Raw genomic sequence first — 122,316 nt, 5'->3', positions numbered from 1 at the left:
GCTTTGGTTTCCAATGTCTTTATATTTACCAGATGTTTACCTCAATGTGGTCAGCAACACTTGATTAAGCTGCATCACATGGAGTATTCGTGCTGTCCAAATTTTGAGAATAATTTCATAATATTTCATAATTTATATTTATTCTTTTAATGTTTTTTTTTTAAATATTTTTTTTACCAATATTTATTTATCTATTTATTTATTTTAAAAAATATTACGCAATCTAAAGTGCTATAATGGTTTGCTCGCTTTTACACTCGCTGAACAAACATGCAGATTTTTGGGTCTGCTGGAAAGTGATGATTTTGGAGGTACAGCGATTCGACCCAAGGCTAATGATATGTTTGCATGAACACTGAACATTAGGAAAATATGTCAGCCAATCCGAAACTAAAATAGCAATGAACATTAATAAGAGATATATACCAGTGCAAAACAAAATAATCAAACCTGCATTTAATTAAATCCTGTTCAGCCTACTCGGTGTGGTCAATTATTAAAATCAACCTATTGATTTTTTTTTTTGTAGTGGTTGTTCTCATTAGGTTTGTGGGGGAGCTGGAACTTGTCCCAGCTGACAGAGGGCGAATGGCATCCTGGACTGGTCCCAAAAAAATTGCAAGGAGGAAACAAAGAAAACATTCATAGCAAAGGAACATTTAGAGTCTTCAATGAACATACCATACAATATTTTGGGGCGGGGTGAGGTGAGAGGAAGCTAAAATACCCAGAGAAAACCCAAGAAAACACAAGGACTGGATATGAAATCTACATAGAAAGGCCAGAGCCAAGATTTAATTCAGGGACTTCTTCTAACCACAACTATTTGGTACATATGTAAAGCTATGGAACAAAGACAAGTGGTTAGAGTTTTGGCCCATAATAAGAAAAATCTACTTGTAAAAGAATGAGTGAACCTCAAAAGGCTAATCACTACAATTGTGTCTGTCACACAACAAGAGTTCAGACTGCCATCATGCATTTGTTACTTGGGACATTTTTGGCTTCCTTTTGGTTTTTGCGGATTTTTTTCTCAAAACAAGGGCCATCTTTTCCAAGAAGTGTTAAAAGAAGAGTATTACCATAGAGTGCATGCATTCACTTAGTATGCTGCAGGGTGGGTCATCAGTTTTTTTTCTGTCAAGGTTTCAGATGGTGTTTACGGAACTAGTTTGAGTAGCAGAAATTTCATTGAATTGTTTTATACAGTATTTATGGCCTGGAATTGTTTCTGATGCAAATATGAACTGTAATTAAACTTTTATACTGCACTACAAAAAAAACAAGTACGAATTAAATCCGAGACACCCATGGATTTGCATATCCATAGTTTTTTTCAATATTAAAAAAACATTTTATTTTCATATTTTCCTCAAATTTTATGGAAAACGGTCGTTTTTTTAAAAAAATTTGGGGTACTTTAAATATATTTTTTAATGAGAAATTATATGCAAATAGCAACGGTCCACAGTCGTTTCATGATGAGTGAAATAATATACTCATTGATGTCCCATGCATGTCAACAGTCTCAGTTTGACATTTCATAAAATTATTCATCCATCTCATTTTCTATATTGCTTATCCTATTCAGGGTCGCAGGGCGCTTGGAGTTCCCTGATTTTTGTGAGCTAGGCACCAGGTCACCAATTAATCACAGCGCAAAGAGAGACAGACAATCATGCACATTCACATTCACACCAGCTGAGTTGGAAGTAAACCAACACTGCCTTCACGGAAGTCAGACAAATGAACCAGAACATCGGTGGCCTGACATAACGTATCTCATGTCCTCACAGTGCACATCAACTCCATACCAAACACATGGTACGCATCCACAAAAGTTCAAAATGATCCATATTCTCAGTTGAATCAAAGAAATATCCAAATACATAATTGTTGGCCTTTGGGCCTCTTCTTGCAGATCAATGAGCTCATTTGAACAAAACCATGTGTTGCATTTGAGTGTTGACTAAAAGCAGGTGGATCTAAGTTCAGAAAAAATAAGCTATAGAAGCAACAGCGGGGTCAACAGAGAGACTATGTGCAATTGTAACACTTTTAATATTGCTCCTCTTTTGGACCTCATTGGACCAAGTGAATCTAATGAAGTGTATTGTCCAGTTCATGACTCCAGTAATGGACTATGCGCTGACCTCACTGTCTAAATTTACATCGTAGCAGAGACGGCGTGCAAGTGTAGCTACAGAAGTGTTGGAAAGTTTGGCTCACGCTCTCACTCCAAGACCACCTTTACGTCAGCAGTTGGTGGTTCCTTGGAGCAACTTAAGGGTTGGGTGTCTGCTGTCACCGGACTTTCCGAGCATGATGACATGGTTCAGCTGTCATCTCCAAGTCCGCGAGGAGCGTTAGCGGTCTCGCTCGGCCGGCCAAGTCGTCTAAGATTCAGATAACCTCAGCTGCCAACAGTACCCAGGCTGGCAAGAGAGGAAAAGTTAAATATAGAGGGGAACTTTTTTTTGGGGATTCTAAATAGAAGAATTGCAAGGGATGCTCAAAAGATTCACGTAAAGGACAACAGTCTTTCTTTTTATGTCAATACTTCTCCAAAATGCCTTCTGGAAAGGATTGTTGTGTTTTAGCACAACTGAATAGGCTGTGGGAGTGAACGAGGGAGGGAGGGTAAGAGAGAGAGAGAGGGAGAGTTAAGAGTGGGAAGTTACAGTGCTCCATTATTGCTTTCTTCTATTCCCTCCCTGATCTGACCAAGTAAGAGGGAAAGGAGCATGGAGATTTTTCAATAGCCAGTTCCAGCACAGAATATCTCAAGGGGGATATTTGTGGATGTTTCACTTACCTGGATTATCCACGAGGGACGAGCAACAATTAAACGTGGGTGACAACACAACAGGTAATTATTTGTACGTAACGAACTGTCAGATTATTAGGATGTCCTCAGTCATTGTTGCCAACCAACAATTTGGTTTTATTTAAGTCAATCGAGCGCTTTATATGAATGAACAAGGTTTCTTTTCAAAAGTATCAATTCTTCACTTTTGTCACTAATGATTCCCTCATGACTTAAATATTGTGTTGTTCATGCTTGTAAGAGCTTCACCATTGTTCTAGTGTTCTAGTGGTTAGAGTCATGAATAAAAAATGTGGATGAATGACATTTATTGCAAAACATGAATGTGACCATTTAGTTAGTGTTTGCATGTGGGCAGAACACCACCAGAGAATGAAGGATGATAGCGTGATGAGTCATGAGCATGAAGTCATAGAAGGACTTTATGGATATTCACTGGAACAGTTGCTAATTTCATTCAAGGATTTTTAACTGGAAATTACTTGACTAAACAGATTATTTTAACAGTGATGACTTGTGACGACATATTGGAATTTGACTGCTTTGAATGTGTGTTTGCTTACATCATCTGGTGTGCTTATCCTTTGCAATGAACAAATAAAAAGTCAACTTGATGGGTTTCCCACTTGACTTGACAAAAACACTCCCAAACCATGATGACATATTTAAAAAATATAGAATCAATTTCATCTACATGAGGTCATCAGCCTGGAAGGAGACAAATTTGTTCAGCCGCTACTCTCTATCCATCTGTCAACATACTGTATATTGTACACCGCTACTGTAAACCGAAAAGAAAACATACTTCACTGGTGCTAATGTTAGATGCCAGCACAGGGGTGGCTTTAATTACCCTCCAAGATTCATTCGGTCAAATGTCCAGAAGTTGCGCACAATCTCACGCAGTCTCGCTCTTTTTGGTATGCAGCCTCCTCAGTTGATGTGGTATCTATGGCACAAAGAGAAATGGTGGCAATATTTGCCTCGTTAATGTTGTCGTGTGCTCATTTCAGCCCACTGAGAATGCATCTTGGTTTGACGGAGTGCTGAATGTTCAGCCAAATGGCTTTTTTGAAAAAGATGCATTTGTAATTATTGGCGGGTGAATGAATAAGAGTGTCAATCTTTATAGTTTTACAAGACGGCCAAGATTTAACCTGGAATTTGTTAATGTCCAACCGTGAATGTGTGCTAATGGTTTATTGACTCAAGGAACTCAAAATAATTAATCTCATTATTTGATATATCAGATGAAACTCAGCAATAGATTGTTCCGTGCATGCTCGTTCCAAGGTTATTTTAGAAAATAGAAAGTGAACATACTGAGGTGAAGTTCACCCTTTCTGACTGACATACACACAAGTGTTTTTTGTGTGTGGTTATTATTGACTTGCTAAAATTCAGCTCACAAAATAGTCCATAAAACCGCACATAGAAAATTAAACAGTCTCTAAATATTTCTGGTAAGAATGTGCTCTCCTTTTATTGGTTCTTGACACATTCACAGTTGGCTGCATCTTGTCAACTTGATTCTTAAATCATTATGTCTTGTAATATTGTAATATACAATAATACCGTTTTCATTCTTCATTCTACTTCAAGTTCCCTTTATAATCATCAATGTTGCTCCAGGTCACACACAGCATTGTAACAGTCCCGTGTTCCAGCCTCTAGACCCACAAGGCCACATACCTGGTTTGGATTGAGTCACTCGCATGGCCTTAATAGAGAACATTACATACTGCGCCTTTGATGCGTCACGCATAGTCTTGACATAGCATACAACAGGGATGCAAAACAATTATTATCTTTCAACGATTGTATCACCTATGACCTCAGGCTGTCTTTGTGCAGTGCAACTGCTTTTAAAAAGAAATAAAGACAAGAAAGATCATCTTTCATATCAGAAATGCCACTAAAGGTATTAATGTCAGTTCTGCAAACATACTGAAGTACGCTATGGAACTTTGAGTCTGGTGGGTCTCAACAACAGCTGTCACAGACACATATAAGAGCCCCTGCAGTTGAATTCCAAAAATGTAGTTTAGACACATTTGGATGTTTCACAGATCACTGGTAGCCTACTCATAACTCACCTTGGTTTAAAAATAAGTCCTCTGACTCCATAGCAACTTAAGATCCTCTCCAGATCATTTGATCTTGAATGGCAAGGCGGCAAAGCGCACTGGCTATAAACATTGGATTAGCTGCTAATTGGTGCCTAATAATGTCAGAGGGGTTCCAAGTCTAATAATTGGTCACTGCAAACATGCTGATAACTAGTTGCACTGCTACAATTTATCCAGAAAGGAACGCTAGTGTGCTGAAAGAAATTCAAACGTAAAGATCAACAAACTGAAAGTCGATTACATCATTGGGCCGTGATCATTATGCAATATCTTTTTTTTCTCCCCATTACTCACTAGCAATGACTATTATTAACCCAGTTGACTTTGGTTGAAAGGCAAGGAACACTTTGGATTAGCTGGCCACTACATTGTACAAACTGTACTGTACATTATGTCATAAAAAAAGAAAATTAAGAGGAACATGGAGGTCAATTAGGGTCATGGAATAGACTCTGATTAAATTTGAAGTTTCCACTTGAGTCTTTTTGTTCAGAAAGTAGTTAACACGCATGTTCAACTGTACCACTTCTGAAATGAGAGTTTAATCAGGCAAAGCATCTGCAAAAACAAGCTCAAAAACATAGGAATAAAGCTGACTAGGACCAAACAATTAAGTTGTAAATCTTACATGACAACATGATGACTGAAGTTCTGAAATTTTCGACTCCATAACTACGTAAAAAGAACCACCACTCTAATGCTGAACACGTTTCTTCCTGTTCGCCTTTTGTCATATACACCATTACTCATTTAATAGCTAAATCATTTTTTTTAATTGTGAAAGTTTTCAAGCACAGTCTTTGTTTATTTCCATTTTACGACTGCAAATATTGGCACATCTTTGAAAAATAAACTTTGTTTTGTCCATTTTAAGGGAAAAAACAATGAACAATTTTCAGGATTATAATAAGCGCATATTTTGAAATCCACACAGAACTTTACGATTCTTCAAACATTCTATATTTAAAGACGACATACAATTGAAAAATGACTCCTTAAATTCAACCAAATAGTCAAATTATTTCTTGGGGTGGGATTGAATTCGCCAACGGTGCATTAATTGGCAAAAGCACCACTAATTAGTCAGTCAGCAATCTGGACTCACTTCTACTCCTCTCAGAATCTCGAGAAGTCTAAAAAGTCCTAAAAGATCACAAGAGTGGTACAGTGACAAAGTGGTTAAGTTGAAACATTGAGAAGCCGCTTCCTTTTTTCCATGTCCTAGCTTCACCCTGATCGCACCTGGCCTTTTAAGGGTACAGGGTGCACTCACCCATATGCTTGGTCATTCCAAGGACTCATCAGCATTGTCAAGAGTGAACACAAAATACATTTTTCACATGCTTACCAATAATTTTAAACCGATGTTGCTTTGACTTGTCGGACCAATTTATCTTAATTATACAGTTTGGCATTTACGAAAATGCTACAGTGCTGGCGTGTGGTATTTTAAGATGATTTATGGATGTATGAGTTACAGTTGCTACTTTAACAGTTTGCATACCAAATTTCTCGAGAATACGACAAGTTACGTCAAATCTGACCAGTGAGGTCACTGGTCGTCTAGCCCAAAACGCGCCGTCCATCAAAATGCTGGAATGTACTGCTGCTTTGTACTGGTGAACAGCATCATGCCGGCCAAGTTTTCATCAACAGACGGATTGATTTGAAAGGCTGACTCGAAGACGCGCATACACATTCAAATATCAAATCCCAAAATCTTGGCTGGCTTTGTCTCTCATGTCAGAATGAAATGGACTCGCCAGCGTATTGCATTTTATAGGTGTCAGCTAAGAGAGCAAGTTGCCAAACACTCAAATTTTTCTTTCCTTATTTAGTCACAGGGAGTATTAGGTTATGATCACACCAAAGAGAAAAACAAATATTGACTACAGAAAATAAAATCATTCTTTTGTTGGGTTATCAATCGGTTATGAAGATTTTAGACATTTAGCCATACTCAAACTGTGCCTTTATTATCCTCTATTTTTATTGTTTTAATTTCGTAAACATTTGATACTTTGACTTTACAGAAAAATGTAGACCAAATTTAGATCATGATAAAAGTCATGTAGCAACCATTGGTGGTATCCACCCGCTGACCACAGACATCCTTTATAGCTCCTTTTTTTTTTTCTCCTGCTTAGGAATGAGGCGCTATAAATACATGTATGTATGTCTTTGTGACAGCTGGACTTGCCATGAGTTACATTTGGGTTCCCCTTTTAAATTTAGGATTTGTTTGTGGCCTTTCTGGCTCTGTCCTATGACACTATATTGCACTAAACAATCAGTAATGTCGTAAATGTTCGGTGTGGGCAGTCTGGTCGTCACCGAAGACCTTTGACTAAAGCCTGATTGTCTGACAGATATTTTTTTTATTCTTCATTAAGACAACTGGGAGTGCTGCATGCCAGACTGGAATGTAAGGGCACGTGACTTTGGAATGCCCATTTGTTGCTCAGGAGAATTCAATATAGTCAAGGCTTCATTGACCAGGCAAAGTGGATCAAACAGGGAAGGCGTTGAACTGATGGCAACTTCTTGCCATTCCTTTCTGACCCTCACTTCGGTCGTGGCCCATTGGAACAACTGAATGAATAAGCTCAAGATCTACCAGGAATTTTAAAACTTCAACACTTGTTATGGCACAATGCAATCGGGATAATCAGTATGAATGAATATGCAAAAGTTTTGTTGTGAAGGTATCCTCCATGAAATTTCAGTCAGACATTTTCTTAACGTAAACATTATGCAGTCAGCTAGCTCTGTTGGACCACGAAGAGTTTCCCTGCAATATGAGACCCATACCGTAGTACTCTGTCATCAGCCCAGTATGTAAAAATAAAGCACTCAAGGACTGATTTTGTCACCAGCATTCAAAGTATCACGCATGATTCATCGCTCGTGCCGAGTCGGGCAAGGTTTAGATTCAGGACATTTGTCATGTCTCATTCAAATGTGTCAGTGCTGCTTAGATGAACCCTGGAAGTATTTGTGTGCGCCCTTCTGTGCTGGATGCAAAAACAATGGCTCAAAACGGCAGGTTCGAAAAATAATCAAGTAGCACCCAGAGGTAAGATGAGGTATGCACATCATGTGTCATTTTGTCCTGGTTCCTTATCTTCTAACTGAGAGATGCAGTTCTTGCTATCTTGTATTCTTCCCCCTAGAAATAGGGTCGCTTCAGAAAGCTCAGTTTCAAGCGCCATTAGAGTTACTGCGTTTAAGATTTGACTTTCTTCTGAGACAAAATCTTCTCCAGACCAGATTCCTAAAAGTACAGAAGTCCCAGTTGCATTGTTGTGTAATTTGCACATATTGCATTTGCTTCACGTTTTAGAACACTTCAGAAAGTCCGTTCTGTCTGATGATGTTTTCTTGGAACTCACACAGGGAGATAATGTCAGTTCTAAAAGATTACAAACATTACTTATCTCAAGGACAGGTTGAGATTAGAAACACACAAATGCACACATAAGAGACAAAAGCACACACTCCCACTTTGATGAATTAGTACAGTGTGTGTTGAACAATGAGCACACTAAGTCATAGTCTTCCCCCAGGCTCTTTCCATCCGTGTTAAAATCATTAAGGGAAGGAAGCACACTGCTTCTAACACAGTTAATAGTGCAAATTGCACAATTAGGGTTAGAAATATGTTGCACGCCTTGATTTGATTTAGATATCAGATATGAGCTTCAAATAGGCAGCACATCATTTCCAGGAATTCCCCCCACATTCCAAAAAAAATCATGTTAGGTTTATTGAAGACTAAATTCCCAATCGGTGTGAATGGGAGTCACTGTTCCCGCAATTGGCTGGCAACCAATTTGTGCGTTATCGTTATGGGAGCAGGTGTTAAAGAAAATGGAAGGGTTGGATGTACAAAAAAAAAAGAACAAGGGCATGTCAGATTACATACTTTTCTCTGTTCTCGGCCCAGGCAGGAGATGAGATCCAAAAGCAGCGATGTGGCGCAGCCGCCCAACGGGGTGCTCGGAGTCCCACAGGATGACCGTGACCTCAGCCATGAGCAGGATGTGTGTATTGCTGTGAAGAACATGAAGGCCAAAACTCAGCATCAGGAGGGTGAAGATAAAATGGAGGTGATATTTGACAAAGAGCAGACAGTGATGGACTCTAAGAGCGAAGAAAAAAAAGGTGCTGTCCTCAACCTGTCCAAACAGGATCTGCTCAAACTGCTGGGGATCATGGAAGGAGAGATTCAGGTGGGTCCAACATCCTATCTGACACAACCAATGTTTCAAAGGTGGAATGATTCAGTTAGGTAACACTTTTTAAATATTTGGACTATAACTGTGTGAACGCAAATAAAGTAACACACTGATCTCTGGGATTTAAGTTGACCTAGACCACCACCTTGTGGTTAAGTGTGACTCTTCACCTTCATAGAAAACAATGTTTTCCCAAAGCTCAAGACCCATAGTTGAAATTCCTCTAATGTGCAGTCTTGCCAAGATATCACTAATGAAGTAATTCATAACTGTATATTAATACAACATCAATAAAAAACACAACATAGGCCTGCTTGTTGATTACATTTTCCTCAAGTATGATGGATGACCCAGAAAATTGTGATCAATTTCCGTCACATAGTTTCGGGAAAATAACAAAACAACTGTTGCATAACAACCCCGAAAGCAAAATAAATCCTTTCATTTGTGAGGAAAATAGCAAAGTACAGCAAGCTAACTTAATTTGATATTTCCTGCTTGCTAATTCCCTGCACTTCAAGCTGCATTTTGCTATTTTAATCTTTTTTTATCTCTATGTGACTGCAGGCAAGAGAAGATGTTATCGGCATGCTAAAATCGAAGCAACCCCCTCAAGTGACCACTGCGTCAGCAGAAAGCTGTGAAGCAGGTAGCTCGGCCCTCCAGGCCCTGCAGAGGGACGGCCTCATCGCCGGCACCTCGCCAAACATCCACACCGCCTACCAAAAACCGATGATTGAGGTCAGTCGTGGCAATCTTCTGCAACACTTAATCATCGTGTTTCTTAAAATATTCACAGCTTTTGCTTTGTTCTTTGCAGCTGGAGCGCCTGCAGGAAAAGCACAGGGAAACCTACAGGCGGATGCTGGGACAGTTGCTGCTTGCTGAAAAGTGCCATCGTCGAACTGTTCATGAGTTGGACAGCGAGAAGCGCAAACATGCCGATTACATGAACAAGAGTGATGATTTTACTAATCTCCTTGAGCAAGAGAGAGAAAGGTGAGGAAAAACACACAAATGTTTTCATTATTGTGGTTGTGTGGTTGGCGGAGGTGTAAAACTAAGCACAGGTTTGTGGGTAAGTGTTTTATTTTTTCCTTATAATGTAAGAAGGTAACCAAAGTATTAAAACATTAAATACAGAAGTGCAACATTTAATCTATTAATCAACTATTCACTTATCAAATTAAATAGATCATTTTCTAATACCCGGTTATCGTTTGGTTGCTTTTTTGATTTAAAATTGTCCAAATTTCAGCTTCTCAATGGTAAATGCTGTCCTCCATGAAAGCAGACTGATTATATTTGTCTAATTAAAACGAAACATTTGCTTTTACTTTGGAAAACAATAATCAATGTTTTTGCTTATTTTCTGCCACGTTACAAACCAACCCAAAAATAAATTTTCCAGACTGTGAATTTGACATAATATCCTGTTATTGAATAAACAAGTGGAAATTAAAAGATGCTTTTAAAAAATCCAATTTATCAATTAATCAAAAATCAATCACCAGATTAATTGATTATTGAAATAATTGTCAGTTGAAATAAATATTAAATATTATATAACTATTAAATATAAATAACATATTACAAGCTACCACTTAAAAAGTGAGCAAAGCGGAAACTCTAGATGTGCGAGGTGTCTGGTTCGTCACTAAAAGAGATAAGGGTTGTACAAAATAGAAACAGAATCAAGAGTCCATGACATCACTTCTGAAATGATGTCATCCCATAGGCTGTGACCTTTCCGTTTGGGTCATGATGGGAAGTGTTTTGGAGAGACAAAGGGAGGGGTACTGCACACCATGGATATTGCGTCACGTGGATACAGAGGGCCTCACAGACATCAAATGAGCTGTTTATCTGCACTGAATGCAAATACGAACGGAGCCCCTACTGATGAAAGTACTCAGATGAAAGAGAGTAATTGACAGTTGCTTTGCTGAGGGAGAATTCTAGGCTACACATTCAGTGGATTCTCCAAAATGAATCTTGAATGGTCTGGGACACGGAAAAACAACATGTGGAAATGCCCAAGCATTGAAAATGTAACAACTTAATTATCCCTCAGAGAGACAAATTTGTTTTCAAACAGAAGACAAAAAGTGAGCGCCAAAGAAACAATTTGCATGTGAATATTTTCTGTTGACCCTTTAACCCATTTCCCGTGCAGCAAATGCCTGCATGAATGAGAATCGAAAGCACAGTGGAGGGAATGATCTTCAACTTCAAGTCAGCCTTGGATAAGTGGCTGTGACAAGAGATCTTTGCCTGAGCGGTAGTGTCTTAAGTCCACCCAAGTCACTGTTTAGATGTTAGGAATCAAGACTTGGCTACACTCAATACATAGTATGACGTATAAGTAACACTCGGTGCACAAAGAATCCTTACAAAATACAAAATGATGATGATAATAATAATAATAACAATAACAATAACAATAAATAAATATATCCAGGATTCCTTATCAAGAAATACATAGAAGCGCAAATATATATATAAAAAAAAATGTTGGTCTATCTGCAAGTCTGCTACTTTGACATTCTCTCCTTTAGTTCAAATGGGAAAAAATCTCATTTTCCATGAGTGTGATGTCCTCCAGCGTTCTGGGTGAGGGCTAAGTGGGGTAAGAAAAAAAAAAAAGAATACTCGTGCCAAACAGTCAGAGGAATGCAGAAAATGGGCACCAAATAAGCTCTTTCAAACTGGTAACCATGGGCAATTTACAACTCTCAGATAACAGATCAATTTGTATGTCAAGAACCTCAAATAGCTAAGTGACATGATGGTTGATGCTTAACAGGAGAAACAAATTCCACTCTTGGAAGGATGTGTCAATTCATGTACAATAGCATTTCCGTAATTTCTCTCATATCTTGGTTGTCGTCCAGTTGTTTTAAACTTGTCCTTGTTTTGTTTTCTTGTTTTTTATCTGCCATGTAGCACTTTGAGATTCCCCCGAATGTAAAGTGCGTTATAAATATAATTTATTGTTATTATTATTACAATAAGTATAATCTAAGATAATTATAATTAATGATGGGTTTTTTTCTTGGTTATCTCATATCATGTCGAGTGGAAATGTATGACATGGCCCATGGGCTGCAGTGGCCACTTTGATAAATAAATAAATAAATAAATAAATAAATAAATAAATAAATAAATAAATAAATAAATAAATAAATAAATAAATAAATAAATAAATAAATAAATAAATAAATAAATAAATAAATAAATAAATAAATAAATAAATAAATAAATAAATAATCTTTGGGGGAACAATGGCTGGATTTTTCTTTTTACAAACCCAAAAATAGTTTTTCAGACAACACTGATAAACGTTGAATATTTTCCTTGAAAAAAATGGGAAAAGCGGATTAAAATTGGACAAATATGCAATTTGCAATATATATATTTTTAATATTCTAAGTCATGCTCCATGCTGCTACTTGGAATCTTAACCTGTCACCATAAGTCTTACAACACCCATCTAGTAGTTACTAGAAAAGTTATGTTATTTTGGTAATTGCCTAATGTCCACTTTGTCTCCAATTTGTTTTCTTTAACAGTACATCAGTCTTTCTGCATTTCATCAACCCAATGTTGCAGCGTCACACATAATTGTGTTTTTCAGTCAACTGAGATAAATTCCACACAACACACTATTGTCGTGACAGCTTCTTGGCAGCTGTTCCCTTCAATCCCCATCCTTTGGAGACAGAGGGTCTTTGCAGCCTTTGAGAAAATTCCTCAGGAAACACAGGATAAAATGTTGTGCCATGATTCCATGTGTTTTTGTAGTTCCCATAAACAAAAAAAGCAACTTTCAATGTATTTAAAAACTATTAACCTGATCATGGAATAATTAAAAAATATACTTTGTCATATTAGGATCAGACATCTGAATTTTTACAATTCAATTTTAATAACGATAGAATTATATCAAAGTCCAGTGCTGTGCATCACAATAGCCTTATTTTAATATTGTTGTCATGGTTGCATTTTGTCATCCGTAATCTTCTCATCTAACCATTCTGTATCTGTTTCCCTCATCACATGGAAAGTGGTGCTCATCCAACTTCTCCTCAAGGGGAACAACACTGAACAATTCCTCCTGTTTCCTTTCATAGTTTTACTCGTAAAGTGTCAAAAAACTGAAAAATCCTCATAATGAACTTATAAACTGTGTGATGTTACTCAGTAAGAGTCGAACTGTCTGAAAATTTGTTTGCACTGGCCTTCACTCAAACATGCCAGTATTGCATAAAGGCAGGAAAATTGGGGGAGTTTTGCAGAGCACTCCTCCTGTGGCAAAAATCCCACCCCTTTCACAGTGCAAAGTAGAACAGTACGCAGTCTCTCACTTTCTTCCACACGCACACACACAAACACACACACACATTGCCTTATAAGGATGAGGTGACGTTGTGCACCATGCAGAGATCTGATGCTTCTGCACTGTAGTAATTCATCTTTTGTAGTCCTTAAATAAGCATGCTTGAGATGTCACAGAGGATAATTTGTGGAAAAAGAGGCCCTGGCTACTGGTCATGCATCCTGATTGGATTTTATATTACTGTAATTATCCTTGTGTGTTCCTTTTCGAACAACAGTGGTAAGTTCTGATTGAGTTCTTTTTCTGATTGTGGATATTTAATATTGCATTGCAACATGATTTTTTTTTTAAACTGAGATGCAAATACTTGTTTATCGACTAATATTTGGTGTCTTTCGAGGTTTATAGTTCAATTATGGTAATGCAATGTTTGTGGCAGTGTAGAGGGAGAACATGCAACATCGCACTCTGTTTGGCATGCATTTTGTCAGAATCAGCATTAGCATACCGGAAAGTAGAAAACATAAAAGAAGCCTGCAAAGTGAAAAGATGGCAAACACCAGTTTGTGTGTTAGTTCCTACTCTAATTTGGGAGGAAGGAAATAAGTACTATGGGGGAGTTGAATGTAATATTTAACCCTGGTTAGACTCAAGTGTTAATTGTGTTAATGAATAATTACTGGCTTGTTCTGCATTTTCAGTTAGCTGGATCCAATCCTCAGCTATTTGAGCAGTTAAAAAAATAATTATAGATAGAAATGCAAAAAAAGTTAAAAAGTGACATGCGGGAAATATGTAAAAAGTGATAGTAGTAGCAGTAGTAGTAATATTACTAAAACTGATCGTTTAACTGCAATAATTGTTAAATATCTGCCCAAAGAACACATTATGGAATAAAAATAATTTATATTTGTACAATACAGTCTTAAGTACAGAGACTTGGCAAGTAACAAATACCCATGAGATTTATTACATGCTTAACTAATGCACAAAATAGTAGTAGCAGTAGTAGTAATATTACTAAAATTGATAATTTAACTGCAATAATTGTTAAATATCTGCCCAAAGAACACATTATGGAATAGAAATAATTTATATTTGTACAATACAGTCTTAAGTGCCGAAAATTGGCAAGTAACAAATACCCATGAGATTTATTATATGCTTAACTAATGCACAAAATTAATTTTTCCTTTTCTCGCCTTTTAGACTAAAGAGGCTGCTTGACAACGAAAAAGCCTACCAGGTGAAAAAGGAGAAGGAGCATTCTAAACGTCTGGCCAAGGTACAAGAGGAGCTGGTGAAACTCAAATCGTTTGCCCTGATGTTGGTCAATGAGCGCCAACAACACCTGGAGCAAATAGACCAACAGACTCAACGGGTCCAGGAAATGAGCCAGCAGCTTCAGCAGCAGAGGAAGATACTAAGTGAAGCCAGGGAGCACGCTCAGGAAGATGCCCACAGGGTTCTCAGCTTAGAGGCTGAGTTAAAAGAAAAAAACGTCACATTTGCTCAACAGCATGAAGAGATGAACGCTAAGCTTGCCAGTCAGGAGCTCCTCAACCGTCAACTCAACTCCAAAATTCTCGAGCTCATGCGTACAGTGGATGAGATCGAAGAGAGTAACAAGGCCTTGAGAAAATCCGAAGAGGAACTGCAAGAGATGGACAATAAAACTGCCAAAGGAGAGTGTTTAAACTCTAATTTAATTACCGAGCTCGAGAATTTAAGGAAGCGCGTGCTGGAGATGGAAGGGAACGATGAGGAGATCACCCGAGCAGAAAATCAGTGCAAGGAGCTCAGGAAGAGACTACAGGAGGAAAATAACAAAAGTAAAGAACTTCGGATAGAGGTAGAGAAACTTCAGAAAAGAATGATAGATTTAGAGAAACTTGAAGGTGCCTTTAACGTAAGTAAGACGGAGTCCGCTCAGTTACAAGCTGCTTTAGAAAGAGAGAAGGGGCTAAGCAAAGAGCTCTCTGATGAAGTTGTGACGCTCAAGATCCGAATGAAAGAGCTTGAATCCTCTGAGCTCAAGTTGGAAAAGTCTGAGCTTAACTTGAAGGATGACTTGGGTAAGCTGAAGTCGTTGACTGCAGCTTTAATGGAGGAGAGAAAGACTTTGTTGGAAAGAATGACGTCGGATGAAAAGAAAAAGGAAGATTTGACTAGAATGGTCAAAGATGAGCAGAGTAAAGTGATGGAGGTGACAGAAAAATTGATAGAAGAGAGCAAAAAACTTTTAAAATTTAAAACAGAAATGGAAACAAAAGTTGACAGTCTGACAACAGAAAAGAGGGACCTCAACACCAAGCTAGCATACGAAACTGATAAAACAAAGGATCTTCTTTCAAAGGTTAGCCAGATGAAAAAGAGATTGGACGGTTTGGAGCAAGCAGAAAGGTTGTCTGCAAACAAATCGTTGAAATGTGACCAAGGAAGATCCGCCGATGCTGGCAAAAAAGAAGATAACAAAATCAAAGAGCTAACCTTTGAGATTGAGCACCTCAGAAATCGCCTCAAACAACTTGAAGTGGTTGAGGGAGATCTCATCAAAACAGAGGATCAATATGACATTCTGGAGAAAAGGTTCATAACAGAACAAGACAAAGCCAACATACTTTCCCAGCAAGTAGAAGCCATGAGGAATCAGATAGCGCGGAACAAAGCCATTGAGAAAGGAGAGGAGGACAGCCAGGAGGAAGACTTGCGACAACAATACAAGAGAGAGGAGGCTAAAACCAGAGAGATGCAGGCAGATGTTGTAGCTCTAAAGGAAAAAATACACGAACTCATGCATAAGGAGGACCAGCTTTCTCAATTGCAAGTCGATTACTCAGTCCTCCAGCAGAGGTTCTTTGAAGAGGAAGAGAAAGCCAAGAGCATGGGCACTGAGGTTCTCCATTTAACCAAAGAGCTGGAGATAGCAAAGCGCCACAGTCGTGCGTTGAGACCCAGTTTGAATGGAAGGAGGATGGTTGATGTTGCCGTCACATCGACTGGAGTACAAACAGAAGCACCGTCCAATGGGCCAACAGAAGACGATACTCCGGCTGGTTTTATCAGGAAGTCTGTTCAAGAAGAGAATCACATCATGAACAATTTAAGGCAGAAGAGCCTGAAGAAGCCAACAGAAAAGTCCGGTGGCATTGAACGTTCCCCTTCATCTGGAAGTGATCTCAGTATGAAGAAATCCTGGATTCCTTGGATGAGGAAGAAAGACACCAACTCTCACGAAACCAGCCTGGAAAAAACGCATATCACAAATTCAAACCTAACTATGGCCCACAAGCAAGGTCAGCCTTTACACATCCGAGTGACACCGGACCACCAAAACAATATGGCCACCCTTGAAATCAGTAGCACCACTACCGAGGATGTCTTCTCAACATCAGCCCCACTAAATGCAAACCCATCACAACCTAAATCCAGAATTACAATCATTCCAACACACTCTGCTTCAATTCGAGGAAAGTCCGCTGCCAATGGACATCAGGGTCCAGAAAGAACCAAATCTCCAGTCACCATCACAACTATTTCCAGAGCCAAGTCTCCAGACAGCAGCCAAGCTTCCTCGTCTACCTCGGGAAGACCAATGTCTCCTGTCACCATCATGACAGTGAGCACCACGGCAGTGGCTGACGTCTCTTCCTCCCCAGAACCCCAAGAGATGACCATGGGCCGGGCTGTGTTCAAAGTTACCCCTGAAAAGCAGATGGTCCCTGTACCTATAAGGAAGGGTCACAACAGCACCAGCATTATCACCACCACTGATGATAACAAGATCCATATTCATCTAGGTAATAATCTGACCCCAAAGATGGTGGTCAGGCCGGTGTCTGCCGTAACTGAGAGCAAGGAACTGACCCTGTCGACCGGGACAGTGTTGCGTTCCCCTCGCCAAGTTACCACAACGAGGACCACGCAGAACAAAGTGACGAGCAGCATTACCATTTCCCCTGTCGCATCAAACATGAGCAGATCCACACAAAGCATGGTACGTTTAATACACAGCAACAGTACAATGATATTTAGTCGGGTGCAAAGGTTAAAGGCCAGCTGTATTGCTCAATCACAGCAGTCGTTTTGTAAATGAATATATTCATATAACATTTGTGTCAATTGAACAGCTCACACACCAGAATCTAAATCTACCTGTTCATCACTTTAAACCAGGGGTGTCAAACTCATTGTTTTGGTGGGCCGCATTGTAGTCATAGCTTCTTTCGGAGGGCCATTATGACTGTCAACCCAAATAAATGTATGAGCACCTCATATTATATACAGTAAAAGCTACAAAACAAACGGACAAATAACTCGTTTTCAAATCAGATGAGTAAAAACTGGTCAAATATTAAAAGAAATATATATTAAAAGTGAAGACAATTTGCAATTCTACTAATGACACACAAATTTGATGCACAATTTGTCTTTGCGGGCTGCATAAAATGATGTGGCGGGCCGTATCTGGCCCCCGGGCCTTGTGTTTGACACCTGTGCTTTAAACGGACCAGGAAGTAGCCAACTAAATAATGATTGAAACAAAAAAATCTTTGACACAAATACATTAATGACCAGTTGCACAGTATGATATCTATAAGAGGGATATCAAATATTACGTCTTTACAAAGGTAGTCACATGTTGATTGATACTGTAACAGAAGTGATCTTTTTGTAATATTTTAGTGACGCAAACTTGATTTACATGAGAGATAAGTCCTTGAATCATATCATTATCCTCTGGAATCTGGTCATATTTTTTGCGACTTGCCGTACTGCTAAAATAACAAATCCAATGTGTTGGCCAAATACTTTTGCACCTTTTTCTTTTATTATTCAAAGACATATGGAAATTGTGTATGGTACCTGAAACCATTATGTCGACTCGTGATGATGACTTTTCACTTAAAAAAATAAATTAATTAAGATTAAAGGCTCACGATGTGGATGGAAGGCCATGAGAGCAAAGCAGTTCTGATGTTTCAGTGGACCTTATGAGATCCTCTTTGTGACTCCGATTGCTAGCGTGACAAAAAGGCCCTATGGGCTGGCCTGGGCACAGCAGAGCTAATGATGTGGCATTTTGCCACCCTGCTACAGGCATGCTGCAATTTATATTTGTTTCACAGTGTTTACATTCACAAACAGATACACAGGGCTCTGTGCCCCCCGGCTAACAAAAAACAGCCTTGCAGCGGTAACGACACACAGAAACCAAATGAAAGAATGAATAAATATTTGCATGTCCGTTCTGTTTCCGGCCAGTGAGTTAAACTATTTAGAGTTTTTGAATTCCTGTTTTTCTTTTTGAAATATTCATTTTCCATTCAAATGCCAACTGCTTTTGTTCTTTTGCCTGAGAAACTGTACTCTCTCTCTTTCTATTGTCTAACAGTGTGGGCACGATTCCCAGGCTCCTCGTACGGGACTGACCCGCATCCCAATGTCCAAGAGCCTGAAAACAGGGAAGACGGTGCTTGGTTCCTTGGGCATATCAAGTGGAGCGAAGGCAGAGTCGCGTGCTGAGAGTCAATCCATGAGGATAGAACTTAAGAAATCAACCGTGAATGGCATTACATATCAAAATGGAGGAAAAGGCTGATTTAAAAAAACTAAATACTCTATGGTGCTGTAAGAGAAAAGTACGCATTGATACACAACAGCCAAGTGAAAATTATGTTTGAGCTTAAATATTTTATTTATATATAGCCTTTTTTAAATTTCCCTGTCACATACTGTATCATATATACTTTTATTTACATAACTAAAATGTACGGGGAAAAGAGAGGTCAAACCACTCTGCTACTAATTGTTCATTGCATCACATATAATGAGAAAAACTTCAAATGTATGCAGTATATCTTAAAGTTATTTGTGTTTTGATTGTATGTAAATCGTTTGTTAACATATTTTGAATAAAAATAATTTTAAAGTGTTCATACTCTTTGGAAAGATTTGTGCAAATCTACGGTGTCTTTTATGCATGGATTCATCTGTGCAAGCAGAATCAAAGATTCATCTTTGCAAGCAGAATCAAGTTGTTCTTTGTTTCACTTCTGCACTTCTGAAAGGTTAACATGAGTTAATACAGGGGTGACAAAGTCGTTTTTTTCGCGAGCCGTATTGTAGTCATAGCTTCTTTCGGAGGGCCATTATGACTGTCAACCCAAATAAATGTATGAGCACCTCATATTATATACAGTAAAAGCTACAAAACAAACAGACAAATAACTCGTTTTCAAATCAGACGAGTAAAAACTGGTCAAATATATTAAAAAAATAGATTATGAAAAGTGAAGACAATTTGCAATTCTAGTAATGACACAAATTTGATGCACAATTTGTCTTCGTGGGCCACATAAAATGATGTGGTGGGCCGTATTTGGCCCCCGGGCCTTGAGTTTGGTACCTGTGAGTTAATACCTTGCTTCATAACAATGAGAGAGAGAGAGAGAGAGAGAGAGAGAGAGAGAGAGAGAGAGAGAGAGAGAGAGAGAGAGAGAGAGAGAGAGAGAGAGAGAGAGAAAAGTCAACACTATGTAAATACTGCAGCCAATAAAAATGAAATGTACTTTCCTGTCACTGACAGCGTCAGTGGGCGTTCATTTGTGACGTCACATTACGCGTCAAAGCCTATTACTTCCTGTTTCTTGGTGTAAGATGGAACCATTACAACCAAAAGAACCGATGCAATTCTGATCAACTGTTTCGATTTCTAATCGAGATTTTTTAGGTTACCTTAAAGTTACGTGTCTTGTTTTTCTTGTGGATCAGAACGGTGAGTGAGCGGCTGTCCACAACAGTATTATTTACTCAGAGCGGATTGCAACCATGATGGCGTCGAGCTACAACGCTAAGGAAGAGGACGGCCATCACTCAGGCCCCTCTAATCATGGTGGCGCTGGGGCAGTTAAAAGCAAGAAACCGGACAATACTGCATTTAAACAACAAAGACTACCTGCTTGGCAGCCCATTTTGACAGCTGGAACTGTCCTCCCAGCTTTCTTCGTCATCGGTCTCATCTTCATCCCTATTGGCATCGGCCTGTATGTTACGTCAAACAACATCAAGGAGTTTGAGGTTGGTCCAGCTTTTCTTACAAGCTTCTTCTGGTCATCTTGCGACGTCCAGGCAGCTGCAGCGTCATTTAACCACAATGTCATCGCAATCGGCCACGTAAGGCCAACAGAAAAGATCCTAAATACCGAGCATATGGCATGCTACTTTCGTTAGCTCGTTCGGTTGACACTACAACATACAGTACAGAAAATGTCAACAACAAATTGATGTTGTGGTTCATTGTCAGAAAAAAAGCAGCAATTATGTCTTGTGCTTAATTAGATTCATGAATTCATCTTTGTAAACCAGCTCAAGCTGTTCTATTTGTTTCCAGTTACATGCTTATAAAAGGTTAACAGTAGTAGTTAATGTCTTACTAAAGGAGCAGCCACATTGTTTAATGAAAGCCTGAGTATAAACAATCATACACGTACCGATACAAATCAGAATTTTAAATATGCAGCTTTACATGCTCAGCAGGGTTGAGACTGACAATTTTCAAGCAGCTCAGTCTACACCAACTTCTTAAGTTAGTTTTAAGAGTATGTGACTTATTTGCACATTTCCTTTTTTGTTTTAGGATAGAGCAAAGCCATGTATGCTGATTCAGAGATGTCTTAATTGGTGTATCATACATCGTTTGGAGTCAAATTGAATCATATAGCATACAATCAATATAATTATTTGAATTTACTAGATGCTATGATTTTCATTTTCAGATTGATTACACCGGTGTGGACGTGTCAAGCCCATGCTATAACTGTGCAAAAAACTACAGCTGGGACAATCCGGCACCTTGCTTTTGCTCTGTGAATTTCACTTTGGAGCAGCCATTTGAGGTGTGTCCTACCTACCCGTACTCCTCATGCACTCTGCATACACTCACTGAATAATAAATACACGTTTCAGTGCAATATTGATAGTATTGCTTGGTGAGGGACATTAAGTGCGGGGTGGACATAAAATCTCCATTAGCATCCAATTTTAGCTCAAGTAACGATTGATTCCTCAAATGTTAGTGCAGGGGAGAAGTGACCAGAATCTACCTTTTAATCTTCACATTCAATAACAGTTTGTTTTTCCCCCCTTTCCAGAGCAACGTCTTTATGTACTATGGCTTATCAAACTTCTATCAGAATCACAGACGCTATGTGAAATCCAGGGATGACAGCCAACTGAATGGGGATCGTTCTGCTTTGACGGTATGGCTTTAAAGATGTTCCATTCCATTCTGCAGAGATGTTTATCAAATAATAAAATTGATTGCCTCATAGAATCCTAGCAAGGAATGTGAGCCTTACCGTACCAGCGAAGGCCAGCCCATTGCTCCTTGCGGGGCCATAGCCAACAGCCTCTTCAATGGTAAAAGCAAAGGAGCAGTATGCCCGCAACACATACTCTAAAAACAATCGATGTGTTTTCTTTTGCAGACACTTTGGTTCTGTATCATATTGATTCCAATGGCACCAGAATTAGAATCCCCCTGGTAAAGAAAGGCATTGCTTGGTGGACAGACAAGCATGTGAAGTTTAGGAATCCTGGTGGGATTGCTAATCTTACCAATGCTTTTCAAGGTAATTCTATCAAGTATGGCATGAAAAGTCAAGGGTTTTTCTCCGCTCTCAATTGCTACAGGCGTACTATTTTGGTCGTTTAATTTCTCAGGTACTAACAAGCCGGTGAACTGGAGAAAGCCAGTGTTTGAGTTGGACCCGGATGACCGTGATAACAACGGCTTCATCAATGAGGACTTCATTGTGTGGATGCGCACAGCCGCCTTACCCACTTTCCGCAAGCTCTACAGGATCATCCAGAAGAAGTCGAGCGCAACCCCAACGCTAGCTAGCGGCAGATACACCTTGGACATCACCTACAGTATCCTTTTGTAGTCTGATCAGCACAGTTGCAAACATTAGCCAGTTTGCGTGTTGTAAGGTGGGTTAATATTATATACTGCTGTGGGCCAAGTTTTCTTTTAATCTATTTTCCAAAAATCTCCAGTCACATTTCCTTCATGCTGTATAATCAGATTACCCCGTCCTGAGCTTTGACGGTCGCAAGCGAATGATCTTGAGCACCATCTCCTGGATGGGAGGGAAGAACCCATTCCTGGGCATCGCCTACATCACCGTGGGCTCCATTTGCTTCTCCCTGGGTGTGGTTCTGCTCATCATCCACCATAAATATGACTCACGCAACAGTAGCGCAGATATTCAGAATTAGATCCCGCCTGGCGAGCGTCCATTGTGGACTGCTTGACGGTTTTCAGCGCCAATACACTGGTCATCTATAAACGTATGTTTGTGCAAGAGCAGTCCCATATTGTCTTTATCAAAAGCTGTGTTTGGAAATAACAGTACAATGCCAGAGTCTTGACTGCTTCAAGTTGGCTGCTGCAAATGTCATTTTGTGTTTTTATTTTTTTTAAAAAAATGTGCTATTTATGTATATATCAAAGTATGTGTTGTATCTTAGCACAGCTTTGCGAATGGCTTAATTATTGAAGGGCATGTCAATTATATGTCAGCTTTTGTCCATGTCATGTATGACAAAATATCCTGCTGATGAATGTACTATTACATTATATTGACCTCATACCTCTAGGTTTAAGATGTTCAAAATGAGGAAATAAACTTCTAATTTTCTTGGTTTGAGGTGTTCAAAATGAGAAAAACCTTTTCTGGTGCATCATCAAACTTGGTAAACATTAATGTTAGTAAGAAGTATGCCCTCATCATGACCAATTACAAATAATCTCAGCTCGCTTTCCACTTTTGATAAATGTACAAAAACTGAATCTGATTATTTATGCATGCAACAAACTTACACCATTGTTAAATGACTCGAGTTTTCTGTGTGGTTGATAAGTGGTAAGGGTTGTTCTGTTAAATTACATTGCACAATTATATCAGTGTTGACCAAATGATTTGCACTAAACCTTTATTTTGTCCAAAGTTCGGCTTAGTTAGGCTCCAGCTCATCATGAATAAGATTAAATGGTAAAAAAAGAATAGCGGTGCGACCCGACCTCACGCTCACACCTTTCAGAATTTCCACCCGTTTTAGTACACTTTTGTCAAAATGTGGAGTCTTCTGTGAAATTGAAATGAGCTGGCTTTTACAAGGTTAACAGATTCCAATTAAAGAATTTGTCAATGTCTGGGGTTTTGCATTTTATTTCTACATTCCACTATTTCATTTATTCACAAGTGCGGTTGGTGCAGGATCAAGATAGACAATTTTGTTTTCAAATGGGAATAAAATCACTAGGGGGAAACCTGTAATCCTGACTAGATGAATGATAGTCACTCAGCTATTATTGAGTATACTGTACTTGGTTTGTAGACTGCTCATAAATATTTACCACACATGGTAATTTCGGGAGTTATATTGTTTATAATTGTTTTGCATCTTGAAGAAATTCTTTCGTATTGGGGGTTTGCTGTAAATCTATTGTCTTTGTAATAACAGCAATTGGCCAGCAGATGTCCCTATTTTGCATATATTGGAAACTTTGTTGGAAACTTCTGCGCTGTCAAACAGTTACTGAGCCATTGCAACCAATCCAGTCGTTAAAGTTAACTCAAAATTAGGTAGCCTAGTTAAAAACAGTACGTATTGGGAAATGAGTCATAGTAGGCTACCCAATGGGCTTGCTATGAGAGAGGTCACTGCAAGGATGACTTTTGTTTACAACACTTCTCATAAAACAAAAGCACTATATGCAATGAATGTGTCCCTTTATCAATTTCTCCGGCTTCCTCCGTAAAAGCATGGATGCGTTAGGTGAAAAGTCTTAATTGCCAAAAAGTGTGAATACAAATGTGCTTGTGTGTTCCCTGTGGATTTCCAAAACGTGCTGTACCATGTTATAAAAGGCCATCATCACCATCAAGTCTTCCAAAGCTTTGAAGGCACCTTCAAGTTACAGACAAGGGTACAGTGCAAACTCTTTCTACATTTTTGAAATATTTTCCTCTAAATTTGGGTGGTGCGAGTTAATAGTTAATAACACTGGCGAGTATGTGTTTTATGTTGAACCAGCTTTCACTCTTTAATCCTGTTTGAACAGGATGGCAGTACTTATTCATCAGAAGGGTGGATCAAATATCTGATCCGCAAAACTCCCTAAGTGAGACTTGATGGGTCATGTCTGATAAGAAGAAAAGACAAGGGAAAAAAAATACACACATTCTAAGTCCAATTTGTAACCAGAGTTGGGATCTGATGTATCAAATCAAAACACCAAATCCTCCAATCAACCCTTTGCCCAATCTTACACACAGTACACCAAAATCATTCTAGTACTCCATCTTATTCACTCTTGCCATTAAAACAACAACACACACCATCTTTCTGTATTTTATGTTCATAAAATAAAAAAAACTGTTACAATTTCATGCTAAAACTGTATTTTTGCATGTAGAAAATTCCTCCAGCATTTCTCATGCAGTTTTCAGTTTTGAGCTCCAGAGAGCACCAAAGAACAACTAGTCAGTAACACAATACGGGAACGGCGCCTGATGAAGTCCTTGAACTTTTCTTCAATAAACTGACATTTTCACAAATGTCCAAAATTCTGTGAAACCCAAATAATGAGCTCAACGCTCTTCATTTGATGACATCAGTGTTGATGCTTAAAAGCATTCTGAGCATATTAGGTTCAGGCAATGAATCACAAGGAGCCTGTCGGTTTCTTTCCCCAGAGCAAACAATTTGACTCATCACTTGATACATATCCAAATAAACTGCATTTCTTAGTTCGCACAACCCCCGCAGTGTCGTCTGGCCAAACTACTGTGAGGTCACGTTGGCGCTGGAAACTCAATAAACTGCCAGACCAATGGAATTTGAAGGAAAAAATGTAATTTCCAAGGAACCGCGTGGTCCCAGCAGGGGGACATATATCAAGTAACAGGCGGGGGAAAGTCGTCAGAGAGCAAAATTATGGTAAATTGAGAGTTGGGAACTGCCCCCCTATTAAGAAGCCGGTGGTGGAGAGAATCTTCCCACTTGGAAGGAAGTTTTTCCTCCTTGGACATCTGCTGGTGGAGCGCGCAGGAGGCAGAGAGGAAAGAAGGTGCGCACAAGGAGGCTTCACCCAAGGCACATTCGAATTCTCATCTTTCCATCTTTTGGCTTCTTCAATAGGTGAGCCGTCCTATTTTATACTTTTATTGACTTATTCGACAGTTAATTGACAGAGAGAGTCCCCCTTTTTTTTCCATTATTTTTTTTATTTGCAAATAATTTTGAATTTTTTTGACAACTCTCAATCCGTCTATCCATCAATCTAGCTATTATTTTTTTATTTGCAAATAATTTTGAAAATATTTTGACAACTCTCTATCTATTAACGTATCTATTAACATATCTATCTATCTATCTATCTATCTATCTATCTATCTATCTATCTATCTATCTATCTATCTATCTATCTATCTATCTATCTATCTATCTATCTATCTATCTATCTATCTATCTATCTATCTATCTATCTATCTATCTATCTATCTATCTATCTATCTATCTATCTATCTATCTATCTATCTATCTATCTATCTATCTATCTATCTATCTATCTATCTATCTATCTATCTATCTATCTATCTATCTATCTATCTATCTATCTATCTATCTATCTATCTATCTATCTATCTATCTATCTATCTATCTATCTATCTATCTATCTATCTATCTATCTATCTATCTATCTATCTATCTATCTATCTATCTATCTATCTATCTATCTATCTATCTATCTATCTATCTATCTATCTATCTATCTGGACAGAGCCATATTTTACGATTATCAAATATTTTGTTGATGAAAAATAGAAGAAGGGCCAGATAAGTGATTTGGCCCCTCAAAGTTAACAGTTAAATTGATTTTGAGGCAGCAAAATGTATCCTGCATGTTTATTTTGTGTACATTTCTATCCAATTTAAAAATATATATATTGTACAACAAATACTACCAGTCTATTAATTTAACGCTGATGCATCTGTGATAACCACCTAGAGGATAGTACGTAATTGAAGACTACTCCCCATCGGCGTAGATGGTGTTTTTGTTTTTTTGTCAATTTCTGGCAGCTGGGCTGCAGCTTTTAAATTCAACTGAAGACTTGCGGTGTTTTAAGTAAAGTGGTTTAAGACCTTCAAATTAATAAACGGCACATCTCATGAATATCTTAACTCTCGAGTCTTAGGCTGCATCCTTTGTGCTATTAACCTGCAGCTGACTGTGTCCATACCAAACTACTTCCATTCTTGACCGCTTTAAGCAGCTAATTAAATACATCCATAGCATGCAATATATAAACGCAACACACAGGGCGCTGTTGCCCTAGACTAACTCTAAATCCCTGGCTCTTATCCAGACCCATTGATGCCCTGCTAACCCCCAAGGTCTAAAAATGAAGAAAGGGCTGTGTCTGGCCACAGCTGCCTTGTTTGCAGCTCTGATATCCTCCATCGATGCTCAAGGTAAACCAAGCACACCCGTCAGTCACTCTGAGACACACTTTACTCTTTCTCTCTCTTTTACTCCTCCCTCTCTTCTTATCTCCAGTTGTTAGTGTTGCAAGGAGATAGATCTTTATTTGAATGTCATTGATTATATGACAATGTGTAACGGTGAAGTCAATAAAGTTGTTGTTATTCTATGTGTATGCTTGACTGCGTGACCCGCGGCTATTATTTAAATGCCGTGACCCAATATTGAATCACATTAAGGCTGCAATTCATATGATTTGTAACTATTCATAGCAAATGTTACAATATGGCAAATAGTAGCAAATCAACAGCAAAAAAAAAAATGTATTCCATTTCCAACTAGTAATTAAATGTCTTAAAACAGCAGGGCAAACACTGATGTCATCAGATTTTATTGCTTAGTGCTTCACCATTAAATATCTTTGTATGTCTGCTATTTTCCATGGTGACATTTGCTGAATCCTAATAGGACACTGGAAAAAATGATTAGACACTAGTAAAATCAGTAACGCTCAGTGGATTAAAGTCATCATATAATGTTGAAAATTAACCAGTAGTTTACAAAACATCAAGCTCGACTAACCATCACGATTTTATTTCAATTTATTAAACTGCATTGATGATAGAAATTAGATTTGACATTTATTCTGTGTAAAGTTAGATTATGAATGGTATTTTCCTGCACACGCAATGTAATTCGTTATTGGATGTGAAGTTTGACAACGAAAAGTAACTTACGACTGAAATATGTTATCAAAAAGTTCGTCAAATATGGTATGGAAAACGTTGTCATTTTTTCCTTTCTTATAAAGCTTTCTGGCAGCGTGAGTGGAGTCTAAGCTCTCTTCTCATATATCACCACTGCACGAATGGAAAGATGAAATAGGAGAATAGCAAATGAATCCTCAGACAGCAACGAGACACACAAAGAGCCTTTCTCGACTTCCTTTGCGGGCTTTTACAAAAACGCTGACTTTGCGAAATGTATGGAAAGCAAATATGCAGTAATGTTTAATGTCAGCACATGTTGCTGAATGACTTTGGCATTTTTCCCTCCCTCCATGGGAGGGTCGTTGTTCCTTCCCCTTCTCCCTGGTCTCCTTTTCTGGCAGTAGCTCAAACCAGGGTGGCTGGCTGCCTGGAGACTGAGGTTACTCAGAGAACAGTAGCCAGACTCAGAGCGGGTGTCCTTTATTAGAAACTGATGGGACAGAACGCCAACAGCCACAAGTTCCTAAAAACACACCAGAGACCACCTTTGGTCCTCAAGTGTATTTAAACTCCAGGAAAAGAAACTATATACATCAACTGAAGACTTCCCTAAACAATTTTTACTGAGCCATTTCCTGAACACACACACACACATTATTCACACCTTCATACCATTGTTGGAGCAGTGAACTCGTGGAGAATTGAGTGCCGACACGTTCCATCGGGGCTCCTTGAGTTTATAAGACAGGTTGGTGATCCTCCAATCCCAGTTTTTACCTATTTGATGACCTCCTGTTCATCATCTGCCTTTGCATTCAGTGTATACCCAAACTATGGCTTCCTTCCCCCAAATGTATTTTACAATGATATCCATGGAAAACTCTTATTAATAGCTACCATGCGGTCTCATGTAGAAACGCTCTCCTGATTTCTAAAATTGTTTGCACGTTCATTTGTTTTAAATGAGTCATATTACTCCAGTACAGATAGTTTTAATAAGTAATTCTAGTTTATTGATGATGATTTATTAACTCACTCACCGCCATATTGGCACATATCTGATATTAATAATAATTATATATATATTAATTGTTTATAAAGACAGCTAATGTGAATGCCAGATTAAATATTAAGCACTTTGAGAGGAATTTTATGCATGCAAATTTTCACAGACTCTACATACTCGTTTAATAACAGCAAACTACATTGTAGGTTTTTAGTTTGGGAATATCATTGTAAAATATATTTGTCATCTGTTTGTGTGGCCCCAACTGTACATGGAGAAGCAAGTCCATCAAAGTTGTCAAGCTGAACAACTTTCACATGTACATGATGCATGATCCGAGAATTGCCTTCTTTCCCAATATACTGTATGTCCTTTTTTTTTTAAAGTTTTTTTAGACTATGTATATATTGCACATGTAAAAAACATGTTGATGCTGTTGTGGAAAAAGTACACAAGAGTCTCATGTGACAAATTGTGTATTCTTTTTTAAAAGGTTTGCAATGGATACGTGCCAAATAAACCAAATGGAATATGTTTATATACTGTGTGTATATAAAACATATAGCGTTCAATTGCATTTAGACTTCAGTATGGCATCTTGAGTTCCATTGTATAATCAGTAACTTGCAGTTGAGTTGTGTTTTTGTCATGCTGGGATCAACTTTTGTGGTTTAAGTGGTCGTTGCATGCGTTGTGATGACTGCACTCAGCATGTTATTTGGATGGTTCACGTTCATGTTTGCACTATGGTTATGTTTGAGTCGTGCACATGTTATGTTTGCCAGTGCTTGAGTTGTTGGCCTCCGTGGTTGGACAACTCAAACAATTGCCATTTTTACTCCGAAATGGCTTCTCACACTGTTTCTGGTTGTTGTCGCATTTCTGTACTTGTCACGTGACACATGGGCATCAATGCTTTGTGTCTATTTCCCAACAACGAAAAAAAGCTCACTTCAACCGTGAAGTGTTTGTCGTTGGGATTCATGTGAATGCTTGACTAGAAATTCTATCTTATATTTGATCAAAAATATTACCATTAACATACATAACTACTATAAGGAATTGTGTTTAATACTGAATCGTCTGTTTTCCAGTGGATCCCCCCTCGGACTTGAACTTTAAAATTCTAAATGAGAACACAGTGGAAATGTCTTGGGTAAGACCCTCGACAAGAATAGAAGGCTTCAGAGTACAAATTACTTCAGAAGCCGGTGAGTAAAGACCGCCGCATACGTTGGGATCATTTAATCCGACAACACAACCTAACATTCAATTTGTATTTTTATCTCTTATGCAGATGAACCAACAAGAGATTTTGCCCTTAATGCTTATACTACGTCCACATCAATCACTAACTTGACCCCTGATTTGGACTACTCAGTGTCCATCAATTCCTATTATGAATCTGAGGAGAGTATTCCCATCTTTGGTCGACTCACAAGTAAGTGATTTTTTTTTTTGGAAAAGTGGATGCACCAACATATACCGTATTTTCCAGACTATAAGGCACACCGGACTATAAGGCGCATCATTAATGCATCATGTCAGATTTTTTATTTAAATCAAATCATTCTCTGTTTTATCTTTTTTTATTTCAACTTCAGACGGAAGAAATGACTTTATAATCACAAAACAATGATCCATAGTCTTTTTGATTCATGATTCATAGTATGATTGATTTCAGGACACAATGCTTCGGGCCAGTTTAAATTTAGGAATTTGGTCCACATATAAGGCGCACCGGACTATAAGATGCACTGTCGGCTTTTGAGAACATTTTTAGGTGCGCCTTATAGTCCGGAAAATACGGTAGTACTGAATGTGCAAGCAGCTGGTTCTGATTGTGTTGACTTGTTTTTATGACGTGTGGATTTTCTTCGCCTGTTGAGAAAATATTGCAAAAGGACCGAGACAACAATGGGTTCTGTTGACTGTCTAAGTGTTTTTGTCTTTCAGTCCAATCCAGTAACTCCACTGGACGAGTTCGAAGGCCACAGTCAAATGCAATAAGTGAGTGTTTTTTTCAAGTGCCAACCAAAATATTTTCAGCGCTTCTCCACCGTCTCGCTTCTTTCTCAAATCATGACAGTCGTCATTGTACGTTCCCCCCCCCCCCGGAATAATTTAGTCATTTTAACTTCTGGGTAATGAGTGCATAACGTTCTTGACAGTGGTTGGGAAGGCATTGATTCCGTTAATTAACAGCAGTTGCCACATTACGCAAAAAAGGAAAAGAAAGCTTCAGGCTTCACGGTAGGAGACAAGGTTTCTTTTGTGCGTCATGGAGGGGGAAGAGAGCAGGAAGGGGAGGGTGACCCAGGAATGACACATTCATTGTACCCCGTAGAAAGCGGCAACGTCCGACAAAGTACGTCATAGGGATTTAAACATCTTGAACATCCCCCCCACCTGTTGATTCTTTTGGAAACCACTTCCAGATTTCACTTTGACTTGTTCATAGCTAAGCACTCACTGTCTTTCACATTACCAACATTTGGTCAGAGTATTTCAGATGAAAAAAAAGAAGGACACATTTGGAATGAATTAAACCAATTTGAATATCATGTGTACCTTCAAGATTGTCAGAAATTATAACAGGCAAACATTATTCTAACAGAAAATACAATCCACTACAAACAGCCATGCGGAATTTTAAAAAGTGAATATTGCAGCTGGGACTTTTGGTAAATATTTGGTCCACACGGCTGCTTCAGGGTGGAATGACTATACCAAACCCACTCTTTGGCACACACATATTTCCTTTGGTGTCAGGATCCACTTCGGAAGAAAATAGTCAGTTTAAAAATATTTTCACACTAATCCCTAGGTTAGGTCAGTTTAAATTCTGCAATAAAACTCTGACACACTTCTACTCTTTGTTTCTACAGAGTGCTCAGTCAGTGCCATTGCAGATTTGGTTTTTCTGGTTGACGGCTCATGGAGTGTGGGCAGAGAGAACTTTAAGCACATCCGTAGTTTCATCGCTAGCCTAGCTGGAGCCTTTGACATCGGCGAGGATAAAACTCGAGTGGCAGTGGTACAATACAGTACGGATACTCGCACAGAGTTCCCTCTGACACGTTACACCAGGAGAGGAGACCTGATTCAAGCCATCAACTCACTTCCATACAAGGGAGGAAATACGATGACAGGTGAGGAGCTCCTCAGTCAATTTCACATAAGAATGAAGTAAGACGAATACAGAATGTTCTTTATACCTTTGTCTTTAGGTGATGCCATTGAGTACTTGCTGCAAAACATCTTTACGGAGGAAACTGGATCCAGGAAAGTTTTTCCAAAGATAGCCATGATCATCACTGATGGAAAATCTCAGGATCCAGTGGAGGAGCATGCTAGAAGACTTAGGAACATTGGAGTGGAAATATTTGTCCTAGGTATGTGTTTCATAACGGGATTTTTTATTTTGCTCTCCCATGTGTCCTATCAGCATGTTCTTGGAAACTTCCTGACTTTCCACTGATGGTCCAGTGGTATCATAAATGATTAATCTTTTTTATTTCTCTTTATCCATCGCAGGTATCAAAGGTGCAGATGATGATGAACTTAGAGAAATGGCTTCCACTCCGTACGACAAACATGTGTACAATGTCGCCAATTTTGATATGATCCAAGATGTCGAGAAAAAGATCATCTCAGAAGTATGCTCTGGTGTGGATGAGCAGCTCAGCGTTCTCGTTAGCGGTGAAGAAAGTAGGTCCCGCATTCTGCTTATAGAATACAGTGCTGAAAAGTTATTGGAGTGTCCGAGTTGCTGATTTTTTTTTTTCGTCTGGTTCATAGTGGTGGAGCCGGCGTCCAACTTGCAAGTGACGGAAATTGCATCAAAGTCAATGAGGGTGACGTGGGATGCTTCACAGGGATATGTCACAGGATATAAGCTTGTCCTGGTTCCCATGTTGCCTGGCATTAGTCGTCAAGAATTGTACATAAGCGTGATGCAGAACTCCATCAATGTTCGTGATCTCGCTCCTGATACCGTGTACGAGATAAGCCTGTATGCCCTCAAGGGCTTGACACCGAGTGAACCCGTCATGGCTACGGAGAAGACACAGCCCGTCAAAGTGAGAACAGGTGAGAAGATTTTTTTGTGATTTATTGTCATTCTTGATGTTATTTTGTCTTCAACTCCATTCTGCGTGGTATCATTCCAGAATGCTCGCTGGGAGTGGATGTGCAGGCTGACGTGGTTCTGCTGGTGGATGGTTCATACAGTATTGGATTACAAAATTTCGCCAAAGTCCGTGCCTTCTTGGAGGTACTGGTCAATTCCTTTGACGTTGGCCCCAGCAAGGTCCAGCTTAGTTTGGTCCAGTATAGTCGAGATCCACACACTGAGTTTGCACTCAACAGCCATCATGACATTAACGCCGTTGTCAAAGCTGTCCGCACTTTTCCTTACCGTGGAGGTTCCACCAACACTGGCAAGGCTATGGCCTACGTGAAGGACAAGATCTTTAATACCAACCGTGGTGCGAGAGACAATGTCCCCCGTGTCATGGTGCTGATCACGGATGGAAAATCATCAGACTCTTTTAAGGACTCAGCAACCAACCTGAGAAATAATGATGTGGAAATCTTTGCTGTGGGTGTAAAAGATGCAGTGAGGTCAGAGCTGGAAGCAATCGCCAATGAACCATCAGACACTCACGTCTATGAGGTGGAAGACTTTGATGCCTTCCAGAGGATTTCTAAAGAGCTTACCCAGTCCATCTGTTTGAGGATTGAACAGGAACTTCTCAAGATTAAAAAGAAGAGTAAGTTGCAATACAAATAACCTGAGACCATGAAGCATGCTGTTGTACAACTAAATAAATACATTCCGTAGGAGAGAACAATAAGTATATTTAGTATGCTATTGTCCACTTACTATGTATATTATTATCTCTTCTTAGGTCTGCTTCCACCCGAAAACTTGGAATTCTCGGAGATTACCTCCCGCAGCTTCCGCACAACGTGGACTGCACCTATTTCCGAGGTTTTGGGTTACCTGGTGCGATTCCGTAAGGCTGAAGATGTTACCGGAGACTATGTTACTATGGCAGTTCCCCGTGAGACGACTACTGCTATTCTGCCACAACTTACGCCCCTCACTACATATGAGGTCAATGTCTTTGGGCAATATGATAAGGGGGACAGTTTCCCTTTGACTGGTGAAGAAACTACCCTTGAAGGTAAGATATTTATCTTTATCTGGAGGGTTTGGTAAACTTGTAATTACCAATCATTTGGAATTACTTAATCAAGATCCAAATGTATTCGTTGTTCATTTATGATAGCTACACCTTTACCATATATGTGTTTTACCTTTCCAGAGAAAGGGAGGGTACGGAACTTACGAGTCACGGAGGAAACTACGAGCAGTTTCAGGGTATCTTGGAAACCTGCTCCAGGATCGGTTCTCAGATACCGCCTGACGTACGTCCCACTTAGTGGTGCTGGGGAAATATTGGAGGCCATAACTATAGGAGATGAGACTACCATTGTTCTTGAGGAACTTTTCCCCATCACCACCTATCGTGTGTCTGTGTCTGCTGAGTACATCACAGGCTTGGGGGATGAAATGCAAGTGGATGGTACAACCAAAGAAGGTGAGCAAAGAACAGAATTACAACATTGATGACTCTAAGAACTTGTCTTCCTGCGCAATGAATACTGATGATCTATATTTCATTTTTGTTTGTCCTCAGTAATTGGTTCTCCTCGAAACCTCCGGGTGTTTGATGAAACCATCAATACCATGAGACTAACATGGGAGGCTGCTCCAGGAAATGTTCTCCAATACATCATTGCCTATAAACCTGCCGAGGCAGGTGAGAGGAGAGAAGTCACTATCAGAGGAGATACAACCGAGGTTTTGCTTCAGAACCTCCAACCAGATACTGAATATGAGCTGTTTGTCAGCGCACGTTATACTTCGGCTTTGGGTGATCCTCTTCTTGGTACAGGAACAACATTAGAAGGTAAGAAGGAGTTTCACCTCATTATTTGGCACAGATTGTAGGTTTGATGAGGAGGAAATCTGTGGGTGTGTGGGGCGGAGGGGATGATCGTAAATCATCCTGGTTTGACTGCAAATTGTTCTCCATGCATGGCAGGTATGCATGGTATGAAAATATCTGTATACAGTAACCTTCAGATGCAGTTAAATATGCTAAAAGAGTTTTTGAGAGTGCAAGTTCTCCATCATTCCCAGAGAGTGTTGGAGCCCAACACGTTAAGAAAGGAGGTCAAATAAAATAAGATTAATTTAAAACAGAATGATAGAGGTGTTGTGGCATTATGAACAACAAGGAAGGCTTTGTCTCCAGCAGAGGAGAATGTCAGTTCCATTAAAATGTGGATTAAAATAAAGGTAGTGGGGGCAAAAAATCTGTGTTCTGCCGGTGTGAACAGTCATCATAGTTTTCTGTTCTGACACATGCAACAGAGGCTTCATTGTTGTTCATCTAAAGTGAGAAGGCAAATGTTTACAATTATGAGACTTTATTGAAATTGATATCCAAAGTCATCACATCATAAATTTGATGTGAATTAAGATTTATAAAATAAAATTAAACTATCCTGGCCCTGCAATAAATGATCTCAGGCTTCAGCTATTGATGACATTCCGTTCTCAACCAATGGCTCAACAATATAAACATTTCATATTTATAGAAATCCCACAATCATGTTGTTCCAGCCCAGATGACATTAGGTGTGGTTTCATTTTGTCGAATGTTTAATGTCATCAAAATTCCCTTTGTATTTTCCATCCTGATCAAAATGATGTCAAATATGTGCCATCACTAGCTGCACACCCCCATAGGAAAAGGCCCGATGACAAAGCACTTTGTTTAGGCGGCTCTATTAAGCTGTCATGATCTCAGCACGCTCTGAACACTGATCTCATTGTGTTCAGAGGTCATTTGCTTTGAGTGACCCTCCCTGTGAAGTCCGTGTAGGTGGGTTATACAAAGCATGCTCTTTATGGCTAAGCCCATATGGCGTTAGCCAACACAGAAGCCACTGGGTAGGCAGAATTGTTACTCTGAAATGTCTGAGACCGAAGCACATTCCCCAGGTGCAGCAGGAAATGGAATATGCCATTCAACCTTGAACAAAGACAGTTATTTACTTATGAGGCGGTACGTCTGTCCATAATGGAAGATGTCACCAATGGGAACATCTGATAGATGCTGGGTGGGTCAAAGGACTTCCAAGATTTGAGAGCGTAAAGATAAATAGAAAGTAGTGTTAAATTTAGCCTATACGTATTTTGGAAGGACTTCAAGTGCAAGATTGTTGCCTTTCAAAAATAAAACCATATTTGTTCTGTTTCTCTTATTTACTATATAATATTGTTGTTATACGTTTCTTTTTATCTACATGTACAATATATGCAGAGCTGGAATATGACTTCCAACTTAGAGAAAGGGAGGACTTGACAAGTCAGAGCTTGCTGCTGAACTTAGTCCAGAGCTCAGTGGCCAAATGGCATTTTAAAATAATGAAGATAATTATCGGTGCATGAGATAGTGCGGGTGCATTTTTGTGGTTGCTTTTTCTTTGTTGTTATAATGAGCTTTGGGAATCTCTGGTTACAAATGTAAATGTTATTCCAGTACACACCCAACAGGGAAAACTCTTTTGATATTCTTGAGTTGTCTCAGATCAGATTTTATCAATGCGGGTACGGTTTCTGTGCAAATGTATCTTTTTTTTTTTTGTTTTTTTTCCCAAGGTTTTTATTCAAAATTAGCACTTAAATAATGAGGACAATGGGTTGAAGGCAGTATGCAAAATATGTGTTAAATGTTTTTATTAGCATACAATTCGTCCCGGTGTTACCGGGAATGCCCATAATTTGATTATGTTTTTATTAGCATACAATTCCTCCCGGTGTTACCGGGAATGCCCATAATTCGATTTAGGCTAGCTGTCTTGCAGGTTTAGCTTTTCACAGTGGAAAAAGTCAGACTGAGTTTATGCTAAATCTGTGAACCATGTGTTTCATGCATGCATGCTTTACCTTTTGGAGTGGCCCCTTCGCTTGTGTGCAAATGTTGAAAAGTGGGCCACCGTCTGCAAAAGCAATCATTCCGCTCCTTCCCTTCGCCTACGGTTCACGCACAGACCGAACAGTCAATCAAATTTATCTTTTGCCATTTATTTGGCAGACTTTCCAGGTGTTTGGATGCTCTGGCTAGAAATTGTGCAGCCTTGACTTTTCATGGTCCTCAAACTGTGGAACTCTTTATCTCAGAAGTCTAATCTCAAGGTGCAGATCATTCTGCTTGGCTGGAACATCTTCTGCTGTTATTTCGGTTCAGATCGCTTTCCAAGCCGTCAGTAATGGATGGATGGGAAGCTAAGAAGGAGAAATAAATTTGACACAGGGACTGCTTCTTATGCTGGGAATCACAGCTCATATATTTTCTTTTCAATGGGATATGAGAATGATTGACAGCGACCACCTACCACAAATAATCCGATAAAGGCATAAAAAAAAAAAATCATCATGGTGCACTTGGTTGTTCTGGTTTCTCAAAGTTTCAGCCAGGTGGGAGTGGTGAGAGTCTCGACACAGGCTCACCACTCTTAGCATCTGGCTGCTTCTCATGAAACACCACCAACAAAATCCCCAAGCTGTAAAATGAGTGAGGACATGAGGTAGTGCAACATCTGCAATTGTGGTATTGTGGATCATGTTCTTTTTTTTTCAATGGAAAATTAAAGTGCTACAAGGAGAGGTGCAGCTACGGAATTTGTGATTAGGTTAGAAGATTTTTCCGAACGGTCTTTAATTATAAAAGGAGAAGGTCATGGTGTTGTATAATAGATGATGATGGTTTATTCTTTGGAGTGAACGTTGATACTGCTGAATCCCCTCTAGTCATTATTTTCTATCTTTGTGCAACATGAGAGGGAATAAAGCATAGTGGAAAATGTATCCAGCTATATTTGATTTTTGTTGGTGTTTAAATATTTCTCTCAATTTCTCCACAGAACTTGGCTCACCCAGAGATCTAGTGACCAAAGATCCCACAGACACCACTTTTATCGTATCTTGGGTTGCGGCCCCGGGTAAGGTCCGTCAGTACCGGATCACCTGGCAGTCTATGTTCACCGCGGAGTCTGGGGAAAAGAGAATTCCAGGAGAGTTGACATCCACGATTCTGGATGGTCTCACACCAGAGACACGTTATCAGGTGTCTGTGTATGCTGTTTATGGTCACGGTGAAGGTCAACCATTAGCTGGAGAGGAAACCACAGATAGTAAGTCGATTATTTTTACTCCCTCTGTTCCACTTCTTCTCAAGTCAATGTTTTTAACTTGTTTCTCATGAGCTATGAGGATCTCCTTGTTTTGAAAGGACCACAATAAGCAAAGCTATTTCAAACACTCATCAGCTTCTCATATAGTATTTGTAGCCGTCATGAATATCTTCTTGAATATTTCTTTGCCTTTTTCTGCTATGAGCAAGTCCTGTTAACCTCACAGGCAACCGTTCCAAAGAAAACAAGCTACACATAATCAATCATATAACAAAGTAGATATCCAGATGAAAGACTGAGCCATGCTAATGTTTAGTTTATTTTCAATCAAGACAGCCATCGCGTTTCCAAAGGTGCATCGGAAACACAAGCTGTTAAGCACACACTTAGCGCACATTAGAATCTAAACTTGGTCTGTATTTTCCATCAGACTATCCATTTATCTTTCCCCCGTTTTAACCGCAGAGGTTTTTTGTTTTTCTTCCTCATAGTCTCGGACGCTGCCAGAGTGATCGGTGTCTCAGAGGAGACAGAGAAGAGCATGAAGGTGACATGGCAGCCAGCACCTGGAAATGTGGTCAACTACCGTGTTACTTATAAACCACAGTCTGGAGGGCGACAGTTGGCAGCCAAGGTGCCCGGTGGCAATACCACCACCGTGTTGAGACGCCTTACTCCCCTCACCACCTATGACATCATTGTCGTGCCAGTATATCGTTCCGGAGAGGGCAAAGCAAGACAAGGCGCAGGAACAACATGTAAGTTGGCCTTTAACCTCATACTCCAATTTCATCTCCACATGTTTATCTGCCACAAGAGACAATTGGATAACTATTTCTGTATGATTTAATATGGGATACGAATCAGGAATGATTCATTTAAAATTGGAACAATTTGATTCGGTGGGATTATACAAAATATATGTACTATACCTGATACACACACACATACTCAACGCTTTAAATGGTTAGGAATAAACTCACATACTGAACGCTTTAAATTGTTAATAATAAACACAGGTGTGGCTGTAAATGGGAATAGTTTGTCTGTGCGCCCTGCGATCAGGTGTTCCCCGCCCTCTGCCCGAAGGCATCTGGGATAGGCTCTAGCACGCTCGCGACCCCTGTGAGGATAATCCATTCCGATATGCGCACACCTATTTTCTGATTCCATTTTTGTCATGGCCTTAATTGCTCCACCGTCAACGTAACACGAACACAAAATCATGTTCGATAAAAAAAATAATTTATTGCTCAGTTTTATTACCCATCAAAGCGTGTGTTAACAAGTAAGACAAGAGAAAATCCGTCAACAGTTACAAAAGCTAATAACTGTGTTTACATCATCTTCCCAAACTGTACTTGAAAGGTCTAAGAGCCACAAGTGGTCTTGAGAAAGAGGAGAAAATCTAAATATTTGTACCGCTTTCCCTACTAGTGACCCCCTATAAAGGTCCTAGGAATCTCCAGACTTCAGAACCAACAAAGACCAGTTTCCGCGTAACATGGGACCCTGCACCTGGTCAGGTGAAAGGTTACAAAGTGATTTTCCACCCTAAAGAGGATGAGATTGACCTGGGAGAGCTTGTAGTTGGCCCCTATGACAACACCGTGGTACTGGAGGAGTTAAGGTAGTGTTGCATTTTTTTCTGTTAATCACTTTTAAAGAACCACCTCGTGTATTTTGTATGACACCATGAATGGCTGATTTCTTTGTATTTCTAGAGCTGACACAGAATACAAAGTGAATGTGTTTGGCGTGTTTGACGGAGGAGAAAGTATGCCTTTGGCTGGAGAAGAGAAAACCACACTCACAAGTGGACCCGAGCCACCTCCTATTGAACTACCAGGTGACTTTACTTAATGTTCCACTACATGACATTGTAGTGAAAGAAAAACCAACTAATTCGCATCTACAGTAGTGCCACATCAATCAAGAATTTCCTGCTGTCTGCAGTGAGTCATTTTGGGGTTGCACCTAAAATTTCCAGTCCAAGTGCAGAGTTGACTCGAACATATTTGGTTTAAAAATGGTTTATTGCTTTTTGGGGTCAGAGGGCATCACACAAATATGAGCACTGTAAAAGAAAACTGACATGTGAAGAGTATGGAAGGCCATTTTGACCGAGCCATTCCTAATAAGGAGACAGATCTGGCTTCAAAACATCTGAATGGCTAAAGATGAATCTATTCAGTCAGATAGCAGGAATTTTCTTTTTGCACAGGAAATAGTTTTATAAGTGTTTTCCATTTGTGTCACATTTCTGTTTGTTTGATATCTGCCTGTTTGTTGTGAGATTTTTTCATTTGTTGGGGGGTGGGGCGGCTGTAAATCAAATATGTAACCTGTGTTCAGTTCCAGACAGTGGCACTTAGTGCAACATCTGCCTGTGCCAGTTGCACATCTGCAGTCTCCTTTTAGGTGCTGAGGATTCCAGCGCACAGTTGGAAAACAACATTTGAACATTACCTGGCTGCTAAGGAGGGCAAGGGAGTTCCTTCAGCCTTTGATATGTCATGGGCTATTATGACTTTATTCTCCTGATTTGCCCGTGGGATGAACACACAGACGAAAAAAAAAAAACCACAGCCAGGAAAGAAACTGCCCTGACACGCAACATGACGAGAGGACAATAATTACAACACCTGGAAAATAAATGTTCCCTGCAAAAAAAAAATGCTCCGAGAAAGATGAAAGACATATTAACCACTTTTATTGTCTACTTGTGAAGATGTTAGCATTTTATGTTTGAATGTGTTCCACAAATATTTTCTCATTTCTTTCTTTTCTTTACCACTTCCGTATCTTAACTCTCTTTACATTTTGAAAAATAACATGATCGTGCACGTGCCGTTTCATCTCATGTCATCCAATGAAGACACTAAACTCTTTGCTCTGTCAGATGTGATGTGTAAGACCAGTGCGCAGGCTGACATCGTGCTTCTTGTCGATGGCTCCTGGAGTATCGGACGTCTTAACTTTAAGACGATCCGTTCTTTCATCGCTCGCATGGTTGGAGTCTTTGACATCGGTCCCAATAGAGTCCAGATTGGTGAGTGTATTACCATATTTTCCTCACTATAAGGCGCACCTTCAATGAATGGCCCATTTTAAAACTTTGTCCATATATAAGGTGCACCGGATTATAAGGCGCACCTTCAATGAATGGCCCATTTTAAAACTTTGTCCATATATAAGATATATACATTTGGCCCGCGGGCCTGACTTTGGACACGCCTGCTGTAGTGGCTCAATATTGGTCCATATATAAGGCGCACCTGATTATAAGGCGCACTTTTGAGAAAATTGGCGGTTTTTAGGTGCGCCTTATAATACGGAAAATACGGTACCTATTTTCCCCCCAAAAAACATTTTGAAGTTGTGTGTGTTTGACTAATGAAAATCTGTACATTACTTAGGTCTTGCTCAGTACAGCGGAGACCCGAAGACTGAATGGCATTTGGATGCTCACCCAACCAGGGAGTCCCTCTTGGATGCAATCTCTAACCTTCCCTACAAGGGTGGAAACACCTTGACAGGTACTTTAATTTATCAAGCTACAAAAAGAGCAATTAGGAAATGTTTTGATACACAACATCAATCCTACAGGTCTGGCTTTGAACTACTTGCTCCAGAACAATTTCAAAGAAAATGTTGGCATGCGACCCAATTCCCGCAAAATTGGTGTGTTGATCACTGATGGCAAGTCCCAGGATGACGTCAATATCAACTCTCAGAGACTGCGCGAAGAGGGCATTGAGCTTTATGCCATTGGTAAACACATTTCGATACAATAATAGCTGCATGCTGTTATGATCGTAGCTCACTTCTATCTTGGATTCCAGGTGTAAAGAACGCTGATGAGAATGAGCTGAGGTCCATTGCAACGGATCCCGATGACATTCACATGTACAACGTGGCCGACTTCTCCTTCCTGCTAGACATTGTGGACAGGCTCACTGACAACCTTTGTAACAGCGTAAAAGGACCAGGTGTGTATCAGTTTTTATCATCAAATTCACTTTTGCACTTTTTAATTTGTTTGTTTCAAAGCATACAATTATACCCGTTTATTTTATATTGATTAATTAATCCCAGAATGTATTATGCTTCTACATAACTTTGAGAGCAGTATAGGGGAGGGGCTTATATGTTCCAATGTGTTTGTGCCATATTGCACATAGCAAGCTTCATAAAAGTATGCTTGCATGAGTTCAGGATTGGCCTTATGAGCTTTGACTTCAACTCCATAAAACACCTTAGGGATAAAGGAAAACAGATTATGAGCCAAGACCTCTCATCCAACATCAGCGATCTCTGACCTCAGATGTTCTTCTGGATGAGTTCAAAAAGATTCTCACGGACACATTCCAAAATCTTGCAGAAAGAATGGAAGCTGCTGTATTGGGAGAAACAATTCAGTTTATTTTTCCATTTTCAGTTCCTGTAAATTGTGTAATGGGCAAAAAAATCCCATTACTTTAGTTAAAATAGGGTCATTGACTTATGTGCAAAGTCGAAGCAAGAAATTAGTCGAAGCATTAGAAATAATAATTTTATTGCTTTACAAATTTATGTTTAGTAAAGTAAAATGGATGCAACTTAATAAAATTGAAGAGGTAAAAAAATTAGCCTTAGTCTGGGGAAATTGCGATTTTCCAGTTTATGAGAATTTGCAGGTGGAAACGCACGTCGGAATTAACTTTAGCACACATATAATGCTGACCGTGACGGTTTGTTCTCGCACTTTCCGTCTGCTAAAGGAGGTCCGCCTGATGCGCCAACTAATCTGGTAACATCTGAGGTGACTCACCGTTCTTTCCGAGCCACGTGGACTCCCCCCGAGGACCCAGTGGAAAAGTTCCGTGTGGACTATGTGTCTGAATCAGGAATCGCACAACAGGTAACTAGAACTGTCGGACCACCAATAATGAAGTCAGTATTTCGTTCTCAAACACATGAAGGTTAAGTGTGGTTCCCTAGAGTTGAGGTATTGAGAGAAGTTTGGCTTAAAATGTTGTATGTAACGAACCACTGTTTCAGAGTCTAATGGGATACTGTGCGAAAACAATTTCCAACCTCCTGTTTGTATTGGCCTCCTGCTGAACGGGAGTCCAATAACATTTTGATCAGACGGAGGGCCAGGAAATATTATGACCTCATGAACAATTCCAGCACTGAGAAAATAGAATGTATATTGATATGATTTACTCATTTTTGTTAATTAACCAATTACCCAAATATAACAACCTTCAATCTATTAGAAAATATAATGCCAGCACAATCTAAAAAGGCCCAGATGTATCTAATATCAAATTCTCAAAAATATACAAAGAAAGAAATTATATTACTTTTGATTGACATGGACCAAGTGGCAGTCTGAAAATATATTTGTTAATATATTGCTTGCATATTTCAAATTACAAACTATAATAACAATAATGAACACATTGTTATATTAAAAATGAAAATTGCGACAAAAAAATATTAATCTCATTGTATGCGCAGATCACAATAATAATAATAATAATAATTAATCATCATGTGTGCCAATGTGTGAAATGGATGTGTGCCAATGACCATACAACTGCAGACCATCTTCTAAATGTCCTCTGTTTTAATAGGTGTTTGTGGATGGCACTCAGAACACAGTGGTACTTGAGCAACTTGACCCCCTGACCGAGTATCTGGTTAACGTCTACTCTGTGGTGGGAGAAGAGATCAGCGAGCCATTAAATGGCGTCGAGACCACATGTAGGTTTTTGCTCTCTGCGGTTTCGGTGTACTGCTCGGAATGCACTGTTTGATTCAAAGGACTTTGAAGCATCCATGTAGGGTCAGCCTTTCTAGTGGGAATGTAAACTCTAGATCGTTGTCTTCAAATAATGTCAACATTAAAGAACGGCGCTCTAAACTTTTATCGCCCTTTTGGCATACCATGCGAAGCATAGAAGAATAAAAACACTTTCCCCATCCAGAAAAGAGCGTCAGAAAGCTGGAAATTCTTGCTCATCCCGGATGACAGATTTATGTGTTATGTCACAATCATATCAGATCATTCAGCTGGCCCAAAATTGATATAGGGAAAAGTAATTGGTTTAGTGTGTCTGTTTGATTGGTTCCAGTCCTCATATGGAGTTAAAATAACCTAATTTATTGCAAATTATTTTGCTGAGCCCGAAGTTACTGAAATTATAGGGCTGCAAAATGACATACTAAATCTTCATTAAGTATGTGCCGTGTGGTATGAGCTTCATTTTGACTTTTTTTTTTTTAAAGTGCTTAAGTTTTATTGGCACGCTGTAAAAAAAATACAGCTCAGAGAGAGACACTGTCTATGAGAATGTTTAATAATTAATGAATAATTCTTCATCCTCTGTTCTGCAGTGCCCCTGCCTGGGGTAAGAAGGATGGACATCTATGATGAACAGATGACCACAATGAGAGTGAGATGGGAGCCGGTACCAGGTGCTACAGGCTACAAGTTGCTCTACAGCGCCATCAATGCCACGGAGTCGACACTTGATCAGGAGGTAATTGCCTCCTGCTTATATTAGGCTAATTGAAATTTTGAAGGTAGTTTTTAAAGCTAAGCTACATTGCTTAACTCTGGTGAGAAGTCTTGGAGCGCAAACAGGTGTAACACAATGAGGTCATATTTGTAATACACAGCTACCATTATTGTCTCCAAGAAAAAGGGAAATACAAAGTCACATTGTTCGAAAAGCGTGGGAGTAATCATGTATGATCTCACTCAGCCGAGGGAGCGTCAGAATTTTTTCTGTGAGAGCTTCAAAAGAATGAATGAAACCAAATGCGCAATTGGTTTTATTTACTTTCCAACCCGCGTTATTTTCTCACAGATCATCGTGGCTGGTGGCACAACTGATGCCCAGCTCGTGAAATTAACACCCAACACGGCCTACACTGTGTCCATCTTGGCCCTACATGGAGAAAGAGCCAGTGAACCACTGAGACAACAGGGAGTCACCTGTAAGCACTGGATGAATTCAGATAATATTCCTGGACAATGACAATCCTAAAAATGTCAACTTGGACCGTGTCTGATTATCACATATTTGTGTCTGTTCCCTTATTCAGTGCCCCTGCCACCCGCGGGTGAACTAAGGGTCCAGGATACCACTCATAGCAGCATGAGGCTCATCTGGGATGCTGCTCCCGGTCCTGTCCGCAAGTACATCATCACCTACCAGCCTGAGGCTGGAGAACCTAAGGAGGTGAGTTTGATTTGTCTTCCCGTGTGGAAGTGGAGGATACAGCATCTAGCTGTATGAACATTCAAAATGTTTGTGTCTGATGAAAAAGTTAAGACAGTTTGGTTTTACCAGGGTCAAAGTCGGGTTTATGGTGCTGTTGAATGGATAGACTACATGGTTGTTTTTTTCCCCTTTCGGGAGAATTCTTGTTCTGGAAACATATGTGGAAGTGTCTGATGGCCTGTCAGTTTGATTATGAAAAATGTAGTCAGTCGGTGGAAAAGTCTTCTGGCTCTAAAATAGCAAAATGTTGGCTTAATGGATGATGGGATTTTTACCCACTCTGTGACAGTATGCCACTTAAAACACAGACACATAAAAATGTCTGATTTGGCTTCCAAATAATGTCTGGAAACTTGTGCAAGACTTGGGGAAAAAATACCTTCAGTCAGTTTACAAATTTGGAATAATGTTATGCAATAATAATGTTTACAGCTGGAAGTGGATGGATCAAGGACCACTACAGTACTAGACAACCTGATCTCACAGACCGAGTATACCCTGTCTGTTACCCCAATCTATGATGCAGGTGCTGGTCAGACCATGCCGGGCGTCGGAATCACTGGTAAGATTGAAGAAGATACAACTACAATGACAATAAAATGAGCTAACCCTAACTTCTAATCTTCCATCTCGCAGATGTGGTTCCTCCTCCAAAGAACCTTAGATTCTCAGAGATTACCCAGACCAGTTTTAGAGCCACCTGGGAGCATGGAGCTCCTGATGTGGCTCTCTATCGCATTGGCTGGACCAAGAAGGGAGAAACCAACATCCAATATGTATGTCTGCCCACATTTCTTAAAAGCAACTGGAAGTATATTTCATTTCTCCCCATTTAATTACTCTATGCTATGTTTTTTCTCATCAGGCAATTCTGAATAACGATGAGACGACCCATGTTCTGGAGAACCTGGAACCGGACACTCCCTATGATGTGTCAGTCACCGCCATCTATCCAGACGAGTCTGAGAGCGAAGACCTGCTTGGCACTGAGAGGACATGTAAGATGACAAAACGTTAACATAAATCCAATTTTTAAGCCCAGTTGCATGAGAGTTTCTCCATGAAGAATTTTGGTCAAAGGTTTTGTAAATGGTATTATGTTCAGTCAAAGGTGCGCCCATTATATCTTTTTATTTTTGCCTCTGTAGTGCCCAGGAGAAGTGTTCCGTGTAAGTAAATGTGTCAAAAAGGAAAACGATGATTTTCCTTTTCAAGTGATGAAAGCATGATTTATTATTTTGGCCAATCTGCACTGGTGTTCATTGGTCAAACATCATCATCATCATCATCATCATCATCACCTTCATCATCATTGCGAGGCCAGCTGTGCTACCGCTGACACAGCTGGTGACTTGAAGTGCTTCCAGCTTCCGTCTTTGTCTGCGTGCTTGTTGCCCTGCTACTTTTCCTAATGCTCCTCTTAAGAATGATTCAATTGAAGTTAAATGGATGAAGACGGAGTTCAAGCGTGCATGTCAGGATTGACTTTTACTTTGTGTTGATGTCCATTCCATCATCATCATCATTGTCATCATCATCATCATCCCATCTTTCCATCAATCCATCCATTGCACTTATTTATTCCAAATCCATCCCTGCGTCAGAAAAGATACCATCCCTCAGATGAGTATTTTTTTTCTGCATTTAAAGCAGCAATCCTTGATATTCATATCATAGGAAGCATGCACATTCCAATATGTTGGTTATCTTGTTTTGATGACAAAGACATTTGGATTCATTGACATATAAATTCGAGTCAATGGCCGGAATATCAAGGAGAGCATCTTTAAAAGCATTTAAATTTTTATATCAAGCAACAGTTCTTATCTGCTAGGATAACCAACCATCCTGACAAGGTTGTAATTGTCACGTATGTATTCTTCAGCACCTCTTGCTCCTCCTACCAACCTGGTTGTGTACAATGAAACAACCACAACCCTGAACGCCAGATGGACTCCAGCTCCAGGCCGTGTCCAGAACTACAGGATCACCTACGTTCCCACTTCCGGAGGCAGGACCCAGACTGTAAGTCATGTGATATTTGTAATGCCAAAGACTTGAAACCAAAATGGATTTATAATGCCTGGACCGAATTGAGTTTGTGTATTACAATTTGGACAGTACGCTTACTTTATGATTTAGCAGGCCTCAGTTGAATTGACTTGAGTACAGTCTCATCCAGAAAATATTTGTGCATTGCTCAACCACAGCGGCGTCACTTTTGCATGAATGCAGTTTACTCTAAGTCAAATATCCATAACTGTTGTTTGGAAAAGGCAACCATGATTTGATGGAACCTGTCTGAGGGGTTCGCTGCTCTGTTAGAGGCTGTCAACACCTTCAGCTTCACCTCACATGGCTTCACTTAATCTGCAGGCTTGCTGGACTGTGTTCCTCTTTAAGACCTGATGAAATGTGGTTACCACATAGTTGGCTTCAGAATATGACAGAGAAGGATGGATAAAAAGTTAATGCCAGTTTAGTTACCTTGGTGAAGATAAGGCATCTTTGGCAATAATGTGTTTTGCAAGATTATGTCAGGCACGTTTAATATTATATACACAAGAGAGGAAACCTAACATGCTCCTTATTTCCCCCAATAGGCCCAAGTTGGAGGAAAGAAGACCACTCTCTTCATGCCCAAGCTAACCCCTGACACTGAATATTCCATCAGTGTGGTGGCTGTTTACCCCCGAGGAGTCAGTGAAGAACTGATTGAACTTGGCAGGACCAGTAAGATGTTTACACTTTGGATGCTTCTGAAGAACAAGTATCAACAGGAGCAGCTTTAATGATTTGTTTTTCAGTGTATAAGGAGGGAGAAAATTATTTGAGTTGCCAGAACGATATGATGTCACAATAGTATTGAGTTGCTTTCTTTTACTTCAGAGCCTCTGGGTGGTGTCAGGAACCTGCGGGTCACTGACCCCACTACCAGCACCCTGAATGTTGATTGGGAGCCTGCTGATGGCAACGTGCGACAGTATAGAGTCTTCTATCAACCTGCAGCTGGAGGCCGGGAAGACACGGTAAATCAGAGCCAAGTTTGTTCACTGGAATATTTTTGGGAAAAGTCAGCTGGATTTATGGAAATTCTTGGATTTCAGACGAGTTTGTGTATTTGTATCATGGACTACGATGCCCACATCTTAACAATGCCTGAATATTGCTATCATTTCTGCATTATTTACAAAGATATTAAGGAAAATGTTAAAAAAACGGCCATTGGTAGAATAGTGTTTGTTTATAGCTGACTCTCGTGTTTCTGGAAACAAATTCCACTCAAGACCCATCCGCAGTGCCTTTAATCAGATGGGTGGTCTTCAATTCCTGCTGTGACCCAGATAGTATAAGCAAGTACTAAAGAAGACTGAGTGATGGGTCTTGACTTAGGTCGGAATGTTAATAGAAGAAGAAAATTCTTGGAATTGATCCTTTAATCCAGATCCTCCTTTTTCCCATAGCCCAGTCTCACTTTAATCATTAAAGTTTAATGAGACAGCCTTGTCAGATCTTCCCCTAAAGTATTCTGTGTTGTCACTCCTTCAGGTCCAAGTATCAGGCAACACTTACAACACAGTTCTGAAGAACCTCGACTCTGATACCGTCTACACTGTGACTGTCGTTCCTGTTTACTCTGCTGGAGAAGGACAACGCATGTCAGAAAATGGCAAAACATGTAAGTCCTGCTAGGGAATGAACACTAGTGTAAAATTAAATCCAGGAATGAACACTAGTTTAAAATTAAATCCATTTTCGGTAGTTTAACCCTTTTTTCCCCATCCTATTTGTATGACTGTGAACGTGTGTGTGGTGTCAACATTGAAACGTATACAATGTTTTATGAAAGATGAACACATTATACCTTTTTTGTTTCACTTCTATAGTGTACGAGAGGGATGATCCGTGTAAGTAAATATGTTAGAGGGAAAACCATGTTTTTCCTTTTTAAGTGAAAGCATGCTTAATATATATGGCCAATGTGCACCGTTGCTCATTGGTTAAAACATCATCATTATCATCGTCGTCATTATTATCATCATCATCGTCGTCATCATTATCATCATCATCATTGTTAGAAAGGATAAACCCATTATACCTTTCTTTTTTGCTTCTATAGCGTCCGAGAGCGGTGATCCGTGTAAGTAAATCTGTTAAAGGGAAAACCATGTTTTTCCTTTTTAAGTGGAAAGCATGCTTAATCTATATGGCCGATGAGGACTGTGGCTCATTGGTCAAAACACAATCATTATCATCGTCGTCTTCGTCATTATTATCATCGTCGTCGTCATCATTATTATCATCATTATCATCGTCGTCATTATCATCATCATCATTGTTAGAAAGGATAAACCCTTTATACCTTTCTTTTTTTGCTTTTATAGTGTCAGAAAGACGTGATCCGTGTAAGTAAATCTGTTAAAGGAAAAATCATGTTTTCCTTTTTAAGTGAAAGCATGCTTAATATGTATGGCTAATGTGCACCGTTGTTCATTGGTCAAAACATCATCATTATCATCGTCGTTTTCGTTATTATCATCATCGTCGTCATCATTATCATCGTCGTCATTATCATCATCGTCATCATCGTTAGAAAGGATAAACCCGTTATACCTTTCTTTTTTTGCTTTTATAGTGTCAGAGAGCCGTGATCCGTGTAAGTAAATATGTTAAAGGAAAAATTATGTTTTCCTTTTTAAGTGAAAGCATGCTTAATATATAGGGCTAATGTGCACCGTTGTTCATTGGTCAAAATATCATCATTATCGTCGTCGTCTTCGTCATTATCACCATCGCCGTCACCATTATTATCATCGTTGTCATTATCATCATCATCATCGTTGTTAGAAAGGTTAAACCCATTATACCTTTCTTTTTTTGCTTCTATAGTGTCCGAGAGCCGCGATCCGTGTAAGTAAATATGTTAAAGGGAAAACCATGTTTTTCCTTTTTAAGCGAAAGCATGCTTAATATATATGGCTAATGTGCACCGTTGCTCATTAGTCAAAACATCATCATTATCATCGTTGTCTTCGTCGTTATTATCATCATTATCGTTGTCTTCATTATTATCATCATTATCATCGTCGTCATTATCATCACCATCATTGTTAGAAATGATAAACCCATTACACATTTCTTTTTTTGCTTCTATAGTGTCCGAGAGCCGCGATCCGTGTAAGTAAATCTGTTAAAGGGAAAACCATGTTTTTCTTTTTTAAGCGAAAGCATGCTTAATATATATGGCTAATGTGCACCGTTGCTCATTAGTCAAAACATCATCATTATCATCGTCGTCTTCGTCATTATTATCATCATTATCGTCGTCTTCATTATTATCATCATTATCATCGTCGTCATTATCATCACCATCATTGTTAGAAAGGATAAACCCATTACACCTTTCTTTTTTTGCTTCTATAGTGTCCGAGAGCCGTGATCCGTGTAAGTAAATATGTTTAAGGGAAAACCATATTTTTCCTTTTTAACTGAAAGCGTACTTAATATTATGGCCGATGTGCACCATTGCTCATTGGTCAAAACATCATTATCATCATTATCATCATCGTCGTCGTCATTATTATCATCATTATCATCGTCGTCATTATCATCACCATCATTGTTAGAAAGGATAAACCCATTATACCTTTCTTTTTTGCTTCTATAGTGTCCGAGAGCCCCGATCCGTGTAAGTAAATATGTTAAAGGGAAAACCATGTTTTTCCTTCTTAAGTGGAAAGCATGCTTAATCTATATGGCTAATGTGCACCGTTGCTCATTAGTCAAAACATCATCATTATCATCGTCGTCTTCGTCATTATTATAATCATTATCGTCGTCTTCATTATTATCATCATTATCATCGTCGTCATTATCATCACCATCATTGTTAGAAAGGATAAACTCATTATACCTTTCTTTTTTTGCTTCTATAGTGTCCGAGAGCCGTGATCCGCGTAAGTAAATATGTTAAAGGAAAATCCATGTTTTTCCTTTTTAAGCGAAAGCATGCTTAATATATATGGCTAATGTGCACCGTTGCTCGTTAGTCAAAACATCATCATTATCATCGTCATCTTCGTCATTATTATCATCATTATCGTCGTCTTCATTATTATCATCATTATCATCGTCGTCATTATCATCACCATCATTGTTAGAAAGGATAAACCCATTATACCTTTCTTTTTTTGCTTCTATAGTGTCCGAGAGCCGTGATCCGTGTAAGTAAATATGTTAAAGGGAAAACCATATTTTTCCTTTTTAACTGAAAGCATACTTAATATTATGGCCGATGTGCACCGTTGCTCATTGGCCAAAACATCATTATCATCATTATCATCATCGTCGTCGTCATTATTATCATCATTATCATCGTCGTCATTATCATCATCATCATTGTTAGAAAGGATAAACCCATTATAACTTTCTTTTTTTGCTTCTATAGTCACCGAGAGCCGCGATCCGTGTAAGTAAATATGTTAAAGTGAAAACAACGTTTTTTCTTTTTAAGTGAAAGCATGCTTAATATATATGGCCCATGTGCACCGTTGCTCATTGGTCAAAACATCATCATCGTTGTCTTCGTCATTATTATCATCATCGTCGTCATCATTATTATCATCATTATCATCGTCGTCATTATCATCATCATCATTGTCAGAAAAGGGCAAAACATGCAAGTCCTGCCAGGGAATGAACACTAACGTAAAATAAATCCATTTCTGTTAGTTTAACCCTTTTTTTTAATTCAATTTGTATGACAGAATATGTGTGTGGTATCAACATGGATGGGTATACAATGTTTTATGAGAGATAAACCCATTATACTTTTCTTTGTTTTGCTTCTATAGTGCCAGAGACCCGTGATCCGTGTAAGTAAATATGTTAGAGGGAAAATCATGTTTTTCCTTTATAAGTGAAAGCATGCTTAATATATATAGCCAATATGCACCGTTGCTCATTGGTCAAAACATCATCATCATCATTATCGTCGTCGTCATTATTATCATCATTGTCGTCGTCGTTATTATCATCATCGTCGTCATCATTATTATCATCATTATCATCGTCATCATTATCATCATCATCATCATTGTCAGAAAATGGCAAAACATGCAAGTGCTGCCAGGGAATGAACACTAATGTAAAATGAAATCCATTTCTGGTAGTTTAACCCTTTTTTTCATCCTATTTGTATGACAGAATGTGTGTGTGGTATCAACATGGATGGGTATACAATGTTTTATGAGGGATCAACCCATTATACCTTTCTTTTTTTTGTTTTCTATAGTGTCCGAGACCCGTGATCCGTGTAAGTAAATATGTTAGAGGGAAAATCATGTTTTTCCTTTATAAGTGAAAGCATGCTTAATATATATACGCATTGCTGCTCATTGGTCAAAACATCATCATCATCATTATTATCATCATCATTGTCGTCGTCATTATTATCATCATCGTCATTATTATCATCATCATTGTCGTCGTCATTATCATCATCATCATCACTATCATTATCATCACGCGAGGCGCTTAGCCGATGCCCAGCTCTTGTGGGCCCGGTTCCTTCAAGTGCTATCCTGTCTCAGCTGCTTATCCTAATGCGCTAAAGTTATGTTAAATGGCTGATAAATTTATTGTTTGTGAAGTCCATTCCATCATCCCCTCATCATTCCTTTAAATATCACTTCATCTTTTCCATCCATTTATCCATTGCATTTACTGATCCATCCAATTATTCACTTGATCCATGCTTCAGAAAAGATATGGATCTTTTCTGTCCTTTAAAGTATGAATTCTTGATATTCACAGTCCTTGCATGCACATTTCAATATGTGCATTATTTTGTGTTTTGATGACAAAACAAATGATCAGAACCAATGGAATATCAAGAACTGCATCTTTAAAATCCTCTTCTGAACTGAATCTAAGCAACCGCTCGAACTTTATGAAGTAACCAACCATACTGACATGGTGGTAATTGCCATGCATGTGTTCTGCAGTATCTAACATTGTATTACATCCTTGGAAAAATGAGGATGATCTCAGAGATTGACCATGTCCTTCACTTGGTTAAAAATCCAGTGAATACTTTGTCTTCATTAAATGGCAGTTAGTTATTACCAATTCATTTCATGATGTCATAAAAACCAAAACCAGTTGATTGTACAATACCATAAACGTCTCTGTAGATCAATCACGAAAAAAAAAGAGGCAGCAGAGTAAGCAAAAATCTGGAGCGAGGTTACGGACTGCTCGAAACCGCCAACCTCCACCCTTGAATGAGTCAGCAGTTTGTGGGGTGATTGCGTAGGAAGGAATTCCTCAGCTGGCAGCTTCATAATGGTGTCTCCTCTTTCTCTTTACCGTAATATTGTCCATTTAAAGGATGGAATGAAGGGTGGCGGTCAGGATAATGGTGAGCCTGGGGTATCAGAGGAGGGGGAGCATTGACTTAATTGCTCTGCTTTAGGGAAAAGGAAAGAAAGGGGAGGGGGACTGATGAATGAATAGAAAGCTTTATATTCTCTATGGCCTTAGACTTACTTGAATAAGGTCAAGAACGGTGCCTGCTATCATTTCCGTTTTGTTAAAATATTTCCTTTTTTTCCCCCAACCTAACCAGCTTATCCAACCATATGCCTGCAAAAACAAGACTTTTTATATTGCACTTTTATTGACTTTGCGGCTTTTATACTCTCAGTTCCAGGGCTTTTAATCGGTCTAATTCAACATCAGGATCTTCTCTAAGCTTTTATTGTACTTTAAAATTTCAAAGGAACTTCCAGCAACTAGCTTCAGCCTGTGAAAGCACGGAAGTACTCTCTCTTCGTTTATGAGGTTATAATGGAGGAGCGGCACAAAAGCACTAAACATGTGCTTTGGATTTTTCAATGCGTGTCTGCTTATGCACCTTGTGTATACTTTAAGGCTCTGACAGGAAGTTTCCTTTTGATGGCAGTTTTGTTACAACAGTTTAAAGATAAACATGAGGGAATCTGCCGCTTTTTCCCATGGGATGTATTGTAGTTCCATGGGAAAAACCAACAGGCAGATTTTTTTAGTACCTAGACCAGTCAGTCGCTCATTATTTGAAAGGATTCAAAATCACAGCACAACAATATGACATGTTGTGTTTCTATGCTTTTGATATGATATTCTATCTTCAAAATCTATTCAACTAGAACTCTCCTTTGGATTGGAATTACATATCAGTATGAAGGAAAAGCAGGATTTTTTTTTTTTTACAGAGCTCGAAGCATAGAGTTGTCCCAAATTCATTAACATACTGAAAATTCAAGATTCATGCAGAACAGAGGGGTCAAGGTCACCCCCCCCAGATAATTAGTGAGTTAGTAAGCTTCAACATGTTTATCCTTGTAACTTCATGTTTGCATAGAGCACATTTTTGGGCTTTAGGGGACATCTGTAAATTATTGGGGTAGATCTAACTAGTCTGTTTTGTTTCATCCTCTCTCCACCTCTCTGTGCAAACACTTCCACCACTGCCCTTTAACCTCGCTCTGTCATCACTCTTCACTCTGTCCAACGATCCTCTTCATACTTTACCTTTTCTTGACCTCGCCTCTTATATCTTTAACTTGATCCCTCTCTACACTCAACTTACCTTCTTGCCATCCACCATACCTGGCACGGCAGTGGAGCGTCGACCTGTCCGGAACATCCAAGTATTCAATCCCACAACCAACAGTCTGAACGTACGTTGGGAGCATGCCACAGGACCAGTTCTGCAGTACCGGGTGGTCTACTCCCCCGTGTCTGGTGCCAAGCCTGCTGAATCGGTGAGTTTCCGTCAAGCAAGTGGGCACACGTGTATAAAATGTATTTTAACAACCTAACGGCCCACATTTGACTTGAATTTAAAGTACTCTTCTGTTTGCCACAAGGAATGTAACAGCCTCATAATAAGACGTTAAAAGCTAAACATTAGTCTGCTTAGCAAATGTCATGTCTTTATACCTGTACATCAGCATGAATTATAAACCTCAACTGGGTTCATAAAACACTGTATGTGACATCTGGAAGGAGTGTTTCAACATCTTAACGTGGAAAGAATTTTTCGAAATATGTAAACAAGTTTTGAAGTTTTACTCGAGTGACATCATTGGCTCGCTTTGCCGTCTGCATCAAATAGTGAGGATTTCAGTTTTTCTATGAGGTGCATATGATATGACTCCACAACAATATGGCCTGTATCATCTGCATTACTGGCTTTGGGTTGACAGTTTTACCTTTGGTTGGCCTTGAAATTCTATTGGAGTAACTCTCCAAGAATTCTGGTCTCATGCAACTCGTGTGCCAAAGATTTGGCCTTCGCAGCCGTCAAACACACTCGTCAACTTCAAAAGAATATTTGGCTCGTCCCTTCTCTCTGTGCTGACAGCATGATGGGTCACAGAGAGGTGTTGTGTAGAATGTACACGTGTGCATCAAGAGAGAAGGGAAAGGTCTTTGCGGGAGCAATTGGTATGTCATGTTAATGATACACTTCAAATTTGCTCGTTTGCTCCAACAAGAAGGTAAAGCAGGGGGGTCCAAATGATGGAGAGCAGACAAAATAACTGTTCCATTCATTTTCACAAAAGAAGGGAGGTCATAGTCAAATAAAGGATACTTAATCTTCTCACATGACTTTCATGTGTTTGCATACAGGTTATGGTACCAGGGACTTCCACCACGGCATTGCTGCCAGATCTGATTCCAGACACTGATTACAACGTTGCAGTCGTTGCCGTATACAGTGACGGTGAAGGAGAAACCATCGCTGACAACGGCAAAACACGTACGAAACTTATGATTACAACGCTGGCTTGATTAGAAAACTTATTTTAGTATCAATAGGTTCGTAAATAGGTTGTTATGATGAAAGTACTGACATTTCTTATAATGCAGGTCCTCGCGGCGGCCCCAGGGACATGGTTGTGTACGACCCTACGACCTCCAGTCTCTCTGTGAGCTGGGAACATGCTGATGGCCCAGTCACGCAATATCGCATCACCTATGCCCCAACCACTGGAGACCCCATTGAAGAATATGTATGTATATTTTTTGCAGACTTTGTAGCTTAGTTGAACTTTGTATTATTATAAAAGTGAGTAAATTTAATTTAGAAATTAAGGATATGTTGGCCACATAATTAGGATCAGCTGCACACTCTAATCATATCCTGAAAAGTTCGCCATAACATCTCATTTGTATTCAATTGTTTACGTGCACCAATATAAACATCGTCCTTAGGGTATGTTGCATATGTTGCCAATTACAATGATTGTTGATTATGTTAGTTAACATTTAGGTTTCTGTCATATGACTTGCAGACGACAGTCCAAGGGAACAGAAACAATGTGGTTCTGCAGAACCTGGATTCAGATACCCCTTATCACATCAAAGTGACTGCCATCTATGCTGATGGACCAGGAGGAGAACTGGAAGGAGATGGTCGCACAGGTACAGACTATTCAACGTGTCTCTACAGGAGGAAGAACACTAGAATTGCATTGACTTAATTCGGCATGAATGTTTGGAATTCACGGCAGAAGTCGGAAAGATTGAATGGATTCATTTACTTGATTAGAATTGTGATTAATTCCAGAAAAATAGGTTTTGACTTGATGTCACGCTGGCCAAAATAAACACAAGCTATTGCCAGAGGATTACGCAATGGCTGGAGCCCAGCTAGACCTGCTTCTTGAAGTAGTCCTGGCTTGCATTATACCTAATTAACAAAATGAAAGTAGTTTTCCAAATTCCCCATAGTTCATATAATCACTGATAAGGTGATGAAACAGAACCATGTGAAATTTCATTTGCATGTTGTTCCTCTGATCCGATGATAATCGTTATGCCTGGGCTTTCCTACAGTGGCTATGCTTGGACCCAGGAACCTTCGCGTTTCCGATGAATGGTACACCCGCTTTAAGGTCTCCTGGGACCCAGCTCCATCAAGGGTTACCGGATATAAGCTTATCTACCAGCCTGAAGGTAGCGTTATGCCATTCTTGAGATGAGAACGTTGATTAGCATAAATATTTTTCACACTGTCCTGTTTGTGTTTCCTCCCAGGCTCTGATCAGTCCGAAGAGGTTTTTGTTGGCGATGTCACTACCCACCAACTGAATAACCTGACACCCGGAACCACTTATGATGTGAAAGTGTTGGCGCAGTACAGCACCGGGATCAGTGGACCTCTGATTGGCCAGGGCACCACATGTAAGATGATACCTGAGGTACAGCTACTCCAAATTGTTTTGGCATTCTCAGTCAAATATGCTTTGGGTCTTTTTTAGTGTACCTGAATGTGACAGACTTGACAACATATAACGTGGCCTATGACACCTTCTGCATTCGCTGGGCTCAGCACAGAGCCGCAACGTCCTACAGGCTTAAAGTCCAACCGGTTGATCGTAAGTGCTTTAGTAGTTTTGGAGAATTTCTTGAAATATTGTTTCGGATAGATCTAATTTCCCTTCCCTCTTCAGCCTCTCAAGGTGGAGCTCAGGAGATCACAGTCAGAAGCAGTGCAAGTGATTACTGCTTTGACGGTTTGACACCTGACACCCTCTACACTGCCACTGTGTACACTCAGACCCCCAGCATGGAAGGGCCTGGAGTGGACACGAAGGAGCGAACATGTAAGATGGCATTTATTATGCTTCAGTGTATGCTCTTCAATGTACATTCCATTGACTATTTATTTAATGTGCTTTTTTTCGGGTCCCTTAAGTGGTTAAACCCACTGAAGCGCCAACCGAGCCACCACCTCCTCCTCCACCAGCAACAGTTCCAGCAGCATTGGATGGTGAGGAGAGCTTTCACATGTTAAATAATGATACTAAATCACTGGACTGGCTTTTATTAATCACTGATACACTTGAATCACAGTCTGCAGAGGTGCTAAGGCCGATGTGGTCTTCCTCATTGATGGCTCTTGGAGTATCGGAGATGATAGTTTCGACAAGGTCATCAAGTTTGTCATAAGCATGACCGGTGCTTTTGATGTCATCAGTCCGAGTGGCATGCAGGTGAGAAGACATTTTTTGGTGTCTGTTGAATCAGGACATTTCGATCGTCAGTTTACGTAGATTGTAGAGTAAGATTCCCACGTCACATTTTCCCTCAGGTTGCATTTGCGCAGTACAGCGATGACGCTAAGACTGAGTTCAAGCTCAACACATACCACGACAAGGGGGTGGTCGTTTCGGCTTTGAAGAATGTTCGCTACAGAGGAGGAAACACCAAGACAGGTACTCATCTTACAAGTGTCCGTCTGAACAATGAAATGAACAAATATGATAATGGTTTTGATTTTTGCTTCTTTGTCCAGGCATTGCGCTGAAGCATGTTTACGACAAGGTGTTCACCTCTGACAGTGGAATGAGGAGGAATGTTCCTAAAGTTCTTGTGGTTGTCACCGATGGACGCTCACAGGATGATGTCAAGAAGAACGCCCTACAGCTGCAACAAGCTGGTATGCCTAAATGAATTTGCATCAGTATAGCTCACAAACACAAATACGAGTTATTGAACTTTCCAGTTTTCCCCTCATAAATGTTTACAGATCTGAATATTTTACATGAATGTTACAAATTCACCACATTTGTCTTTTGATTAGTTTGTTTGTAGAATTATGCTGAACTCAAAGTTCTGCATAACATTATAGAGCAAAGGCGGGATGGAGAAAGGAAGAATGGAGGAGTCATTTGTTTTCATTTTTGTTAATGTTACAGTCCACCGCATCTGTCCATTGGTCAAATCTCATGTCATCTTTCTAAACCAAGAAATATTCTGCCAACAAACAAACAATTCACGTTTTCTTTCTACTTTTGTTACCAGTTCAGTTCGGCATTATGGCTTTTAACTGTTGGACTCTAATTTGCTTGACAATTGAATTGTTTTGTGTTGTTCCCTCCACAGGCTACAGTGTGTTTGTGGTTGGCGTAGCCGATGTGGACATGGCAGAGTTGAGAAACATTGGCAGCAAACCCAGCGAAAGACACGTGTTTGTGGTCGATGACTACGATGCCTTCGACAAGATCCAGGACAACCTGATCACCTTCATTTGTGAAACAGCTACCTCCAGTGAGACAGAGACGATATTATGTCCTTTCAATCTCTTTAAACCTAATGTCTGAACACATGAGAAGCATTATTTCAACCCTAAGAGTATGTTTGACTCCTTCTTCGCTTTTCTGTTTTTGCTTTAGCTTGCCCTCTGATCTACATGAATGGATACACCACACCTGGTAAGCATCACGCACACTGACTGATCCCTACACACCTTGCTAACATGACTAGCATATCTTGTAGTGGTTTTTACTCCTTGACATGATTGCCCTTTGCCAATTTTCAGGATTCAGGATGCTTGAGGCTTTTAACATCACAGACCGCACGTTCGCTGGAATGAATGGTGTGTCCATGGAGCCGGGCTCATTCAACAGCTACATTGCCTACAGGCTGCATAAGGATGCCTACATAAACCAGCCAACCAAGTAAGAACTGGTGCAAAACCCTGAGTGCATGTAAAATCAACAAAGTAACTTTATGTCCAACCCCATAATGATACTGAATTTCCGCCGTCGTCAAAGAGACTACTCAAGTGAACCATCAGCAATAAGTTGAGAATAGAAGCCCAAGTGATATCACCTGGAGGATATTTTCTTCCTGTCCTGTTCTTTTCTGTTTTAATGACCCAACTCACCCCTGGGCGAAAGGTTTTGCCCTTTTATGCATCCGCAAGTGGTGTGTTTGCAACTACTGAACTTATCAAGTAGTGAGTGGAATGGAAACAGTTGACAATGTAGTCAGGAAGAGAGGATGGAAAATACTTTCAACATGTGAGTCATTTTTGCACACCCAGAGGGGTAACTGGTAATAATTTAGCTTTTAATGGCTTTGTGACAGACTTTAACATTCTGGTTAGTTCACTCTTTAGTAATTTGACAACATTTGTTCGATTGCTTGACTGTGTCAACTTTGGGTTAATAACGATACAATTTGTTTACACCAACAGGGAGATCCATCCAGATGGTCTTCCCCCATCCTACACCATCGTCCTCCTCTTCCGACTTCTACCCGACACACCTTCTGATCCTTTCGATATTTGGCAGATTTCCGACAAAAACAACAATCCGGAGGTCGGCGTCACCGTCAATCGTAAGTCTCCTCTTGTCATTTGGTGCTGTAGACGCTATAGCATATCAAACTCGGACATAGCTAATTAATTATGGGTGGGAAACGGTAATTGAATTGTCGGTAGTCTTCTACGGTAATTTAGGATGGGGTTTGCTTCTAAGATGGGCATTTATTTTTCAACTGCACATGTGGTAAGTGCATGCAAATGATTAGGAGCATGGACTAAATCCCCCTTAACCTTTTTGTTATCCCCCTCATCCGTCCGTCTACCCCCATGTGTTCCCTATAGAACAGTCTGTGCTTTCCGTGTCGCTTCATCAAAGCTTCCTCTCTTTCCAGCTTCAAGCAAAACAATCACGTTCTATAACAAGGACACCCGAGGAGAGATCCAGAGAGCCATATTTAATGAGGAACAAGTGAAGCGCATTTTCCATGGCAGTTTCCACAAGGTAAACACACCGTCCCATGCTCGTTGGGAAAAGCTGTCGTGGTCCTTATTGAATATCAGTCTTCATCGTTTTATCATTTAAATCATCGGAAATATTTTAGCTCAACTTTCGGATCTATTGTTTAGTTATGAAAGCGCACCAGCCGAACTCATGCCTTTCCCCCAAAGAAATATTTCCAATCATTCATACAACTGAGGTATTTTAGCATTCAATTACTTACTTGATGAATGAGCTTTGACGTTTATAAATACAAAGGAAATACTTCAACTTCATCAATCCAATAACCACATGAAGACCAGCTATTCTGCAAGTCGTTGAATGATTTCCAAACCAATCAACGCTGCACACGGGAGGCTGGATTGCTTTGTTTTCTATTTGATTTGGATTGAATGTGAATTAGTCATGGTGCATGTAGGTACTTGATAAACAAAGCTCTCCACACTACTATTTCAATTCAAAATGATTGCAGATGGTTTGATGTCGTCATCTTCTAGGTCATTCTACTAACAATTAAACTTTGCTTATTGGAGGAGTCGTTAAGAAAAGTTTGTCCTCTAACAATCTGTCAAAACAAGCCATCGCTTGAACTAATCGCCGATGGAGTCATTATTTTTCTTTTACGAAACCTTTGTCTTCAGAACATTTGCCACTACATTAGGCCCACTTGCTTGTGTGTCGTCTCTTGGGATGACTGAAATCAGATTGTATCGAATCCAAGTCAAAGCAGCAGCCAATGTAAAACATCCACTGTTTTGTTTTAACTCAGCAGGCTGTTAGGATCACAACAATGAAACATAGTATATTTTCTTACTGATGACTTATGCCACACAGCAAGGAAAAATAGTTGTTTCAAGGCCACTTGCTTTTACTTTTTTGTCCTCCAAAGACTAATATGTAAGTACCCTAAGAAGACTGATTAAATAAAGTATCTATCCAATGGCAACATTCAATCATGCCTGAATAATCTCAATTGAGTGGACCCTTGTAACACAATCAGATTTTGAATCAATCTTTCCTTCAAAAATATAATGGGAATAGAATAAGTCTTGATAATACTCTGAGTATTGAGTTCTTAAATAGTTTGGCAAGTTGTGTTGTTAAACAAGCGCAAAAAGAAAAAATAATGTGCGACGAGCTACTTTGATGAGTTTTGGTGATGACTGATTTTTTTTTTCTTCATTTCGTCATATTTTCTGTTCAGTGTTTTGACTTTCAATCATTGATAGCATAATGAAAGCATACTCATACCCCAATAAGCCAAACAAAACAAATTTTCCTTGAAAGTATTATTTGAGCCCAAGTTTTTAGACTGCGGAAATGTTCCAATGGTGTATTTCGTTTTCATCCTAACAAATATAAATACTCATAAAATTGGAATCTCAATGTTATTTTCAAAGAACCGCAAAACTAATTTGGGGGGATTTCATGAATGAATGAGATCCTGGAAAATGTTTGATGATGATTTCATGACATCACCGTGGCCCTTGTTTGACAGCATAATTTATATGTGTGAGCCCTCAGAGCGTGACTGTGTTCCGAATGTACACTGGGTGGCTAGCTTGTGGCACAGCGGTCTACCTAGCCTCTTATTTACTGGAGTACTGACTGGGTGCTGTTGCTTCATGCTTTGGCAGACTATGTTGATGTGGTTTCACTTTGTCCACTATAGTTACAGAATCAGGCTGTCAGGCTGAAACATCCTCAGGCAAAATTTGGTCAGTTTATTATTTTTTTTCACAAAGATTTCCTATTGATCAGTTTTGGTAACAAATAATTGACCAATTATGGCTCCACTTGACAATCACCTTCCCTACGGTCTTACTTTCCCAGCAACATCACAACACATAGCAGGGACTGCCATTTTTGTCAAACATATTTTCCCTTCACTCATGGTCTCTTTCTTCTGCTTCAAGATTGTAGCTGAAGAGCTGATAGCTTCATAAATGTAGGGACTGTTCAAATGTTCCAACCCCAAAATAATCCATCAGGTCTCAGACATTATTCTTTGACATTTATATATAAAAATAAAAAATCACCATCATGGCTGAATGCTGACCACAGACTTCTGCTTTTGCCAATGAAAGTTTAGATCTGAAGTTCACTTTCTCTGAAGTTCACTTTGAACCAATACTATAAATCTAAATTTAACTCTCACAATAATAGAACTTTCCCAGTAATGGAAAGTATAAACATTACTAATCGCAGTAATAAATTTAAAAATAACAAAACTAAAACATTGTTTGAATCCAGCAACCACATAACAGGATTAGGTTTCACAGATTATTATTATTATTATTTTTTTTTAAGAAGTACAAAAAACACAGTCACAGTTATGCAGGTAGGGCAGTCATTCTGTAAAAAAAACAAAAAACTAGAGCTCTGAAGTACTGCCATAGGAAAAGGAAAGATACCGAGTATCCAGCCTGAATTTTATTTTGGTAAGGAGCACAATACTCCCTTTTTCCCCTAACACCCAACCCTTTCTGGCTTTTTCATTTTTCTAATGCATGAAGAGTCATTCTATGTGGTTCAAGTCCACAGCACTTGGTCATAAAGTGCTTGCATTTGGTTTTCGTCTTCAAACTTGTAAATAAAGAGCAACCCGGGCTTGAGAGGTCGTGGTCTACCACGAGCTGAGCATGTGGGAAAGCTCTCAAAGATGAATTTTGCATATGAGAGACAAACTACCCCTCTTGGGAACTCCCTGACTCCCACTTTTAAGGGTTAGGAGATGGTCTTGTTGACCCAAGATTGCTCTTTTCACTTCATCTCCCTGCAAAACAGTAGAAGATTAGCTTGAAATTTGCCTTTGGTAATATTTCACTGGAGTAAAACCAATTTTTTTTTACTGCAGTTGTCATTCTCTAGAGCATTGTTTCCTAACAAGCCAATGGCACACCACCAAACAAAAACGTATGAGTACTGAAATAATGTTGCTTCTGTCTGACTTCACTGACAAATGTACAAGCGTAGTATGAAATGTTTAATTCTACACAGCTAGTTACAGGAAGTCGCGACTTTTTCTGGCGGTACATTAGTTTATTGTATCTTCTGCCCTCTAACGGAAGAGCATTTAATTTTTCTTCCTGTCACTATATTTTGTTTTGTTTGTTTATTTTCACATACAAAAACATTTAAAATGTACATAGATTAAATAAATGTGATGGAGAATGTCAAAAAAACCCTCCAGGGGCTTGCGAAGTGACATTCTCCAGAAATATGAATACATTTAAGGTAAAATTTCAATAGATAGAGCAATATGCATCCTAACACATATCATACAGATGGAAAAAAAAGAAAAATTAAGAAAAAATCAGTGTATATGTCAGTGGTATAGCTAGAAGAACAGATTTACTTGTATTTTGGCTCGGACAAGATCATCCTCAAGATAAAAGTGTCATAGTGTAGTCCACCCAAGACCCAGCAATTAATGAGATATTAGTTTCCAAGAATTTTGGTCAAGTCTGTGGTTGTTAAGATTTTGTATAAAGGAATAGGGACATGCTTATTGTAAAATAAAGAGACCGCTGAGCAGGGCAAAATGCGCTCTGGTGAAATGAAAGCTCGGTATCCCACAAATGATATAGTTTCATAACGCCAAGAAGGGCTCTCCGAACACAGTCTGACACTTGAGTCATTCTGTATTGTTATACCAAACTCTTTCTGCAGTTTTACCACTGCGGGCTGCTGTCAACTGTTGTATATTATGATCAGCAAAGTCATCAAACAGGAATTACCGTCGGAGTCAGGAACCACTGGATGGTAATATTGGAGTGGGTAATCAGAGCAGTTTTGGAATTTCCAAACAGTTTCCCAAAAGAAACAGTTGTGTGTAGTGAAGTATGAGCAAAGGCAAAGCTTTTAAAAAATCTTTAAAAGCTGAATACAAAAAAAAAGGGTTCATTGAGGTTGTTCTTATCCGTAAGGCTGCACTTTTCCTTAATTCCTCATTTCCTTCGTGCTTAAAAGGTCGGTCAGACCCCAGACAAATCCAAAAGTAAAAGCCATATTTTCGAAAGCCCTACGTATTATCAAATAATAGCATAGCTTCAAGTTTGGCAGCTGCAAAGGTAGAAAAGAGGACAATAATATTTTGAATAACCGTGCCACCTGTCCATCATCTTCGTCCTACAGCTCCACATCACCGTCTCCCCGGAGAAAGTCAAGCTCAATTTGGACTGCCAAGAGGTGGGGGAGAAGCCCATCAAGGAGGCCAGCAACATCACATTGGAGGGAACCGAAGTGCTTGGCAAGATGGTCCGCTCGGGAAGGAGGCAGTCTGCAACGGTAAGTGAAACAAGACTTCCAGAAAACACATGTGCAAGAGCATCTCATTTCTTTTCACGACTTCAGTGAACAACGAATAAAAAGGAATTCTTTGAAAGAATTCCATGTGTGGCTACGCACGCTAAAAAAAAAAAAAAAAAAAAAAAGAGCTCAATGTGCAGTTTTTAACACTGTGCATTGTCATCATGTATGGAAGTCATTTTTAACACCCTTCAATGTTTTCGTCTGTTTAGTTCCAGCTCCAGATGTTCGATATTATCTGCAGCTTGAGTTGGATCAGCCGAGACAAATGCTGTGATCTGCCAGCCACGGTAGGTTTCATTTAAAAAACAGGGGTGTTCAATAACAGCAATCATTCAGTGGTTAGAACTCCGAAGTGCATCCATGGAGGACGAAAGGCCTCTTCATGGATTGCATTGTAGTTCTGATGGAATAAAAAGAAAATTTGACACCAATATGAAATGATTGTTCCGCAATCAGAATTGGCACATGCATTCATTTTGCGAATACCAAGAGTGTACATACACATTTTTCCAATTATAATTGCCTAATTTCCATTGATTGTGAGGTTTTTGAAGCACAAGCTCTCTGATTAATGTTGATGGCCTTCTTTGTATTTTTTTTTTTTTTACGGCTAATTGCTGGTCTTATCTACACATGTAGTTTCGCTCATTTAATCCTTTTTCTGTTTTGTTTCCAGCGAGATGAGGCAAAATGCCCGGCCCTCCCCCACTCCTGCACATGCACGCAAGATAGCATCGGCCCCCAGGGTCCACCCGGTCCATCGGTAAAGCTACTGCACATCCCGTTTTCCTCCGACCTGTCTTCATCTTTAATGCTGATAAAAGACTTTTCTCTTATGTCAAACATGTTATGACAATGATGACAATGCCATAGATTCTTATGATGGTGCGACTATAAAGAGCCGCTTGACATATGCCTGCAATACAGTTTGATTTCCAGAAGTCTGAGGATGTCCCTCGCCTTAGGAGATATTTTCTTTTCCTCTGAGCAGCTGAGCAATGAGGCCAGTCACATGCAATGAAATGGGGGTTTCGAGGGTAGCGTCAAAAGACAAATGCCTGTTGGAAAAACGACTGCCCATAACCCCCACTCATCTCGTGCGAGGAATTTTTTTTTTTTTTTTTTGGATGGCTGTGGATCTTTGGGCTGTTGGAATTTGCTCCTGTTGTTGCACTCACACTCTGTCTTTTGATTGCTTACCTCTCTAGGGCGGCCCAGGAACTAAGGGACCACGAGGAGATCGAGGCGACCCAGGCAAACCTGTGAGTGAAACCTTGGTTCCTTTTTAACATCTTGTAACGTTTTGTTTTCAATTCGACAAACGCCAATGATAACTCCCAGATTTGAAACACCAAATCTTATTGCTGTGGTTTTCCAGAAGCAGTGACTCGTGTGCTCCAACAATATTGTTAATCACACTAACAAAAGATGCAACATCCCTATTTAGCCATTAGAGGATCTTAAATACTTTTTAACCACAAACTGATGACGTCTATTTTCTATTTTCAAATTAAACATCTGATCAAAGTTTTCTTTTTTAAAGCTATTGTGCTGTGTTGTATGTCTCGGCAGGGTCCAGGGGGACCACGTGGTGACCCAGGACCTGTCGGCCCATTGGGACCCCCAGGTCCTCAAGGTCCTAACGGATTGTCTCTACCTGGATCACCTGTAAGTTTATGAACACCACCAAGTTATATAACCTTTATTATCAGTGAATACAGCAATGAGAAACATTTGTGGAAATTCTTGAATAGGTGAAAATCTACATTTCTGTTTGCCATAGCAAAGTAAAAATATGTATTTTTCTCTTCCATATTCAGGGTCGCCCTGGACCAAAGGGAGATCGCGGAGACCAGGGTCTAGGTGGCCTGCAAGTAAGCCCCCCCCCCACTCCCTTCTTGTGGTTTATGAACAGGACGTAACAGAGTATATCTGCTTGTGTAGCCTGGATTCAGTTAACATTGCAATCAGGGAAACCACACTCAGGAGTAGGAGGATTACCCTCCATCCTCAGGGACACCCAAACTTTGAAAGAGGCGCAATGATTGACAAACGGTAGACCGGAGTTACATTATTAAGTGTGGACTCAAGTTACCCAAATGAGAATAACTGAAATGGAACATGTTCTTTTCCCAGCCTTATAACTGAAAATACTGACTTTGTAAAAAGTGTGTGTAAAAAAGATAATTGCAGTGTACATGTGCAATCAATATTGTGCATGTTATTATGCACATCACATGTCAACTGCATTGAGTCTGAAGTTAGTATGTTGACTCTGGCGTAACTGAAAAAATGCACCATTTTAGAGCGTTATAGTCCATTTAAGCAGAGCTATTTGGGTAACTGCATGAAGAGGTTGTTCCTGATCATTGCACATTGATTGACTGTGTCTCCTTTCTTCTTCAAGGGTTCTCCTGGGCCACGTGGTCCTATGGGTCCTGTTGGACCAAGCGGAGTGCGGGTAAGGCATACCTCCAAATCTACTTAGTGTGCTTTCAAATGGATGTAACATTCACCTACTATACAGCATTTTACATAATTTTTGTCAGCAATAATATTAGGTGCTAATTCAGTAAGACAAACTTAAGACCGAAAGCAATGTACAGTCATGAAATTGATGCATTGTATGTTGTTTCCATGCAGGGGCCACCAGGAAAGGATGGAGGATCTGGACCCAGAGGCCCGCCTGGGCCAATGGTAAGTTTGTGTTGCATTAAATGTGCTGGAAATCCCAATCGGTGCGCAAGCTTTGTTGTCTCTTCATGCTTCTGCTGCTCACATTTTTTTCCGCTGTGGTTAAGGCAATGTCTGAATGTAATTAATCGAGCACCGCTGAGGACAGGCTTCGTGCCAATATACAATAAATAAATACGTATATATATATATGCAGTTTATCTCAAGAGTGCTATTTGCAGAGGATGTTTTGACATGGGATTGTTTCCATCTCCGCTTAGACCCTTGGCAACATGTGGCCTTTAATGGATTTGTTACAGTCGATCCCAATTCAAATGAATTCATGCAACAGTTAACGGGAAATGGATTTAATGCCGGTGGTGGGAGTAAAATGTGTGATCTAAACTTGTTTTTTTTACACAAGCCCCGATTCGATTTTCAATTTACAGTTCCTGATTTCAATTTGATTAGATTCTTTAAAATCTATTTTTTAACTCAAAAGGCCTTCTTGCAAACCTTTCTAACTTTAAAAAATAAACCTTGAAAATGAACTGAAATTTTACTGTTTAACTACACTTTAATCTTAACAATGAATGTATTATTTTACTTATTATACATTGAAGCATATTTTAAAGCAGTTTAAATCGACTTTAAATTGATTTTCGATGAACCATTACATCCCAATTTGTCTTATAATGTAATTCAAGTCAAAATGTAGGTCATCAAAGTTTGGTTGTTTAAGCCAATCAAGTCGCAAGCCATAAAATGTGGCGATTCAAGTCTGACTCGAGATTTTTTGTCCATTCTTCAGGGAAATCCTGGAACTCCAGGTGCACCAGGAGTTACCGGGAAACCAGGAAAATCAGGAGACTCAGGACGTCCAGTATGTAATACCAATCATTGGACATGGCACATCACACCAAAGGATAGCTTTTTAATGCATGTATTTATTAATGTGATGTTGCTTTAACAGGGACCCGCTGGCATTAAAGGAGAAAAGGGCGAGCGGGTATGTACGCTTTCAATGTGTCAGTCATTTCCTACCATCAGTCACACTGATTTAATCCAACATGTGTTTCCAGGGAGACTTTGCATCCCAAAACATGATGCGTTCCATTGCGAGACAAGTTTGCGAACAGCTTGTGAACAGTGAGCAAAACATTTCTTCATCATATTGTTTTTCGCTTTGATCATCCTACTCAAACATATGTTGTTATTTGTTCCAGGTCAAATGAGTCGAATTGACCAGATGCTCAACCAGATTCCTTCCGGCTACCGTAGCAACAATCCAGGGCCACCGGGTCCACCTGGCCCGGCCGGAGAACCGGGAACCCGTGGAGACCCAGGACAAGGCGGACGACCTGGCTTCCCAGGAGGTCCCGGGTTACCTGGAAGTCCAGGAGAAAGAGGTACTTGAGTTTTTTTTGCTTTGTAAAAGTTGAGTTTGAGGTCATGCTAATTATGAGACTTACGTAACAACCTGGTTGTAGTCTGCACATGGTTCAATTTAACTATTTTCCATGTGGGCTTTTAATTCCAGATCATTTCAGGATGTGTTTTTTCTACAAAACGGATTCTTATTGCTTATGTGTGTAGGTGCGCCAGGTGAGAAGGGAGAGAGAGGATCTCCAGGCACAGGTGTCCGAGGACAAAGAGGTGCAACTGGACCACCAGGTAAGACTCTCCTTCCTGCCTCCCTCTTTAGTCTGACAATAGACTGCATTGTTAAATCTTCCGCCCTATGAGGCAAGGAACATAAGCATGTAGGTTCTCTGTTTATCATCTCAGACTGTCGGTCAACTAGTCGTGCGACTTTGTTTACACAAAATCCCACTCGCACAGTGGCTCCATTCTTTTTTTCATGGAGCTTTTGAACACAAGAACTGGTGAAATGAAAATGGATTCACAGAAAAGAGTTAACATTTTTCTTGGAAAACCACAAAGGATATTCCTGGACGCTTCTATAGGATTTATGTACGTACATATGTGCTTCTCCAAAACATTGTGCACATCTGAAATATGACTTTCCGTAACTTGGAAATAAATTGAACATTTTTACTTGTCTATACATTTTGACCAGTTCCAGATGTCAGTCATGGTCTCTGTACAGTTCTAGATGACTTGCACGTAGAGTTACAATGTCGATATGATAATGTAATCCCAGCAGGAATTTTAAAAATAGCTCATCACTTCTTAAGATTTTCTTTTGCTCAGAGGAGGGACATTTGTAAACCATGTGTCCGACCTCACTCGACCAAATTCTGACTGATGTGAGACACAACTAAAGACCTGTGGGAGGAAGTCCACTCGAATGACTCAATCCAATATGAGTGTACGTGTGTATGTGTGCGTAAAGAAGAGAGAATCAGAATTTTGCACAATGAGCGTTCTTTGGTGACTCCGTTGACAACACATGGGTTCACTTAAGGCGGAGAGCACGAGGGGGAAAATTCCATGCTGAGTTCTCACTGTCTAGACAAATGGAGCTTTGGGAGGGGGGTTGGTTAGAACCAGTACCTCCACAAAGTTCTACATAACTCTTTTTTTTGCGAGTGGGGGGCTGTATAATTGAGTAACTGGAATTGTAAAATTACAGGGCTGTTAACCGTTTCCACTCAATATTTATGATTGAGGTCATAAGGGCTTTGAGTTTGTACCCCTTCTAAACACTCTTCCTCTCTTTCTTCTGTTCTTCAGGACCACAAGGAGAGTCCAGAACGGGTCCCCCGGGTTCCACTGGCTCTTCAGGCCCTCGTGGCCCTCCAGGTCGTAATGGTAATCCCGGGGTGAGGGGACCACCAGGACCCCAAGGATACTGCGACTCCTCTCAGTGTGTTGGCATCCCTTACAACGGACAAGGGTATCCAGGTAAAGCTCGAAAATGTCGAGCTGCTGCATGCTACTACATGACATAGCACACTAATTACACGCAGCCCAATGCACTACTTTCTATGATAACATTTAGGAACATGCATGTGTGGTAGTGAAAACAAAATATTAATGCGAGAAAACTGACCATTTACTAAACTCTATTCCCAAATGAGCTCAATTTCAGATTCAACTGTAGGGGACATTTTTAAAATTAAATTTAAGCGTAATGACACCGCTGTGTTCTACAGTATGATTATCATCGCACTTTTTCGAAAATGTTGGTCAAATTCCAAAGTGTACAACTTCAGGGGCATTTGACTTTTGAGGTCTTATGGTTGGATGAACAATGGGCCCATTCTACGATTTTGGACGAAGGTAGAAAAACATCGACTTCCTCACATGGAAAGTAAATTCACTGTATCTTTATGATTGCCAACTTGGAATCTTTCATTTCGCTCTTACTCAAGCCTCATGTGCAATATTTAAATCCAAAACTGGGTTGGACGATCCCCATTGGGAAGTGTTTAGTGATCGGTCAGTTGGGACTCACCGCTCTCCATCACCTGCATTCGTTTGATGTTCTATTTAAAACATGCATGTAAATCACTCTAGCTAGCAGTGTATGATTCTCTGCCTAGAATAAAGTAACTTTTTTTCCAAAGACTAACTCACCCCATGTGAATATTTGCAGGTTGGGCATAGTAAATTCTCAGAATCGACTATGCTCCTTTAAAGTTTCAAGTCCTGTTTCTCAGACCTTTGCCTATTTGTTACAGGGCTTTACTAAAGGTGCACATGGACATGACTAATGAACATTAAAACAAACAATTACAAAAAAAACCCCGCCAAAACCCAGAATGGAAGTGGACTGGCACTAACATCATCTCACAGCTATAAGCTACCGTGATGGCAACCTGCTGGCCTGTTTGCATCTTGAACCGCAAAAACCGCTGGGAACACAAAAACAGAGACAGAGCATTCCTACCAAGGAAGGAGCATGTACAAACACCACCCAACACAACTACTAACAAAGAGGATTTCATAATTGTGTACGGGTAGAGGTGAGACTGTAAATAAAACTAATGTTGTGCTATGTAAATGATTTATGATCCCCGGACACTTCACTAAATCCAAGTTAACGTCTGTACTGAGCTTGTGCCTTATAACCCTCCTGGCTAACTTACTTACACCAGCAATAACCTCTGTTTACAAAGTGACCAGACTGAAGCATGTTCCGTTTGTACTTTTAACCATTATATTTTTATTTTGTGTGTATGTTGGACAAATTGGTGCTCAGTGTTGCTCTCTTGCCGGTTTAGTGTAGCGCAGTTGTTGTTTTTTTTTTTAAAAGCTTTATTGTGCAAGAACTTGAGCTAAGAATAAAGTCATCACAGTAGGAGAAGGAAAAAGGGAAATGATTAAAAGTGGTTTTCTTACAGGAATAAAGTTGTAATATTGAGTGAAAGTTACTACATAAACCCAAAAGTTTCTAGAAGGGCCAGCGGCCTCTTGAGATTAATTGCATCAAATCATTAAATATTTGTTGATTATTACCCCCAATTGGATGTTTTTAATTTATTTACTGGCGTCGATGTTCCAAACATTGACGATTTCATTCTCAACAATTAAATTTTGGTTGCCATTTTACAACTTTATTCCAGCAAAAATGACCTTTCATTCATTCTCATAACTTGCAACATTTTTCACACATATTCCATTTTTTTTTTCTTGTAATATTTTTATTTTATTCTCAGTATATATACTCTTTTCTTTTCTGAGGCTAATACTCCTTTGTGTAAGAGTGATCACAGGGCAGTTTACATTAAAACTATGTGCAATACCATTTGATTTTTAATTTGGCCGCATATTTTCTATAGCCAACACCTACCAGCCTGAACCGGAGGTAGCGTCTTTATCCGTGGAGCCGGCTGGAGCAATTGAGACAGTACAATCATCAGGTTACACGCGAAACCAGCGAAGAAAGCGATCGCTTCCAAAAGGCGATACAGAGACACTAGCATCATAGCTACCACGAGGAGTCCTTAGAGTGTAGTATTTACCTAACGTTGATGATCCATTTATGTGAGGATAAAATGCTATTCAGAACATATGTATATGGGTTTGATACCCATAATTATATTGAACGTATATTGTTTTGACATGAGAACTTAGCAATACAAGGTCACTCATCACGCTTAGTGCTCCTTTTTTTTTTTTATCTGATTCCAATGTTGAATGCATTTATCCTGTAAAAAAATGCAGAAAGTCTTCCACCAGATGGTCTTTCAATTCAATGTAAAGCTGTTGTAGGAATTCCATGAGATTAAAAAGGTCTCATAATTCTATCCCATAAAGGTTTCTGCATCTTATTTGGCCTATAAAACCAAATAACAGTCTGACTTGTAATGCAGCAAACTTTTTCATCAAATGTTTTTTTTTTCTGCTACCAGATGTGTAATTTGCATGTTTGTGTTGTATAATTTACTGAGAATTTGTAAGTCAGAATAGAGTTGTGTTCTATCAATGCAGTTAGATTTGGATGCAAGACTATGGGTCATAGAATTGCTGTTCTCATGTTTTAACTGCACATATGTTGTGAATTCCCCACAGCCTTATTTTCTTATTTATTTCTCAAAAAAAAAAAACAGAAGAGGCATTTTTCAATAAAACTACTGAAAATGTTGCTTTTGTGTCCGCTGATTTTTCACTTCTGCCGAAAAATGGTACAACAAATCCCTCAAGTGGGAGTTCTCTCATTTGGGTTTAATGATTCAGATTTTTCATTTGGAGTAACATAAGTTCATTCAAGCCTTAGTGCAACAGGAAAAAAGAAGCAGGAGTGTGAAAATAAATATTCCCAAACTATTCTGATTTGCTTCACAGTTGTTACCGTAGCTTTGAGTCTTTTGAGCTAATAAGCTCAGACTCAGATGAGGACACCGCAGAAATTAGCTGGATCTGATGCCGAACCTGGAAAAACATTTTCTCGAATCATTTGGGTTTAATAGAGGGAATATGAGATACACAAGGGAAGGAACAATTTATGCAGTTCCTATCCAGATTGAAGAACAAAAAGCCTGAGATATGCTTGCGATAATAAATAGGGTCGCCACCCAAAGCTCTGAGTCATAATTACTTGCATTAATTTGTGATGAGCGCAGCACGATGGAGCAAAAACCTTCTCCCACTTTTAAATGATTTCTTTCATCAGCAACATGGATTTAAATGAGATGTCTCAAAAACTGTTCCAGGATATCTACATCATATTTTTAAAATCCAAACTACAAGTTGTTCCCTTCGAAGGAATCCCTCTAGAGCCCAACACACTTTCCCAGCCGGCTCTACTATGCCATCACGCAACCCTGGAAAGTTTCTTCCAGTATCCTCTGACACTCTGTCATCAAGGCCAACTTGCTGTCGCCAAAGTCTTCACAACAGGTCACCCTGGTGACCCCCTTGAGCTTGGGAAAGAAGAAAAAAAATCACCCAGTCGTTCTGACTGTCTAGTGAAGTTCGCTCCAGCAGAGCGATAATCTTCTCGGCGAGGAACTGTCAGATGCTCAAAGCATTGTGATCAACCAAAAGTTATTCTGGCTCTTGCCTTTTCTTTCACACTAACAAAATAAATCCCACAGGTTCCCTGCTTAGATGTGTAGGGAACTCATCGACATTTTAAATAACTCTTCATGACAGTCATTGGCACTACTAACATGCTACTGTGTGAAAACATTTGACTTCATGTTTCTTTTTCATGCTTAATTTAAACAATGCTGAATTAATTAGATCATTCATTAGAAAACTGCCAAACCCAAATTTTCGCTCTGAAATATTATCTCCATTCCCGGTTGGGAACCTTTTAGGTAGATCTTTGTGAAAGGACTATTAGTCCGGTATCACTTGTAGGTATAGTACAGTAGGAGTGTGCACAGATGGTTCATGTTAGACATAACACAGGAGGGAGAAAACCTGTCAAAGCATTTGCCGTGCAAAGAAAACCCTGACATGAAAATAACAGTTAAGAAAAACTGACTGCAGTAGGTCTGTAGTTTGATATCAGGACAGTATCTTAAATCAACAGTCACGTCACCCAAACAGGCCTCCGAGGCAAGCTATCACTTTCTAAATACATACAGGAGTCAGCGACGACAAATTGGAGATGAGAGAGTACAATGCCATATGGACATAAGGTTGTACAAAGTACGATGTTGACGGCGAAAGAGGTCCGATCCAGCTAAGATCTTTAATGGAGACCTATTCATGGTACCCAATCATCACCAACACATGTGGCGACAATTATATTTCCTCCATCCATTTTCAACTGTTTATCCGAGTTCGGTCGTGACTTCACAGTCCACCTCCAGTGCAGCCAATTCAGTCGATTGTAGATTTCAACAAATCTCAAGAATCATCTAACCGAATCCATCCATTTTGTGTTCCACTTGTGCAATGTTGCAGGGAGCCAAACAAGCACGGTCGAGTGACTGGTGAGTCACAGGGTTTAAATACAGACAACCTTTCACACTCGCATAAAAGCAATTAGATGAGTTGGATTCTGTTTGGTATTGGAGGTTCTACTTTAAATCCGTACAAGACAATTTGCTGGAAGTGATGTTAAAAGATGCTGATGATGTCATTGTTAGGAAATATACGAAAATGCCATTGTCTCCTTTTTCCATCCTAATTAATTCTATTGTGTTTCCCTTGAAAGTTATTTTCATGGTGCTTTATTTTTCCTTTGTTGACAATCCAACATGCATCTGCGATCACTTTGTGGCAGAAGGATTCTATCGGGTGTCTTCGGAGTCTGCGGTTGGAACTCACTGTTTTATCTTGAATTGTTCATTCCTATACAGCAGAACACATGTTGCTTCCTCTGCATCCGTGTCTGTTTAGTTCTAAGAAATAATTCATAGTTGAAACAAACAGCTTGCGGGGAAATTAAATCTTATTAGCGTCTTTTCAATGCAGTGCTCAGCTTGAAGCTTCCAGAGGTTGGACGGCTGGATGCTCTCGCATGGCATGGAATCGATTGCAACCAGACTGTTCTGTTTGTCTTAGAAGACATTTCGCCTCTCAAATGTTTCATCAGGTTATGCGACAAGGCTTGGTTAGTTTTAGCATCAGCCAAAATCGGTGCGGCAAACTCAGCTAATTTTGCTCCAAATTGGCTGGAATTGGATCAATTGAGAACATCCACAAAAAATTGGGGGTGTTGTTTGTTTCTTCCATGCAAAGCATTCTTTGTTACCATGCTGGGAAAGAAGAATTTAGGTATTTATCTATTTATTTTACACAGTTAAGTGACCCCTTTAAAATGAATGAAAGTGAATGTGAGTGCTGTACATCAGGGGTCCCCAACCAACGGCCCGCGGACTGGTACTGGTCCGTGGGTCACTTGGTACCCGGGCCGCCAAGCCACACAGAAAAGTCTTTTTGAAATTTATTTATTTATTTATTTTTTTTATCGACAATCAATTAATTCAGGTCAAGACGCTCGTCCCGGTCACGTGACATGTTCACGTCTCGTCCCCAGCCGTTCCACTACGTGTCTGTTGTCATGGTTTCTGTCTGTGTGCTCGCCCCTCCCCTCCTGTGTGCCCATGATTAGTTTGATTATTCTCACCTGCCTCTTGTTACCTGTCGTGTATAAAAGTCCTGTCTGCCCCTCACGCCCTGGTCGAATCCTTGTGTGTTGTTGTCTTGATGCCTTGTTGGTTCCTGTTGTCTAATGTCGTCATGTCTTTTTGTTTCACGTCTTTGTCGGTCAGTCCTGTTGTTGGTTTTGTCAGTAAGCCATATCAGTTTGAGTTTGAGTTTGCCAAGTCTTTTGAGTTTGCTTCAATAAACCCTGGTCCAAGCTGCACTTGGTCGCCCTGCTCCATCCGATTCCGTGACAGAAGCCTTCAAAACTGCTTCGGCACATGGAGACCAAGCATCCTTGGTCCAATTCAACCTAACGTTTTATGTAATTTATACTTGTTTTTATGCCAGTCATATCATCATTTTATTTCATTGTATTTATAGATTTATTATAAATGTATTATTTATTTATATACATGTATTATTTATATATATGATACACTTGGAGTAGTGCAATGATTCATTGATTTCTTGTACTTTAGTGTTCTGAAGGATTCTTACACAATGTTTCAGTTTGTAGTAGATTCATATCTCTGACAGGACACATCGGAGTATTTAAAAATAGCTACAGAAATTTGATTGACTGTCGAGCTGCGTTGTAACCGAGTTAAGACACTGCGGGACGTTTGATTTTGCCTCACCGTTAAACTGCAAGCATATAATGAAGATTTAGTGTCGATTCTTATGCACCGTTTCAGGCTGATGGAATACAATGCCAATATTGTGAACTACCATATCACACGTTCTGTCACGGCAGACATAAATTAGGTGAGGTATTAAATCCCGATAGAGACTGCATTTAGCTATGTATTCTATTTTAAACTTAATTCCAAATTCGTCGTTGTCCTTGGCTGATATAGAGTATATAGTTCATGTATTTTCAATGGGGCAGTGCGGTGGACATGTTTTTATTACTCCAAACCTGCAATTAGACAATGAAATGCAGCATTTGGGACAATCTGTATAAGGCCAGTATAATACCCCAATAGACAATTTACAATGGGCGACGGTCATCAAGTAAACAGTAGATGATTGTACAGGATTTGACTTGCCTCAAGTAACAACGTATTAAATCTGATTAATTTCTATCAAAACCAGAGAAGGAATGCCGTTTTGAACACGAAGGGGAGTGGAATTGCCAATGGGCAAGTGTTCAAGATGAATGCAGACAATACAGTAGGTTTCCATCCTACACGTTGCCAAATACAACAGCAGAGCAGGACTCCCCTTTGAATGTGTCAGAAGGAAAGCCAACAACTCCGACTGACCTCATAAAAAAAAAAAACTACCAGTGGGTGTGAATTTTCCCTTCGTGAAAAATGGGCAGTCAGCAATCGTAATCCACTTTTTGTACTATTTTATTGATGTTTAACACATTCCCATTCACAAGATGGCTTGGCTATGTCTGTGAATGTACGTGTGTGTATAATAGTTCATATTCTAGAATGTATTTCATTGTTCATCAAGGTAAGTTGTTGTGTTCACACAAAGCAGAAAATACTCTGGTGTGGTATGATGATGAATTTGACTTTGAGCCTCAATTTCGCCCCAAACTACTTACGATTGACGTCATTTCCATCCATCCAATCTCTACAATCAATAATGATTTGATGATGAACTGAGATTCAACTGATTTGCTAATCCCAAAACCACAGTGCGTTCCAGTGATGTCACAATGAAGATGAGTCTTATTAAAAATGTCATGTTTGGTTAGCCTGATATACGGGGGGGGGGGCTTATCTTAGCAGCATGTCTTTTCGCTACGTGAAGGAAAGAAGAAAATTTGCCCTGGCTGTCCCCTTAAAGCAGATGTGCGCCACATCTGGCACATCACTGATCGGCCCTCATATTGATCATAAAGTAAAACTTAAAATATGCAACACTTTCATTTTGAAAGTTGTGGTTTTGTTTTATGAGCACACTGTGGATGCTCGTATAAGTGAGGTAGCAAACAAGAGCTACTTGTGTCTGAAGTGTTCCCGACTTCACTAAATTTGATGACTTTTACGACCCAAAAAATAAAATGACAAAAGTGGTCCTAATTTTAGAGGCGCTTTTATTTCCTTCACAATGGAGGGAAGAGAACCAAGAAGATTAGACTGCATGCACCCCTGAATCATCTTAATTCAAATATTACCCAGTAAAACGAATTTGCATGAAGTCACAGTCTGGATGCTTTGTGTGACGAAACCTTTCTGGGGTCAATTTGACCCCCCCGTACCTTTCATGGGTCCTTGCAGCATTCACACTTGAGCGGAAGTGATTTGATCTGCAGCAGAATTCCTTTAAGAACCTTTGAAGAGAAAAAGGTGGTCCTGGCCCGCTTGTATGGCGCACACCAGGATGACATCATTTAATAGTGTTCACACTTGAGAAAACAAAGCGTGCTGTCAAAGCAATGACTCCAAAGTTTGTTTTGATTGAACCAAACAACATACCCTGAGGTGTTGATTCCTCGAATGCACATGTGCTACAAGTCCTGGGAACATACTTGTGAAAGTTGCTAATGCCCAAAAAAAATAACGTGGACCTTGAACTCTTTGGATCTAATGTACTATGTAGGCTACAGAAGTTTCCAGCTTTGACATAGTGAATAAAATAACAAAACCAATATTTTCTTGCTTTATACCCTAAGGCACAGCTGTCAAACTCAAGGCCCGGGGGCCAGATACGGCCCGCCACATCATTTTATGTGGCCCGCGAAGACAAATTGTGCATCAAATTTGTGTCATTACTAGAATTCCAAATTGTCTTAACTTTTAATATCATTTTTCTTTAATATTTGACCAGTTTTTACTCGACTGATTTGAAAACGAGTTATTTGTCAGTTTGTTTTGTAGCTTTTACTGTATATAATGAGATGCTCATCCCTTTATTTGGGTTGACAGTCATAATGGCCCTCCAAAAGAAACTATGACTACAATGCGGCCCGTGAAAAATGAGAAACCCCTGCCCTAAAGGTTTGAAGATCAGTCAAAAGTTGCATCCAGCAGAGAGCTGACAATCTTCAGCCCTTCCCAGCCCGACCTTTAACCTTATCTTCATAAGATAAGATGATGATCGATCATGATGGCGCCGCGGATGGCAGCCACGGTGAGTCGCTCTCTGTTTATTTGTCTTATTTTGTGTGTTTTCTGTGTCCTTTGCTGCCCATCCCGGATCACTTTTACCAGAGAAGCTCTGTTAAACATCGGACAGACTTCTTCTGGTACTTTCTCTCCTGTTCTCTCCGATTCAGACTGTTTGTCGGAGATTCTAGCCGGAGCGGCGGTGCTGTACAAGCTAGCGCACAAGCTAGCGCGACGGCGGCGGCGCGGTAAGCGAGCCGGCGCACTCGTAAGGCTGAGGCAGAAAGGGTTCCGTTCTGCCCTACCGTCAATTCATCTGGCGAATGTCCGCTCCCTGGCGAACAAGATGGATGAACTGCTGCTCCTCACTTCAAGGAACACGGACTTCAGCGGATCCGCCGCGCTGTGCTTTGTGGAAACGTGGCTTAGCGAACGAACCCCCCACCACGCCGTGGAGCTAGCCGGGTTCAAGCTAGTGCGAGCAGATCGCAGCGCGGAGCTCTCCGGAAAATCAAAGGGAGGTGGTGTCTGTTTCTACATTAATGAACGTTGGTGTACTGAAGTCACGGTGTTGAAAGAGTTTTGCAGCCCTCTCCTAGAAACACTTTTCATAAACTGCCGGCCGTTCTATTCACCACGGGAGTTCTCCTCGATTGTCATGGCGGCTGTTTACATTCCACCACACGCACGCCCGAGTGAAGCCACGCAGATGCTGGCTGACCAGGTAACAGACATGGAGAAACTTCTACCAAATTCACTAATCATTGTTCTAGGTGATCTTAACAGGGCGAACCTCGCACACGAACTCCCCAGATACAGACAGCACGTAACGTGTCCCACCAGAGGGGCACAGACTCTGGACCACTGCTACACCGTGATCAAGGATGCATACCACTCTGCGGCTCGTGCAGCTTTAGGACTATCGGACCACTGTCTAATTCATCTGATCCCGGCCTACAGGCAGAAACTGAAAACTTCTAAGCCTGTGGTGAGGACTGTGAGGAAGTGGACAGTGGAGTCAAGGCAGGACCTCCAAGCCTGCTTTGACTGCACCGATTGGGGAGCTTTCGAAGCTGCAACTTCAGACTTGCATGAACTCACTGACACTGTCACATCATACATCAGTTTTTGTGAGGATCTGTGTGTGCAGACTAAGACCTTCTGCACGTACAACAACGACAAACCTTGGTTTACACCGAACCTCAGGAGGCTGCGCAAAGTCAAGGAGGAGGCCTACAGGAGTGGCGACCGCGAGCTGTTCAGGCAGACCAGAAACGCGCTGAACCAAGAGGTCAGGAAAGCCAGGAGGTGTTACGGGGAGAACCTGAAGAGACACCTCTCTGCCAATCCTGATCCCTCAACGGTGTGGAAAGGTCTGCAGAGCATCACGGGCTACAAGAAACGAACCACCCGTCCTGTAGAGAGCCCAAGACTTGCTAACCAGCTAAACAAGTTCTACTGCAGGTTTGATCGGTCCTCCCACACAACGGGACCTCCTGCAACACAATCTACATACTCACCTCTCCCCACAACTGCTCTGTCCACACCTCTATCATCGTTGTCACCCACTCACTCTCTTGCAGAGCCCGCGCCCGCACTCCAGGTCCGCGAGGAGGAAGTGCGCCAGATGTTCCGGAGACAAAAGACCAGGAAGGCACCGGGCCCAGACGGCGTGTCACCTTCCTGCTTGAAAGTCTGCGCTGAGCAGCTGGCGCCCACCTTTGCACGGATCTTCAACCGTTCTCTGGAGCTGTGTGAGGTGCCCTCGTGCTTCAAGAGCTCCACCATCGTTCCAGTAGCCAAGAAGCCCGCCATCACAGGTCTGAATGACTATAGACCCGTCGCACTGACATCTGTGGTCATGAAATCGTTCGAGAGGCTAGTGCTGAACCACCTGAAGGAGGTCACGGGCCCCCTGCTTGATCCCCTCCAGTTTGCCTACCGGGCAAACAGGTCAGTGGATGATGCGGTCAACATGGGACTGCACTACATCCTGCACCACCTGGACACCCCAGGAACGTACGCCAGGATCCTGTTCGTGGACTTCAGCTCGGCGTTCAACACCATCGCCCCTGACATCCTCCAACAGAAGCTCATCCAGCTTGCGGTGCCTGCCTCCACCTGTCAGTGGATCACCAGCTTCCTGACCAACAGGAGACAGCGTGTGAGGCTGGGGGGCACCACATCTGACACCCGGACCACCAACACTGGAGCCCCTCAGGGGTGCGTCCTCTCCCCACTGCTCTTCTCCCTCTACACCAATGATTTCTCCTCAGGTGACTCTCGTGTGAAGCTCCTGAAGTATGCAGACGACACCACTCTCATCGGACTGATCCAGGACGGTGATGAGACTGCGTACAGACAGGAGGTGGAGCGGCTGGTCCACTGGTGCAGTCAAAACCATCTGGAGCTGAACCCGCTCAAGACCGTGGAGATGACAGTGGATTTCAGGCGAGACCCTTCACCACTTTTACCCCTCACTATCCGCAGTAATACTATTCTTTCCACAGACACCTTCAAGTTCCTGGGAACCACAATCTCTCGGGACCTGAAATGGACCGGCCACATAGACTCTGTCCGGAAGAAGGCCCAGCAGAGGCTGTACTTCCTGAGACAGCTCAAGAAGTTCAACCTGCCGCGAGAGCTTCTGAAGACCTTCTACACTGCCATCATCCAGTCTGTCCTCTGCACCTCCATCACTGTCTGGTTTGGATCGGCCTCCAAACAAGACAAGCACAGACTACAACGGACAATCAGAACTGCAGAAAAGATCATTGGAATCAACCTCCCATCTATCCAAGACTTGTACCTGTCCAGGACCAGGAATCGGGCAAGGAACATCTCTACAGACCCTTCTCACCCGGGTTGCAGTCTGTTTGAACTACTCCCCTCCGGACGGCGTTATAGAGCTCGGTACGCCAAAACCAGCAGACACAGAGACAGCTTCTTCCCCCAGGCTGTTGCTCTGATGAACTCACACCACTCATAGAGTCTCAGAGACATTACTGTGCAATAACATCCTGCTCCTCACACCTTCTTGAATTTGTCTACACTGTTTTTGCATTATTCACATGTCCTGAATGTTGTTAGTCACCTAAATGTTGAACAGAGGGTGTGTTTCTACCGAAGTCAAATTCCTTGTTTGGCACGCTCAAACATGGCGAATAAAAAACTCTTGAATCATCTCTACATCTCGGGTCGGATATCCTTTAAACTCTCAGTGGAATCCCGGTCGCTTCACAGCTCTGCCCTCTGCGACAGGAAGTATCACATAAAGAACGCAGCTGTGGAGTTGGTTGCTCGAGGGCCAACAAGTGTTTGCTCGACCGAGCCCGCAATAGTGCAGAGTTTGCGAAATGTTTGACCTTTTTAGGGCGTCAGCTGAGAGGGTCTATTTATTGTGAGATGAGGGTGGTCTCAGACGCTTTGTTTGTTAGGTTTCATGGGGGCGACGCCCACATAAACATGTAACAGTGGGTGAACATTATGGGCAGGCAATGAAATATGAAGTTACGTCATCATCCCTTTTGTCTTTGTGCCTTTTCTCATGTAGCGAATTCAAACATTAGACATCATTTGTGTTAGTCATCTAACCAATTTACGAGCATCTTTTTTTCCCACGAGTGCACCACAACGCTTACTTGAAGCAATCATGTCCAGCTTTTAAAATAGTTCATTTTGTTTTATTAGAAGTCAATTATTTCATCACTTTTTCCAGAGTCCTGAATTTAAGATTTCTGTTGTGCCAGTTGGCTCATTTTCACCAAACATATCAGATAGGAATAAATGTCAGGAGATCTTTCTCATCTCCAAGTTGTATTTTTGTAAAATTGTAAAAGACTCCAGATATTGGCTTGAATGTCGACGTTTTCTGTCGTGGTTATACTCAAGGTTTCTTCCTGAAGACTTCCAATTTTCCTTCCTGCTCTTGCCAAAATGCTTGCTCATGTGGTTTTCTTCAATGCATGTGCGACGAGCTCTATATTCCAAATACTTTGACATAAATGGGAAATAAATCTTCTCCTTGACGTATTTTAGACAGATTTATGCGAGCTCCATTTTTAATCTAATAATTATTTTTAATTTGGGAGTTAATGCAGAGATTACTGTCAATTATCAGGACTGCCTTTGGATCATCTGACAGTACTTCGATCCAAAATGGAACATTTCCAATCAACTAATTGAATGAGAAAATAAGGGATGAGATGAAGAGCAGAGCTTCCACATTGGTTTCCAATGACATATTTACACGAGTGATGCTGTGTGTGGGCCATGGACAGTCAGCACTTTGCTCCTCAAGAGGCCGGTGAGGAAAAAATTGCTTGAGGGTTCCACATTGCGCTGAGTCACTCCTTCCTTGTATGGTGACGTGAAGAAAACCCACTGGAGTTTCATCCTCCCCCAAGGCCTCAACAACTGGCAGAGCAGCCGTCATTCTGACCTCTGATCCCCACCCCTCCGAAAGACTGTGACTCAAATCCCAAGAACGTCTGTGAATGTTTGTAAGAGGACTGGGAAATCCTCCAGTTCTGGGAACGACAAGAGAGATGATGTGTGTACAACTTAAATCAATTTTTTCAAACGCTTTGTAAGCTTGCTGGAACCTGTTCACATTGCTTGACGAAGCATTTGGAGATCTCAGGAGTCATCATAATAATAATAATAAAAAAAAAAAGTCCCAATGATCGTCAGACACACATCTGGGTGTGATGAAATTTGTCCTCTGCATTTAACCCATCCCCGTGTGGTTTTGACCCATCCCCTGGGGGAGAGGGGAGCAGTGAGCAGCAGCGGTGCCGCGCTTGGGAACCATTTGGTGATCTAACCCCCCAATTCCAACCCTTAATGCTGAGTGACAAGCAGGGAGGGAATGGGTCCCATTTTTATAGTCTTTGGTATGACCCGGCCGGGGTTTGAACCCACAACCTTCCCTTCTCAGGGTGGACACTCTACCACTAGGCCACTGAGCTGCCAGTATTGATCGATGTGAAATTCAATATAATATTCAAACATTACCCTCTCAGTATGAAGTGAACTCCAAAAATTATATACAAGTTGCTTTGTATATGCATGTCCCTAAAAGACCTTGGTGATTTTTTTTATATTATTATTAATAACGTTTGAAGGTGACATGTGTAAGTGATAAAAAAAAAAAGACCCTCTATTAGTAGCATGTTTGCAAAATTAGAAGATGGGATCAACAATTCAAGAAGACTGCTTCCTAATTCCACCCATCCTGTTGCAGTTAACAAGTAAGTACCAGCCAGATGTTTAAAAGGAGCAGCAGTCATTCACTGTGACCAGGTTGGTCAATTACACTGATCATTTCTGAGAGCTTCCATGGAACATGTCAACTGAAGGTTACAGAACACATCATGACACACGTACACACTTGTGTGGTGCCCAGGGTTGGTCACTCTCCGGCCGCACTATATCTAGGGGAAACTTTTGATACTTGTGTAAATGTGTGAATATAATTTTATAAAACCTCGATGGTGGATTTTATGGAAAACAATGACTACTCAGTTTCAGAGGTGGTTATGAGCCTGCAGAATTAAAAGCTTGTGGCCACCCGTCAATAAGACGCTTTGTCACTCTGGCCACTCCACAAAAAGTCCCTGTCCTCACACACTTACACACACATCCACGCACGCACGCAAACAAACACACACACACAAACACACACATTCTCACGAGGGTGACTCAGAGTTTCCATTCTCGTACTTCAAATTGCTGATGAAGTGCGTCGATAAAAATGATAACGGTGTCTGTACGTGCACATCCAGACACAACAACAGCTGAGGTATAGTGTAAACCATTCACGTTCCTCCTTGTGCATGATGAGTAATTCCTCCCTCAGACTTTGAGTCTGAGTTTTTGCATCAAGTATTAAAGGCTGATGTTCTTCATTGGTGTGGGAGGAAAATTCCAAGCGGAACTAGTCGTTCCTATCACTGATGGGTTTCCCAGACCATCACTTAAGACTCTGCTTCGTTTGAGGGAAACCGGAGGACGGCCTTAGGTGTTGCGGTCTTCCGACTCCCGCCCTCTTCTCCCCTCCAAGACGCAAACATCCATCCGTCATCAAATAACATGCAGGGGGAAGCTCTTCTGTTTCCAATTTGAACCACTGACAAATGTAAAGCGAAGAGAGCGAGTAGGACCGATATGTTGAGATGAATAGTAACGTGAAAATTGACACATCGGTCAAATAACCAATCGCATTCACGTGTTCGAACCCCAATTCCAGAGCAGTTTGTAATAACATCCTTGTAATTCACTGCAAAGAGTGCAATTAGGGCTAACACGTAATGGAGTCATAAATCTTGGGTAGAACAAGGGCCCCTTTCTACTTCTTGATTTACAGTTTAGGTCAGACACAGAAACACAGGCCAGATTCAAAGCCACCAGTCTAGTGCCTATCATCTACAAATATGGAAATAATTACAACCAACTACAAGTTTCCGACGAATTGCGTGTGAACGTTGAAAGATGCTATTGTCAAGTACAATAGAAAGAACTTAATTGAAACCTCACTAGCACGCAACAATTGCTAAATACAATGCAAATATGCCCCCTAGGGGTTGTAAGTAGAATTATAATGTAAAATAAATCACATTGATCGCTGAGTTGCGGCCTTCCTCCACTAAGTATTCCCGATTACTGCTGAACAGGACACGACTCGGCTCGCTTCCACTTGACTTGCTTCGGCACTTCTATATTTCAAAAACACAAGTTGTGCTCTTACGTTAGTCGCATCTATTTTCCCAGAAACACGATTCAATCTCAACAATGGTGTCTTCATTGCTCATCTCCCATGAAGTCCCTTTATGCTCGAACAATGATGGAGGGCACAACCTGAGATTGATGTACCGCACCTTGACCTTGGAGTTCACTTTGAATATTTTTTTGAGGTTGTTCTGGGCTACCATTCATATTATTTTTCTACAACTTGTCAGTTTTCCTCCTGTGGCCACGTCCAGGAAGATTTAAGCAGCCATTGTCTAGTATCAGTGCCCAGCCTTTTCCAAATGATCAGAGGATAAATGGTATTTTCGCACGATGTCTATCATGGCTTTAACGTCAAAACCGCACAGTACCTTTGGCTCTGTGTACATGTCTGAGTCGAGTCCAAATTTTATGTCGGAATTGTGGATCCCATACCGAGATCTTTCATCGCAGCCAGGAGACACACAATTTACTTTTCTGCAAATGTTCCATTTTCCATTTGTTTAACTTGTGTGTTTAACACTTCCTTCGGCTATACATATGGACGATTGTTGTTTTTTCTCGGAATATGTGACATTATATAACCACTGAAAACGATTTGTAGTAATCAGAATTGGCATTGGCAATTGTGTAAAAAGGTGTAAAATCGTCTTTGGGCCTTTGGTGTATTCATTTTCTGTCGATCATTCATCTTTTGCTCTTCGCTGACTTTCCCAGTCATGATAAAAGGAAGAAAGAAAAAGAAAATGGAAAAAATGTAACCACTGATTGTTGTTGCAGAAATATATTCATATCCAGTCACAGCAAGAGTCTGAATTCAGTTCATAGCCTTGACCTTCTTGCTTTGCCACAGCTTATTTTGTAATTCTGTCAGTTTATTTATCTGCTCTTCGAATACAGCATTATTTCATCTATTGCTTTCACACTCGAACGCGTGGCCAAAGTAGCCAAAGGCAAGAAAAGTAATCACCGAACTTGAAGAGATCAAGTTTAATTTTCCTGGCACCTAATTAAATCCCCGATGCGAATCATAGATAGAATAATTTGACATGTTGGGAAAAAGCACGTTGGGGTGTTTATTCATGTGTACACATTTATAAAACCCTCAACTAAAGAAAAAAATGATGTATGATTAATACTTATTAGCTGTTGGCATAACGATGAAGCGAAAAAGAGAGATAATTGAACATTCAATAATATCAAAATAGCTGACATTTGGCACTGAACTGTACTTCTAAGTGCCATATGTCAATACAATAGTTTTGGAATTTTGATTTTATCGATCTTTTTATTGAATAGCTGCCTAGCATGCGGGTTCCATACTTTACAAATTTCACATTAAAGCGCAACATTAACAGTGATAAATGTTATAAAGGTCTAAAAGCATCTATCACCAACCGGGGACCTTGACACGAATGTCGGAATCTCCCCATGAGCCAGGGAAAATTGTCAAATGAAAGGTATTTCACATCGGAGCTTGGAACACAGAGCAATGGGAAACATGACGCTTGGCAAATAGTTCGACAAAGTTCCAGAGAAATAAAGCTTCCATAGCTTTTGTAATTGATACAGTGATTATTTGGCGGGGGAAGGCAAACAATCTCGGAAAAAAAACTGAATTCAGTAGACAACATTCCATGAAGTATTCACAGGGGATTGAATGAGTCCATGAAATAAATTGAGATGGTGGGCTCAAATGGGAGGCCCAGCGGGGGCAGGGGAGAACACGTCAGTCAGAAAATACGGATGAGAAACAGGCGGATGCCAGGGAAGGCTGTTTCATGGACTCTGGAGACTTGATGATTACGGCCACTTCAACAGCACCCCGCCTGGTCACTGGGGGGGACTGCAGATGATAGATAAGAACTTGGAGTTGACAGGAACAGTAATACAAAAGTGGACGGATGCAGTGACATCAGCCTGGCATTCTTCCTGCTTCCAGTTGGCGCAAGGGAAACCGTTTTACTGCCTCACACCATTCTGCAAATCCACTGCTTTTAGTCCAGAAAATGTATCCCGCAAATCTTATTTTCACTGGGTCAAGGCTTTTTTGAGACGTTGTCATGAGCTAAATGATTTTCCAGAGAAGCTCATAAATGTTTAAATTATTTGATTTGAGCTGCCGTTTTGGTTCCAGTAGACACAGGGCACAGGAGTCACTCTGAGGCCAGTTTCGATTCATAATAAGAGTTGAAAAGAGAATGTGATTCGTCTGCAAAGAGCTCAAAAGTACACATGGAAAACATTTGACAACCAGAGTCTTACATTAAATTTCAGGGGGAATACTGGAATAAAGAAAACTAAATTGTGAAAGACGCTAAGTGGCACACCAACTTCGATTCAAAATAACATGGATAGTAGATGTCAAATCAAAGTGCCATTGAATAGGCAATGAGCTAGATGAACGTTTCAACTGGGACTTGGAGACCATGGGAGTTGCTTCCGTGTCCGTAAGCCATCGACATGAAACTCAAGCCAGAACGATCAGTGGAAAACCAAAGTGAAAACATCTATGAATCCATAAAGTAAAAATTCCTGCACTCTGCTTCCAGACTTTGTGTTCATATAAGATAAACTAATCAGCAGCTGGCTGGAGAACATCTTCTCAACTTGGCATTCAACAAATATATGGAATATTTCAGTTTATATACTGCCATGAAGCAAAACTTCACAAGACACAAAACACATTACGCTTATTATTACTGTATACAAACACTTGTGTATTTCTATTTAGGGTTATACTGTCATGCATTAGGAAAGTGCAAGTATGAGGGGCTGCGGTTAAGTCAAAAAATAAATGAAGCAAAAATTGCAAACAAAGCACTTCTGCTCAAGGAAAAGCTGAAGAAACAGGAAATGAAAAACAGGCACCAAAGTGACAAACACTAACAAAACAGACTTAGACGTGACTTGGGGAGGATACAAAAACAAAACATGCGACACATGGGACTGATGACAATGACCCAACAACCACTGAAGAGAAGGGAGGGAACTAAATACAAACAAACTGACGAGACAAGGAACACCCGGGCAAGACACAAATGGCCGAGGGAGCTGATTAGAAGACACAAGGGGTGGGGCTACCAGAACAGGTGGGAACAATGATCAACAAGGTACCATATGTTCCATACTCTTTTAGATTCACGATTCATAGTCTTCAGCAGGCCACATATGATTGATTTTATGACACAAGGCTTCGGGCCAGTTTAAATTTAGGAATTTGGTCCATATATAAGGCGCACCGGACTATAAGGCGCACAGTTTGCTTTTGAGAAAATTTGAGGTTTCTAGGTGCCCCTTAGAGTCCGGAAAATACGGTACAAAGAACACCTGGAACTCATATCATTGAGAAAAGGAACAAGGAAATCACACCAAAGCCCAAATCAAGAACAAACTAAGAAACATGACTAATACATGCATACAAATGTGTCATTTTTAATTCTATCGTCGTGGAAATGGTTGAGGGGTTCAATGAAGCCAAACTTTGTTAATATTAATTAATCAATTAACTAACATAGTACAAGTTACATGGAATATGGGAGGGAGTTTGAGCCATCATCAACTGTATCTAACGCCACGTGGTGCTTCACTCTTTCTTGCAAACACGCCAGGATTTTCCCATTGCCTTAGTTCTTGTTCTGCAGATCGTCAACCTGGTGGATCTTGTTTTTCCTCCGCTAATCTTGCCTTGCGGGTTTCAAAGTCTGTAATTGGTGACATTTGCAAAATGTGCGGCCAATCAAATCATATTTGCAGCCTTGAACTTTATTGTTCCCAGAGTTCTTACTTTAACATTTTGTTGGTCCACTGAAGGATTATTGCTCAGATCAGTTTGAAAATCAATGATCATGACTACATTTTAATCATTTATATAACTTTTGACTAAAGACTCTTAGATCCATTTCATAAACAACATCATAAAGAGGAAAACGAATTTGAATGATGTCTATTTAAACCCGTTACTGGGGTTAAAGCTATAAGTAAATTGTTTACTTGTGGTGTTGGATTATCACTATTGTTTTCATCAAGTTACAATCCCAGTTAGCAATATACACATGCTATAAACAACCAGGGGTCCATTTGTAGAAGTAAATGAGTTACATGTCTCTTTCAGAAACGTAAGTCTCAGGTGGTTGAAGAGGAGACAATGGCTAAATACATGGCAAGAAACTCCATTTCATATTTACATCGGAAATCTACCAAAACATTCCCCATGTGTTGCCTATTACCAAATGAAAAGTTGCAGTGTGTCAGTGATGTGAGGGGAAGGTCGAGCCAGGTTTCAGCAGATGTCTTTGGTTTACTTTCTTTGTTCCATCCTTCCCTCACGTAGATTTACCATGAACAGCAAACTGGATGTGATCGGAAAGCGTGCGGTGATAGTGTGCAGCGTGTCTATAAACCAACCCTTTCTGGCTTCTTTCAGGTTTGTACACAATAATCGCCTTTCTCCAAGACTGACAAAGCATGTCAACAACAGGCTCTCGCGTGACCTGAAGTTGGTTCCAAACTAATCCTGCAGGGATTCCTTTAGGGTAACACCCCTGATATTATTTTACAAGAACACCTGCATAGGGATCATGCTTCAGGACAAGATGATTTCATTTTTTTCTGCTTGTAGATCAAACGGAACACTTTGTTCAAGATAAACATCATTAAAAAAAAGCATACCAAACATAAAAGTGGGCCTATTTATCCGAGCAGCATCCCATCCTGCCCTCATTCCTTTTTTGAGTTGTGATAAATTATCTTATTTAAAACAGAACAATAGCCAATTAGAAAGCCGTTGTGGTGTTGCGGGATAAAAATACTTTTGAGGAGCAAGTTGATGTGTTGAGGGTTTATATGACAGTGTCAGTGACAGTACACATCTCTCACATGTCCTCAATCATGATAAAAATGACAACAACAAGAGCTTGTAACCACCAGATAAGATGAAACATCCCAACTTTTTGTTCTTAGTATTTTGCAGCAGCCCGCATGGCCCGTGGCACCATGCTATTTGTAAGTCTTGGTACTATGAGAGACATCTGGTTTGTGAGAGGAGACTCAAACTTGTCAGCGGACATATCTTTTAAGTATGTGGTGTGCTGGGTAGGTAATTTAGACGACGTTACATGGTATGACAGAAGCAAGGACACACATGGTGATATCTTTTGTAGTCGTGAAAGCTTTGTCCTGTTTTTAAAGGCTCTTTTTAATAAATTTAGGATGGGGAGAGCCTAAAACAAAGGTATTGGCAAAATGAATCTAAGTAATATCAAAATATATGTACCGTATTTTCCCACACTGTAAGGTGCACCTAAAAACCTCCAACTTTCTCAAAAGCCGACAGTGCGCCTTATAATCCTTATATATGGACCAATATGGATTCGTGGATGAGGACTAACTTATTAAAGTAAGCGTTACGTGTTTATTTTGTGTGTTGTGTGATATTAACGTTTGAGCAACGTTGAGTTATTGATATACTATTGTTTTCACTATTTCGAGTGTTACTATATTGTGATTGCATTAACGTTTGAGCATCGTTGAGTTATTTATTCTATGCCCCTTATAATCCGGTGCGCCTTGTATATGGACAAAGTTTTAAAATGGGCCATTCATTGCAGGTGCGCCTTAAAATCCGGTGCGCCTTATAGTGCAGAAACTACGGTAATTCATACGTAACAATTGTGACTTTATTGATTTTTTTTCTACCAATGCTTGTCATCATTCATCAAGCAGAATAAAACAAAAATCAATTGACTTCAAAGTTTGCACCACTGATTGGAAATTACTCCCAACCCCAAGATTTCCCCCCATTTTTGTAGCATGGCATATTAATCTCGATTGAGATTTTACATCAGCAAACAGCTCACCACCACCAATCTGCAGAAAACCTGGACTGCTATCGCCCAGTCCCTGGTGGAAACAAGATTAGGGACCACTACCCAAGAATAAATCAATTTTGTCTGTGACCCATCAAGCTGTTGTAAGAGCTAGTATCTGTCAATTAAATAAAGTGGATGTGAAGTATTTAGGAAATATTTTGCTCCAGGGATAGTCTTTTTACACCTTTAAGTTGACATTGATTTATTTATCCATGCTGTTCCATCCCCGTTGGGAGGTACATGTGTACCGGCAATTAAATACGTGTCTGTGCATTCAGGCACTGTCAGCTTGAGTTAGAAATCTTCAACCCATAGCTGGAAACATTTTCACTCTTTGCTCTTCGTTCCCTCAAATTTTCCATCTGGTTTGGAAGTTTTAAGTTCCAACATGGAAGACGTTCTTTCTTTTACCCTATCATTTGTGTTTGAGGGGAAGAGGCCAAAAGATTTTTCAGATATAAGGATACCATACTCATGTTTCTATACCTCATAGTACCTTCATACCTCAGTCTATTAGAAGGAATTGAAAATTTATTTATTTTTAACTTTCTCTCCAACTCACTGTTGCATAGCTTTTGAATCCTCATTTCACAATCTTGCATCAACTCAGTTTTTATTTGGGCTTTGGAATTTCCCTGTTACAAGATTAGTGGGATACCATCAACTATAGAAAAAATTTACTAAAATAATATCTATCCAAATACTTTTAATAAATATAGACAAATGAGACAAGCACTTGCTGAAAGATGAGAGAAAAAGCAGTTTTGTTTAACTGTCAAGTACGTATATTTGTCTTCTTCATGCCATATGTCAAGTGCTGCTGGTGATTAATGTTGCACTTCGAAGGCCTGGCAGCTAGCGGTCCCAAACCTTCTGGTGGATGATGAAACCAAAGCAAAACATAGAGAAGCATGTGTGGACATTTGGGGGAGCAAGTAAGAACTGAGGTACCCAGAAATAGTTTAAGGATTCGGAAATGTCTTTGTATTTCATGACACGAGGGCAAATGGAACTACTACGCTGAAAGTATATTAGCTGCCGTAACAAGGTTGTAACGATGTATTAACAGCTCGTTAGCACATAAAACTATGACAATGACTCTGGCAAGTATTGGTTTCAGCATTGTGAGCAATCTACTCCCTTTTCCTCTGCCTGCCCTTCAAGCAGGGTCTTAAAAGTGCCACTCAGCGTGATCTGAGCCCCACAGCAAGTTTATATTTAAGGTTTAATGGCAACCGCAGACCAAGCTAACATAAACAACCATTGGTGGTCTGAAATTTGTTCTTACTTGACCTAATGCTACACTCATCCTTGTCACTTCAGGTCATCAGATTAAAAAATCCCAATAGATTTCTCGAAAGAATTTTTCCAAACACTTGATATGTAATAAAAGTGATACTTGGATGGAAGACAGCAGTCTTACATGCTATTTAGTTGACATCTGATCTTTGTCTTTAAAAGACGTGCATTGCAACCATGCAATTAAAGGTTCAACGAAAATGACCTCAGTGGATGAAAAAGTTTGTGCTGTCTTGACTTTTTTCTTGTTTTTTTTTATAATAATAATAATAATAATAATAATAATAATAATAATAATAATTCAGACAGCAGGATGTTTTACCAACATCATCAAACCCCTAAATTAGGGATTATATGCTAGGGAAAATGGAATTTATCTGTTGAGGGGATTTCCATATTGTATCACAGCGTAGCATTACTCAAGTCAGCATTACTTCATGTAAGTTGCTCATCGTGGTGCCCACTCCTTTCCACAATATGGTGCGCAGCTTTGATCTCATAATGTGTTTTATTAACTTCAAATAAAGTTTAAGTTTCCTGGAACTTGGTTTTATAGTTGGAAATGGCTTAATCAAGCCACAATAAAAAGCGTCTATTTTTCTGTGTTCCCAGGTGCCTGTAATGGTAACCATGACCATAATGACCGATTCACCATCATAAATATTTTACATAGATTATTTAAATCACAGGTGTTGAATTCAAAGCCCAGATCTTGCACGCAAAGGCAAATCACGTTTGTCTTCACTTTTAACACCAGTGAGATATAAGATATTACAAACATGTTTTTGTTACCCACCACTGCTTTAAAACATTGAAAAATAGTTGAGCAAACAATTAATTACTCTCTTCTGATTTCAAAATCAATTATCTGTCAATTTGTTGTGTACATGTGATACTATGGTGTGGATCATATGAATGAATGAATGAATGACTCTTTATTTTGAACATGATTTAAAGAATAAAAACAATAAAAAATAAACAACAAAAACCAAACAAAAAACAATATATTTAACAGTTCGAAAATATATGGGCTCAGAGTCATATAAATGGACACTATTGGCATTATTTTGTGGCTCGTCACAAAAAACAAAATGAGCGACAAAGAACAGTAAAACATAAATTCAATTTGTTCATGTCAGTAGTACAACCCATTATATTCTCATCCCAATGCTGTCTGCAGTATTTGTTATATAAACGTGAATCACTGCATACCTTGTCAAAATGATGGATTACACTTAAATTGATGAAATGTTTAAACATAAACAAGTAACACACAAATTCAAGCTGGCTACAGGATAATATCCCCAGGAAAGGCTTCTGCGATCAAACCTTCAGCAAAATGAAAGGCGCCTTTGTTGGTCTTGTGCAGTTGTCCTTACAAACGGACCGCAGGAACCATACTTTCCATGGTGATGGTCCAAACCTGCGGATCTGCCATGACAGGGGCCCACTACCTGAAGAGAGGAAGGAGTTTTGGTTGGTCTGTATTCTGTGACTCAGAACGTCCACTGTAGTGATTTCCTCTATAAACATTCACATCCAAGCTAATAAGTCACTGTACAACCAGCAAGCCTATACTGTATGCAGGTTTAAAATTCATACAAAGTGTGTAGTTGCAGGTCTGAATGTGACGCTAACAAGCACTCGTGACCGCAGTCATTTTATTTCTGTTAGGGTTTCATTGTGAAAGCCTAGAAAGAGGGAGTGGATGTGAAACTAGTGGGAAGGGGAACAGAAGCATTTGTCAAAGTCGCTTAGATCGTTGTTAACTAAAGAAAAAAAGATTGAATATATAGAAGTTTATGTGTTATAATGTACGTCAATAGCTTTAAAAGCATTATAGCACTTGGAAGTCATGTTGTTCATATGTGGTTTATTCACATGCTCCCTCCGAAAGTATTGGGCAACTGAGGCTAATGCTTTTTTTTACAATTGCTGTACGCCCCATTCGCATTTGACGTCAAAAGAAGAATGTAATACAAGACACATTTTGGCTTTTATTACATTTGGATGTGATATAAAACACCAATATGTTCAAGGAGCTTTCTTTTCAGCTCCCAAAATGTTCTGCTGTCAGTGACAGTTGTTTGCCTTGGTCAATCTATTACTTGGAACGCCAATCAATGGTTTATTTGCCCAATGGTTGTATTGGCCAATGTTTGGCAATTGCTCTGATGTATTTCATCAATGCTCAGCTTGACAAGTTCCAGCAATTTTGCTCTAATGAAAAAAGGGTGGGTTCAACCAAAAGAAGCGATCGTCTAAATTGTGTATCCGAGCCAGATGCAGAAATCTCTGATGTTTTCATTGGGGACATCTTCTGCAAAATGGACTTTGTAGTTGCTTCTATCTCTTTTTTTGTCAAAAGTACATCGAAAGGATTGCCAGACCAATGTTATTGTTTGGGAACAATGTAGGTTTTTGTCAAATCAGATTTCAGTCCTCGCCTTACTCAGCATCTGTTCTAGAATCTTTAAGATTGGACCAACACAGTGTTGCTAAATTAAAAGACAATTAGACAAAGAACATTATCCAAAAGTTTGACCTTTGAGCTTTCACCGAACTGTCTGAAGATATTATGGGGTTGCTGGGCTGCAGATTTCAATGACACGATGCAGCTCGATGGTAAATACTGTTGGAAACACATCACTGGTTTACATTTCCATAGTGTTTAGAAAACCCTGGGGCCTTGAAGCTCATCAAGTGAAGAAGAAGAAAAAAAAGGCAACAGATCATCGCACCGATGGAAAAAAATCTGTGTTGCCAGATGTCTATGGAGACATTGACCAGCCATCACGTGAAAGGAAATTTCAAGACGAGCACGAATATTTGCATAGCGGTTTGTATTAACTCTTACAGAGGGAATTATTTTAATATGTAGTGTGAACAACTTTAGTTTGGCACCTTAGATGCCTTATCTTACCACTCTGCTTATTATTATTATTATTAGCATAATCACAATCATTAAGATAAAAAGTGATATAAATTTATATCCAGGGTAAAAAAAAAAATACATTTTCAATGACACATTTTCAAACCAAAGTGAATGACAAAACTCAAATAGTGGCCACGATATACGTAACTTTAGTCACTGGGTGCGACCAACGGCATACCCAAGATTGTAATCTTATTACAAATATCAAATCTTTGTTTCCTAATCAATGAATAACCTTGATTCTGAATCTATTGAGTCAGCAACAAGACTTGCACTTGAGCGTAGACGATTTTTTTAATTCCTTTTCTCTTTGTGCATGCTCGGTGGTCACAAAGCTTTTACTGTCCTTTCTGTGAAATCAGGCACTTTGTCATTTTAGATTTTTGATCACAATGGAGACTCATGCAATACAGATGGATCTGTCCGGACCGATATATTTTCAGATAGGTCAGGGACTAAACAATGGAACTGAATAATATTGCTCAATGTGATGAAAACTTCAATATAATTAGATTAGTCAAAATGTTGTGTCATCCAATAGAAAACATGTCCTTCAAAGTATATCTGTCAATTCCTCCTTAATAGCTTTGTTTTCGTTAGGGGAAAATGTCTTGGTCCCAAATTGCTACTGATCTTCTCTCTGATCACTTCTCAAATTTTGACTGTCTTTGCATTTAACTGGATGCAGATTTTCCAGTCAACTCTGTCAGCGGGGGATGAGCCTAAGTCTGCCAGGGCTGCATCCATTCAACGAAGGCTCCACATTAAGACTATAGCCGTCAGCCTAATTCCCAACACGTGTGTTTTGGAGTGCCCAGCAGCGGAAGCCTGCAAGCTGAAGAGACAGCTACCACATTTCTTCTTTCTTCATTAGCGTGGAGACTAAACATTTCTTAAAACTCCAGCAAATGTGAAGCATCCTGGGGAAATGGCTTGTTTGGCCAAGTGGGTCTCAAGCATGTCCAGCCTCCAATATTTGTCATTTGCTAAAACCTCCGACATAGGAAACATGTGTACTGCTTTTTTGGAGGAGTGTTTTATATTAAATCATAACTTATCTATTGCTGATATCGGAAGCCACCTTTGCATAAACGCAACGTCAACATGAAAACGATCAATTCCTATATAATGTGTTAGCTAAGTGATGAATCTGCCGATTTTTCCCCCCCCTTCTGTTTGTATTATGTCACCGATTATTAAGTGTGAGCTATAAGCTGTACCCTGGTCATCATGCAGCATGATGTACTGCCTGTCAGCTTCTGCTGAAAGAAGGCCAGGCCATCTAGGTTGAAGCATTAAAATTGTTGGAATGAAGCCACCTTCCTGCTGATGAACGTTAAAATGAATTATAGTCTATTTTTAAGTCGATTCAGCTATCTCTTGTTTTCTTGGCCGCGGACCCCGGTAGCTTTTCCCAAACCGCAGCACATGTTCTATGGATACCACAGGATATCACTCAAACATGGCGAACAAATAAAAAGCCATTTAGTGCACTGCAGCAATTGTCCTCTGGGGGGCCCTTACCTTTTTTTTAAAAAAAATCTAGAGGAGTGTTTTTTACATTCTTGGCTCTATATTCATGAATTCCAAGACAGCACAGCTGTACTCAGGTGTAAAAAGTGGCATAGTCTGAATTTCGTACCAACGCAAACCTCAATAGGCTTGTTTGGGAATTTGGTTCATCTCTGCGTCATGCTGGGAATTTCTTTTCAGTTTCATATACGCACACATCAGCAAATTGTTTTCTTCATATCAAGAAGTGCGCCAATTGAACAAATCAGGCTTTTAGTTTTTACTGGGCTCCCAATTGTTCAAAATGTTGTTAACCAGCCTGTATAACACATTTTCTACAGTAATATTTATTTGAGTGTGTAAAATTATTTACTGCTAGTGATTACCTCATGCTTGCCCTCCCACAGCGTGCATCTGGTAACAAAATGTTTGTGGTGCTAGAAACTTTGAAAATTGATTTAAAAACTTTCAAGCTTTCAAGATTCAATAACAGCAACAAAGAAAAGTTGACATTTGATTCACTATGACGACAAAAAACAGAGTCCAACTGCCAAAAGTGGCAATGCTGATTTTATCATCTAAATACAACACACATTAGGATTACACCAAATACAAGATTAAAATTTATTTGTTGTGTGTAGTAGTCAAACAATGGCTTCACCAAAAAATAATTGCTGACAGGTTTTTCTCTTCTAACACTGAAAAAAAGACATCTTTAATTGCACAAATAATGGGCAACGACATGGGTGTCCCTTACAAACTTACGGTTTTAAACACATTCCAGAAATTGCATCACAAACAGACTCATTACGGCGTCTGACACACACACACACACACACACACACGCAAACAGTAGTTCACAATAATATATACTTTTGTTGTGTGGTGGTTTGTGGCACTGTCACCCAATACTGCCTAAACTCCTCCATATGTCACGCTGGAACATTTTCCTCCTTTTTCCCTAACCCGTGGTTTTTCAAAAAGCTTGTATTTCCAGGAGATGTGTTTGAGGCTTGGAACAAACACCAAACGCACCTCAACTGGATTTGAAATGAACTTAATCAGAGACTGCTGCACAGAATCAGCAGAAAGTTGAATGCAGTTGTTAAAGGAAAGTTATTATGTTGAGGAGAAACATAAAATATCCAATAGGATAATGTTGCCACACATTTTACCCATATTAGTAAAAACAGCACATCTGAACTGAAGTTTTTAATCATCGCTCTGAAATGGTAAGCAGAACATTTAGTCTGTTTTAGGTTCACTTATGCCACAAGCCTTTTAATGACTTTGATAACAAAACCTTTCCTGTGCCATTTCAGCCCCTGCTGTTATTTATTGACTATAACTTAATTTCAACCCTAATGCCACTATAAACATTCTGGATTTCTGCAATGGCAATCCCTGTTCGTCCTGCCAGTCGGTAGGAAAGAGCACCTCTGTGTCCTCCAAAATAAACACAAAGTTTTAATGATTTTTCCAGGTAGTTCTTTGGAGGGATGTGCTATGAGATCCAGTAGAAGCAAAGAAAGGGTGATGCATTGTTGGCATACTAAGGTGTCTATGTTTACTTCTTAGAACACAGAAGACGGGGAGATGTTCAGTTCCGCATCATCCAGTCAGCATTTATATAAAGTCAAAGGGATAAAATAATGGATTTCTCAAGTTCATTTGAGTACAGCGTTGACAGGTTTGACGTCTATTAGATGAATAGGTTATTGAAAATAAGGACAATTATGCAACATTTGAACTGGAAGTTGGACCTCAAGGATAAACAAGGGATTACTTTCACAAATAAGCACCTTTTCAAACTCCTGGGGCTCATTGCATGTCTGCACTTTGTGTTTCACCTCATGCTCAAGGCGCCTGTTTTTTGGTTTGGCACTCTGTGTTTTCCATTTTGTTTCTGCAATACTGCCGCACGAGGTTATTATGGCTGAATTTTCCTTTTAGACAGCATCTTGAAGAGGATATATGCTTAGTTAAAGTTCAAATGTTGCAAAGGATATAGTCCAAGTTGTAAATTTGTTTTTATTGCAAGAGGTCAGCAAACAAAAGTACTGCATTTTCCGCAATATAAGGCGCACTGGATTATAAAGTGCACCTTCAATGATTGGCCCATTTTAAAACTTTGTCCATATATAAGGCGCACCGGATTATAAGGCGCATAGAATAAATAACTCAACGTTGCGCAAACGTTAATGCAATCACAATATAGTAACATTCGAAATAGTGAAAACAATAACATTATATCAATAACTCAACGTTGCTCAAAATAAAATAAACAAAATAAACACGTAAGGCTTACTTTAATAAATTAGTCCTCATCCGCGAATTCATATTGGTCCATATATAAGGAGCACCGGATTATAAAGCGCACTGTCGGCTTTTGAGAAAATTGGAGGTTTTTAGGTGCGCCTTATAGTGCGGAAGATACGGTAATTCAGTCCGACCTTTCACACCAAATAAAGGATGCTGGCAAGCTTCCAATTTGATTGCATTTTCTTTTCTTTAAATCATATCATATCATGCAACATTTACTCACTTAATGGTAAACGTTTTGACTAAGGCACATTGTGTGATGTGTCTGAAAAATGACTTGTACTGGACTATTGAGAAAAAAAATAGACATTGAGCTGCAACTTGCCCCCACGCATTGAGTGGACGGCCTGTGACATGAACCGCACAAGCCTTTTTTTGATTTTGGAAGCTCCACAATCCACATCCAGTATGTTGTACCGTATCATTTTTTTAAACCATAAACGATAGCGTGTCAGTTGAGGAAGATGCAGACTTGATGTGTGGGACTAGATGAATAAGGAGAAAAATATCTGGGCTCCATCCCTCTTATTTACTTGCGTGCACTTGGTACAGTATGTACCGCTTGCATATATCTTTACCACATATTGTGTACATTTGAAATTGTAAAGATGATTAGGTAATATTGTCAGTTTCTACTGTATTTGTATGGCTTGGCAGTGGCATTGAGTTTCATTTTTACATAATATTCAACAGTCTGCTGATGTGCTTATGTTACGCGCAGCGAGGGGATGAGTATTTGGCGTCAGTGCTCGGGGACGCTTTGGGATCTCCAAAATGTCCCGTGCGTGGGACCCCTTAAGAATTTCTCCAGATGTTCAAGACATATAATCTGCTGTTGACATTGGGCATCATGCCACTTCCTATCAAAGTATCCCACACGCCTATATGCCGTTCAGCCAATAGTTTGACTTTAGTTGAAAGAAGAGTTCGCACATGAGTCCCTTGACCGTTTTTGCACATTTTCATGCAGGCTGAGATCACGCACTCGGTGCAGCTATGCAGACGCTGACAAAGCTGCGTGTCCTGCGGAAACCACGATATCCACTTGGCTCACTGCTGCCGTGATTCTGTGAGTGGCAGAGGCAGCCAGTCGTCTTTAGTAAAGGAAATCAAAGTAGAGAGTGGAAACCTTTGTGATTTCACCATCCCAAACACCAATAAACGGTGAAAAGATGTTTTCAAACAATTCTGTCAGTTTGAATTAATTGTTTCAAAGAAGTAGAGTCACTGTTTGGTAGAAAAAATAAAAGTTTGAAATGATGTTTCAAGCAGATGTTCTAGTTTTGAGTTAAGTCTTTGTGTGCATGTTTGTGTGTGTTTATGTGTGTTATTGCAGCTGGAATGTGCGATGACCTGGTTGGATAATGAGAAATGACGTTGAAATTGTCGCATTTCCTTTCACATTCAGACGTTACGTATTCATCTCATATCTTCAGGTCATTGACCTATTTAGATATTTGATAAGGGTAAACTGAATTACTATGGTTGTAACATGTTGGCAACGTTTTGGATCACGCCGTCCAATAATTTCATATCGTATGTGTCTCTGTGTGTGCGCGTGTGTGTGTGTGTGTGTGGGGGGGGGGGGGTCTTTTTAGTTTTCCTTTTTTTTTTTTTTGTTCCACTGCCAGCCACCAAAAAAGTTCCTCACTTTTATTTTCCAGACGCTCCCGTGGTGCCACCATGAGGTTGGAATTTGTGGATTGAAGATACAAATGCAGTTGAGTCTGCAAAGTTTGATCAACTTTTGAAGTTGAATTTATTTTTCCCACACCGTACATATACTTTGGAGTGAATGAAGTTTTATATTACTTTATAATTAATATAAAGTGACCACTAGGAAAGGCATAAAAACTATGCCAAAGTATCTAGATGTGAAATATACATAAATCTGTTTATTCACACCGAGAGGGAAAGTTATTATTTTATTAATTCTTTTGCTATGACCCATGGTGCAATCTCCGTTATAGGCTACAGTTTAAATGTTTTCAGTGACATAGCACATCATTAGCTTAGTCACAGCCTACTTTATGTTATATAATATTAATTTGATTTTTTTTCTTTGCTTATCATCGTGTGCAAACATATTTGTGGGCACTGTGGCGGTGCAAGTCAGCTGTCTGACAGGTGCGAAAGGTGTTAGCTTGTGTAAGTAAACACCATTTGAGTCAAGTTCAAATGTAATTATAGGGTGCTTTCATTTTTATTTTAGGAAACATAAAGGGTGGTCGACTTTCCCAAAAAAGAAGGAAAAGAACCCAGTTTGTTTGCAGTTTCAGATGTGATAGTATTTTTGGTATCACTCAGAGCAAAAGGGGCACTCCTGGCTTTCTCTGATTGCTAGCTGTCAATTTTTTTAGGGGGTAGACTTTTAAGGGATTGTCCAGATTGGGGCTTAAGAGCTACCACAACAAAGGTTGAACTCTGCTTCTGCAGCTGAGACGCATCAGAAAAAAGAGCTGGGAGTCGGCTTGAAAACTGATTACTGATGTTTAATTACAGCGTGCGGTACTCTCAAAATGTTTTACATGTGTAGTCCAACTTCCTCTCTGTTTTTCTTTCCTAACCTCAGCGCTTCAATGGTAATAAAAGGAAATAATAACGTGAATACGGCAGATTTGAATCTGACCCCGTTTTAGCTTTCATAACTTTATTTTCTTGTCAAACGACAGAGAAATAGAGTTAACTTGAAACCAAGAGCACTGACATGTTACACAACCCTGACATGGAAAGATTTTAATACTTGGATTAATGAGTGAGCCAACGGTATCACGATACATTGTAAAAGTTTCAATAAAATTATGATAGTAATATTATTGCTGCTACACTCCATTTTATAGCCCAGTTCTCAATTTCATTTGTAAAATTTCCTTTGTTTTTTAATTTTATATTGGCTGCTGAACTTCTCACTTCATTTTTTCATTGGACTCATTTTTTTTAAGGGGGGGTTGTGTGCACAAGGGCCAAGTTTTCACAAATTCAACATTATTAAGTGCCTCCTCATGGCTGTATTGTGATTTTATCACTGTAATGACAGTACCGAATTTGCTCAATTACACTAAGTTTATTTAACAGCCGATAATTGAATCTACAAAAAAGAGGGGAAATGAGAGACAGGAGTGAACACTTCCTTGTTTGGTTCTCTTATCTTTATCCTGACAGGAAACATTTTCTAAATTTAGTAGTATGTATTCAAATTTAACCCTAAAGTAGAACAAATTTGGGATTTTTTTTTCTCACTGTGCCTTCAACTATAATACGTACACTACTTACCAAACTAGTTACTAGGCATACACGTTTGTACTGTCCTCGTAATCTCTCCTCCAGACCGAGCTAAGGTTAAAAAGTAGCCATGGGAGCCCAAATTCTTTCTGAAGAACAGAAAGATATTTCCCCCCTTTGACAAGGTCACTACTTTCCTTAGCCACACAAGTCTGGCATCATATCAATAATATGAGTGCAATATAAACTGTCATAAATAACTGCGAATGGCAGTGTAATCAAACCATAGGCCCGGTCTGGTCAGGAATACTTCCACTGGTTATGTAACAGAATGAAGAAAACCGCTCCAAATTTCTGGATGGGTCCAAGTTTTCGAAACCTCTTACGTAGCTCACTTGGTCCTGTTCTTCTACTATTGGACCCACTGATTCTTGCTTTTAGTTGTAGCCGAGCCAACCATTGACTGACTTACAATGTAAAATAGTAACTGATATACTTCTTATAGAGTATTTCATGACTTCCTACTTTATTGGGCACAACTGGGTGAATGTTAAATTAACACAATGACGTCATTACCCCTCCTTGAACCGCCACCACCTCATGTTGGAGAGGTTTGTGTGTTCCAGTGACCACAAGAGCTACATTTTATAAACCTGGCAGGGTCACCCATGATCAGCCAGAAAAAATTCACATGAGATCAGTGACGGCAAAATGACAAGCAGAATAGACACAGTTTGTCTTGCTGCATCGGGTCCATAATATCCAGAAGTCCATGTTCTTTGTTTTTCTCCCTTGTGATAGCGTGACAATGAACACTCGTCTGAAATGCACCGTAGCATCTATTCTACAATCGCAATTACCTCCTAGAGCTTGACTCGAGTTTTAAATGATGCCCTTTCTCATGCATGTGGCTTGGGTACGGGGCTTGAATAAATCATACCAACATCTAAGTAGTTGATCTTAGAATAAATAAATGACGTATAAATCCCAAGGATTGTTTACAGCAATTTTGGTAGTTCTCGTGAGAGTTTTTATTATGATTCTTGGCATTATGGGGGCAATATGATCATCACTAACTTTAATCATGTTCCAATGGGACGATCGTCTGGGATTCATGTGACCCAAAAAGCATCCAGCTGCAGAGAACGTCATATTCATATTCTTGGGTATTATTTTAACCCGTTAGTTGCTTTGGGTGTTGACTTTCAGCAAACAGTATACTGAGTTCCATGAAACTTTATGGCAAGACTTACCACCCAGTAGCCTCCTCCCTGGTCCCTGCATGGCCATCAAGTTGAGGTCAATGTAGTAAGCCCTGTAGATGCTGTAATGTTCCAGGTGGACCCTCCTGCTGAGGCACCCTTGTAAATTCTGCCTGCAATGTTTACTTTCACAATTTATCAGCATAAACTAGCCAGCCAGGTGAGCCTTTCTGGCTGAACTCTGCCATCCAAGGATTCCTGGGACCCTCTGGCCTATGGGAGATCCTGAAACGTAATCTTCTGCATTGATAAATGAATTTACGGTTGGGTCATTTATCAAGTTTTACTTGCCAAAGTCTGTTGTAACCAAACATTTCTGCCCACTTGGTCCCACATTTATAAAAAACACATATCTTGAATCTCATTCGTTCATTCATTAGAATATGAAATGTATAAACTTGATAGAATTAAATAAATGATACTTTCCCAAGAAGCAATGAAATAGCACGCAAGTTTGCCCTTGGCAGAAGATAATTTAAACAGTTGGACCGGAAGGTCAAAGGGGTGACACAGTGAGTGAACACAGTCAGGGGGGGGAGAAAAAGTGTCAAGCGTCAAAGTTCACACAAACACCTAGCAGCAACAGTAAAACGGTATTTTGTTCTAATTCAGTGAATGGGCAAACAGGTTCATACAAAAGGATTATAACTAACTATATATATATATATACCGTATTTTCCGGCCTATAAGGCGCACCGGACTATAAGGCGCACCTTCAATGAATGGCCCATTTTAAAACTTTATCCTTATATAAGGCGCACCGGACTATAAGGCGCACCATTAATGCATCATGTCAGATTTTTAATCCAAATCAAATCATTCTCCATTTTATCTTTTTTATTTCAACTTCAGACGGAACAAATTACTTTATAATCATAAAATAATGATTCATAGTCTTCAGCGGGCCACTTATGATTGATTTCATGACACAATACTTCGGGCCAGTTTGAATTTAGGAATTTGGTCCATATATAAGGCGCACCGGACTATAAGGCGCACTGTTGGTTTTTGAGAAAATTTTAGGTTTTTAGGTGCGCCTTATAGGGCGGAAAATACGGTATATATATATATACTACTTTATTGGGCACAATATGGAATATATATATATAGAGAGAGAGAGAATTTAGAAGCAAATCAAAAACTTTCTAGGGTATCCATGTTTCTTGGCTCGAAATTGCACGTACAGTATAGACATTTAATATTGTCATGCATGAGCAGGTGTGTAAATAAATAAAGCCATTATTTGCAAATGCATAAATTGTTCTTATCATTGCTCCACACGCACACAGCTTGAGTCCATTTGTTTTCCAGTTGGTTGTTTTGCTACACGCAAACAAAGACATGGATTCTCTCCACTGGTAACTGCAGACTGACTGACAGATGTGCAGAGTAGGGAGATTGATGAGCAAAGTCTTTTTTCCTTCTCTTCTGTCTCAGTAACAACAGCGCACATGTCATTTTAGCAGCGCATGGATCACATGCTGTGCAAGTCACGTTGGTTGAATTAAACCTCTTGAGGTCTGTGCTACCAAAGGAAGTGCATGGGAAGGGGGTGATATCATAGCCCACCAACGTGACTAAAGTGGAACCATGTTTTCCATCTCCTAGTTATCCCATCCCGCATTTGCTGACAGCAATGTTGCGTTGTCTGCCAGCATAGAACACTGATGCTTTGATCGCGTGACAGGTTGGAGGTCTGGCATGATGTTCCTCATGGTGCCATTGTTTTCTTTCCCCATTTGTGGTGAAAATTAACTCTGTTGACTGTTCTTCAGATAAAATGTGGTAGCAAGAGTTTCAATAATTGTGGTGAAATTTACATATTATATAAGCTTTATTATTTTTATTTTTTTTCGTGGGATGGATTGTTGTCCCAAAAGAGCAATTAAAGCAGGCAGTGATTTATGTAGCCATCCTTAAGAGGTCACACAATTTTCCACGAAAGGAGTTGTTCCATAAAGATCTTGTGGTGGAAGCTGTGGACATTTCATGGCTGGGGTAGTTGAAGTGTAGCTTCCTTTTACTGACTGCAACTCAATAGTTTCAATTTGCTGGTATTACAGTCTCTTCTGTTTTCACATTGACATGCTCATCATTTTCAACAAGATCCACTAAATGTTCAGTTGGGCCTCAAACTTGAAGGAATCAAGTCAAATGTCCAGAAATTCCATTTTGAAGACTTTTTGTCAGCAAAGATAATTAATATGCCAATGATCCCTTGTAGTCACTAATCAAACGATTGGTTTGCGTGCTCTTCACATCTGTCGTCCTCTTGCAGAAGGCATCAGGATGGAATTACTTACTTGTACCCCCACGGCATTTATTTACAAGCCAGGAGATTTATTATTAGCTCTTTTTGCAGGGCATCTGTGCTTGCCATGTCCCCATAAATAAAAGGCTCTTTGCTCTTCTAAAAAGGTTAAATCAGGATATTTCAGCAGCTCCAAACATGGGGTGGATTAGAATCATCTTTCATAATAATTAACTATATTAATGGAAAGTGCAATTGCATTGTTGTTCTGTATTTCTTTGTCCCGATAGCAAACTGGAGGACCTTCTGCTTGAATGCAGAACAAAGTAACGACAACACTAAAATAATTATCGGCTGCAATTGCTATTGTAAATTTGTCACAGAATTCCAAACTCGGAACTGTGAGGTGCACAAGGCCCACGTATGTTAATTTTACAATTCTAATATCACAACTGGGGTAAAATAAACTACAATGCAATATGTATAAGCCACCCATTGAAACAGCAAAAGTATTTTATTTTACATCGGAGAGACATCTGGTCCACCGCCCTCCATCATCATCTGCAACATTTATGACTGCTTGGCCGTCAAAAACAGTCCACCATCCATTGTGCAAATATTCCTCTCGCCCTACCCATCAAATAAATATATATTTGGAAATATATCCTTCTGCTTTGCCACAACTGAGAATCGGAAGACCACAGATGCATTTTGATTGCAGATATTTGAATGCATTGATGTTTCTCCCGTATAGAAAGCTGTAAACATAAACTATGTGAGATTGGGCTGTACTTTAGGCTGTCATTAAAGAGTTTGATAAATGCAATATTAAACTGAATGCATAAATAGTGTTGGATGAATACTATTGTTCAATTTCAATTGAAAACTTGCTAATAGTCAAAGAGTGACTTTTTCCACATCAGACTTCTGGGAAAACTAGTCATTGCTTAATTATATTTCAATTGCCTTTTAATGTGCATTTTCGAGAGCTTAATCAGAACCGTTCGACTCTTTTTTTCAGTCTTCTAGAACAGAGAACAGAATTGAAACACATGGCAAGATTGTGAAGTAACTCGGGTTGTGTTCACTCATTATCTAACTCATCTGCTGCCGTTCATGTTCAAACGTGTGTGTCCTGAAGCTTGTTGATGTGTTGGTCAGGCCTCTGGCATGCAGCTCCTCAAAAGAGCTGCTAATTAAGAGCTATCAGAGCAATTTAAACTGATCGCCCTGCATTCATGGGTTTTATCCAGACGTTGAGAACGATGCACTTGTAGGTATGTGCAGAATCTGATGTAGCACGATTGCACCTTACAGGAAGAAGCATCCCAAAGCTGATAGTTGGAGTGTTTTTTTTAGCGAGGGGGAAAGTACTTTTGCTTTTAAGCTGTCCCTAATAATTAACATTTAACGACTGTGTGGTTGTGTGTATGTTCAAAAACAGACAGTATGTAATGGTGACTAAAGCAAGCTATGAATATATACTGCAATACCCAAACGCAGCAGATGTGTCCTTCATGTGGCCTGTGGTTTGAGTCTATAAAGATAAAGATGGCAGAGTCACACATTTCTGCCTTTTAGCTTTAGCGGACCAGTGTGTGAAAAGCCACAATGAGTACCGTATTTTCCGCACTATAAGGCGCACCTAAAAACCTCAAATTTTCTCAAAAGCCAAGAGTGCGCCTTATAATCAGGTGCCCCTTATAGTATATGGACCAATATTGAGCCATTACAGCAGGCGTGTCCAAAGTACGGCCCGCGGGGCAAATGTATATATCTTATGTATGGACAAAATTTTAAAATGGGCCATTCATTGAAGTTGCGCCTTATAATCCCGTGCGCCTTATATATGGACAAAGTTTTAAAATGGGCCATTCATTGAAGGTGCGCTTTATAATCCGGTGCGCCTTATAGTGCAGAAAATACGGTAGACATATTTGTTTTTGTTATTGATGGTTCGGACTTCTGACGACTTGATGCCGAGCAATTGTTGAGTTGGACTCTGCAATATAGCTTATAAGAGAACAATGTATTGGACATGTGGCATTTGTTCCAGGCCTAGTGGTGCAGTCACGCATAACACACTTTGGCGTTTTCATGGTAGAAACCGAAAATAACGTAAAAACACGGCAGATAAATCAATGTAGTATTCAAGCTAGGTGAACTTAGCTAGGCGCAACTTAAGATGGCCGCTTGTGGCTTGACTTCTCGTGAGGCGTTGGCGAATAACTTGCATTGTTACTTTATTCATATAAGTTTGTAAATCAGCTTTAGAGTTCTGCCTCACAGGATTTACGCCATTCACAAAAATAAAACCCTTTGTGTTCCAATCCTAGACATTTTCATTCGAAACGAACTGTTGTGAAATTAACACCCATTGTTAACGTTCACATATTGCATGTGCCTATGTAAACCTACAAAAATTTAGTGTGACCATAATGTTTAGGAGATGTGGGGCAAACTAACAGTTTGAAAATGAGTCTTAACTACTTCATTTTTTACGGCATGCATAAAACTCAAGTGTTCTAGTCCAATTTATGAGACTCGATGACATAACTACCTCAATGGTGGGAAGACTCAAATCACACTCAAGTGTTTACAAGCGCGGCATTTCCAGAAATGACATGGCATCGTACGGAATAAATGACTACAGAGTTAAAGCATCTAAAGTAGCGTTTCTGACTCATTTTTAGTCTGCATATTGAATCTGATAAGAAGCATCTGTTTCTTTTTGCCATGGGTACAGTTGGACAGTGACACCTACTGGTTTGCTAAGCAACTTTAGTGACGAAGGTTATCAATGTCTGAAATTCTCATCTCTGCTATTTTTTTCAAAAGTGCAATTTCAATCAACTTTTCAGCCTATAAACTGAGGTGGCGCAATATTCGGGGCAACAAGGAATGACTGAAAAAAAAAACAAGTTAACTGAAACACTCCTCAGAACTGACGAATGATTTTTATTGCTCCATATATCAATCCACACACTGACTGGCCAACCCTGTAACCCCCCCCCATTTTCCCCATGATGTCATCCCTTACCTCTCTGGATCCCATTATCAGATCCTAAGCCTCTTCAGCTCCCCCCGAAGTATCTGTCATGTCTCGATTTCTGTGCGCTCAGCTGATACGTCTGCCATGTTGACTTAATAGTCTGCCATCAGCTCTCCTCAAGCACTCACCTCAACGCCTGACCTTTTTAAAGGTTTAAGGAAGCAAAGAATAACAAATAAAAGACCTGTCAAGTTATGCATGGCTTGCTCTGGCACTCTTCCCTGCTTCTCGGCATTGGTGTGAAGCCACATATGGGACACGGTCAAATGGAGGTACTACCCTCGGTCGACTGTACATATTTTGACCCTATATGGGTTATTAAGAATATAAATGACTGAAGAACTTTCCACCATACTCTGAAAATACCTGTCAGGTTATGTTTTAGATCTAAAAACACATTGAGCCTATGTGTAAAAGACAAAGATAGCCTTTTCAAATCAAAAACACTTCTTGCACTCAACATCTGTGTGCCTCCATAAAAATGCCTCCGAGCGATTCTTCTGTCTGGCTTGACCAAACATCTTGGTGAATTTATTGACATCCTGCCTTTGAGAGAAGGCCTCAAAAGCCTCAGTAGTCTCTGCAAGGAGGCAAGTACTCATAGTCAAGGGTCACAGTTTAGTGGTAATCCCCCACACCGATGGTGAGCGGACATTCTTTCGAAATGAACTGATGATGATGTCATCATGTCTGACCCAAGTGGAAGACCAAGTGATTTTTCAGATCACAGACGGACGGATGGGGCGATTAAGATAGTGGGCTGCTTGATCTACTACCAGATTTCAACAGAACAATTAAAAAATTCTCCAGATGTAAAGGTCAGTATTGGACTGACCTAATTCCATTCCAAGTAAGTCATTTCATGATAGACAAACATGTAACAGCCAACACTAGCCATCACCAATAACGTACAAGAAGAGATTTTATGAGGCTCTTGAGAATGATTTAGTCGACTCACCAAAGCCAAATGAGGTCATACTTTTTAATCCTGATTAGAGGCAACACTATTTCCTGCTGTATGCTGATGATTTCTACACATGCGTACAGCTACACGTGTTTCACACTAATGTTCTATTCGCAAAACGTCCAGGAGAATGACTCCGTTTTTATTGCCAGACAGAAGACCTAGACGAGCTGAAGTTGGAGGAAAAGGTTTTCCTAAAGGCTAATTTCTCTCACAAATTCTAATCTATGTCAGCGTGTTCTTGGGCATACTTGAGCACTCACAGCATGCATATCTTCTCAGTAAATGTCAATAAAACCGCTCAGCAGCCATGGAGACACACTCCCACCATAAACGTAAGAGAAGCCAGGAAGTGCTGAGTCGACAGTCTGATGTATTTTTTTTAGAGGAGAAATATGATGAGCGAAGAGATTTGTCGTTCTGGACCAGGCATTCGGGGCCTCTATTTAATGAGTGGAAAATGGAGGCTCGAGAGCTGAATTTGCATGCAGGGCTTGGAAACTAATCACGAATCCCAGAAGGCAGTAGAAATTCAAGACGGGAGCGGCATGCCGTAGAACTGGAAGAAAGTCAAAGATGCGAGATTTACTTCTGTCAACACAAAGTTTTCACACGTGCATGGAGAAGGAAATAGTTACATGACATCATTTAAAGTTCTAACTTTCATAGGCGCAATTGTTGCATCGGCACATTTACCCTCCATTTTACCCTCCAGGGCATTGTTAACTTGGTGTTGTTTTACAATGACGTCATAGGCAGACTCATTATATCAGAAGCAAAGATTGTTAATTGGGGAGACGGCGTTGAGTTAGAATGATGTCATAACTTCTTTTCCTGCTACTTTTTGTCAAGAAAACAGCAGAATGACTGGCTGTTAATCTCATTATCACATTAGCGTCGTTTGACCACATTTGGCGATAAGCGGGAGCTATAACTCAAAGCAAATTAAATCCACTAACAAGCCCAGTCTGCTTCCTTTTTTTTTTTTTTTCAAGTAAGTATGATTTCACGGGGGGAAGGGTTCCAGTGAGGTCAAGAATCGTGGAATTTTTATGCACGGAACTAAATTAACTGGGTGTGACTTAACAAGGTAATGGCAGATTTTGAAATAAAATTAAAAAGAGAATAAAAAGGACTCCATTGCGTCAGTTATTGTGCAATCTGTTTATCCATAAAACTACGTGTCACTGACGACACGTAGTGCTTATCTGTTCCAGTTCATCCCAAAGGTGTTTGAGGATTCAAGCTCCTCCACACCCCATCAATCAAGTAGCCCTACAACTACGCTAAAGATGCAAGTATCATCTACTGACCTTTTTACTCGGGGTCTTGATGATGTTCTTACTTTAGGTGGTCTAACATGAGCCCATTCAAAGGACTTCACGACCACAGATGTCAGAGTGACAGGCTTGTGGTTCTGTTCCAGTATTGCCAGTTCGGGGACTGGAGAGACCCATAATCTGTAAAAGATCTGCCTGAAGACCAAAGATGATCAGCGCTGACTGATATATTGTGCAAAATCCCCTAAATTTTAGTTCAATATTTTTTTTGGGACCACTCACAGTATATGATGTAAATGCAAGCAGTACGTACTGGGGATTACACAAACAAGTAAAATGGTTCAGCATTATTTATTAGTTCTCCCTCCAAAGTTTCCATCCAGTAGATATTTTTAAGCCCACGTCGCATCCTGTTTTTCTTCTGTTGCAAAGTTGTTTCTGGTTTGTTTTGATTCTCCAAGCTGGCCCGAAACCACACAATTGTATTGATTTTTCTGATTTCATCTCAGTGGATTTGGACCACTTTGGTTCCCTTATTTTGTAGAATAGATGAAAATAGCTCTGACCTCAAACACTTGAGGTTTGGCAGTGGATTTTGACACATTTATACCAAGAATAATATTGTCTGAGCTTTAATGTGTGTGTCCCCCTAAAGAAAAAAAGTATTTACAATCGGCAAAACGAGGCCTTAAAATCTGCTCTTTCTGTTGAAGCCAATATTAGCACAACGTAGCACTTAAATGTATAAACCTCTCACATTCCTATCCCTCCATTAATTCAAAAGCACATTTTGTAAAATATGTTTCCAAATTTATGTACTCAGGACTGCGCCAAAAAAGAAAAGGGGAATCCCATCTTCAGTATATTTTACTGTGAAATGAAGCCATACATGCTTAAGTTTGCATCAGGAATTTCAATTAAGTAACAAATAAATCTCCTACATGCTGTCAAGGATAGCAGAGATTTAGGGCAAAAAGGAAATCCGGTGCATCTGCATCTGTTCGGTAGCTCAACTCAGCGGATGTAGGAGTGGGTGGCTTTTGTATCTGCAAGTCAAGATCTTCGAATATTCTTAAGGGACAATTCAAGATGGATTCAGCATAGTCACAGCAGATCGATATTAATTTTATGGTGTCATAAAAGCACATCAGTAGCACATGCAGCAGAGTTGTTTTTTCGCGTTTGAACTGTTACGCAACATGAGACCTCCCGCTTGAAAAGAACTCCTTCTATAGTAGGAGATCACGTTCTGTTCTGGGGCGACCCCCATTTCAGTCCTGTAGGTCTGTTGCTCTGCTGACTATATAGCGCTTCAGAGCAGAGTTGAGCCACCCAACGGTCGAACAGGTTTTCCACAATAAAACCAAGCATGACCTATGAATATCTTTTTTTTTTTTTCTATTGTGCAAGGTATATAAAGTTCTCTCTGTGAGTCGTAAAAGCAAATCGAGGGTGATTCAAATCTTAAACAGTTTACACATATGGTTTTGGTAGCATAAAATAATCACATTGGTGATATGTGGAGTTTATTTGCTTAATTAAATTTAGATTTTTGGCAGTAGCAGCGATAAAACAGTTCAGCAATACGCTGTAATCAAATTTCAAACATTACATAGTTTTATATTATAACACTGAATTTTGCCTTTCTGATTAAAGTAAATGTCAATAGTCAGCAATCAGGATGAAGCCAAGTGTTATTGATGTGCTCATTATGCTGCATTTGGTGAATATTTGTGCTTTGTTCACTCATCTGTAAAGAAACTTTAAATTCTTGCAACCAATAAGAGAAGAAAAAGTGAAAAGCACTCACATATTGTCTGGTCTTTTATTTGTGCAAAATTAATCACATATCATTTTGACCACTATAATCATAATATCAAATGTTCGTGTGTTTTATGTCTAGCCACTACCACTGAGGTTGGAAAAATATCTTTACTTGATGTCATTAATCCACCAATTCATGTTTACCGCTTGTTAATGGGCGGACAAGCTGGCGGTCTGACAAGGATGGAACACACAACTGCAGCCCCCGACTCTCCATCCTCTTTCAAATCCGCCACGGTCGGCTCACGCGCATGTGAGCTTTGAGGTCGGAAGCTGGAAAAAAAAAAAAAAGACAACCGCAAATCACAGTCGGTCAAGCTGGGTCCAACTGTCGCTCGTGTACACGTGCAGCCACACATGCATATCCCCCTGGCTCAACGTATGGATTAAGATAGGGGAAGAAGAACTAGAAGAAATATTTGAGGGAGTGAGGTGATCCAATTAAGCAATTACAAGCTTTGGGGCCCATACTTTCCATGACTTCATCTAACGTTCACCATGGAGCCATCCGTCTCCATGGCGTCTCCGGGAAGTGGTCCTGAGAAAAGGAAATGGTGGTTTCTGATACAGATCAACCTCTGTCACAGTTGGGTGGGTTACTTTAAAAAGGCGGTCTGATATAGTCACTAATTACCTGTTAGGAAAGAGAGGAATATAAGCAAATTACCATATTATAATTACAGAAGGTGATTACAATTAAAGCCGCAATACAATATTTATTTTATTTGTTCTCTTGCTCTTCAGTCAATTAGTTATGTGCCATTGTTGCACACTTTCAGGTTCTCTCATCGAGGCTTCTGACACACCCACCGTGCATAAACTCGGACTAAATCCACAACCACCTACGAGGTGTGACCTCTTTGAATTCTGAAGATTCCAGCAAGTCTTATATTGTAGCGTTTTCCTGAGACATGTGAATTCCACAGTGATCCATTTGGGAATTATGTCACAGTCTCAATGTGAAATTGACATGCTTACTAGATGGTATACTGATTGATGCCAGTGATTCACTTTTTAATAAATTTAATACAGGTAAATTATGTAATTTAATCAGCGCAGATTACGCAATATGCGTGTGTTGCATCTGAAAAAAAAAATCTATAACTTGTGTCCCGTTATTATGCTGACTGTAGTCCATTGTGATCTGTGCTTTAACTCCAAGTCCCATTGGATTCTGCAAATGATCCTCACAGGTGAAGAAAAAAAATGGCACTGATGCTGATCCTTTTCTTCAATATGATATAATGTCAACCATCTTTGTACTCCCTTAATATATTACAGCCATTGGCCAGCCAGTCAATGAACATGTATGGACCAAATAAAATTGTACATCTCACCTGAATCAACCACCTCTGGGCATATTTATTGACGGTGTTGTGTAAAGTTGGACACCACCTCCATCATCTCATACCTGTTCATCACAATGCTGGCTACAAACTGAATGGCATTGAGCTGAACTCGGCTTTATTTCATTCCAGACTGTAAAAAAAGGAAGATCATGTCTGCCAATGCTCAACTCTGCTTGATGTTTTCTGCATATGGAGGCTCCCCCAGAGCGGCAACAGAGGCTGTAAAATCTATTTGGGTCAGAGCACTAACGGTTGTTCCTTGTCTCAGCAGTTTAAGGGGTTCAGTGTCTTGACTTCATGTATCTCCAATATGTTTCAGAGCTTTTTCGATGGTAGCCGACATGGTTTATCAGATAAAAGGAGGACACTTAAACAATGATACATAGCTGTTAAGAAAATGAAAACAGCTTAAGGGGTTTTGGCGTCTTGAGTGCATGTTGTTTTGAAGTTCCATCTTCTGAACAGTTACACACATTAGTGCTTTGCGTAAAAAACTGGCTCGAGTTTCAGCTAAAGGATGAAATCGCCTACATGTAAAGGTGTTGTACTACATCGTGTTGGGGAATGCCAAATTATTTTTCTTTTAAAGGATAGCACAACTATAGCATAACTGTTTTTGCATGATTGTCCTCCAACAGAGATTTTTTTATTTAAAAAAAAAAAGTAAACTAACTTTCAACTTGATACAAAATTGTCAACCACTGTCATTTTACTAGTGAGCCCAAACAGTGGCCTACAGGCCTGTATCAATTACCAACGTAGATCTTCCGAAGAGCGCAATGTTTCAAGTGAGACTGGACATTATGCAGTGAATCAAAAGTGTCTCCTGGGCTGTGCAAAACTGGACATGGTTCCAGGTACACAGGCATATTTCCAGGTACCAAAAAAACACTGATGGAAAACATCTATGGCAGCAGTAGACCAAATTTCCTCATGTGGCCTTCAGATGTCTGAAGCTAGCATTCAGAAAAAGAACATTCCATCAGTGGGCTGAATCGCAGAGGGAGCCTGACACAAGAAAGTCACTACCCAGAATGCATTGTGACAAATATATATTCAAATACAATTTCAGCTATTAAGTTAGGGTTCCTTTTAACACTATGTGATAGTAGTGCAGAACAATCTCTGAATGTTTGAAGAATGTTCCTCCATTGCATCCATGTGCACCAAGGCCAAATGCAATGTCATGTCATTTTAAGGACTACAATTAGCTGAAAATCCACACTAACACCAGTCTTACATCGTATAGGGCAACTATTCATTCCCACTTAAGCCATGTCATACAGCAATATACAACTCAAAGAGATTTCAAGTTTTTGGGTATGCAGGTCACAGCTTGGTTCCCTGGCACTCAATTGTGTTGTTATAGCAAACATGTTCAGTGTGTCAGTTAGAGGATTTTCCGTGGAACTCAAAGACAGACTGGGTGTGTTTCCTTCAGGTGTTTGGTGTGGGGTGGAGTACTTCTTTCTTCATTGGCACCGTGCATGTATGCACAAATCACGTCTGACAGACTATCTCTGCAAACACAGCAGACATGCACAGCGTCGAAGCAACATAATGGTTCGAAACCAGGGACAGTAGGTGACTCCTTTATGAACTTTTGTGACCTTCACTGTAAAGTGCCAGCACAGCATACATTATAGATCAAAGTCAAAGTCTGCTTTATTGTCAATTTCTTCACATGTCAAGACACACAGAGATCGAAATTGCGTTTCCTACTATCCCACGGTGACAAGACATATTACATATTATATATATATATCATATTATATTGGTCCACGGACAAACCAAACATTCAAGTGAACAATACAAAAAGTAAAAACAAGAAGGCACATACAATGAATAATAAGAGCAATGGATAAATAATAAATTAAATAAATAAATGCAACATGGTTGAAATGGAGCAATTGTGCATACAGCAGACAGTCAGAATACAGATGTTGTAGGTTCCATTATATATACTACATATACGTACAGGTATACGTACAGGTACATGTATACGTACAGGTACACGCATAATACATACATGTATACGTACAGGTACAAATGCATATAGGTACAGGTACACGTACATATACGTAGAGGTACACGTATACGTAGAGGTACACTTCTACGTAAAAGTGCAAGTACACGTACAGGTACATGTACATATACGTAGAGGTACACACGTATACGTAGAGATACACTTATACGTACAAGTACACGTACACATACATATACATACACAAGTATATCAAGTCAAGTCAAGTTTATTTGTATAGCCCTAAATCACAAGCAATCTCAAAGGGCTTCCCATAGACAAACAAATTGACAATGATTCTCAAAGCATCCCCTGAACTTAAGCTCCCAAAAGGGCAAGGAAAAACTCAAAAAAACCCTACCAGGGGAAAAATGAGAAACCTTGAGAAGGGACCACAGATGGAAGGATTCCCCTTTCAGGATCACCAGGCTGCAATGGATGCAGAGAGGGCACATAAAATACGTCATATAAAAATCTATGAAAAAGTGGATGTCCAAGTCATAGCGAAGAGCTGCTGGAGGTGCCCTCGATTGTCCTGGCAGTGTATGTATACATATACATATACATATACATATACATATACATATACATATACATATACATATACATATACATATACATATACATATACATATACATATACATATACGTACACGTACACATACATGTAAACACACACACATACATACATACATACATACATACATACATACATACATACATACATACATACATACATACATACATACATACATACATACATACATACATACATACATACATACATACATACATACATACATACATACATACATACATACATACACATATAATATATACATACGTACGTATAGGTTATTTTTTTATACCCATATTAGCTAAATCTTTCATGGTACAGTACGTTTTGTAGCCCTGAATGGTGTGTTGTTTTGCATGAGACTTATTTTACTGTAGAAGGAATATTTCTTTCATACCGTAGCATGAAATTTATTTACTCCACGTGATCGAAAAAAGGTTATTTTTACAACTGCAGTCAGGCCTAACATTCCACTCAGAACTCCATCCATCTGGACATCCATCTGGTCCAAGGAGAACGGCATTCATCAGTGAATAAAAATCAGTATGCATGTTTTTCTTGTCTTTGTGAGATTGGATAGAGGAAGCTGGTATACAGGTTTTTGCATGACGGCAAGTCCTTAGAGGGTCCTGCAGCAGTGTTTTTTTTAACAGCAGCTCCTTTAATACAATGTCTGACACACTTTGCTTAATTCGGTTTTATCTGAATTAACTCAGTATCTCGCTTTGATCAGACAGTACACATGTTTTCTTTCAATGTCCTGTGGACATTGGACTAGTCCATGATGTTTGAAAGATACTTAACACTGCATGTCCTTTATCCATCCATCCATCCATTTTCTGTACCGCTTAGTCCCCACGGGAGTCGCCGGCGTGCTGGAGCCTATCATCGGGCAGTGGGCGGGGGACACCCTGAACCGGTTGCCAGCCAATCGCAGGGCACACAGTGACAAACAACCATACACACTCACACCTAGGGACAATTTGGAGTGCTCAATCAGCCTACCAAGCATGTTTTTGGGATGTGGGAGGAAACCGGAGTGCCCGGAGAAAACCCACGCGGGCCCGGGGAGAACATGCAAACTCCACACAGGGAGGGCCGGAGGTGGAATCGAACCCGCACCCTCCTAACTGTGAGGCGGACGTGCTACCCAGTGCGTCCCAGAGCCGCCTGCATGTCCTTTAATTTAGCAAAATGTCCTAAAAATTTTGAATTGATGACCTGTTGACCTTGTTGATAATTAGATTGTAGAAGTTTACATTTTGAAGAGCTGGCTGCCGCGATCTTACCTCCAGATAACTCCGACTCTGTATCATGAGACCTACTAGCTAAACGGAAGTACGCCTCTGAGTTTTATATGATTTACACTCCTGTTAAACTCCTTAATCTGTGACAGGAAATATTCATACAAGGTCAAGTCTGCCGAAGTCACAGGACAGATGTGACGAGGCGGCAGAGGTTTGATGAAGAAGAACAAGGCTGCCGAACAGCGGTCCATTCCTATATTATTATATCACAGTGAGGCGGATGCAATAAAATTCCCTTCAAAGAGTACAAAACGCACGCTAGATCTTTGTTGCGCCTTTTTAAGTTTTAACCGTGGACTTAATTTTGCTGTTAGCATGAGAAGAGCAGATGCTAAGGCAATCTGGGATCAAAACGAATTCCATCGGAGACTCATCTAAACAAGAAGGGCATGCGATAGTAAAAGAGAGGCTAACATTTTCCTGCGTTATAAGCCAAAATCCTCGATCCCCCATTGGTGAAGGCATGTTTTTATTTCCCTTTTCTAAGACCCACGCTTAAAAATCCAGCATAATGAGTACTACAGACTTTCTAAGACTCTATGAAAAACGTTGTCATTGGGCGAGAGGCAGGGTACGCCCTTTCGTGGTCATGTAACATCCATTTCCTGAATCCCCACAAAGGTCGTGGGCGAGGTGGAACCTATCCCACTGTCTTAGGGCGGTAGACGTGGTATACCCTGAACTTTTTGCCAGCCAATTGCAGGGCACACTTAAACAAGCATTTACACCCAAACTCACACCAACGGACAATTTGGAATGGTCAATCGGCCTACCAAAGAAAACGGAGCACTCGGAGGAAACCCACGCAGGCATGGGGAGAACATGCAAACTCCACATAGGAAAACCAGGGCCACAACTAACGTGCTAACTAGTGCGCTTATTATATAGTGAAGAAAGTAGCACTTTTGTAAACTCCATCTCAACTGTGACTCAGCCTATTAGTGCTTACTTACTATTCTCCACCTATACGTCAGTGGAAAAACAGAGCAGGCGTATTTATTTGCCTTTCTCGCTCCATTCATCAAACCTGTGACCCCTGCTCCTACATAACCTCTCATGTCACATGTATTTAAGGGCAAGGAAACATTGATCTGTGCATTTCCCATCGAAAGCAATCAGAGTGGCTGATGACACAACTCCAGACGTCTGAAAACTTGTATTTGAGTCCTAATCAGTATTACAGGAACTCCGACTCGTTGTGCGGTTGAGACACTTAATAATCCCCTGTCAGTCAGATGTGGGCCTGTTCAAACACAAGTGTTTCACAAGTCTCTCCTTGCAGTCTTTTGTACACACAATAATCTTGCTGCGATCTTTGCTTTCATTTTTTTTTTCTTTTTAATGCTGACTGGTTTGCTCTTACATCCACGTACAGTGCAAACACCCTCACACATACAGGAGCCCACTTCCACCTGTTTTCGGTTACTGTAATTGGTTAGTGAGGTTTGGGAAATGTATGACATCTGAATCTCAAGCAAAAAAAAAAAACATGACCCTGGCGAGAAATGAGTGGAAAATGAGGCGAGGGCCCGCTTTGCTCCTGGTGTGCACGTGCACAACACTAGTTTAGTCTAGCCTGATTCCTACTGTGAAATTATTCATTCTCACACACATATTTTTAGCAAGTACGTCTCACCTAGACATTTCGATGAGTGTGAGGCAGGCAAGTCAAAAGAGAGCCATCCGGAGCCAGACAGAACCAATCAGTCACACTCCGAAAGCTCGTGTTGTTGGAGTCATCTTCCCACTGATGCGCTTTCAGCATGATGAAAACAACTTCATTCTGCTGCAGTGCAGATCAATAGGCTGGAAAGATAAATATACAACAAGTCGTGGTGAAATGTGTAAAGAGAGATGAAACATGTTGGAGAGCTGAAAGATACGAAAGGCCGTATTTTACTTTGATGCGTTCAAAGTACGCTTTATGGGAGGATTCCAAAGTGTCTTAAGGCACTAGTCTTGATGGGTTGAGCCAAAGAAATGCGTCATTAAAAGGCAGGAAGCCATCACAGTCAGAATTTGTGAGACTTAAGCAATGAAAGTTAATGATGGTAACCTCGAATGTTTTTTAAGACTCCTTGACATTGGCCACCAACCGGTTTCGACTTTCCTGTGCTTCCTCTAAATTCTGCTCCGACACTCGGCCCCGATTTTTAACTATTTCCAAGAATCGAGAGTTTTCCTCTCACAACTCCCCCCTCTCCCCTTTTATCATCAGTGTGGAAGAATACCGCACTTCAACAGGATACGCACAAATCAAGGCTTCACAGAGGTTTTATTGTGTTAAGTTTCCAGTGTGTGCACACTCCATGCTCAAAACATGGAGTGATTTAGTTCAGAGCAAAGACAGGGATGGTTTAAATCAATTTTATTGGAAGATGAATAAATTCTCTTTTTTATTCAAGTACACCTGCATGAGCTTATTTCTCACCACATGTGGGAAAAAACAGTTAGAAAGCCAAAAAAGCTTTCATATTGGAGGTGGATTCATGTTTACAAAACTCGTTGTGAAAATTCTGTTTTTCATCAGCCCCCCGAACAAAATCGTGCCATCGGAGCACGGCTGCCTTTCGTCACTAGTTTTGTTCATTAACTTTATGAACAGAATTTTGAAGACCAGCCGAGGTACCGATGCCTTAGGACAGGGGGTGTCCAAACCCGATCCTTGATGGTCGCTATTCTACATATCGTAGATGTCTCCCTCCTCCAACAGATTTCATGCAAATCGATCATTAAGGCTCCTTTGGAGTATTCTGATGAATCAGGTCTATTGGAGGAGGTAAACATCTAAAACATGCAGGACAGCAGCCAAGAACAAATTACACCATCTTTGTAAGCAAACTCTAAAACACAGGTGTCAAACTCAAGGCCCGGGGTCCAGATGCGACCCACCACATCATTTTATATGGCCCGCGAAGACAAATTGTGGATCAAATTTGTGTGTCATTACTAGAATTACAAATTTTCTTCACTTTTAATATCTTTTTTCAATATTTGACCAGCTTTT

The 122,316-nt window shown here is 40.0% G+C and overlaps 3 protein-coding genes across 52 annotated transcripts; all 3 read left to right on the top strand.

The window, feature by feature from the left end:
• Positions 1–2,361: 2,361 nt before the first annotated feature.
• filip1b (filamin A interacting protein 1b) lies at positions 2,362–19,470 on the top strand. The gene is made up of 6 exons (XM_061301691.1): positions 2,362–2,869; positions 8,903–9,188; positions 9,762–9,935; positions 10,015–10,193; positions 14,743–17,530; positions 18,929–19,470. Exons 2-6 carry the CDS (start codon positions 8,910–8,912, stop codon positions 19,133–19,135), a joined length of 3,627 nt encoding a protein of 1,208 aa, XP_061157675.1. The 5' UTR covers positions 2,362–2,869; positions 8,903–8,909; the 3' UTR covers positions 19,136–19,470.
• A 668-nt stretch (positions 19,471–20,138) lies between these two features.
• On the top strand, positions 20,139–23,752 carry LOC133169459 (cell cycle control protein 50A-like). Its single transcript, XM_061301689.1, has 7 exons — positions 20,139–20,613; positions 21,312–21,431; positions 21,687–21,794; positions 21,867–21,954; positions 22,023–22,166; positions 22,258–22,467; positions 22,622–23,752. The coding sequence occupies exons 1-7, from the start codon at positions 20,365–20,367 to the stop codon at positions 22,813–22,815; spliced, it is 1,113 nt and encodes a 370-aa protein (XP_061157673.1). The 5' UTR covers positions 20,139–20,364; the 3' UTR covers positions 22,816–23,752.
• A 1,616-nt stretch (positions 23,753–25,368) lies between these two features.
• Positions 25,369–73,506, top strand: LOC133169750 (collagen alpha-1(XII) chain-like). Of its 50 annotated transcripts, none has more exons than XM_061302178.1 (79): positions 25,369–25,743; positions 26,976–27,081; positions 29,902–30,018; positions 30,105–30,248; positions 30,764–30,817; positions 31,696–31,959; positions 32,038–32,202; positions 32,345–32,518; positions 32,609–32,899; positions 32,980–33,582; positions 33,721–33,999; positions 34,141–34,416; positions 34,516–34,788; positions 37,814–38,083; positions 38,575–38,841; positions 39,521–39,713; positions 39,808–39,932; positions 40,986–41,135; positions 41,503–41,622; positions 41,693–41,857; positions 41,929–42,075; positions 42,847–42,986; positions 43,708–43,837; positions 44,471–44,616; positions 44,947–45,076; positions 45,185–45,321; positions 45,796–45,925; positions 46,000–46,139; positions 46,229–46,361; positions 46,512–46,532; positions 47,249–47,388; positions 47,967–48,096; positions 48,253–48,392; positions 48,913–49,042; positions 49,251–49,271; positions 49,484–49,504; positions 49,749–49,769; positions 50,000–50,020; positions 50,254–50,274; positions 50,521–50,541; positions 50,788–50,808; positions 51,032–51,052; positions 51,300–51,320; positions 51,567–51,587; positions 51,812–51,832; positions 52,218–52,238; positions 52,658–52,678; positions 55,027–55,169; positions 56,041–56,170; positions 56,281–56,423; positions 56,706–56,835; positions 57,250–57,369; positions 57,451–57,597; positions 57,675–57,791; positions 57,867–58,019; positions 58,112–58,186; positions 58,270–58,409; positions 58,508–58,631; positions 58,712–58,855; positions 59,302–59,466; positions 59,592–59,630; positions 59,738–59,876; positions 60,398–60,540; positions 60,859–60,968; positions 65,103–65,255; positions 65,489–65,566; positions 65,956–66,042; positions 66,488–66,541; positions 66,852–66,947; positions 67,100–67,153; positions 67,687–67,740; positions 67,923–67,976; positions 68,764–68,835; positions 68,926–68,961; positions 69,035–69,101; positions 69,179–69,361; positions 69,549–69,626; positions 70,650–70,820; positions 72,701–73,506. In XM_061302178.1, the coding sequence occupies exons 2-79, from the start codon at positions 27,012–27,014 to the stop codon at positions 72,847–72,849; spliced, it is 9,615 nt and encodes a 3,204-aa protein (XP_061158162.1). In that variant the 5' UTR covers positions 25,369–25,743; positions 26,976–27,011; the 3' UTR covers positions 72,850–73,506. The 50 variants fall into 50 exon arrangements, with proteins under 50 accessions (XP_061158162.1, XP_061158201.1, XP_061158163.1 ...); XM_061302217.1 differs by having other exon boundaries at positions 71,600–72,764; XM_061302179.1 differs by lacking the exon at positions 46,512–46,532.
• The last annotated feature ends 48,810 nt before the right edge of the window (positions 73,507–122,316 follow it).

The sequence above is a fragment of the Syngnathus typhle genome, linkage group LG16 (assembly GCF_033458585.1).
Source record: "Syngnathus typhle isolate RoL2023-S1 ecotype Sweden linkage group LG16, RoL_Styp_1.0, whole genome shotgun sequence".
In the NCBI taxonomy this organism is placed as follows: Eukaryota; Metazoa; Chordata; class Actinopteri; order Syngnathiformes; family Syngnathidae; genus Syngnathus; species Syngnathus typhle.
This window is presented reverse-complemented; position numbering and strand designations above follow the sequence as displayed.

Coding starts and splice junctions, on each gene's coding strand:
- filip1b (XM_061301691.1), top strand. CDS start 8,910: ATGAGATCCAAAAGCAGCGATGTGGCGCAGCCGCCCAACGGGGTGCTC. Junction 10,194..14,742: donor CTTGAGCAAGAGAGAGAAAG/GTGAGGAAAAAC, acceptor CTCGCCTTTTAG/ACTAAAGAGGCTGCTTGACA. Junction 17,531..18,928: donor GCAGATCCACACAAAGCATG/GTACGTTTAATA, acceptor ATTGTCTAACAG/TGTGGGCACGATTCCCAGGC.
- LOC133169459 (XM_061301689.1), top strand. CDS start 20,365: ATGATGGCGTCGAGCTACAACGCTAAGGAAGAGGACGGCCATCACTCA. Junction 21,955..22,022: donor AGCCAACAGCCTCTTCAATG/GTAAAAGCAAAG, acceptor TTTCTTTTGCAG/ACACTTTGGTTCTGTATCAT. Junction 22,468..22,621: donor CACCTTGGACATCACCTACA/GTATCCTTTTGT, acceptor CTGTATAATCAG/ATTACCCCGTCCTGAGCTTT.
- LOC133169750 (XM_061302178.1), top strand. CDS start 27,012: ATGAAGAAAGGGCTGTGTCTGGCCACAGCTGCCTTGTTTGCAGCTCTG. Junction 49,505..49,748: donor GTCCGAGAGCGGTGATCCGT/GTAAGTAAATCT, acceptor TTGCTTTTATAG/TGTCAGAAAGACGTGATCCG. Junction 69,102..69,178: donor TTGCGAACAGCTTGTGAACA/GTGAGCAAAACA, acceptor TATTTGTTCCAG/GTCAAATGAGTCGAATTGAC.